The 101932-nt window shown below is 52.2% G+C and overlaps 3 protein-coding genes and 2 non-coding genes across 5 annotated transcripts; 3 read left to right on the top strand and 2 right to left on the bottom strand.

The window, feature by feature from the left end:
- Positions 1 to 537: 537 nt before the first annotated feature.
- CFAP74 (cilia and flagella associated protein 74) lies at positions 538 to 82740 on the top strand. Its single transcript, XM_059893942.1, has 40 exons — positions 538 to 619; positions 23461 to 23543; positions 24143 to 24227; positions 24304 to 24444; positions 24732 to 24830; positions 25628 to 25732; positions 28810 to 28956; positions 29023 to 29177; positions 29281 to 29719; positions 30084 to 30186; positions 30600 to 30757; positions 31732 to 31933; positions 32951 to 33106; positions 34118 to 34291; positions 34610 to 34728; positions 38724 to 38790; positions 39182 to 39271; positions 47440 to 47604; positions 48670 to 48832; positions 58051 to 58127; positions 58531 to 58653; positions 65949 to 66070; positions 68372 to 68500; positions 68716 to 68803; positions 69245 to 69418; positions 70164 to 70297; positions 75547 to 75820; positions 76902 to 77000; positions 77792 to 77931; positions 78559 to 78693; positions 78851 to 78960; positions 79090 to 79145; positions 79255 to 79374; positions 79661 to 79816; positions 80500 to 80626; positions 80770 to 80924; positions 81178 to 81310; positions 81555 to 81685; positions 81899 to 82033; positions 82230 to 82740. The coding sequence occupies exons 2-40, from the start codon at positions 23480 to 23482 to the stop codon at positions 82329 to 82331; spliced, it is 5352 nt and encodes a 1783-aa protein (XP_059749925.1). The 5' UTR covers positions 538 to 619; positions 23461 to 23479; the 3' UTR covers positions 82332 to 82740.
- Positions 59542 to 59614, bottom strand: TRNAA-CGC (transfer RNA alanine (anticodon CGC)). The gene has a single exon. It is a non-coding gene; the product is annotated as a tRNA-Ala (tRNA).
- A 1268-nt stretch (positions 82741 to 84008) lies between the features above and the next one.
- Positions 84009 to 86524, top strand: TMEM52 (transmembrane protein 52). Its single transcript, XM_059893934.1, has 6 exons — positions 84009 to 84071; positions 84278 to 84333; positions 84812 to 84947; positions 85029 to 85072; positions 85873 to 86051; positions 86161 to 86524. The coding sequence occupies exons 1-6, from the start codon at positions 84009 to 84011 to the stop codon at positions 86424 to 86426; spliced, it is 744 nt and encodes a 247-aa protein (XP_059749917.1). The 3' UTR covers positions 86427 to 86524.
- Positions 86525 to 87127: 603 nt separating this feature from the next.
- On the bottom strand, positions 87128 to 88173 carry CALML6 (calmodulin like 6). Its single transcript, XM_059899739.1, is given in 7 exon segments — positions 87128 to 87242; positions 87316 to 87416; positions 87485 to 87629; positions 87730 to 87810; positions 87813 to 88002; positions 88005 to 88127; positions 88129 to 88173. Coding segments are annotated over 7 exon segments (732 nt in total). The 3' UTR covers positions 87128 to 87195.
- Positions 88174 to 95061: 6888 nt separating this feature from the next.
- Positions 95062 to 95168, top strand: LOC132355164 (U6 spliceosomal RNA). The gene has a single exon (XR_009499548.1). It is a non-coding gene; the product is annotated as a U6 spliceosomal RNA (small nuclear RNA).
- Positions 95169 to 101932: the final 6764 nt, after the last annotated feature.

Raw genomic sequence — 101932 nt, 5'->3', positions numbered from 1 at the left:
CCCTTCTTCACATCCCTGCATCTCGCCGCAAACACACACCCCTCTGGGCCCGGGCAGGGCTGGGGGCTGGAGAATGCGCGGGGAAAGCTCGGTTCAGCTCCAGCCCAGTGTGCCATATTGTGCCAAGTCTCTCATCTCGAAAAGGAAAGTGAGGAACCCCGATTTTATGTGAACTCTCCTGTTTTTCAAATTGACAACTAATCCGAACTTCAACCGGCTTGGCCCAAACCAGGGGAGGCAGCCTGGCGCGCCGTCCGGGCCACCGAGCAGCGCTGGTCTCCTCCACCACTGCCCGGGTGCCCCAGCGACCCTCGCGGCCTCGGCCTCGGCCAGCGCGCGAATCCCGGCGGCGACCACCGGATTAGCGCGCCCCCAACTCCCTCCCGCGCTCGGGGCGCAAGTGGCCGCCTCGGCCGCACTGCGCCTGCGCGGGGGCGCGCCGCCGGACCGAGCCATCGCGCGAGCGGGGAAGGGGGGCGCGGGCACCCCCACACCGCGATGGAGCCGTCCGTTGCCATGGAGCGGCCCGCGCCAAACGGCGCAGCCAGCTGCAGCCGCAGCCGAGCAGCTTCTCCGCCCGGAGCCCGCGCCGTTCGGACCCCGGCGGGTCTGCTGAGAGGTGGGTCCGTTGGCCCCGGAGCCTGGGGCTGGGTCGGGGGCTTTGGCCGCCCCCCCAGGCACAAATCAGCGCCTTCATCTTGGAAGTTCTGCCCGAGAAATAAGTGCTAGTGCGGGGGGTGGGGGTCGCCCCTGGCCGGTCTCAGGGACCCCAGGGTGCCGTGCAGCTTGGGTTCCGAGCTCTGCTCCGGCTCCGCGCGGACGTTGCGATGTTGTCCTTGCACATCTAGGACACCGTTGAGCAAAACTCGAGGGATCAGCCCGGCTGGTAAGAAGAGGGGACTCTGAGGGTCCGGGCAGAGGAAAGGAATTCCGAGGTCATCTCAGTTTGGTTTTTAATGGTTACCTGTTTCTGGAAACCTCTATTATTTGTTTCCCGTAAACGCATACTAGTTTTACGTGCTCACATTATGTATCTGGCAAACACTCCTTGACCATCTGCCGTGAGCCAAGTACTGAAGTAGGTGATGGGCGGACCGGCTCTGGTACCCACAGTCCAAAGAATTCCCTGATAGGTTATCCCTGTAGAGGGATGGCGAGTACACTCACAGGTACAGCTGAAGGACTGGTTATAAAGCCAGCATCACTAGTCACTACCCAAGTCCAGAAATACAACCTGGTCAGCACCCCAAGTCAACCTACCCCTCCCTTGCCCCACGCAGACCCTTCCCCGGTGACCATAGGCTGACTTTCTGATTCTAATTTCCTTGATTTTCTTTAGTTTTACCGTTTGTAAACAATATAATTGTTTCACCTGTTTTTAAGCCTTATATAAATGGGAAAATGCTGTATATATTCTTTTTAAATTTTTGAAACAATCCCAAATATATGTAAAAGTTGCAAGTTCAGCATAAAAAACTTGTTTCCTGGAGCAGTTGAGGATAAGTTGCCTGCGTGGTGCTCTGTCACCTCCAGATACTTTCGTGTGCATTTCCTACACATAAGGACAATCTCCAGCATAACCACACACGACCATCAAAGATCCCATAAAGTCACAAACCCAAAAGGGCCCAGTCTGGGACCCCCCACTGCACTGAGCAGTCATCGTGGTTCTTTAGTCTCCTTCATTCCAGAACATTCATCAGGCTTTCCTTGGCTTCGTGACCCTGACACTTTTGAAGGTTTAGGCCAGTGACTTTGTAGAAAGCCCCTCTGTTTGGGTTTGTCTGATGTTTCCTTGTGATCAGACTCCCATTATGCGTCTTTGGCAGGAAAGTCACAGAAGTGACACCACGTGTCACTCTCGGCTCGTTCCATCCTGTCAGGTGGCTCACAGTGGTCCATTTGTCACATTAGTGACGAGTTTGCTTTGATCACTTGATGCAGGTGGTGTCTGCCAGCATCTCACCTGGGAAGTTACCTTGCCCTTTGTAATTGACGAGTATTTTGCTGGGCAGTACTTTGAGGCTCTGAAGATATGTCATCCCTCCCAGGCTTGAGCCAGTGGCGCACACAGTGGACACCTACCCCCTCTCCCCGCCCCCCGTTTGGGCTCTCATACCCGACACTGGACTGGCTGCCTTCCTCCACTCAGGCTCTGTCACCCAGTCTGGGCCACTGTGGACCCTGTTTCACAGGCCCACCTGGGGCAGAAGGGGAAGAGGAAAAGCAGCCTGTGCTTGTGTCTTCCTCCCTCTCAGTTGTGTGTAAGAGACTCATCCACGCTGCTGCACGAGCTGTGGGTCACTCACCTCCATCACCACCTAGCTCGCCACAGTGTGGATCTCACAGTTCTGCTGCCGATGGCTGTGGGTTGTTTCCGTAGTTACTGCTCTTACGAACACTGCTCTCTGGGGTCTCCTTATGGCTCCTGGTATTTATGTGTGTTAGGAGTGGAATTGTGTCTCCTCAAAAAAAAAAAGATATGTTGACATCCTAACCCCCAGTATCTCAGAATATGACCTCATTTGGAAACTGGGTCATTGGGGATGTAATTGGTTAAGACAATGTCATACTGGAGGAAGGTGGGCCCCTCCTCCAATATGACAGACGTCTTTATAAACGGGAATTTGGACGTAGACACGCACACAGGGAGACTGTCACATGGATTGGAGTTACGCTGCCACAAGCCCGGGAACCAGAAGCTAGCAGAGAAGTCTGGAATAGATCCTTCCCTAGCACTTCAGTGGGAGTTGGCACCTTGATTTCAGATTTCTGGCCTCCAGAACTATGAGAAAATACTTTTGTGTTCTAAGACAGCCAGTTTGTGATACTTTGTTATGGCATCCCCAGGAAACTAATACAGCATCTAAGTTTCTGTAGGGTAAATGCCTAGGAGAGGAATTGCTGAGTCAGAGGGCGTGGTAGACAGAATAATGGCCCCCAGAGACCGCCATGTCCTGCCCCTTGGAACCCGTGAATGTGTTAGGTTACAGGCACCGGGAATGTAGGTTGTTAGCTGACTCTGAGATGGGAGATTGTGCTGGATTATCCCGGTGAGCCCAGTGCAACTAGGAGGGCCCTCCTAGTGGAAGAGGGAGGCGGAGGAGAGCCAGAAAGAAAGCAGCCCGAGAAAGACCACCTGACATTAGTGGCTTTGAAGTTGCTAAGATGGGGCCTTGGCCGAGGCACGTGGGTGACCTCTAGAAACTGGAAAAGGCAAGGAAATGGACCCTCCCCCAGAGCCTCAGGAAAGGAGGGCAGCCCTGCCGACACCTTGATTTTAGCCCAGTGGGGCTCATTTCAGACTTATGACCTCCAGAACTGTAAGATAATACATCTGTGTTAAGTCCCTGAGTGTGTGGCAATTTCTTATGGCAGCAATAGGATACCGGTGCAGAGGGCGTGTATATATTTAACTTTATGACACAATGCTGAACTCTTTTCAAAGCACCTGTCCCAGTTTTCACTCCCACCGTTAGGGCATGAGCCTTCCCACTGCTTCGTGTCCTTGGTGGCACCTGGTATACTCAGGCTCGTAATGTGTTACCGAGTCTGATGGCTGTGTAATAATAGTATGTGGCTTTACTCTGCATTTCCCTGATTACAAATGAGGTTGAGCAACTTTTTTTGGTTTATCACCAAGAAACAGTTCATCATCTAGCCAGGACTCTGTTAAGAGTTACAGGGAGCACTGTTAATAACGCCAGGAAAACAGGCATGTATCAGGCCATTTGAACGTCCTTTATTGTAACCTGCCTGTCACAGTCTCGCCATTTTGCTGTTGGGCTGCCCGTCTTCTCTGTTGAGCCGTGGATGTCCCTTACTTGTCTTGATGGTAAACCTTTTGGGAAATGTGTTGCATTTATCTTCTAATCTGTAGTTTTTCTTAAACTCTCCTTAGGGTGTTATCTGAACCAAAGTTTTTGGTTTTTGTTTTTTTTTAAAGACATTTTCTCTATACTTTTTAAAATATTTATTTATTTATTTATTTATTTATTATTTTTGGCTGTGTTGGGTCTTCGTTTCTGTGCGAGGGCTTTCTCTAGTTGTGGCGAGTGGGGGTCACTCTTCATCGCGGTGTGCAGGCCTCTCACTGTCGCGGCCTCTCTTGTTGCAGAGCGCAGGCTCAGTAGTTGTGGCTCACAGGCCCAGTTGCTCCGCGGCATGTGGGATCCTCCCAGACCAGGGCTCGAACCCATGTCCCCTGCATTGGCAGGCGGATTCTCAACCACTGCGCCACCAGGGAAGCTCTGAACCAAAGTTTTTAAGTGTATGAGACTCTACCAGCTTTTCCTCTTGTGACTTAATGTTTTTGATGTCTTGTTTAAGAAAACCTGAAGGCCTGAAGGCCCCTCCGCCTCCACCGTAGCAGTTTTGCTCTTCACTTGATTTCCGGGGTGGACGCCCAGCTGCTTAGCACGTGGACTGAGATGTCCATTCCCTGCCCGCCGCTTGCACACGCGTGCGCACACTGCCCTGTCGGAGTTTGGGGCGTTTTTAATGCCTCTGTGGAGCAATTTGGAGAGAACTGGCATCCTGGCAACACTGAGTGTCCGTTACGTGACCGTGCATCTCTCCACTGATTTATTTATATTGCTTTTATTTTTTTAGGTGTCTGTTATGGACAATTTCACACTCACCAAGCGGTGGTTCTATGAACCGTTGGGTGCCCAGCCGCCCTTCACTGGTCACCAGAATCGAGTCACCCCTGCTGCTTCTACTGCTTGTCACTTGTAGCGCTTGGCTGATGTATTTTAGAGAAAACCCCAGGTGTCAAAGTTCACCCGTAAACGCTTTAGTACACAATTCTAACGGATAAAGAACTTATTTTTAGCATAGCCACAAATTCATTATCAACCCCAGCCAAGTTAATATTGATTTCTTAATAAAATCTAATACCACTTGGTGTCCATTTTCCCGCATTACCTCAGAAATGTCTTTTACAGTTTCTCGCTTGACTCAGGTTCCAAACAAGAACCCCACCTTGCATGTGGTTGACCTGCCTCTCACGGCTTTTGCATTCAAAACAACTCCCCTTCCCTTTCCCCCCGTGGCATCCATTTCCTGAAGAAACTGGGTCATTGACTCCACTTATTCTCTATTTAGGTCTCGTTTCACGTCACCTGACGGGGCTTCATCATTTTCTTATTGGGCGTCGTGCTCCTTTTTTGTTGTATTTATTCCCAAGTACTTCATATTTATTGGTGTAATTGTAAATGATAAGTTTTCCAAATCTTATTTTCTCATTATTTGTTCTGATAAATAGGAATATCATTGATTTTTATTACCGAATTTATATCTAGCAACATTACTAAATTGTCTCCGTAATATTAACAATTTATCTCTATACTCATTTGGATTTTCTACATGCACAATTGTGTTATCTGAAAACAACTGTCTCCCCTTCCACTCCTCATGCCTTGTATTTCTTTCTTCTCTGCTTGTTCCAGTCGGGAGACCCAGTGGCTTCAGAGAGCACCCTTGTTTTGTTCTCAGTCTTAAAGGAAATGCCTTTAATGTTTATGATTTTTTTTCTTTTGGCCACGCCGAACGGCTTGCGGGGACCTTAGCTCCCCGACCAGGGATCCAACCCGTGCCCCCTGCAGTGGAAGCACGGAGTCTTAACCGCTGGACCGCCAGGGAAGTCTTAATAATATTTATGATTAAGTATGACGTTTCCTGTGGATTATTGTTGGCAGACATTCTTTATCACATTAAAGAAGTCTAATGCCAGTTTGCTACATTTTTAAAAAGTGTAAGTGGGATGTTGAATTTCATCAATGTTTTTTTCTGCATTGAGTCAATTGTATATTTCTCTTCTCTGGTCTGTTCTGTGGTGAGTTGACTTGATTTCTAACGCTAAGCAAATCCGTCTTTGTCGTGATGTGCCATCCTGTCTACGTGTGGCTGGCTTTAGCCTGGTGGCACTTCACCTCAAGAGTGAGGCTGATCTGTGATTTTCCTTTCCCTGTTTTCACTGCCAGGCTCTCGTAGCAAAAGTTAAGTGGCTCCACGAAACAAACCAGGGAGTGGACCTTCTGGTTCTCTTTCCTGGAAGAAAGTGTGTGAAACTGGAACATTTTGAACCTCAAATGTTTCATGGAACTTGATAGGGAAGTCTCGGAGCCTAGAGTTTTCTTGGTGGGAACATATTTGACTTTTTTTTTTTAAATTTTTTTTTATGTTTATTTATTTATTTTTCTTATTAGTCATCCATTTTATACACATCAGTGTATACATGTCAATCCCAATCTCCCAATTTATCCCAACACCACCCCCGCCGCTTTCCCGCCTTGGTGTCCATACGTTTCTTCTCTACATCTGTGTCTCAATTTCTGCTCTGCAAACTGGTTCATCTGTACCATTTTCTAGGTTCCACATATATGCATTAATATATAATATTTGTTTTTCTCTTTCTGACTTACTTCACTCTGTATGACAGTCTCTAGATGCATCCACGTCTCTACAAATGACCCAATTTCATTCGTTTTTATGGCTGAGTAATAATTCCATTGTATATATGTACCACATCTTCTTTATCCATTCATCTGTCGATGGGCATTTAGGTTGCTTCCATGACCTGGCTATTGTAAATAGTGCTGCAGTGAACATTGGGGTGCATGTGTCTTTTTGAATTATGGTTTTCTCTGGGTATATGCCCAGTAGTGGGATTGCTGGGTCATATGGTAATTCTATTTTTAGTTCTTTAAGGAACCTCCATACTGTTCTCCATAGTGGCTGTATCAATTTACATTCCCACCAACAGTGCAAGAGGGTTCCCTTTTCTCCACACCCTCTCCAGCATTCGTTGTTTGTAGATTTTCTGTTGATGCCCATTCTAACTGGTGTGAGGTGATACCTCATTGTAGTTTTGATTTGCATTTCTCTAATAATTAGTGATGTTGGGCTTCCCTGGTGGCGCAGTCGTTAAGGATCTGCCTGCCAATGCAAGGGACACAGGTTCGAGCCCTGGCCTGGGAAGATCCCACATGCCGCAGAGCAACTAAGCCCGTGCACCACAACTACTGAGTCTGAGCTCTAGGGCCCGCGAGCCATAACTACTGAGCCCACGTGCCACAACTACTGAAGCCTGCGTGCCTAGAGCCCGTGTTCCGCAACAAGAGAAGCCATGACAATGAGAAGCCCGTGCACCACAACGAAGAGTAGCCCCCGCTCACCGCAACTAGAGAAAGCCCGTGCACAGCAACGAAGACCCAACACAGTCAAAAATAAATAAATAAATAAATAAATTTATTTTAAAAAAAAATTAGTGATGTTGAGCAGCTTTTCATGTGCTTCTTGGCCATCTGTATGTCTTCTATGGAGAAATGTCTCTTTAGGTCTTCTGCCCATTGTTGGATTGGGTTCTTTGTTTTTTTAATATTGAGTTGCATGAGCTGCTTATATATTTTGGAGATTAATCCTTTGTCCGATGATTCATTTGCAAATATTTTCTCCCATTCTGAGGTTGTCTTTTTGTCTTGTTTATGGTTTCCTTTGCTGTGCAAAAGCTTTTAAGTTTCATTAGATCCCATTTGTTTATTTTTGTTTTTATTTCCATTACTCTAGGAGGTGGATCAAAAAAGATCTTGCTGTGATTTATGTCAAAGAGTGTTCTTCCTATGTTTTCCTCTAAGAGTTTTATAGTGCTCAGTCTTACATTTAGGTCTCTAATCCATTTTGAGTTTATTTTTGTGTATGGTGTTAGGGAGTGTTCTAATTTCATTCTTTTACATGTAGCTGTCCAGTTTTCCCAGCACCACTTATTGAAGAGACTGTCTTTTCCCCATTGTATATCCTTGCCTCCTTTGTCATAGATTAGTTGACCATAGGTGCATGGGTTTATCTCTGGGCTTTCTATCCTGTTCCATTGATCTATATTTCTGTTTTTGTGCCAGTACCGTATTGTCTTGATTACTGTAGCTTTGTAGTATAGTCTGAAGTCAGGGAGTCTGATTCCACCAGCTCCATTTTTTTCCTCCAAGACTGCTTTGGCTATTCAGGGTCTTTTGTGACTCCATACAAATTTTAAGATTCTTTTGTTCTAGTTCTGTAAAAAATGCCATTGGTAATTTGATAGGCATTGCATTGAATCTGTAGATTGCTTTGGGTAGTATAGTCATTTTCACAATATTGATTCTTCCAATCCAAGAACATGGTATATCTCTCCATCTGTTGGTATCATCTTTAATTTCTTTCATCAGTGTCTTATAGTCTTCTGCATACAGGTCTTTTGTCTCCCTAGGTAGGTTTATTCCTAGGTATTTTATTCTTTTTGTTGCAATGGTAAATGGGAGTGTTTCCTTAATTTCTCTTTCAGATTTTTCATCATTAATATATAGGAATGCAAGAGATTTCTGTGCATTAATTTTGTATCCTGCAACTTTACCAAATTCATTGATTAGCTCTAGTAGTTTTCTGGTGGCATCTTTAGGATTCTCTGTGTATAGTATCATGTCATCTGTGAACAGTGACAGTTTTACTTCTTCTTTTCCAATTTGTATTCCTTTTATTTCTTTTTCTTCTCTGACTGCCGTGGCTAGGACTTCCAAAACTATGTTGAATAATAGTGGTGAGAGTGGACATCCTTGTCTTCTTCCTGATCTTAGTGGAAATGGTTTCAGTTTTTCACCATTGAGAATGATGTTTGCTGTGGGTTTGTTGTACACGGCCTTTATTATGTTGAAGTAGGTTCCCTCTATGCCCACCTTCTGGAGAGATTTTATCATAAATGGGTGTTGAATTTTGTCAAAAGCTTTTTCTGCATCTATTGAGATGATCATATGGTTTTTATTCTTCAATTTGTTAATATGGTGTATCACATTGATTGATTTGCGTATATTGAAGAATTCTTGCATCTCTGGGATAAATCCCACTTGATCATGGTGTATGATCCTTTTAATGTGTTGTTGGATTCTGTTTGCTAGTATTTTGTTGAGGATTTTTGCATCTATATTCATCAGTGATATTGGTCTGTAATTTTCTTTTTTTGTAGTATCTTTGTCTGGTTTTGGTATCAGGGTGATGGTGGCCTCATAGAATGAGTTTGGGAGTGTTCCTTCCTCTGCAAATTTTTGTAAGAGTTTGAGAAGGATGGGTGTTAGCTCTTCTCTAAATGTTTGATAGAATTCACCTGTGAAGCCGTCTGATCCTGGACTTTTGTTTGTTGGAAGATTTTTTTTTTTTTTAATGCTATTCTTGTCTGCTTACATTCTTTTTATGTATGTATGTATGTATGGCTGTGTTGGGTCTTCGTTTCTGTGCGAGGGCTTTCTCTAGTTGTGGCAAGCGGGGGCCACTCTTCATCGCGGTGCGGGGGCCACTCTTCATCACGGTGCGCGGGCCTCTCACTATCGCAGCCTCTCGTTGTCGAGCACAGGCTCCAGACGCGCAGGCTCAGTAATTGTGGCTCACGGGCCGAGTTGCTCCGTGGCATGTGGGATCTTCCCAGACCAGGGCTCGAACCCGTGTCCCCTGCATTGGCAGGCAGATTCTCAACCACTGCGCCACCAGGGAAGCCCCTGTTGGAAGATTTTTAATCACAGTTTCAATTTCATTATTTGTGATTGGTATGTTCATATTTTCTATTTCTTCCTGGTTCAGTCTTGGAAGGTTTTACCTTTCTAAGAATTTGTCCATTTCTTCCAGGTTGTCCGTTTTATTGGCATAGAGTTGCTTGTGGTAGTCTCTTAGGATGCTTTGTATTTCTGCGGTGTCTGTTGTAACCTCTCCTTTTTCATTTCTAATTTTATTGATTTGAGTCCTCTCCCTCTTTTTTCTTGATGAGTCTGGCTAATGGTTTGTCAATTTTGTGTATCTTCTCAAAGAACCAGCTTTTAGTTTTATTGATCTTTGCTATTGTTTTCTTTGTTTCTATTTCATTTATTTCTGCTGTGATCTTTATGATTTCTTTCCTTCTGCTAACTTTGGTTTTGTTTGTTCTTCTTTCTCTAGTTCCTTTAGGTGTAACGTTAGACTGTTTATTTGAGATTTTTCTTGTTTCTTGAGGTAGGCTTGTATAGCTATAAACTTCCCTCTTAGAACTACTTTTGCTGCATCCCATAGGTTTTGGATCGTCGTGTTTTCATTGTCATTTGTCTCTAGGTATTCTTTGATTTCCTCTTTGATTTCTTCAGTGATCTCTTGGTTATTTAGTAACGTATTGTTTAGCCTCCATGTGTTTGTGGTTTTTACGTTATTTTCCCTGTAATTGATTTCTAATCTTATAGTGTTGTGGTCAGAAAAGATGCTTGATATGATTTCAATTTTCTTAAATTTACTGAGGCTTGATTTGTGACCCAAGATGTGATCTATCCTGGAGAACGTTCCATGCACACTTGAGAAGAATGTGTAATCTGCTGTTTTTGGATGGAATGTCCTATAAATATCAATTAAATCTGCCTGGTCTATTGTGTCATTTAAAGCTTGTGTTTTCTTGTTAATTTTCTGTTTGGATGACCTGTCCATTGGTGTGAGTGAAGTGTTAAAGTCCCCCACTATTATTGTGTTACTCTCGATTTCCTCTTTTAGAGCTGTTAGCAGTTGCCTTATGTATTGAGGTGCTCCTATGTTGGGTACATATATATTTATAATTGTTATATCTTCTTAGATTGATCCCTTTGTCATTACGTAGTGTCCTTCCTTGTCTCCTGTAACATGCTTTATTTTAAAATCTATTTTATCTGATATGAATATTGCTACTCCAGCTTTCTTTTGATTTCCATTTGCATATGATATCTTTTTCCATCCCCTCACTTTCAGTCTGTATGTGTCCCTAGGTCTGAAGTGGGCCTCTTGTAGACAGCATGTATATGGGTCTTGTTTTTGTATCCATTCAGCAAGCCTGTGTCTTTTGGTTGGAGCATTTAATTCATTCACGTTTAAGGTAATTATCGATATGTATGTTCCTATTACCATTTTCTTAATTTTGGGGGGTTTGTTTTTGTAGGTCCTTTTCTTCTCTTGTGTTTCCCACTTAGAGAATTTCCTTTAGCATTTGTTGTAGAGCTGGTTTGGTGGTGCTGAATTCTCTTAGCTTTTGCTTGTCTGTAAAGCTTTTGATTTCTCCATCGAATCTGAATGAGATCCTTGCTCGGTAGAGTAATCTTGGTTGTAGGTTCTTCCCTTTCATCACTTTAAGTATATCATGCCACTCCCTTCTGGTTTGTAGAGTTTCTGCTGAGAAATCAACTGTTAACCTTATGGGAGTTCCCTTGTATGTTATTTGTCGTTTTTCCCTTGCTGCTTTCAGTAATTTTTCTTTGTCTTTAATTTTTCCCCTATGATTACTATGTGTCTCGGCGTGTTTCTCCTCGGGCTTGTCCTGTATGGGACTCGCTGTGCTTCCTGGACTTGGGTGGCTGTTTCCTTTCCCATGTTAGGGAAGTTTTCGACTATAATCTCTTCAAATATTTTCTCGGGTCCTTTCTCTCTCTCTTCTCCTTCTGGGACCCCTATAATGAGAATGTTGTTGTGTCTAATGTTGTCCCAGAGGTCTCTTAGGCTGTCTTCATTTCTTTTCATCCTTTTTTCTTTATTCTGTTCTGCAGCAGTGAATTCCACCATTCTGTCTTCCAGGTCACTTATCCATTCTTCTGCCTCAGTTGTTCTGCTATTGATTCCTTCTAGTGTATTTTTCATTTCAGTTATTGTATTGTTCATCTCTGTTTGTTTGTTCTTTAATTCTTCTAGATCTTTGTTAAACATTTCTTGCATCTTCTTGATCTTTGCCTCCATTCTTTTTCCGAGGTTCTGGATGATCTTCACTATCATTATTCTGAATTCTTTTTCTGGAATGTTGCCTATCTCCATTTCATTTAGTTGTTTTTCTGGGGTTTTATCTTGTTCCTTCATCTGGTACATAGCCCTCTGCCTTTTCATCTTGTCTATCTTTCTGTGAATGTGGTTTTTGTTCCACAGGCTGCAGGATTGTAGTTCTTCTTGCTTCTGCTGTCTGCAGGATTGTAGTTCTTCTTGCTTCTGCTGTCTGCCCTCACTGTAGATCCTGGTTTCCTCAGCCAGGAAAGGACACAGTGTCTGATAAGATGGAATTAGCACTTGGGTGAAGAAAGCAGTGTATGAGGGGTGGTCAACACTCCATCAAAATCATGGCATCATTACATTTGAGCAGTGAAAGTACTCCATTGCTTAATCTCCGTGAGTCTCAATATTCTCACCTCCCAGGCAAATGAAGAGACACTGTGGAATAAGAAGTTTATACTGAAGATAAATTCTTCTCACTCCTGCTGGGCCAATCACCTGAAACTGCTTATATCACAATCGTTGGTCAGTCAAATCCACAGGGCAATTCTCCTCAAGCAGCAATCAGGGGTCCATGGAAGCTGCTAGTGTTGGAGGGTCTCCTGCAGAGGCAGGGGGTGGCTGTGCCTCACCGTGAGGACAAGGACACTGGCAGCAGCATTTCTGGGAAGTACTCCTTGGCATGAGCCCTCCCAGAGTCCCCATATTTGACTCTTGATTGAATTTCTTTTACACCTGTGGGAATTTTCAAGTTTTCTATTTTTTGTTCTCAAAACAATTTTGGTTAGTAATATTTTTCTAATAATTTGTCCATTGTCTAAATTTGTAAATTTATTGGTGTAAAGTGTTTCATGACATTTTTACATTTTTTCATGTCTGTAGTATCTATAGTTAGAGACCCTTCTTATATGGATGATTTGTTCTTTCTCTTTTTATTTATCAGTTTTATTAGAGATTTGTCAGTTTTATAAATCTTCTAAAAGTACAAACTTTTGGCTTTGAGGAACATCTCTATCACATGTTTGTCTTGCAGCATTAATTTCTAATCTTTTTTGTTTTCTTCCTTCTACTTTCTTTGGGTTTATATTGCAGCTCTTTTTATAACCCCTTGAGTTGGATGTTTAGCACATTAATATTTAGCCTGTCTCATTCCTGATATGAGCATTTAGGATTACAAATTCACTCTGTTCTACCTTGGCTACACTCAGTTTGATATATGATATTTTCATTATAACTTAGTTAAAAACATTTTATAATTGTCATTATGATTTTTTCTTTGGCCCATGGGTTATTTAGAAGTATGTTTCTTATTTTCAAAAAATAAGGTGAATTCATAGTTTCTGATTTGATTTTTTTCTTCCAGTTTTATTGGAATATAATTGACATAGAGCACTGTATAAGTTTAAGGTGCACAGCATAATGATTTGACATACAAACATCATAAACTGATCGCCACAATAAGTTTAGTGAACATCCATCATCTCATATAGGTACAAAATTAAAGAAATAGAAAAAAATTCTTCCTCGTGATGAGAACTCTTAGGATTTACCCTCTTAACAACTTTCATATATAACATACAGAGTGTTAATTACATTTATCATGTTGTACATTACATCATTAGAACTTATTTATAACTGGAAGTTTGTATGTTTTTAGGCCCTCTTCCAATTCCCCCTTCCCCAACCCCCCGCCTCTGGTAACTACAAATCTGACCTCTTTTTCTATGATTTTGTTTGTTTTTGAAATATAATTAGCCTACAACACTATGTTAGTTCCTGTTACACAACATAATAATTCGATATTTCTATACATTTCGAAGTGATCACAGGATATGTCTCGTTACGATAGGTCACCATACAAAGATACTATATAGTTATTGTTATATTCCCCGCACTGTACATTTCATCCCTGTGACTTGTTTATTTTTCAGCAGGAAGTTTGTACCTTCCAATCTCTCTTACCTATTTCTCTCCCCCTCTCATCCCCACCCCCTCTGGCAACCACCTGTTTGTTCTCTGTATCTATGACTCTGTTTCTGTTTTATGATGTTTGTTCATTTGTTTTGTTTTTTTAGTTTCTAAGTATAAGTGAAATCATACATTATTTGTCTTTCTCTATCTCACTTATTTCACTTAGCATAATACCCTTGAGGTCCATCCATATTTTTGCAGATGACAAGATTTCATTCTTTTTACGGCTGAGTAGTACTCCATCGTGTATATATACCACATCTTCTTTATCCATTCACCTGTTGATGGGCACTTACATTGCTTACATATCTTGGCTATTGTAAATAGTACTGTAATGAATATAAGGGTGCATATATCTTTTCTAATTAGTGTTTTGGGGTTTTTTTCCTTGATAAATACCCAGGAGTAAAATTGATGGATCATATGGTAGTTCTATTTTTAATTTTTTGAGTAATTTCCATACTGTTTTCCACAGTGGCTGCACCAATTTACATTCCCACCAGCAGTGCAGGAAGGTTCCCTTTCCTCCGTATTCAGCCAGCGTTTGTATATCTTCTTTGGAAAAATATCTATTCAGATCCTCTGCCCATTTTTTAATCAGGTTTTTGAGTTTGTCAATGTTGAGTTGTATGAGTTCGTATATATTTTGGATATTAACCACTTATTGGATATATTTGCAAATATCATCTGCCATTCAGTAGATGGCCTTTTTAAAAATTAATTAATTTATTTATTTATTTATTTTTGGCTCCGTTGGGTCTTCGTTGCTGCACACGGGCTTTCTCTAGTTGCGGCAAGCAGGGGCTATTCTTTGTTGTGGTGCGCGGGCTTCTCATTGTTGTGGAGCATGGGCTCTAGGCACGTGGGATTCAGTAGTTGTGGCACACGGGCTCAGTACTTGTGGCTCATGGGCCCTAGAGCACAGGCTCAGTAGTTGTGGTGCATGGGTTTAGTTGCTCCGTGGCATGTGGGATCTTCCTGGACCAGGGCTCGAACCCGTGTCCCCTGCATTGGCAGGCGGATTCTTAACCACTGTACCACCAGGGAAGTCCCTGGCCTTTTTGTTTTGATAATAGTTTTCTTCGCTGCACAAAAGCTTTTTAATTTGATATAGTCCCATCCGTGTATATTTGCTTTTGTTTCCCTTGCATGAAGAGACAAATCCAAACATTATTACTAAGTTCAGTGTCAAAGATCTTACTGCCTATATTTTCTTCTACAATTTTTACGGTTTGTGGTCTTACATTTAAGCCTTCAATCCATTTTTTTAAATTAATTAATTTATTTATTTTTGGGCTGTGTTGGGTCTTCATTGCTGCATGCGGGCTTTCTCTAGTTGTGGCGAGCAGGGGCTACTCTTTGTTGCGGAGCACAGGCTCTAGACGTGTGGGCTTCAGTAGTTGTGGCATGCAGGCTCAGTAGCTGTGGCGCGTGGGCTCAGTAGTTGTGGCTCACGGGCTCTAGAGCGCAGGCTCAGTAGTTGTGATGCACAGGCTTAGTTGCTTTGCGTCATGTGGGATCTTCCCGGACCAGGGCTCGAACCCACGTCCCCTGCATTGGCAGGCGGATTCTTAATCACTGCGCCACCAGGGGAGTCCCGTTTAATCCATTTTGAATTTATTCTTATATATGGTATGAGAGAGTAGTCCAGTTCAATTCTTCTGCATGTAGCTGTTCAGTTTTCCAAAAACCATGTATTGAAGAGGCTGTCTTTTCCCCATTGTATATTCTTGCCTCATTTGTTGTAGATTAATTTCCCATATAAGTGTGGGTTTGTTTCTGGGCTTTCTATTGTGTTCTATTGACCTATGTGTCTATTTTTGTGCCAGTACCATACTGTTTTCATTACTGGAGGTTTGGAGTATAGTTTAAAATCAGGAAGTGTGTTTCCTCCAGCTTCGGAGATTGCTTTGGCTATTTGGGGTCTTTTCTGTTTCTATACATATTTTAAAATTATTTAAATTGAAAAGTGCCATTGGTATTTTGATAGGGATTACATTGAACCTGTAGATTGCCTTGGGTAGTATAGTCATTTTAACAATATTAATTCTTCCAATCCATGAGCACAGTATATCTTTCCATCTGTTTGTGTCGTCTTTAATTTCTTTCTTCAGTGTCTTATAGTTTTCTGAGTACATGTCTTTTACTTCCTTAGTTAGATTTAGTCCTGGGTGTTTTAGTCTTTTTTGATGGGATTGTAAATGGGATTGTTTTCTTAATTTCTCCTTCTGATAGTTTGTTGTTAGTGTATATAAATGCAACAGGTTTCTGTGTATTAACTTTGTATCCTGCAATTTTACTGAATTCACTGATGAGTTCTAGTAGTTTTTTGGTGGCATCTTTAGGATTTTCTATGTATAATATGTCATCTGTGAACAGTGACAGTTTTACTTCTTCCTTTCCAATTTGGATCCTTTTTTTTTCTTTTTCTTGTCTGAGTGCTGTGGCTAGGACTTCCAAAACTATGTTGAATAAAAATGGCAAGAGTGGACATCCTTGTCTTGTTCCTCATCTTAGAGGAAATGCTTTCAGCTTTTCACCATTGAGAATGATGTTAGCTGTGGGTTTGTCATAAATGGCCTTTATTATGTTGAGGTATGTTTCCTCTATACCCACTTTGTTGAGCGTTTTTATCATAAATGTAAGTAGAATTTTGTCAAAAGCTTTTTCCTGCATCTATTGAGATGATCATATGATTTTTTAATTTAATTTTATTTATTTATTTTTTCTGGCTGCATTAGGTCTTTGTTGCTGCATGTGGGCTTTCTCTAGTTGCAGCGAGTGGGGCTACTCTTCGTTTTGGTGCATGAGCTTCTCATTGCGGTGGCTTCTCTTGTTGCGGAGCACAGGCTCTAGGCACACGGGCTTCAGTAGTTGTGGCATGCAGGCTCTAGAGTGCAGGCTCAGTAGTTGTGGTGCATGGGCTTAGTTGCTCCGAGGCATGTGGGATCTTCCTGGACCAGGGCTCGAACCCGTGTCCCCTGCATTGGCAGGTGGATTCTTAACCACTGCCCCACCAGGGAAGTCCTGATCATATGATTTTTATTCCCCAATTTGTTAATGTCATGTATCACATTGATTGATTTGTGGATATTGAAACATCCTTGCATCCCAGGTATAAATCCCACTTTATCATGGTGTATGATCCTCTTAATGTATTGTTGGATTCAGTTTGCTAATATTTTATTGAGTATTTTTGCATCTATGTTCATCAGTGATATTGGCCTATAATTTTCTTTTTTTGTGATATTGTTGTCTGGTTTTAGTATCAGGGTGATGCTGGCCTTGTAGAATGAGTTCAGAAGCATTCCTTTCTCTGCAAATTTCTGGAATAGTTTGAGAAGGCTAGGTGTTCACTCTTCTCTAAATGTTTGGTAGAATTCACCTGTGAAGCCATCTGGTCCTGGACTTCTGTTTGTTGGGAGTTTTTTTAAAAATAATTTTTTGTGGTAATCTCTTATGATCCTTTGTATATCTGTGGTGTCAGTTGTAACTTCTTTTTTTTAATTTAATTTTTATTTTATATTGGAGTATAGTTGATTTACAATATTGTGTTAGTTTCAGCTGTACAACAAAGTGATTCAGATATACGTATACATATATCCATTCTTTTTCAGACTCTTTTCCCATATAGATTACTACAGAATATTGAGTAGAGTTCCCTGTACTATACAATAGGTCCTTGTTGATTGTCTATTATATATATAGTAGTGTGTATATGTTAATTCCAAACTCCTCATTTATCCCTCCCACCACCTTTCCCCTTTGGTAACCTTGAGTTTGTTTTCGAAGTCTGTGAGTCTGCTTCTATTTTTTTTTTAGATTCCACATGTAAGTGATATCATATGACATTTGTCTTTGTCTGACTTACTTCACTTAGTATGATAATCTCTATGTCCTTCCATGTTGCTGCAAATGGCATTATTTCATTCCTTTTTATGGCTGAGTAATATTCCATTGTATATATGTACCACATCTTCTTTTCCCATTCATATGTTGATGGACATTTAGGTTGCTTCCACGTCTTGGCTATTTTAAACAGTGCTGCAATGAACATTGTGGGGGTGTGCATGTATCTTTTCATATTATGGTTTTCTCCAGATATATGCCCAGGAGTGGGATTGCTGGGCCGTATGGTAGTTCTATTTTTAGTTTTTTATGGAACCTCCATACTGTTCTCCATAGTGGTTGTACCAATTTACATTGCCACCTACAGTGCAAGAGGGTTCCCTTTTCTCCACACCCTCTCCAGCATTTATTGTTTGTAGACTTTCTGATGATGGCCACTCTGACTGTTGTGAGGTGATAACCTCATTGTAGTTTTGATTTGCATTTCTCTAATACTTAGCGATGTCAAGCATCTTTTCATGTGCTTTTTGGCCATCTATATGTCTTCTTTGGAGAGATGTCTATTTAGATCTTCTGTCCATTTTTTGATTAGGTTGTTTGTTTTTTTGATATTGAGCTGCATGAGCTGTTTGTATATTTTAGAGATTAATCCCTTGTCGGTCACTTCATTTGCAAATATTTTCTCCCATTCTCTGGCTTGTCTTTTCATTTTGTTTGTGATTTCCTTTGTTGTGCAAAAGCTTTGAAGTTTAACTAGGTCCCATTTGTTTATTTCGTTTTATTTTCATTACTCTAGGAGGTGGAAGCAAAAAGATATTGCTTTATTTATGTCAAAGGGTGTCCTGCCTATGTTTTCCTCTAAGAGTTTTATAGTATCTGGTCTTACATTTAGGTCTTTAATCCATTTTGAGTGTATTTTTGTGTATGGTATTAGAGAATGTTCTAATTTCATTATTTTACATGTAGCTATTCAGTTTTCCCAGCACCACTTATTAAAGAGACTGTATTTTCTGCATGGTATATTTTTGCCTCCTCTGTTGTAGATTAATTGTAAGCGTGTGGACTTATTTCTGGGCTTTCTGTCCTGTTCCATTGATCTATATTTCTGGTTGTGACTTCTTTTTCACTTCTGATTTTCTAGATTTGGGCCCTCTCTCTTTTTCTCTTCATGAGTTGGGCTAAAGGTTTATCAATTTTGTTTATCTTTTCAAAGAACCAGCTCTTAGTTTCATTGACCTTTCTGATTGTTTTTTAAAGTCTCTCTTTAATTTATTTCTGCTCTGATCTTTATGATTTCTTTCCTTCTACTAACTTTGAGTTTTGTTTGTTCTGCTTTCTCTACTTAGGGTTAGGTTTTAGGTGTACGGTTAGGTTGTTTATCTGAGATTTTTCTTGTTTCCTGAGGTTAGCTTGTATTGCTATAAACTTCCTTCTTAGAACTGCTTTTGCTGCATCCCACAGATTTTGGATTCTTTGCTTTTCATTTTCATTTGTGTCAGGTATTCTTTTATTTTCTTCTTTGATTTCTTCAATGATCCATTGGTTGCTTGGTAGCATATTGTTTAGCCTCCACATGTTTGTGTTTCTTGCAGTTTTTTTCTTGTAGTTGATTTTTAGTCTCATAGCATTGTGATCATAAAAGATGCCTAATATGATTTCAGTTTTCTTAAATTTATTGAGACTTGTTTTGTGGCCTAGCAGGTGATCTGTCCTGGAGAGTGTTTCATGTATACTTGAAAAGAATGTGTATTTGCTGTTTTGGGATGGAATGTTCTAGATAGATCAATTAAGTTCATTTGATCTAATGTGTCATTTAAGGCCAGTGTTTCCTTATTGATTTTCTGTCTAGATAATCTGTCCATTGATGTAAATGGCCTGGGAGTCCTGAAGTAGGAGTATCAGCCCACTGGTGGGTAGGGCCAGGGTCCAGGGGGTCCTGTGGCTGGTGCTGCCCGCTAGTGGGTGACGCTGGTCCCGGGGCTGGTGCTGGGCAGTGGTGAGCGGGACTGGGTCCTGGGCCCTCAGGTGGACAGCGCGAGGTCTTGGGGCGGCTGTGGGCTCAGGGAGTCTAAAGGCAGCCAGCCTACTGGCAGGTGGGGCTATGCCCCTGCCCAGCTAGCTGCTTGGCCTGAGGCATCCCCGTACTGGTGCCTACAGGCTGGTATGCAGGGCAGGTCCCGGCACTAATAAGCCAGAGAGAGGATTCTGAAATGGCGCTTGCAGCACCAGTGTCCTTGTGTTAGAACGAGCTGCCCCCAAAATAGCTGCCACCAGTGACTGTGTCCCCAGGACAAGCTACCCTTGCCCGCAGCCTCTCCTGGAGGCTCCCCAAGATCAGCAGGTGGGTCTGACCCAGGCTCCTCTCAATTTCCTGCTTTTGTCCTGGGCCCTGAGCATGTGAGATTTTGTGTCCTTTAAGAGCGGCGTCTCTATTTCGCACAGCCCTCTGGCTCCCCTGGAAGGAAACCCCGCTCGCCTTCAGTGCCAGATGATCTTCAGGCTCAACTTCCTGGTGCAGGGCCCCCAGGCTGGGGAGCCTGACATGGGGCTCAGAGCCCTGACTCCTTGGGGCAAACCTCTGCGGTTGTGATTATCGTCCCGTGTGCAGCTTACCCACCTGGGGGTTTGGGTCTTGACTACACCGTGGCTCTGCCCCTCCTGCCCAGTCCGTTGTGAGTCCTCCTGTACATCTTCAGTTGTAGACAGTCTTTTCTTCTAAGCTTCTGGTCTTTCTCGTCACTAGTTGCTCTGTGAATAGGGTGATTCTCTTTGTGCCCATGGGAGAAGGTGAGCTCAGGGGTCTTCCTACTCCCCCATTTTGGCTGCTTTTCTCTATTTGTTATTGATTTGGACTGACTAATATGGTCAGAGAATAAGCTTTGTATGATTTTAGTTATTTGAAATTTGTTGAGTCCTGCTTTGGGGCCAGTAGATAGTTTTTGTAAATATTCTGTGTAATGGTTTAAGGGAGCACTTAAATTTCCATAGTTGTTTTTGTTCTATGTATGTCTGTGGGGTTCAGTTTGTTAATGATGTTGTTTAAATGTGTGTCATTAATGACTTATTTTATCTGGTTTTGTTGTCAGTTCCTGAGAGAAGTGTGTTAAAATCTCCCACTAGAGTTTGTACTTTTGGCTCTTTCTCCTTGTTCTGCCAATCTTTGCTTTGTTTATTTAGTGGCTATGCATTTGAATACACGTGTATTTACCACTGTTGTATCTTGCTGGTGAGCTGCGCATCTGGTGATGACCTGACCCTCTTACTGCTGTTACTGCTTTTTGCCTAAAGTATTTTTGTCTGTTTCTAGACAACGTCAGCAACTTCCTGTTACAGTTTCTATACAGGGCGTCTTTGTCTGACTTTGAAAATGCAGTGCTTCTGTACGTTATTGCTTTAGAATTCTCTTTTAAATAGTAAAAAGTGGGCTTCCCTGGTGGCGCAGTGGTTAAGAATCCGCCTGCCAATGCAGGGGACACGGGTTTGAGCCCTGGTCCAGGAAGATCCCACATGCTGCAGAGCAACGAAACCCGTGCGCCACAACTACTGAGCCTGCGCTCTAGAGCCTGCGAGCCACAACTACTGAGCCCATGCGCCACAACTACTGAAGCCTGCATGCCTAGAGCCCGTGCTCCGCAACAAGAGAAGCCACCGCAATGAGAAGCCTGCGCACCTCAATGAAGAGTAGCCCCTGCTCTCCGTGACTAGAGAAAGCCCGCGCGCAGCAACGAAGACCCAACGCAACCAAAAATAAATAAATTTTAAAAAAATAAAAAATAAATAGTAAAAAGTTAGATTTTTGTTGTTTTTGTTGTTGGTGGTTTTTTTAATCTAATTTGATAAGATACTTTTCTTTAGCTTGGTCACTTCATCTATTTGTATTCTTGTCTTCACTTAGATTTTGACCTGATAATTTCATAATGTCAATTCTTCAAGACCCTTAAGACAATTAAAATACAATTTTTCCAGCATTTTTGGTTATTTGCACACTGGCCAGCCAATTCTCAAACAGAAGGTCCACGTGCTTCTTAAGCACATTTTAGCAAATCTCTGTGTTTGATCCCACTTCACCCGCACGTCAGAGGCGCCCGGCTCCTGACCCCCAGGTTGTGCGATGCCCGCGGGGCCTTGGGGCCCCTCACTGCACATCCTTCTGCATGCTGGCTCCTGTTGTGTTCCCACTGTTCTTCTCGCGTCTGCCTCATCCTTGTAGACTCATGTCCTGAAAACACTGAATCCTGCCACGGTTGTTCTAGTGAGGATTTGAAGGGGATCAGGGGCCCTCTGTCAGGAACCACTGTCTTCAGCTGGACATTCAGAGCGCGTGTGGTTTGATGTTGTCACTGCAGGTGGAGCTGTGTGAGACGTCCCTTCTCTTAGCAGAGTGTCACCCACGGGGGGCGTCGGTTACACTGTGTTTTATACGCGATGTGATGAGCGCATGGGACTCACGAGCCCAGGGCAGGACAGGCTGGACCACTTTGTAAGCATCTTCTGAAAGCCCCGCATCCACCATCCGCAGGCTGGTAGACTAGTAGGTGTCTTCAATTGGGAGGAATATTGTTGGTATTTTACAAGATGCCTCAAAATTCTGCCTCTTGGGGCTTTAATGCACAAAGGGGTTTTTTGTAGCATTTAAAAAATAAATGACTGGCATTGATTTATTAATGATTTATCAAGGAAACATTATTAGGCTTTGAAAATATTTTTCAGTGACTTATTCTGGAGCAGTTGCTAAATTCAGCAATGAAAACAAACTGGTCTACAATTTCAGCACCTCGTCCATAATATCAACATTTAATATCAACATCTAATATCAACATCTGTACCAAGTTCTACACAGGCAGCTCCCAATGTTCCCGAAATGATTATCAAACTGTAATGAATATTCTGATACCCCTTAGGAGTTGTCTCTGGACTCTGTGCCCGCGTTTTATTGAGATAACATGTACACGCTGTAACATGCACACAGATTAAATGTCCACTAGTGTGAGTTTGACACTTGTGTACACCTGTGTAGCCACCACCCAAAACAAGATGCAGACCGTTTCCGTCCTCCCCCCAGTTCCTCGTAGCCCTGCCGTCCCCATCCCCTGCCTCTAGCCCAGAACCTGCGTCTCATTCCTGTCGTCGCCCTTTAGTCCTGCCTGTTCTGGGGCTTCACACGTGCTCTTCTGTGTCTGGCTTCCTGCACTTAACACGGTGTTTCTGAGATTCATCTGTGGTGCTCTGTGCATCAGACTTCGTTCTCTTTATCACTATTATTCCTTTGTATGAATGTGCCAGAATCTGTTTCTCAGAATCAGTTCTCATCATGATGGACATTTGGATTGTTTCCAGTTTGGGGCTGTTGTGAATAAGGTTGCTGTGAGCATTCCTGTACAAGTTTTTTTGTGGACATACTTCTGTTTCTCTTGGGTAGATACCTCACAGTAGGATTTCTGGGTCCTATGGTTAGTATATGTTGATAGCATCTAGTGTTACGGTTTAGCATTTGGTGTTTTTGATTTGGGGCGTTCTAACAGGTGTGTAGTAGTGTCTGGTTATGGTTTTGATTTGATTCCCTGGTGACTAATGATGTTTACAAAGTTCCATGAGCCTATGGTCATTCGTGCATCTTCTTTTGTCGTGTCTGTTCTAAAATTTTTGTCCCTTTTCAATTGGGGTTTGGACTTTCTATTGCTGTTATTTAGGAGTTCTTTATATATAATCTGAGTACAAGACCTTTGTTACATATATGTACTGCAAATATTTTTTCAGATTCTGTGGCCTCTCTTCATTTTCTTAATGTCTTTTTACAAGAGAAATTGTTAACTCTTATGAAATCCGGTTTTTTAGGGTTTTTTTTAATGTGTCATCTATGTTTTGTAAAAATTTTTGTAGCTAATTTCTGCCTCCCAAGATGGAAGAAGATGCCAGCCTGTTCCCTAAGAAGCTTTTGGACGACGCCCCCATTGTGGAGGATGGTAATTAAGAAAGGTCTTTTCACAAATAAGACACGTTTCAACCCACAGAAGACAAATGATGTGCTTAATAGTTGCCCTTTAATTTCCTTTTTTCAGAGAGACTACATCTTTTAAACTCAGATTTTTTTTTCTCAAAAAGGTAGTTTATATTATTCCGTGTTTAATCAGAAGAAAGAGCCACGTGGCTGAGACTTTGAAGGTGGCCGACTGTCTTCCCCAGTTTTTTGTTATTGCTTAAAATGGCGATAATGACCCTGTTGTATGTAGCATGAAGGGCCTGGTTTAAGAGCAGGCAGCTGGATTTCACGTCTGCCTCTGACGAGTCTGCCGTGATATCTCGTCATGTGGCCTTTAGAAAACTCCACTCTACGCTCATGAAACAAGGGTGGGAAAGACAATAGTGTTTTGCTATTACTATGAAAATAGTTTTGACTTTGCAGACCCCTTGTAAGGGTTCCCTGGGCCACACTCTGAGAACCACTGCTCTGAGCCGCCATCGCATCATTGCCCAGTTTGCGTGTGTCAGGATTTACCCTGGAACTTCAGGCTTGAAGGTCTCCATCTGCTTTCTGTTGTTTTAACTCTCACTCTATTTCTAGAAACAGATGAACTGGAGGATCCGGAGTTTGTGCTGGGCTCTGTCCCTGGGGAGGCTGAGAACAAGGCGGACCCGGGAAGCTCCTGGTAATTAACCCGGGAGAGGGGGAGGGGCAGGACGCGCTCCCCACACGATGGCAGCGGGGGTCCTTTCCGCGTTAAGTCCAGGGAAAGAGCAGAACGCAGACAAGAGGAAGCAGAGACCAGCCGTCCAGGACAGAATGCAGGCCTCACTCCTGCGGAGGGACTTGAGCCACCTGGACCAGCTGCATGAAGAGAAAGACCTTTTCATTCAGAAAACGAGGTGAGCGGGGCGGGCCGGGCTCTGGCCGGGGCCCATCCGTGCGGGGTTCGCCGCCCTCCACCCCTGTCCGATTGGCGGCGACACTGCAGTGTGTTCTCCAATATCTGCGAAGAAAAATTTCAAACACAGAAAAGTTGAAACTTGAAAGCAAATTGATGACATCACGAAACGTTACTCAGAAACGCTTGAGATGCCCACAGGAGAGCCTGTGCCAGCTGCCGGCCCCGCCCCGATCGGAGGGCCTGTGGTGCAGGGAGCCGTTTACCGATGCCGGCGCCAACTTCCAGGGCGGAGCTGCGTGCTTGCCGCCGGAGGATGGGGCTCCTCGCCAAGCAGCAGGAGAGCGTGGCGGCCGACCTGGCCGCGGAGAGAGCCGCCGGCAACACGTAGGTCGGAGGTGGGGCCCTGGGGCCGGCGGGCGCGGGGGGCGGACCCACTTCCCGGCCGTGTGGGAATCGGGCAACCCAAGTGGACATCAGGAGTCAGGTGGCCACGAGTCAGGAGGGGCGGTCACTTCGAGGCAGGTGGCCAGGGGAGGCCTCCCTGAGGAGGGGACCTGCAGGCTGGGACGTGAGTGGTAGGAACAGCGGCACAATGGCTGGGGTGGGGCGGTGAGCGCAGGGCCCGGGGCAGCAGGCGGGGACGCCAGGCCACGTGCCTGCAGAGCAGAGCCCTCTGGTCAGTGTCCCCCGAGGCCGTCCTCCGAGAGATGCCCCGCCCGCTCCTGCCCTTAGAGGGGTGTCTTGGGGGGCGGTGCACCTCTCTGTTCATCTGAGCGCCCCCACGAAGTGGCTACACCTCAGAGTGTAACTGGCTTGGGTGACCAGGAGGGCAGGGGGAGAGGAAGTAGGAGATCTCAGAGTGGGCTCGGCCAGGAGGGTCTCTCAGTGGCTTTTTGGCCCCCGAGATGCTTCTAGTCGTTAGGTGAGTGTGCTGGGTCCTTCCTGAGGGGATGGCAACCAGGGGGCCGGCTCCCCATCCTTGTAAGAATGAGAGGCCAGTGGAGAGGGGGCGGGAGGGGGCGGGAGCGGGGTCAGATCAACGAAGTGGGCCCAGGAGAAGCCTTCCTTCGGCCACAGCCCTGCCCTCCCAGTCGGCCAGTTTAGAGGGAAACTCAGGCGAAGGCGTCGCTGAGCCTGAAGGCCGGCAGCCCCTGAGGCCCTGACCCACTTGCCCTCTGCAGGGCAGCCGTGGGTCGCCTCGAGGCAGCGTCCCAGCGCCTGTGCTCAGAGCTGGGGAACGAGAGGGACCTGCAGGCGAAGATGACGGCCGTGCTGCAGGAGAGCGTGTAAGTCCAGGCCGTCGAGCAGGGACGGGTTTGAAGATGAAGAGTGACATTTTGTGCTTGACTTTCAAGCTGCCTAAAAATTGAAAGGTAGCTGAGACTTTCCATTGTTTAAGTGTTTTGCGCGTTCTCCATGTTTGTCTGAGTTCTCAGGAACTGTGAAATCAGCCTCTTTTTCCTTTTTTCCTGCTCTTTGAGCCTCCATAGAACGACCAGCACGATTTTTAAAAGAGCTTTACACCTTTTCTGCGAGCATTCCCCCCACCCCGGCAAGGAGACGGCTGCGCTGTGTCGAATCCTGTACGCGGAGCTTGTCTTGGCGGCTTCCTCTGCACCAGCCGGCACCGGGCTGGTCCGCACCAGCGCCGCGAAGCCCCCGGGGCCCTGCCTGTGTCGGATCACTGTATGGTCCATTTAGGTTTTTTTAAAACTTCTAAATTTTGAAACAATTTCAAGTTCACAGAAGAGTTGCAGAAATAGCACCAAGAACCCCCAGTGTCCCCTTGCTCTCCCCACCATCCCGGTGACACTTCACACCTGGGGGGTTGCATGGGGTCGCCCCACCTCCAGTAGGAAAGACCCTCAGTCTTGCCGTGACGCTCGTGACCTTGACGGTTTTGAAGCATCCGGGCCAGGAAAGGTCCCCCAAGTTGCCTTTGTGTGATGTTTCCTCGGGGCGGTGGTCTAGAATCCCCCACGTGCTGCCCGCCCACGAGGCTCACGATGGCCACCGGTCCCATTTCCAGTGGGGGAACTTTGGTCACTTGATCGAGATGGGGTGTGCAGGGTTTCTTTTTTGGTTTTAAAGTTTACACATTTTTTAAAAATATTTATTTATTTATTTGGCTGCGCTGGGTCTTAGTTGCGGCATGTGGGATCTAGTTCCCCGACCAGGGATCGAACCCAGGCCCCCTGCATTGGGAGCGCAGAGTCTTACCCACTGGACCACCAGGGAAGTCCCATGCAGGGTTTCTTCAATGCAGAGTCACGCTTTTCCTTTGGAAACTAACATGGAATTTGTGGTACATACTGTGAGACTGGAAGACCCCATCCTCATCCCTTTCACGCTCTGGTGTTTGCATTTATTGATGCTTCTCGCTTGAATCAGTTGTGCTGATGGTCGCCAAAGGGCGATTTTCTAATTCCGTAATTCCTTCTAAACGTACGAGTTAGCGTCCTGCTGTAGAGAACAGCGCGCTCTTCCCCGTGTTTCTTCATGTGTCAGTGTAGACTCTTCGACTTCTGTCCTGTGCAGTGGGTTATAACCTGCTCCATCATTTGTTTTTAATTAATTAATTTATTTATTTTTGGCTGCGTTGGGTCTCCGTTGCTGTGCGCGGGCTTTCTCTAGTTTCTGCGAGCAGGGGCTACTCTTCGTTGCGGTGCCGTGGGCTGCTCATTGCAGTGGCTTCTCTTGTTGTGGAGCACGGGCTCTAGGTGCGTGGGCTCAGTAGTTGAGACACGTGGGCTCAGTAGTGTGGCACGCGGGCTCAGTAGTTGTGGCTTGCGGGCTCCAGAGCACAGGCTCAGTAGTTGTGGCACACGGGCTTAGTTGTTCCACAGCATGTGGGATCTTCCCGGAGCAGGGCTCGAACCCGTGTCCCCTGCATTGGCAGGCGGATTCTTAACCACTGCGCCACCAGGGAAGCCCCATCATCATTATTTATTTTGATGCTCCAGTCACCCCCAGTTGGGCCAGTAGCACCTCTTTCAAGCAGGCTCCCTGTGGTTCTTCGAGTGCTTTCTGGGGTAACGACGTGTTCCTAGCCCACTTGTTTCCTGTCCGCCCCAGTCCCGGACCTAGCCGGTTGTCCACGGAGCCTTGGTTTCTCACAGGGGAGAGTGGTGTTTAGGGACCTAGGGCTGGGCGCCAGGTGGACCCACTGGGAAGCATGTGCACGTCTCTGTGTGTCTGCGTTAGAACCAGGAGTTGGCACCCGTGATTCCAGCTCCAACAGAACCAGAGGTGCACCCTCATCTCCCCTGTCTGATGGGACACTTCTTCTCCGACAGTTGGAACCTGTCTCTCATTACCTTCAGTGTTTTCGCTCGCTTCTCCTCCCGCCAAGTACCAGTCTGCTGACCCTGCCCCGCTGCGGCCGGCCCTGACCCCCGTAGCCCACCTGCCTGCCCTTCCTCATGTGGGCGTGGCTGCTGCCCATTTACTTTCTTTTTTATCAGCTTTATTTAGGTCTAATTTACATGCAGGAAAATGCATGTCAAACGTCCCTTGTGCATCCTGTCCGTCAGCAGTGCTGACCCCAGGCAACCGCGGGTGTCCTCTGCCCCTTAGTGTTAAGTGTGCAGACCCTGCAGTGTTTACTCCCCGTGCCCGTCTCCTCCATGCCACACAGCAGCCATGAGAGGCATTCATGTCCTCATGGCCGTAGAGTCCACTGCTGTCCGCTTCACCCCTGAGCAGGGCAGCCCGGGGGTCTCACTGGCTCCCGTTGGAAGCCCACCCGGTTCCCCTTCCTAGTCAGCATCCCCTTGGACAGCGTAGTGACCCCTTGAACCTATTCTCGGGGGGACGTGCCTTCAGGGCCCTCCTGTGTTGCTGCCAGAGTCTGTGTGCCCAGGCTCAAGGGCACCCCAGGCCGCAGGGACGTCGATGAGTCCCCCCAAGTGTGGGCTGAGGGCAGGCGGGCCACGTAGCAGGCGTCTGCTGTCCCCAAGGGCTTTCTTCAGGGGCACAAGTGAACTTGGGGCTCGGTGGCTTAGACGGCGTCACTCACCGTCACTGAGCACCTGCTGAGCGCCAGACCCCGACGTAAGCATGTAGGGTCAGCAGTGAGTAAAACACTTGGAGTCGCTGCCTCGGGGAGCCTGTTTTCACGGGAATGAGAGGCACGTAAGCAAAGCATGAAGCTCGTGGCGGGTGCCACGTGGCACGGTCACTGCGTCCCTGGGCCCAGAGAGCAGGGCTGCAGGGGCAGAGCAGGGCGGTGTTGCGGGAGACAAGGGGCCTGGGTGTTGGTCAGACTCGGTGGCGGAGCCCTGGAGTGCACGCTGCGCGGGGGGCGTGGCCCGGCTCTCCAGCCCCTGTGCCAGCCTAAACAGAAGCGCCTCCCGTTTGCAAGGAGCGCCATGTGGCACATCGAGATCCAGGAGAGGCAGCTGGAGGACGCCCGCAAGTCGGCCCGAGCGGAGGCCCCGGCTGCCAGGAGGTGCCTCCCGGAGAGGGGGGCGTCGGGGAAGGCAGAGCGGAACCGGCTGCTGCGGGTGCGGTAGGTCCAGGCCTGGGGCCCCCCGGCCCACGCCTGTGACCCCCCCCACGCCTGCGGCCCCCCCAGGCCCACGCCTGAGCCCCCCCACGCCTGCGACACCCCCCGGCCCACGCCTGCGACCACCCCCAGGCCCATGCCTGCGACACCCCCCCCCCGGCCCACGCCTGCCGCCCCCCTGCCCATGCCTGCGCCCCTGCCCACCCAGCCCCAGCCTGGGCAGAGTGGCTTGGGCCACGCTCGCTCCCTGACCTGATGGCCGCTTCCCTCCTGGACGCCCTGCCCTCTTCCCGGCTCTGGCCGCTCCTTGTGGCCTGTCCTCCTGAGGCCCCGACACCGCCCGTTCACCGCGGGCAGCTGCTTCTGAGGGCGGGGCAGGTGGACCAGGTGTGCTGCAGGCCTCCCCCACCAGGGGCCCTCCCGCCCTCGCCCCCCGCACGGGGTCCTCACAGGCCCTCCTGCTCCCACTCCCCGCCTCGTCCAGCGCGTTGCCAGATCTTCCTGCTGCTTCCGTGGGATCCGAGCCTGCGGACACGCACAGGGTCCCCACGGCCCCGCCCCCTACCAGGCACAGCGCAGGGCCCTCCCTCCTCATGCACTTGGCCCTGGTCCCGGGCCCTCTGTGGCCGAGCCTGCACAGGACGTGTCCCTGCAGGAGACCCGTGTGCCTGCAGAAGGAGCGCGGGCTCAGGCACCAGAAGCTGGTGGAAGCCGCCCAGAAGAACCATCGGAAGGCCGTGCAGTTCCTGAAGGCCTCCCTGGGGAGGTACAGCTGCTCTCTTCTCTCCGCGGCTCTCCTCCTGCCCCTCCCCTCACCTCACCCCCACCCCCGCCCACACGGGGAAGACCTGAGAAAGTGGATCAGTTGCCTTCGCTTTGAAATTCTCCGATTTTATCATGGAGCCGTCAGCTCATCACCCAGAAGGAATAAGTGTGTGTTTTCAGTTTTGAGCTGATGGCCGTTGTTTTCAGACGAGGACTCCAGTCTAGAGAACCGGGTTTCACGTTTCCTCGCGGTTCACGCGCAGCCCCGCTCTCTCCCACTTGCCTTTAACGTCACCGCGCTTGGCTGCTTCCTTGCGGCTCCTCCCACCCGGTGCCCGCGGGGCATGACCAGGTCCTCCCGCCAGGGTCCGCCAGCAGCAGCGGGAAGAGGCGCGGGAGGCCCGCGAGCGCATGCGCAGGCGCAGGGACGCCGTGCTGGCCCTGAAGAACAGCATCTCCGCCAGCCGGGTAGGACTGGCCCCACCTGCCGACCCCCTCAGGACGCGCCCACCTGCCCTTGGACAGGCTCCCGCGCTGCAGGGGGACCCGGGCTCGGCTCGGCGAGTGCTGGAGCCCTGGGCCTTCCCCGGGGAAGTGATACCCCCCGGGGCCTGGGGCGCAGTTAGACCAGGGAAGCGGGAGGGATGCGCAGGGAGCCGCCAGTCCAGTGGAGACGGCAGGGCTCTGGCCGCGGGAAGCCCCTGAGGATTTGGGGAGGGGGCAGCTGCAGGAGGCGGGTGCAGGTGGGAGCCGTGGTGATTTCCACAAACGTTGACCTCCGGCGTCTCTGGTACGATTTGAGGGCGCCCAGCCCACAGAAAGCTCCACTGTGCACGCGCACACCTGCGGAGGCTGGCACCTCCGTGTTCTCTATTCCCAAGGAGACACTCCGGAAATTTCAAGCATGGGGCCAGGCCAAGGCAGAGGTGGTGGAACAGAAGGCCCAGGCCGAGAAGGAGGTGATTCTGGCCCAAGGTGGGGACGCTTTCAAGCACTTTTGCCATCAACGCCGGCGCCAGGAGCTGGAGGCCCAGAACCGGTGAGGGCCTGGCGGGGCGGCATCCCAGAGCGGTGGGCGGGTGTGTCTGTCACAACCTGCGGCGAGGCTGCCTCTCTCCCTGGGCCTCCCCCCCCCCCATCCTGCAAGCCCCGCCCTCCACAGCCTGCTCTCCAGCCCCCAGCAGGCGGGACCTCTCCTGGGCCTCAGGCACAGCCCCCGCTGCCCCTGCTGCCCCGGGCATCCCCCACCCGGCGCCTCCTCCCTCCCAGAGGCTGCTGGCAGCCGGGGCTCACTTTCTGGGCTCCCCCAAACCGGGGCTCAGTGCTGCCTCAGTCCACGCTGCACCCCGTCATCCCCTAAGATCCCCTCGGCCTGCAAGTTCCCCGTTCTCAGCTCCCCAGGCTGCAGCCGACCTGAGAGACAGGGGTCACCCCGGGGGCTTCTCAAGATGCAAGAGTGAGGTGGCCGCCTCTCCCGCCTCAGCCCAGCCTTGCACACAAGGTTCTGTCACTTCCTCTTCATCCTAGAGGGCCTGTCCCTTCCCCCATGAGCAGCCCCGCCCATCATGGTCACTGTCAGCACCTGCCCAGGTGTGGCCGCCCGGTCCTGTCACTGGGGAGTTGTGGTGCCCTGAGTGCCAGCCCCGGCGTTGGGTCATCGCCCACCCGCAGGGGTCCCGGGGGCACCTCCTCCTGCCTCGGAGCCCTTAGTCCTGGCAGGTGGGAGGCGCCAGCAAGGAGCAGCGGGCATGACTGACTGAGTGACCGGCCTCCAGCCCTGAGGCTGCCCTGGTCTGAGCCTCAGGGCGCCCAGCGGCGCCTGGGAACCCGGAGCAGGGGACGCGGCAGCTCACGGGGTCGAGGCTTGTGGCGGGGACGGCGCTGGGCCGGAGGTTCGCGTCCCGGCTCTCTGGCCCGGCCGCCCTCCTGGGCTCCCTCCGTCGGCTCCTGCGGGCCGAGCCTCTCGGGATCCGGGCGCAGCTGGCTGTCAGCCCAGACGGCGTTTTCCTGCAGCGCCTTCGCGGAGGAGCAGAAGCTCAGGAAGCACGAGATTGTGCGTCGGATCTTGAAGGAGGAGGCGGAGGAGGGCAGGAGGAAGCAGCGGCCCTCGCCCCCCAGACCCGCGGGCCGGCCGATCCTGAGGGCCCGGACCTGGAGCTACGTGGCCGCCTTCCATGCCGGGAAGAGCACGGCGGGCCCGCCCTGCTGCCCCCCGGTGAGCGGACGCCCCTGCTACGCTGGACCGCACCGGCCAGCGCAGATCAGGACCACGGACAGCGCTCCTGCCCCTCCGCCCCTTCGCCTGGGCGCAGGCACAGCCTGCGGTCGCCGGGCGGCCCCAGCCCCGGTGCACGTGTTCGATGTCCCTCGCGTCTCCCCCCTGGTCTCTGGCGCCTTGCCCGCCTGGGGACGCAGCCCCCCACCGCCACATGTCCCCTGAACAGGATTGTCTTGGGCCACCTTACCTGTCCCCAGATGCCAGAGCCAGGCTGGTGACCAAAGGCCCATCACGGCCCAGGGGAGACGTGTGCCCCCGTCCACCCCCAACGCATGTTCGCCCCGGAGCCGGGCCACCTCCCTCCATTCCCGCACTCAGTCCTCACATAGAGGGCCGGCCCTGTGCCGGTCGTCCCGTAGGTGACCTGCTTACCTGTCCCTGAGGGTGTGGGGTAGGGACGTCGGGACCCCATCTTGAGCCCGGCAGCCCTTCTACTTCTGCCCTGTGCGCCCCCAGCCTGAAGGCCCAGGTCGCTGGCTCCAGCAATGCGCCGCCAGCCGCGACCCCCAGGCTGCTTCGTGGATGGCCCCCGAAGCCGCGCCTCTCTGTCCCCTCACCCCCAGCCGTGCTCCTGCCCTTCTCCGCGTGGGGCCTTTCTCACGCCTGCAACAACATCGCCCTCCGTCCTTGTCCCTGTGCCAGCCTGATGTCCCCGGAGGGAGGCCCCGTCTGGCCCTAGAGCAGCTGAGGGTCCATGAAGGGGGTTCCGGCGTATCCATAAGTCAGTGTTTTGTGGCTCTTGTGGGCATTGGAGACCAGGCTTTCACGATGTATAGAGACACTCATGCTGTAAATAGAAGTTGCAAACCCGTGTGTGCTCTGGTCTCTGAGTGCAGGCGGGGCTGCGTTGTCTGTCAAGGCCCTGGAGTCCCGAGGGTTCGTACTTTCTTCCTCCCAGTCAGTACAATCTCTGTTTTCTAGAATAAGCTGTTGCGTTTCTCTCCCCAACTCCAGGAGGGCAGGTCTGCGTTACCCCAAGCCTCTCTGCTGGTGAAGGCCGTGTCCAGTGAGTCCGTCCAGGCGGACAGGGGGAGCCTTGGCCGGGCAGAGGAGACACTAACTCAGCCGGAGATCCCCGGGCTCTGGAAGGAGGACTACAAGCCGTACCAGGTAGCCCCTCGGACACGCGGCCACATCTTTTCATCCGTCTCCCACGTCTCCTCCCTGTCCTAGCGACCGTGGCAGCCCCCCTCGCAGGGGCTGCTCTGTGGTTCCTCCCAGCCACCTCCCTCCCAAACAACCACAGGGCCGGTGGTGGCCACACACAGAGGGATGCAGGCAGGGGGCTCGAGGGGTGGGGGCCAAGTCCTAATTCTCCAGCTTACTACTGGGGAAGTGTGTTGCTAGGAAAAGGCATGAGTTCCAGAGCACTGGTCGTCCTGGTTCTAAAAGGGCAGGCACAGCTCTGAGAGCCGAGAAGTTAGCGAGTGTCCACTGCATGCGGCAGGACACAGGCTCTGGCTCTGTCCCTGCACTGGTCAGCCAAGGCCCGCGGCCACCTGGGAGGACATCGCCCCTCCTTGGTCTGTGTACAAGTTGGTTCCCATTGCTCTGAGGGCAAAGCCATTTTGGTTCCACTGGTTCTGAGGAGGCCTGCCGCTGCTCTGCTCAGGCCCGGCCACTCCCTGGGGACCACCGGTCAGCAGGCCGGCTCCCACCCAGGAGAGCGAGGCAGGAGGATGCCAGCCCCTGGGCCAGCAGGGGCACCGGGAGCCAGGGCCCCAGGGGGTCCCTCTTCAAGTCACTAAGCCGGTCAGGGAGGCATCTTTATTTTTGCCACTGAAAAAATGTTGCTTCCTGTAGAGCTTTTCAAGAACTTTCTCTTGGCCTGATTTTAAAATCTAGAAAATGCTCCTCTGCCATTATTTCCTGGAAATCCGCCGGATCTTGGATGGTCCTGCTCAGCCCCTTGTTTCTCCCCTGACCCTGCCATACCCCCTCCCCCGCCTTGCTGGTGTCCCCACCCCGCCTCGGGCATCGCACGTTCACCCCACCCCACCCCGGCCCCATGTGGCCGTGGTGGCCCCCAGCTCCGGGCTGTCCATTTCCTTTACTCCCCAGCTGACCTCGGAGAGGCCTGGGGGGGCTCCCGAGCCGGCCACTGTCCCCGCAAAACCGCAGGTGCCCAAGGAGGACATGGACCAGACGCCCGCGGGCGGAACGAGGATGGACAAGGACGTCCTGGCGCGCACCGTGCAGCGGCTGCGCAGCGGGGTGATCCACAAGCAGGTGGCGTCCAGGCGCGAGTTCAGAGGGTGTCCCTTCAACAGCAAGCCCGAGCTCATCCACTTCAAGGTGAGCCCAGGGTCCTCGCCTGGGGCTGAGGGGACAGGGCCCGGTCTCACACGAGAGGTCAGATACCAGCCCCAGGAGGGCGATTGTCCTGGGGGGCTGGGATGTCACACCTTCCTGGTCCCTCTGGAGGAACCAGGCGCCACCCGACCCTTTGCTGGGGAACCCCCACCTGCTGGTCCCCAGGAGGCCGCTTCCTGCCCGAGGCGGGGGTCCTACGAGACCATGGAGGGTGTCCCCGTCTCCCAGGCGGGGATGTCAGGTGCCGAGAAGCATCCGCCAGAAAACTTGGAGCGGTAACTTTTTATCTGCTTTTCCTAGGACTTTGATATCGGGAAAGTGTACAAGAAAAAGATCACGCTGATTAACGCCACCTACATGATTAACTACTGCAAGCTGGTGGGCGTGGAGGAGAGCCTCCGGGACTTCATCCACATCGAGTACTAGGGGGTCGGGGCGGGGGGGAGGCGGGTGGCACATCGGGGCGGGTGCTTCAGTCCCTGCAACTGTTATCAGAGCCTTTTTATTTGACCCACATTTTGGGCACAAAACCTTCAGCTTGGGTCCCCGTGGGCATTTTGTAAAGTGGCTCCTCAGCCTTCCTGAGACCAGACCAGGTTTCCCTGATAAATGGCTTGATGTTTTCCCCTTCATTGTGTTTTGAGGTTGACCACTCTGGGTAAGATTTCCCTGGAGGGCCTTGTGCCTTTTCAAGGTGAAGAAAAAAGCCATCTTTTATTTTGGGACTGTGTACTTTAACTCTGTATTTAAATTTCTTTTTCTTTTTTTTTAATTGTATCCAATAATTCTTTTTTTTTTAATTTTTATTTATTTATTTATTTATTTATGGCTGTGTTGAGTCTTCGTTTCTGTGCGAGGGCTTTCTCTAGTTGCGGCAAGTGGGGGCCGCTCTTCATCGCGGTGCGTGGGCCTCTCATTATCGCGGCCTTTCTTGTTGCGGAGCACAGGCTCCAGACGCGCAGGCTCAGTAGTTGTGGCGCACTGGCTTAGTTGCTCCACGGCATGTGGGATCTTCCTGGACCAGGGCTTGAACCCCTGTCCCCTGCATTGGCAGGCAGATTCTCAACCACTGCGCCACCAGGGAAGCCCCTCTTTTTTTTTTTTAATTGGAGTAAAATTGCTTTACAATGTTGTGTTAGTTTCCACTGTACAATGAGGCGAATCAACTGCATGTCTACGTACATCCCCTCCCTCTTGGACCTCCCTCCCACCCCCCACCATCCCACCCATCTAGGTCGTCACAGAGCACCGAGCTGAGCTCCCTGTGCTGTACAGCAGGTTCCCACTAGCCATCTATTTTACACATGGTAGTGTATTTATGTCAAACCTAATATCCCAATTCGTCCCACCCTCCCCTTCCCCCCACTGTGTCCACATGTCCATTCTCTACATCTGCATCTCTATTCCTGCCCTGTAAATAGGTTCACCTATACCATTTTTCTAGATTCCATATATATGCATTAATATACGGTATTTGTTTTTCTCTTTCTGACTTCACTCTGTATGACAGACTCTAGGTCCATCCACATCTCTACAAGTGACCCAGTTTCGTTCCTTTTTGTGGCTAAGTAATATTGCATTGTATATATGTACCACATCTTCTTTATCCATTCATCTGTCTATGGGCATTTAGGTTGGTTCCATGTCCTGGCTATTGTAAATAGTGCTGCAATGAACATTGGGGTACATGTGTCCTTTAGAATTATGGTTTTCTCTGGGTATATGCCCAGTAGTGGGATTGCTGGGTCATATGGTAATTCTATTTTTAGTTTTTTAAGAAACCTCCATACTGTTCTCCATAGTGGCTGTATCAATTTACATTCCCACCAACAGTACAAGAGGATTCCCTTTTCTCCACATCCTCTCCAGTATTTGTTGTTTGTAGATTTTCTGATGATGCCCATTCTGACCAGTGTGAGGTGATACCTCATTGTAGTTTTGATTTGCATTTCTCTAATAATTAGTGATGTTGAGAATCTTTTCATGTACCTCTTGGCCATCTGTTATGTCTTCTTTGGTGAAATGTCTATTTAGGTCTTCCACCCATTTTTTAATTTGGGTTGTTTGTATTTTTTGATATTGAGCTCCACGAGCTGTTTGTATATTTTGGAGATTAATCCTTTGTCCCTTGCTTCATTTGCAAATATTTTCTCCCATTCTGAGGGTTGTCTTTTCGTCTTGTTTATGGTTTCCTTTGCTGTGCAAAAGCTTTTAAGTTTAATTAGGTCCCATTTGTTTATTTCTGTTATTTTCATTACTCTAGGAGGTGGGTCAAATGTATTTAAATTTTTACTCTGTTCCAGTGTTTCATGTTTCTTCCTTTGAGACCCCACTGATATCTGACTTGGGCCCTCTTTTGTGTCTGATTTTCTTTCTGGTCCCTGTAATCCTTCCTTCTTTCCTATTTTGTTTTTCCCTCATTTTTCATGTAACGACCATTGCTGTGTCTTCTGTGGGACCCTCTTCTCTTCTGCTCCTTGAGCATTTTGCCCTTCCCGTTAAGAGTTTTTTCTCCTCCCCATCCTGGTTTCTCCAGCTTCTGTCATCAGTTTGGAGGTCCCGGGGGCTCTTGAGTTTCCAGTTCTGCACGGCTCCTGCTGTGAGTGCTGCAGCCTCCAAGGCCCTGCCCTCTGCCCCCAGTGGCCTTCCCGGGGCTGCTCCCTGAGTCCACGTCACTGACCACAGCTCTGGTCAGCCTCCCCGAGTAGGACACGCTGTCCCGTTCCGTGCCGACTGTGGCCCGGACGCAGGATCTGTAGAGGCTCACGTGTTGATCGCCCGCGTGTTCTCCACCTTCCAGGCATGCTGACAGCGGAGGGGGCTTTCCTGTGTTGCTAGTTCTTCCTGTTGAGCTGCGGGTTTCTGGAGGAGTCGGCAGAGGCCCAGAGTCGGGTGGTCATTGTCACATAGGCCACCCTGAGGCGCCCCTCCCCAAGCCTGGAGCAAGAATTTATCGGCAGCATTTCCTCTGACACTTTGAGGACCTTACTCCCCTGTCTCCCGTTTTCTGCTGTGGCTGTTCCGTCCGACCCCCTGTCTTTGTAGGTTATCGAGCTTTTTCCGCAGGTTGCCGTGAGCTTGCCCTCCCCTTGGGGTCCTGCGTGTCTACCACAGTGTGTCTGGCGTGGACTGATCTTTCCTAGGGCTGCTTAGAACTCCCTGTGCTTCCCGATCGGAGGGTTCAGCTCTTTGAACAGCTGTGGACACTTCTCTGCCCTGTCCCTTCAGGTGTCGCCTACCTCCCACCGTCACAGACCTCCCCTGTGCTCCAATTCGAACCCTGTCTATTGTGTGCCCCCCACACCTCCTGACGCCTGTCTCACATCCCCCCCGCCCCATCATCTCCCTGAGCAGGTTTCTCAGTGTTTCCTGGGGTCTGTCCCTCTGTTGACTACTTCTCTCCTTGGTCGTATCTAATCGGCTGTTGAAATTGCTTATTATGTGTCTAATTTCAGTTGCCGTATTTCTCATTTCTGAAAATTCTAAGTTCTTTTTCAGATCAGCTGGTATTTCTTGTTCTTTTCTCACGCCTGTAATTCTCTGTGTCTTTCTACTGCCTGACGTCCTTGGGAGTGTGGCCCTGCTCCTCGCCGTGTTTCGTGCTGGTCTATGCGCGGACTTTGAAATCTGGGTTGTGATCTTCCCACGGCTGAGACTCCATCCTCGGGACTCTGTTAGTCTGACATCAAAATGCTTCCCTCCCAATCCGAGGAGTTTTGGATTTGCTTCTGCCTGGTGCCACAGGGACGCTGCCAGCCAGGGACAGATTTTTGTATTAAATTTTTAGCTTGTGTATTTCTATACAAAGTACAATAGGTAAAATCCAACCTTGTGAAAATGGACTTTGTGTTAGAAATTTTGTGGGGGCTTCTTTTTCTCACCCAAATCCAGACCAAGTCCCTCCAAGTGTCCCTGGGAAAGTGGGGCTGTTTCCTGGGTCTTTCACTGAAAGTGGGGCTCAGAGGGCTGCAGCTGAATGCAGGGCCCACAGTCCCAGCTCCCTGCCTGTCTCACACACCTGACCTTGATCCTAAAACCCTAGATCCTTGGTTCAGGCCTGGCACGTGTCCTCGGGGGAACTGTGACCACTGCTCACCCCAGAGCATCTGTCCCTCTGGAGTTGGTCCCTGGGAACTTGCCTCCTTCCTCCCTCCCTCCCTTCCTCCTCCCTCCCCCTCCCCCCCTTCCTTCCTTCCCTCAGCTCTTCACTCACACAACCGGCACTCAGATGTTCCTTGAGCATCTCCTGTGAATTGAGTCCCGGCGAGGCAGCAGGGGCTCAGCACCCAGGACAGGCGAGACGGAGGGTCCCAAAGCCCCGCCGGGGCGCCGGCTCTTTGGACAGTGGCTTCCAGCTGGGCTGGCTCCACAAAGGCAGGACGCTCACCTCCTGCCTTCATCCTTGTGCCTGCAGCTTTGACCCCCCTGGTCCCATGTCAGCCGGCATGTCCTGTCAAGTGCTTGTCACCTTCAAGCCCATGGTGAGTGTTGAGCCCAACACCAAGCCGTGGAAAAGGGGGTTTTCTCACCCCGTCGCAAGAGGGTGGTGGGTGGAATCGGGGTCTCTGCTGCCCGCCAGGCTCCGCAGAGTGTTGTGACGGAGGAGGGACACACCTCAGAAGGGGTCACGCAGGCCCCCGTTTGGCTGTTTTATGCCCGAAACATATTGGAATGTTCCTCAATGCTAGCAGGATGACAAGGCGGCTGCTCTGCGTCGCCGGCTGGCAGGTGTGACCGCTCGCGCTAGCGGGTCGAGTGGGGCGCGCTCCGTGGACCCCTCCCTCGGGCGGGGGGTCGTGGCTGTGACTGCGGACAGCACATGTCACTGCGGAAAGCTGCAAACGTGGGTGGTTGGGTGGTTTTATTTTTTAGGTAAACAAAGATCTAGAAGGAAATGTCTCGTTTCTGGCTCAGACGGGCAGGTTTTCTGTTCCACTGAAATGTTCAGCGAAGAAATGCTCCGTGAGTTCTCGCCAAGCGTCCGGGTTGGGAGGGTGAGCGGCCGGGGCCTGAGGCGTCCAGCCTGGGGAGGTGGGCACCCGCGGCAATGCTGGAAACGTCCAGGCGAGTCCTGCGCTGGGTGGAGCCCAGATTGCAGGAACCCCGGGTCAGAGGAGACCCTGCTCCTCCTGAAAGCTCTGTGGGGTCCCTTTGATTCCTTTCTTTTTTTGAGCTATAGTCGCCATGCTGCATCTTACATCCCCAGACCTTATAACTGAAGTTTGTGCCTTTGGACCCCCTTCACCCATTTTGCCCACCCCCACCCCTGCCTCTGGGAACCACCATCTGTTTTTGTATCTGTGAGTTCCACGTTTTTTAGATTCCACATATAAGTGCGATCATACAGTATCTGTCTTTTCTGCCTGACTTATTTCACTTAGCTCAGTGCCATCCAGGTTGTCGCAAATAGCAAGGTTTCCTTTTTAATGGCTGAATAACGTTCCATTTTATATGTACCACATTTTCTTTATCCATCCATCCATCAATGGCCACTTAGGTTGCTTGCATGTCTTGGCTTTTGTAAATAGTGCTTCAGTGAACATGGGCATGCAGACAACTCTTCTGATGATACCGATTTCATGCCTTTGGATAAATACCCAGAAGTGGAATTGCTGGATCATATGGTAATTCTACTTTTAATTTTTTGAGGAACCTCCATACTGTTTTCCGTAGTGGTTGCACTAATTACGTTCCCACCAACAGTGCACGAGGGTTCCCTTTTCTCCACGTCCTCGCCAACACTTGTTATTTCTTTCTTTTTGATAATAGCTATTCCAGCGGTATAAGGTGATATCCCATTGTGGTTTTGATTTGCATTTCCCTGATGATTAGTGATATTGAGCACCTTTCATGTACCTGTTGACCATTTGGATGTCTTCTTTAGAAAAATATCTATTCAGTTCCTCTGCCCATTTGTAAATCAGATTGTTTGGGGGATTTTTTTGTTGTTTGTTTGTTTTTGCTATTCAGTTGTGTGAGTTCTTTATATATTTTGGATATTAACCCTTTATCAGGTGTGTGATTTGTAAATATTTTCTCCCGTTCCATAGGTTGCCTTTTCATTTTGTTGGTGATTTCCTTTGCTGTGCAGAATTGATTTTTTCTTTTAATTAAGAAAAATTTCAAAGTAATGAAGAGCAGAAAGAATAGTACAATGTATATCCGTATACCCACTTCCAGAGTCCAATCATTGTCAACATTTGCCGCACTCACTTCAGCTGTCTACCTGTCTGTTTTTGCTGGCCCACTTCAAAGTGATTTAGCAATATCACAACGCTCAACACCCATCCTTATAAAATGTCAGCATGCATCCAGAATAAAATTAACCACATTCCTAGCTATCACCTATCACCCAGTGCACATTCAAATGTACTGAAATGTCCCCAAACCAGCTTTTATAACTGTGAGTTTTTAAGCTGGGATACAGTCAAGCTCACACATTGCATTTGATTATTAGGTTCTTAAGTCTCTTTTTTTCAGGCTTTAGTTGCGGTAAAATACACATAGCATAGAATATACCATCTTAACCATTTTTAAGTGCACAGTTCAGGGGTAGTAAATACTTTCACACTGTTGTGCGGCCCTCACCAGAACTCTTCGTTTTGCAAAACCGAAGCTCTGTCCCCATTAAACACTCCCTCCAGCCCCTGGCGTCCTCCATTCTGCTTTCTGTCTCTACAAATTTGATGAGTCTAAGCACCTTATACAAGTGGAATCACATGGTATTTTCCCTTTTGTGACCAGCTTGCTTCACTGAGCACTGCCCTCAGGGCCCATCCGTGGCGTAGTCTGTGTCTGTGTCAGAATTTCCTTCCGTTTTCAGGCTGGTTGCTGTGGAGGGCTTTGCTTCTGTCATTTTGCTGCTTGTTTTCATTGCCGTATAGCTCTTTTGTCCCTCATTTCCTGCGCTACTGTCTTCTTTATGTTTAGTTGATTTTATGCAGTGAAGTGTTTAAATTCCTTTCTCATCTCCCTTTATTTTCTTTGTGGTTCCCATGAGGATTGCATTTAACATCCTAGAGTTATAACGGTCTGATTTGGGTTTGTATTAGCTGACCTCGATAGCTTACGAAAACTCTCCTCCTTTACAGCTTTGCTCCCACTCTGCGCAGTCGTTAATGTCACAAAATTACATTTGTATAACTTGTGTGTCCAGTAACACGAACTAAAATTTTTAAATGCATTAGTTTCTTAAGTTATATAGAAAACAAAATGTGGAGTTACAAACCAAAGTTACAGTAACACTAGCTTTTAGACTAATAATTGCTTTTTTAAAAAATGTATTAGTGTTTTAAACCATGTAGGAACTAAAAGTGCAGTTACAAACCATTGCGACAGTGACACCAGCTTCCATAATTGCCCATGTGTTTTCCTCTGCTGAGCTTGGAGTTACTGTCTGGGGCCCTTTCCTCTCACCTGCAGGGCTCGCTGGGGCATTTCCTGAAGGCGAGTCTGTGGTGAGGAACTCCCGCAGCTTTTGTCTATCTGGGACTGTCTTGATTTCTTCCTCACTTTTAAAGGTTGTAGGATCTCAACTGACATTTTTCTTCCTTGAGCACTTGGAATAAATGGGCTCACGGGCCTCTCGCCTCCAAAGAGTCTGATGAGAAACCTGCCCATAATGTTACTGAGGCTCCTTGTGTGTGACGGGTCATTTCTCTCTTGCTGCTGTCAAGATTCTCTCTTTTTCTCTGGCCTTTAACAGTCCGATTATAAGGTGTCTCAACACGAGTCTCTTTGAGTTCATCCTACTTGGGGTTTGTTGAACTTCTTGGATGTTTATATCATACCTTTCATCGAATGTGGGAAGCTTTCGGCCATTATTTTTTGAAATATTCTCTCTGCCCTTTTCTCTCCTCCTCCTAGGACCCCACAATGCAAATATTGGCCCCTTGATGGTGTCCCACAGACCCCTCAGGCTCTGTTCAGTTTTCTTCAGCCTTTCTTCTTCCTGTTCCTCAGCCTCGATGACCCCACTGTCCCGTCTTTAGGTTCCCGGATTCTGTCTTCTCCCTGATCAGATCGACCTCTGAATCCTGCTACTGAGTTTTCACTTCAGTTGTGGTACTTTTCAGCTCCAGATTTTTGTTGTTGCTGTTTCTTTTTAGGTTTTCTATCTCTTTATTGGTAGCTCCATTTTGTTCACACATCATTTTCTTGACTCCCTTCACATCTTCCTTTACCTCTTTGAGCATCTTTAAGACAGTTGTGTTAAAGTCCTAGTCAAGTAGACCTGCCATCAGGTCCTTTTCAGGGACAGTTTCTGTTGATTTATTTTTCCTTTGAATGAATCATACTTTCTGTTTCTTTATATGATTGTGGAGCACTGGACATTTGAAGCTAATAATGTGGTAACTCTGGAAATCAGATTTTCCCCTTTCCCAGGGTTTGCTGTGTTTTGTTATTGTTTCTGTTTGTTTGCTTTTTGATTGCTGTCAGCTCTCTCTGTGCTGAGGATCGGCCTGAGATGTAACCTTACTGTCTTCCCAGGTCTTTTCTGAGCCTTTCCCTAGGCATGCCTGGTCACTTCCTGGTTTTCCCTGTATATGTCCTAACCTTTAATGTCTGACTCACAAATGAGGAAAAAGAGAAAAATGAAGGAGGGGATGAAAAAAAGTGTGCTGGCCCTTTAAGTCCCCTCGAGTCACTTCAGGAGAGGGGGAGGGGCATGTGACAATGGGGCAGGAGCAGCAACTAAGGTAGTTCTATTTTTAATCATTTGAGGAACCTCCACAATGTTTTCCACAGTAGCTGCACCATCTTACATTCCCACGAACAGTGCACAAGAGTTCCAGTTTCTCCACATCTTCACCAGCACTTGTTGTTTTCTGGTTTTTTTTGACAGGAGCCATCCTGATTGGTGTGAGGTGGTATCTCATTGTAGCTTTGACTTGCGTTTCCCTGATGATTAGTGATGTTGAGCATCTTTTCATGTGCTTGTTGGCCATGGGTATGTCTTCTCTGGAAAAATGTCTATTCAAGTCCTTTACCCATTTTGAATTTGGTTGTTATTTGTTTTGTTGTTGTTGAGTTTTAGGAGTTCTCTGTGCATTCTGGGTATTAACCCCTTATCAGATATATGAGTTGCAAATATTTTCTCCCATTCTCTGGGTTGTCATTTTACTCTATAGAAAATGTCTTTTGATATAAAAATTTTTTCAATTTTCATGAAGTCCAGTTTGTCAATTTTTTCTTTCGTTGCCTGCGCCTTTGGTGTCATATCTAAGAAATTATTGCCAAATTCAGTGTTGTGAAGATTTTACCCTTTGTTTTCTTCTAAGGGTTTTATTGTTTTAGGTCTTACATTTAGGTCCTTGATCCATTTTAAGTTAATTTTTGTGTATGGGATTAGGTAATTCGTTTGCATGTGGATATCCACTTTTCCCGGGACCGTTTGTTGAAAAGACTGTCTTTTCCCCCATTGAATGGTCTTGGCACCCTTGTCAAAAGTTATTTGACCATATATGTGAGGGTTTATTTCTGGGCTCTCTGTTCTACTCCATTGGTCTATATGTCTGTCTTTATGCCAGTGCTGCACTGTTTTGATCACCGTAGCTTTGCAGTAAGTTTTGAAATGAGGAAGAGTGACTCCTCCAGCTTTGTTTTTCCTTTTCAAGATTGTTTGGGCTATTCTGGGTCCGTTGGGATTCCATATGAATATTAGAATGGATTTTCCTGTTGCTGTAAAAAATGTCATTTGAATTTTGATAGGGATTGCATTGAATCTGTAGATTGCTTTGGGTAATATTGATTTCTTAACAATAGTAAGTCTTACAGTCCATGAATATGGGATGTGTTTCCATTTATTTATGTCTTCTTTCAACAATGTTTTGTAGTTTTATTGTACAAGCCTTTCACCTCCTTGGCTAAGATAACTCCTAAAAATTTTATTCTTTTTTTATGTCATTGTAAATGGATTTATTTTTGTAATTTCCTTTTCAAATTGTTCATTGTTCATGTACAGAAATGCAACTGATTTTTGTGTGTTGACTTTGTATCTTGCTACTTTGCTGAATTTGTTTATTAGATCTAACAGCTTTCTTGTGGAGTCTTTAGGATTTTCTGCATATAAGATCATGTAATCTGCAAACAAAGATAATTTTACTTCTTCCTTTCCAATTTGGATACCGTTTTTTTCTTGACTAATTGCTGTGGCTAGAATTTCTAGTACTATGTCGAATAGAAGTGGGGAAAGCAGGCATCCTTCCCTCATTCCTCATCTTAAAGTAAAAGTTTTCAGTATTTCACCATTGAATATTATATTTGCTGTGGGTCTTTCATACTTGGCTTTTATTATATAAAGGTAGTTTCTTTCTATTCCTATTTTGTCGAGTGCTTTTATTATAAAAGGGTGTTGAATTTTGTCAGATGCTTTTTCTGCATCAATTGAGATAATCATGTGGGTTTTTCCCCTTCATTTTGCTGATGTCACATACATCATTGATTGATATTTTGACATTCAACCATCCTTACATTCCAGGAATAAATTCCACTTGGCCATTGTGTATATTCTGTTTGCTAATATTTTGTTGAGGGTTTTTGCATCAATATTCATAAAGGATTTTGGTCTGTAGTTTTCTTTTGTTGTGGTACCTTTGTCTGGCTTTGGTATCAGGGTTATGCCAGCCTCCTAGAATGAGTTATGAAGTGTTTCTACCTCTTCAGTTTTTTTGGAAAGTTTGAGAAGCATTGGTATTCTTTAACTGTTTGGTAGAATTCATCAGTGATGCCATCAGGTCCAGGGCTCTTCTTTGTCAAGAGATTTTTTATTATAATTTCAATCTTCTTACTAGTCATAGGTCTATTCAAATGGTCTTATTTCTTTGTGGTTCAGTGTTGGTAGGTTTTGTGTTTCTAGGAATTTGTACATTTCATCTGGGTTTGTTGCAGTTTGTTGGTACGATTGTTTATAGTACTCACTTACAATCCTTTTTACTTCTGTAGAATCAGTATTAATGTCCCCACTTTCATTTCTGATTTTAGTAATTTGAGTTTTTCTTTTCTTAGTCCATCTAGCAGAAGTTTGTCAATTTTGTTGATCTTTTTGAAGAACCAACTTTTGATTTCATTAATTTTCTTTATTTTTCTATTCTCTCTTTTGTTTTTCTCTGCTCTGATCTTTATTATTTTCTTCTGTCTGCTAGTTTTGGATTTACTTTGTTCTTTTCCTAATTTCTTGAGTAGCAAACATAAGTTGTTGATTTGAGATCTGTCTTGTTTTATGTTTTGTTTTGGTTTTGGTTTTGGTTTTTTGGCTGCACCATGCGGCTTGCGGAATCCTAGTTCCCCAACCAGGAATCAACCCCTGGCCCTCCACAGTGAAAGTTCAGAGTCCCAAACACTGGACCACCAGGGAACTCCCTGTCTTGTTTTTTAACGTGAGCTATGTAATGTAATGTAAGTTTTTTCTTTAATAAATTTATTTATTTTATTTAATTTTGGCTGCTTTGGGTCTTTGTTGCTCTGCACAGGCTTTCTCTAGTTGAGGCGAGCGGGGGCTACTCTTCGTTGCAGTGCAGGGGCTTCTCATTGCGGTGGCTTCTCTTGTTGTGGAGCATGGGCTCTAGGAGCACAGGCTTCAGTAGTTGTGGCACACGGGCTCAGTAGTTCTGGCTCGTGGGCTTTAGAGTGCAGGCTCAGTAGTTGTGGCGCACAGGCTTAGTTGCTCCGTGGCATGTGGGATCTTCCCGGATCAGGGCTTGAACCCATGTCCCCTGCCCTGGCAGGTGGATTCTTAACCACTGCGCCACCAGGGAAGCCCCTGTAATGTAAGTTTTTTAATGTAAGCTATAAATTTCCCCTTTAGCACCCCTTCCACTGCATCCCATAAGTTTTGGTATGTTGTGTTTTTGTTTTCACTCATTTTTATTATTTTATAACTTCTCTTGTGATTTCTTCTTTGATCCATTTGATGCTTAAAAGTGTGTTGTTTAATTTCCACAATTTTGTGAATTTTTCTGTTTTCTTTATGTTATTGATTTCTAACTTCATCCTGTTGTGGTCAGAGAAGATACTTTTTATGATATCTATCTTTTTAAGTCTATTGAAACTTAGTTTGTGGCCTAACGTATGGTCAATCCTGGAAAATGTCCTGTGTGCACCTAAGAATAACATGTGTGTTGTTGTTGGGTGGAGTGTCCTGTATACGTCTGTTAGATCTCATTGGTTTATTATGTTCCTAAGTCCTGTATTTCCTTACTTATCTTCTGTCTGGTTGTTCTGTTTGTTACCATGAGAGGAGGAGTATTGTAAAACTTTCTATTTCTCCTTCAATTCCATCAGTTTTTGCTTCATATATTTTGATAGTCTTCCATTGGGTGTGTAACTGACTGTACTTGTTATATCTTCTTGCTGTATTGAGTTTTTTATTAATATATAACCATTGATCTTTTTATTATCTCCATAGTTTTGCCTTTTCCCAAAAGTCATAGAATTGGGATCATACAGTTTGGAGCCTTTTTAGATCGGCTTCTTTCACTTAGTTTAAGGTTTCTCCATGTCTGTTTATGGCTTGATAGCTCATTTCTTTTTAGCTGGCTTGACTTTTTTTTTTAATAAATTTATTTATTTAGGTATTTATTTTTGGCTGCGTTGGGTCTTCGTTGCTGCATGCGGGCTTTCTCTAGTTGTGGTGAGCAGGGGCTACTCTTCTTTGTGGTGCGTGGGCCTCTCATTGCGGTGGCTTCTCTTGCTGAGGAGCACAGGCTTCAGTAGTTATGGCTTGTGGGCTCTAGAGAGCAGGCTCAGTAGTTGTGGCGCACGGGCTTAGTTGCTCCGCAGATGCGGGATCTTCCCGGACCAGGGCTTGAACCCGTGTCCCCTGCATTGGCAGACAGATTCTTAACCACTGCGCCACCAGGGAAGTCCCTGACTTTTTAAAACTTGGACTCAGGTGCTCCCAAACTGTCATGATCAGTACACAGGTCTATGATTTCTGGGATGTGGATTGTGTCCTGGGTTGTGCAGAGGCCCTGCCTCCCCCCATGAGCCAGAGGCAGGCCTCACCTCTGAGCATGAAGACAGGGCCAGAGCTCCTGTGTCCCCTCAGGGGTGCAGGGTGACAGGTGGGAGAGGAGACCTTGCTGTGAGCCTGGTGTGGTCACCCTGGCTCACTCGGGGTCTTTTGGCAGCTGTCCCTCGACAAGGAGCTCATTGACTTCGGCAGCTACGTGGTGGGTGAGACTGCATCCCGGACCGTCACGCTGACCAACCTCGGGGGCTTGGGCACCAGGTTCAGGTTTCTCCTGGCATCAGAGTGCTGTGAGACGGACACGTCCCCGTCAGCCCTCAACACAGTGAGTGTGCTGCTGTTCCTGGCCGACGCCGTGACTGCTCAGCCGAGGGCAGCATGTGGCGTCTCCTGCCCCGAGACACAGTCCCACGAGTGTACAGGGGGCCACGTCGATGTGGGCGGGAGAAGGCCCAGCAGCGGGACGGCCTCCAGTCAGTCTAGGTGGAAGAGATCTGTCTCCGTAAGGAGTGCACCTAGGGCAGCAGGATGCTGTCCCGTCACACGTGTTGGCAAGGTGGTGGCCAAGTGCTCCAGGCCCTAAAGTCCCAGCCTGTGGGGACGGGCGGTCCAGCCCAGACACCCCAGGCTGAAAAGCACAGCAAACCCTGCCCCGCACCTGCACCTCTCCCAAAGGTGCGAGGGGGGCCCTGGTCCTCTCACGGGAAGGCTGTGCACGTGTGCTGCTGAGGAAGCAGAAACAGGTGGGACCCCATCAGTGGAGACAACTTCCAGCACAGCCAGTGGACCCTGGCGGGGATTATTTGGGGGTGAGGACAAGCGCCTGGGCCCTCAGGGCTCCCCGCGGGCACCAGCCCTCTCCTGGTGGGTGTCTGTCCAGCTGGACGGCAGCTCCAGCCAGGCAGTGCCCCGTGTGTCCCCCCATGGCCCCTGAGTTGCACGCGGCAGGCACTCGGTTGGTCTGTTATGAGCCCAGGGAAGAGGACTGTGGGTCAGTGACCTCTGGGAAAGGAGCAGAGGTGGGGTTGGGCCGCTCTCAGCCTGCTGGGATCTGGGCTGAAGCCAGGAGAGCTCGGGGCTGGAGCCTGGGGGGCCCAAGCCCACGTGGGGGAAGAGCAGGCGTCCTGGAGGAATTGGCTGTGTGCCCACATGCAGCAGGCTCCGAGACAGGGCCGAGGAGGAGCCCGCCCGGGCTAGAGGGGGCCTGAGCCCCGGACGAGCCCGGCACGGGTCGCCAGAGAGCTGTTGAGGGGTGGTGTGGGAGCCCGCGGCCCCCAGCCCGGATCACGGTCTGGCTTTCAACGTGGCCCTCCCCAGATGGCGGGTCTGGACGGTTGATGGGAAAGGCAAGTGGAAAGTGCCAGTAAAGGTGTCACATTCTCTTTTTCAGAGCAGTAGCTTTACATATGAAGACAAAGGTTTTTACGATAAAATCGCCACCGGTTTTTCTGAGCAGCTGATGGAGGGCAATGAGTCCTCGCCCACAGACGTGCCGAGCCAGAAGGAGTCCGGAAAGCTGGACGTGAAGGAACAGGAGGAGGGGCGCCCCGTAGGTGAGCCGGGCCCGTGGCCTGGGCTCAGCACGCGGCTCTGGGGCACCTTGGCGGCAGGGCCCCGGGTCCCAGCCGTTTGACGGGCAGAGGGCCTGGCAGGCCGGGTCGGAGGGCCCCAGAGGGACAGATTCCGGGAGCCACTCCGAGCACGGTTGCGTCCGGCGAAGCCCGGTTGTGCCAGTGTGGTGCCAGGGGGCTGGGCGGTGCAGAATTTTTCCAGGGCTCCAGTTTTAAGTAAGTAAGAGAATATTCATACGTATTTATATATTCAACTACATACTGGTTATGGAGTGGATTAAAATTTGCATACATGTTTAAGCTAATAGAAGACTTAAAGGAAATCCCCAGCTTTGGACCACCAGGCTGGCCACAGGGGGAATTTGCCCTCCTCCCGGCCCTTGGTGGTCCTTGTTGGGGGACTTCTGAGGAGCCCTGCCTGATGGAGGGAGGGAGGGAGGGGATGGGGAGGAGGTCTGGGGGCTCTGCTGATGGGGTCGCTGAAGGCCCCAGGCTGTCTGGGGCGGCCCTGAACTCCGTCTGGAAGTCAAGTGCGTATAACACGTGAGGACAGTTTAAAGAAGAGCCAGCGTGTAGGCAGCCCGAGCCCAGGCGGAGCTTGAGGAGGACGAGGGTCCGTGCGGCCGCCCTCGCTGGACACACCGCCTCCCCCCGGGACATCCCTCTGGCGTTGTCTTCAGCATTTCCTTGCCTCCCTTTACTTTTCCCATCCATGTTCACGGTGAGAAATGGCTGGATTTCTCCTGCGTCGGAGCCGCGGCGAGTGCATCCTGAGTTGTTTGGCTGCTGAGCTGTGTGGGGCGTCCACGTGGACTGGGCGGGGGTCCTCCGCTGCGTGGCGGTTCGTCTCACGAACATGCCTCGGTCACAGGTCACTCCCACCGGCTCCCATCAGGGGGATTTCACGGCGTGGGCCGTGCGCGCAGGGGCTCAGGCGGCGTCTCCATGTGTGTGAGTCTCCCTGGGGCGCGTCTTTGCCGCATCGCGGGGGACGCGCAGCTTCACTGTTATTACTACGTCTGTTCTTGTCCCGCGTGGCTGCAGCTGGGACTGCGCTACCCAATGCAGCTGCCACTAGTCACATCTGGCTATTCAGATTTAAATTAACCAAAATTAAGTCATAGGAGAATTTCGTTCCTCCTTCCCAAGAGCCACATTTCAAGAGCTCACAGCCACCCGCGGCCCGTGGCTGAGTCCCACTGGGCAGCTCCGTGGGGCCGGTCTGGAGGCCTGGGAAGGGAGGCTCCTGTTTGTACTCCGCACACCACCAGCGAGGTTGCCTGTCTTTCCAGGTGCCTGTTTACCATTTGTATTTTCTTTTGTATGAAATACCTGTTAAAGCTTTTCATCCACTTTTCTATGGGGTTGTTTGTCTTTTCTTATTTATTCATAGGAGTTCTTTCCAGATCCTGTATACTTAGCCTTTAGCAGTTAGGAGGCTGCAAATATTGCCTCCAAGTCGAAGTCGTGGCTTGTCCTTTTACTCCCTTTATGATCTCTTTTCTTAAATCAGAGTTCTTAATTTAATTTAATTTAATTTTATTATTTATTTATTTATTTTTTTGGCCGTGCCACGTGGCACGTGGGATCTTAGTTCTCCAACCAGGGATCAAACCATCACCCCTTGCATTGGAAGTGCAGAGTGTTAACCATTGGACCACCAGGGAAGTCCCAAAGTTCTATTTATTTATTTATTTGGCTGCTCCGGGTCTTAGTTGCGGCACGCGGGATCTTCATTGCGGCATGAGGGATCTTTAGTTCATGCGAACTCTTAGTTGTGGCATGCGTGCGGGATCTAGTTCCCTGACCAGGGATTGAACCCGGGCCCCCTGCATTGGGAGCAAAGAGTCTTAACCACTGGACCACCGGGGAAGTCCCAGAAGTCCCAAAGTTCTTAATTTTAATGTTTGCAAATCTACCCATCATTTCTTTTGAGGTTGTGTTTTATGCCTTTACAGCAACTTTTCCCCTATCCCAAGGCCATAAGGACATAAGACATGGCTCTTACGTTTGGGTCTGTGGTCCAGCTAATTTCTGTGTGTGATGTGAGGTAGACGCCAAGGCTCTTCTTTTTCCCACGTGTATGTCCCATTGTTCCTGCAACGCGGGTTGAAAATACTTTCCTTTCCCTGATGGATTGATTTGTTATCTTTGTTGCAAATGGATTGAAAGTGTGGGTATATTTCTGGCCTCTGTATGCTGATCGGTTGACCCATTTACCTCTCCTGACCCAGCACTGTCCACCTGGATTATTGTAGCTTTAGCGTTAGCCTTGAAGCCGCGTAGTGTTGTCACCCAACTTTGCTCTTTTTTTTGGCAAGGTATTTGCTTTGGATATTTTAGGTACTTGCATTTCCATATTTTTGTTTTGTTTTGGTTTTGTTTTTTGTTTTCTTTTTATTTATTTTATTTATTTATTTATGGCTGTGTTGGGTCCTCGTTTCTGTGTGAGGGCTTTCTCTAGTTGTGGCAAGCGGGGGCCACTCTTCATCGCGGTGCGCGGGCCTCTCACCACCGCGGCCTCACTTTGTTGCGGACCGCAGGCTGCAGACGCGCAGGCTCAGTAACTGTGGCTCACGGGCCCAGCTGCTCTGCGGCATGTGGGATCTTCCCAGACCAGGGCTCGAACCCGTGTCCCCTGCATTGGCAGACAGACTCTCAACTACTGTGCCACCAGGGAAGCCCTGGTTTTTTTTTTAATGTATAAATTTGTTTATTTTATTTTTTTTTTATTTTTGGCTGCATTGAGTCTTCGTTGCTGCATGCGGGCTTTCTCTAGTTGCGTCGAGCGGGGGCTACTCTTTGTTTCAGTGCGCGGGCTTCTCATTGCAGTGGCTTCTCTTGTTGCAGAGCACGGCTCTAGGCACATGGGCTTCAATAGTTGTGGCACTCAGGCTCAGTAGTTTTGGCTTGCAGGCTTAGTTGCTCCACGGCATGTGGGATCTTCCCAGACCAGGGCTTGAACCCGTGTCCCCTGCATTGGCAGGCGGATTCTTAACCACTGCGCCACCAGGGAAGGCCCTGGGGGACTGTTGATAAATGTTGGTGTGAACATGGGATGCAGGGGTACATGGGACCCCTGCCTCAGTATTTTTCTAATACTCCAGGAAAGCATCTTTCAAAAGACCATTTTTGTAATCTCACACGTGACTTCAAGACCTACTTTAAATCTACAGTAATCAAGACAGTGTGGTCCAGATAAGGACACATGGATCAGTGGGTCAGAACAGAGGTTACAAAACGTGGAGAGAGGAGAGACGCTGGTGTGCACACAGGTGGTTCTGTTCCCAGGGGGACAGAGGGTGAGTGGGTGGGGCTCCCTCCTCACCTCCTCTGCCTCCTGTGCTGGCTCAGGGGGTCAGCTGGCCTCGACCCCCAGCACCATACGTCAGGAGGGGCCGCCTTCCGAGTGGAGTTTGGGCCACCCCCCACGGGAGGTTCGTGGGGGTCCTCACAACAGCTGTGCAGCTCCCCGCGTGGGCCTCTGAGACCTGCTGACCCAGAACCTTCCCCACGGCTGCAGCGTGGGGCGCGGCAGGAGTGGTCAGAGCAAAGGGTCTGCCTCAGAGGGCTGCACACGTGGCGGACAAGTGCATCACGAGTATGAACTACCACAGAGCAGAGCAGCAAGGAAGCAGCAACATGGACCCCTTGCCCTTTAAAGGTGGCGAGGGGGTCGCCTTGATAATTGAAAACCATCAGCCAGGGCTTCCCTGGCTGACGCAGTGGTTAAGAATCCGCCTGCCAATGCAGGGGGCATGGGTTCGATCCCTGGTCCGGGAAGATCCCACATGCCGCGGAGCAACTAAGCCCGTGCGCCACAACTACTGAGCCTGCTCTCTAGACCCGGCAAGCCACAACTACTGAGCCTGCGTGCCACAACTCCTGAAGCCCGCACGCCTAGAGCCCATGCTCCGCAACAAGAGAAGCCACCGCAATGAGAAGCCCATGTACCACAACGAAGAGTAGCTCCCGCTCGCCATGACTAGAGAAAGCCCGCATGCAGCAATGAAGACCCAGCACAGCCAAAAATAAATAAATAAATAAATTTATTTAAAAAAAAAAAAAAAAAAACCATCAGCCAGTCCCATGTGGGTCTGCAGCCTGGACCTGTGACCCCCTGCTGTCTCCAGCCAAGACTTTAGGGGAAAGTGGTCCCAGGTTGGAAGAGCTTCGGGGCCCAGCCACACAAAGGCCAACTCTCTCCAGAAAAGTGCAACTTCAGCTCAGAACTCAAGGAACTCCACAGATAAAGTGCCAGGAAGCACGTGCTCACAGTCAGAAACTGCTCTGCGTCTTCATTACGATACTAGCAGATGGATCCAGCAGGATGTGAGAAAGGATAACACATCATAAGCAAGTGGGGTCTGTCCTCCAAACACAAGGCTGGTTCAACATTCAAAAATCATCCAATATTATTCACCATATCAACAGAAGAAAGAAGAAAAAACTTTATGATTGTCTTAACAGATGCAGAAAAAGCTTTTGACAAAATTCCATATCCTTTTGTGATGGAAGATCTCAGTGAACTAGGAGTAGAAGAAAATTTCCTCAACCTGATGATGGGCATCTTTGAAAAATAAGAAACAAAAACTAACCCTAACAGTTAACATCATACTTGATGAAAGATTGGCTGCTTTTCCTGAAGGTTGGGAGTACAGCAATGTTCATTCACTCATAGCTATTCAGTGCAACAAGGCAGGAAAGGGAAATAAAAGAAATAAAGTTCGAAAAGAAAAAAATAAAATCAGCTTTATTCACAGACAACATGACTGTCTATCTAGAATATCCCAAAGAATCCCCCAAAAGTTACAGAACTAGTGCGTTTAGCAAGGTCACAGGATACAATATACAAAAATCAAGCATATTTCTAGATAGAAATTAACAATTGGAAATTAAATTTTTATAAGTATCATTTATAATAGCACCAAAAACATGAACTACTAAGTTATAAAGCTAAGAAAAAATGTTCAGGGTCTGTATGCTGAAAACTACAAAACTTTGATGAAAGAAATCAAAGGCCTCAATAAATGGGGAGATCCATGGAGCTTGTGGATGGAAAAGACTCAATATTGTTAAGAGGTCAGTTCTCCTAAAACTGACTGTAGTTGAATGCAATTCTAATCAAAATCTAGCAGGGTTTTTTATGGGAATTGACAAGCTGATTCTAAAATTTATATGGAGGGACTTCCTGGTGGTCCACTGGGTAAGACTTTGAGCTCCCAATGCAGGGGGCCTGGGTTCGATCCCTGGTCGGGGAACTAGATCCCGCATACATGCCGCAACTAAAGATCCTGTGTGCTGCAACTAAGACCCAGTGCAGCCAAAATAAATAATAAACAAAATTTTTTAAATAAATAAAATTTATATAGAAATCTAAAGGACCTAAAATAACTAAAACAATTTTGAAAAAGAACAAAGTTAGAAGACTCAGACTACCTGATTTCAAGACTTCCTCTAAAGCTGGAGTAACACATAGCGTGATATTGGCAGAGGGAGAGACACACGGATTCAATGGGACAGGATAAAGGGTCCAAAAATATACCCACACAAGTATGCAAAGGTAATTCCTTGGAGAAAGAAAGTCTTGTCCTCAAATGAGACCTTAACAATTAGATAAACATATGTCCCCAAATTAACCTCCATCCATTCCTCTCACTGTAAACAAAAACTACTCAAAATCATAGATCTAAATGTAAAACCTAAAACTATAAAACTTCTAAAAGAAACATAGGAGAAAATCTGTGTAACCTTGGTTTGGGCAAAGATTTCTTAGCTATGACATCAAAAGCATGATCCATTCTTTAAACTTATAAACTGTACTTCCAAAAAAAACCACCAAAACCCCTGGACTTCATCAAAACTAAAACTATCTGCTCTTCTAAACAGACTGTTAAGAGAATGAAAGATAAGCCACTGACTGGCAGAAAATATTAGCAAATCACGGACCTGATAAAGAACAGATCCAAAATGTATAAAGAACTTTGAAACCTCAATTAGAAAACAAATAACCCAGTCTTCAAATGGGCAAATGACCTGAACAGACACTTGACCAAAGAAGATGTGTGGATGGCAAGTAAACACATGAAAAGACGCTCGACAACAGGAGACAGAAGGAAAAACAAATTAAAACCGCGATGGGCCGTCACTACACGCCTGTCAGAAGGGCGAGATTAAACCCCAACACCCGACAGAAGCAAGTGCTGGTGAGGCGCTGCCGTGACTCTCGTCCCTTGCTACTGGGAGTGCACAGTGGTGCAGCCACTGTGGAGAGCAGTTCAGCAATTTCTTATAAAGTCGGACAAACACCACACAACCCAGAAACCCCACTCCTAGGTACTTACCCAAAGAAATGAAAACTAACTTCAAACAGAAACCTGCACGTGAATGCATGTAGAGGGTTTCTCTGTGATTGCCAGCGTCTGCTGAGTGGTGAGTGGATAAACAACCTGGCACCTCTCTTCTCTGGAGCGCTACTCAGCAATGAAAAGGAATGAACTGGGGACCCACACACAACACGGATGCACCTCACGACATCGCACTAATGAAAAACGTCAGACGCAGAAAACTGCAAACCATGTGATTCCATTTATGTGTCATTCTGGAAAAGGCAAAACTGTAGGGACAGAGAACAGATCGGTGGTTTCCAGGAGCAGGGGAGGGATTGACTACTAAGGGGCACAGGGAGAATTCGGGTGGGGAGGTGATGGAAATATTCTGTATCTTGATTGTGGTGGGGGATACACCCTGTATGCATTTGTCAAAACTTGCAGAAGTTTACACTAAAAAAAAGAAATGGGAGAGAAATCCCTTAGCACAAACAAACGATAGAGAGCATTACGATCTTGCATGCTTCAGATATTATATTATCAGACATTGAAAATAAAATAAGCACACTTAATACATTGAAAAAATCACAAAGGAATAAGATCAAGTAGAATTGAAAATGAGGGACTTCCCTTGTGGCGCAGTGGTTAAGAATCCACCTGCCAATTCAGGGGACATGGGTTCGAGACCTGGTCCGGGAAGATCCCACATGCCACGGAGCAACTAAGCCCGTGCGCTCTAGAGCCCGTGCTCTGCAACAAGAGAAGCCACCGCAATGAGAAGCCCGCGCACCGCAACGAAGAGTAGCCCCGCTCGCCACGACTAAAGAAAGCCCACACGCAGCAACAAAGACCCAACACAGCCAAAAATAAATAAATTTATTTTTTTAAAACAATAAAGAAAATGAACCAAATAAAACTTCTAGCAGTAAGAATATGATCACTGAAAACAAACAAAACCCCAATCACTGGGTTAAACTGTGGATTAGACACTGCTGAAGAGACAATTAGGGAACTAGAAGATAGAGATGGAAACATGAAAGAAGCAGTACAACACGTGTACTGTTGAGTGACTTGTCAGGAGCGACTTGTCCACTGGAATCAGGAAAAGACAGTATTCAAAGAGCTACTAGCTGAGAATGTTCTAAAATGTCGAAATGCCTCTAACTCCAGGAAGTGAGTAAATATCCACTCTGTGACTGACAGAACAGAATGGACGCATGGAGCAGATACACTGCACACATAATTAATGAAAGTCTTCCTAATCATTAACAAGCCTGATTCTAGAATTAGTGGAAGCTCACCGTATTCCCAGGAAACTGACCTACACGATTCCACCCTGGGTCACCGAGTGACCCCAACCAGCATCCATGCAAGATGAACCAGCTGACCCCAGGGTCTGGCCTGGACTCAGGGCACAGGGAAGGACCCCGCGGGCCCAGGTCCGGGCTCTCACCGAGGTAACTCCTGAAGCAGACAAGGACGTAAACATTGGGGTGGTGGGGGCCAACTGGCCCACTCTCCCCCACCCAACTTGGTGACGGTTGTAGCTGCTGGCTGCGTGAGAAGTCTGCCAAATTGGAGGAGCCAGAACTGGGGGCCTCTGCCTTTACAACCCCAGGCCCCAGAAATGGTGCATACCGCCCTGTGGTAGTCTGGGGCAGGCCGCAGCCGTGCACCTGGGCTCTCCACGGGGCCGGCCTGGCAGCCCAGCTGGGGAAGGACTCAGAAGGGACGCTGACCTTCGCCTCTTCTATCAAACTGGGTCTGTTCACTTGCAAAGTCAACAGGAAGACCTTCTCGGATGAGAGGAAGCGGGGTCTGCCCTTCCTGATGGATGGCCTGCCATTTTTGGGGTGCCCCCCAAATCCCGAGGGGCGGGGCGGGATCCATGGCCCACCAGTGGGGAAGGGATGTGATGTCGTGAGGGATTAGTGTGATGTGAGGTGCATCCGTGTTGTGTGTGGGTCCCCAGTTCATTCTTTTTCATTGCTGAGTAGCGCTCCAGAGCAGAGAGGTGCCAGGTTGTTTATCCACTCGCCAGTCAGCAGGCAACGTGCACACAGACAAGGCTAAATAAGTGTGAAAATTAGGCTGCGAACGTTTTATTATCACCTGAAAGTGGATATTGTGTTGCATTTCCAGGACTCAGCAGCCCCTCTGGCTCCGGTGGGTCCCTGGGAAATGGCTGACCCCCTCCCCACACCCCACTCTGGCCCAGCCCTGACACGGCACCCTGCTGTTTCCTCATCTTAGTACAAACCCCCTTGAGCTCACTTTCCACTCCTCCTGCTTCAAAGTGAAGCCCCAGATGGTCCACTTCTCAGCCGTCTCCTCTCCGATGCGCTGCTCTCAGGCCGCTGCACCCGCCAGGCCGCCCTGGGCCCGGCGTCCTTCACCCACCCCCTTCCCTGCGCCGGGGCTTTGGGCATCTAGGGACCCTCTCCCCCGCCAGCCTCCTGCTCCAGAGGCCGCGGTGCCCACTGTCCAAATCCACCTGAGAAGCCCCAGGCCTGGGGCTTGAGCTGGGGGTCCCCGAGTTCCCGAGGTCCCCGACCAGGAGGTGGCCACGGGGGGAGGGGGTCTGCGGGGGCACATCCACGCGAACCTGGGGCCACAGTGATAGCCTCCTGTGGCCCCTAGCCCTGGGGAAGGGTAGCAGGAGATGGCATTGTCAGGACGAGCTGTCTGTACAGGAGGGCTGGGGTGGCCCCCACGAGCCCCAGAACAGCGCCTGGTCTGGCAGAGGGAGGGGGCCGGATGGTGCCCTAGCGTCCCGGGAGGACAGGTGGGGGGTGGCCACGCCTCAGGTGGGTGTGGCAGAGCTGCCCAGCCATGCCCGGCCAGCCTCACACCTGGACCCTTCTCTTCCAGAATCAGAGGGAGTGGCCTTGACCACCATCGTGACTGTACCTCCCAACGAGGGACAGACGGAGTTCTCACTGGGAGAGGTCAGGCCCACCTTCTTCCGGCCCCCAGGGTGGTCCGTCCATCTGACCAGAGCCGGACTAGACTAGTCTGGCCGCTGGACTCGCCTCCTCTGGGCAGTTAGCTGTCTCAGCCGGTGTCCGGCTGCCCTGTCTCAGGCTGGGGCCGGGCGGGCCCAGAGCCGCAGAGGCAGGGCCCTGGGTGCCCCTAGTCCAGCTCAGAGGAGACACCGATGCAGGGCCTCCCCAGCCAGAGCGTGGGGGCTGTGCGTGTGTGTGCAAGGACCGGGCCATCAGGAGAGCAAGTGCACACACGGGGGCTGCCACCACTCGCCCCCGCAGTGACCCGGCCGTGGTGAGGCCACGGGAGACGCCGCGACGGGAACGTGAAGGCTGAGCGGCCCTGCCCACCTCTCTTGCCGTGCAGATAACAGAGGGGGAGATTGGCCCCTTCAGCTCCATCAAAGTGCCCGTCATCTTCACCCCGATCGTCCCGGGAGCGGTCTCCACCAGGTTCAAGGTCGTGTTTAAGAATCAGCAGTGCCCGACCGTGAGTACCCTGCTGCTCCCTGGGCACGGGGTCCCCGCCCTCCGCGTCCCCTCCACCACGACCACGTGAGGCTGCTGCCCGCACTGCCCACGCTTGCGTGGCTAGTCAGTGGCACACGTGGCTGGCAACACAGCCAACACTCGCACACCTGTGAACACACATGCACACACACACACACCTTGCACTTAATCACTAGGGATGTCTTTCTTAATTTCCCAGTAGTTAAAATTTGTCATCATTACTTTTTAGATTTATTTGTTTATAAGTTTATTAAATTGAATTATGCTCAGGCAATATAATCTGCAAAGTCTTTTTTTTTAATTTGTTAAAGTTTTCTTTGTGACCAAAGGCAAGATTGATTTTATAAATATGATATGTGCATATGAAAAAAATGTATTTAATGGCTGTAAACAGATTTATTAGCTGGATTATTCACATTATTCATGCCCCTCCGTGGGTTTTTTTTTTTCAAGTCATTTGCCAATTTTTCTATTGTGTTTTCTTTCTTACTGGGATTCTGAGTTTGTGGAGGTATTTTTTTTAGTTACAGGTGTACAGCATAGTGATTCAAAAATTCTATAGATTATATTCCATTTAAAGCCATTATAGGGAATTCCCCGGTGGTCCAGTGGTTACGACTCGGCACTTTCACTGCTGTGGGCCCGGGTTCAATCCCTGGTCGGGGAACTAAGATCCCCCAAGCCGTGCAGTGCAGCCAAAAAAAAAAAAAGTTATAAAATATCAGTTATAGCCCCTGTGCTGTCCTGTATATCCTTGCAGCTTATCTATTTTTTAAAATATTTATTTACTTATTTATTTATTTATTTGACTGCGCCGGGTCTTAGTTGTGCCATGCAGGATCTTTTAGTTGCGGCATGCGGGATCTAGTTCTCTGACCAGGGATCGAATCTGGGCCCCCTGCATTGCGAGTGCAGAGTCTTAGCCACTGGACCACCAGGGAAGTCCCTGTAGCTTATCTATTTTATACATAGTAGTTTGTGTCCCTTAATCCTCTACCCCTATCTTGCCCCTTCCCTGACCCTTCTCCTCACTGGTACCCACTAATTTGTTCTCTATATCTGTGTGTCTGTTTCTGTTTTGTTATATTCATTCAGTTGTTTTATTTTCTAGATTCCACATATAAGTGATAACATACAGTGTTTGTCTTTCTCTGTCTGACTTACTTCACTAAGCGTGATACCCTCTAGGTCCATCCATGTTGCTGCAAACATCAGGATTTCATTCTTTTCATGGCTGAGTAGTATTCTGTTGTATATATGCACCACGTCTTCTTTATCCATTCCTCTGTTGATGGACACTTAGGTTGCTTCCATATCTTAGCTATTGTAAATAATGCTGCCATGAACATTGGGGTGCATATATCTTTTCAAGTTAGTGTTTTTGTTTCTTGCAGATGTATACCCAAGAGTGGAATTGCTGGGTCATATGGTAGTTCTATTTTTAGTTTTTTGAGGAATTTCCATACTGTTTTCCACAGTGGTTGCACCAGTTTACATTCCCACCAGCAGTGCATGAGGGCTCCCTTTTCTCCACATCCTCTCCAATACTTGTTATTTGTAGACTTTTTGATGAAAGCCATTCTGACAGGTGTGAGGTGATATCTCATTGTGGCTTTGATTTGGATTTCCCTGATGGTGTCAATGCTGAGAATCTTTTTATGTGCCTGTTGACCATGTGCATGTCCTCTTTGGAAACATGTCTATTCAGGTCTTCTACTCATTTTTTTTTAACTTATTTTTTTACTATTATTATTTTTTTTAATATTTCAGCTTACTTTTTTTTTTTTTTTAAACTTTGGGTTTATTTTATTTATTTATTTATGGCTGTGTTGGATCTTCATTTCTGTGCGAGGGCTTTCTCTAGTTGCGGCAAGTGGGGGCTACTCTTCATCGCGGTGCGCGGGCCTCTCATTATCGCGGCCTCTCTTGTTGCGGAGCACAGGCTCAGTAATTGTGGCTCACGGGCCTAGTTGCTCCGCGGCATGTGGGATCCTCCCAGACCAGGGCTCAAACCCATGTCCCCCGCACTGGCAGGCAGATTCCCAACCACTGCGCCACCAGGGAAGCCCCTTGTTTATTTATTTATTTTTTTTTTGGCCATGCCACACAGCATGCGGGATCTTAGTTCCCTGACCAGGGATCAAACCCGGGCCCCCTGCAGTGGAAGCGTGGATTCCTAACTACTGGACCACCAGGGAATTCCCTTCTGCTCATTTTTTAACTAGATTGTTTGTTTTTTGATATTGGGTTTTATGAGCTGTTATATATATTTTGGATGTTAATCCCTTATCGTTCATATCATTTGCAAATACTTTCTCCCATTCAGTAGGTTGTCTTTTCAATTTTGTCAGTGGTTTCTTTCGCTGCACAAAAGCTTTTATGTTTAATTAGGTCCCATTTGTTTATTTTTGCTTTTGTTTCCTTTGCCTTGGGAGACAGATCCAAAAAAATACTGCTACAATTTATGTCAAAGAGTGTTCTGCCTACATTTTCTTCTAAACGTTTTATAGCTTCTGGTCTTACATTTAGGTCTTTAATACATTTTGAGTGTATTTTTGTGTATGGTGTTAGAGAATGTTCTAATTTCATTCTTTTACACGTAACTGTCCGGTTTTCCCAGCACCACTTGTTGAAGAGACTGTCTTTTCTCCATTGTATGTTCTTTCCTCCTTTGTCATAGATTAGGTGACCATAAGCGCATGGGTTTATTTCTGGGTTCTCTTTCCTGTTTCATTGATCTATGTGTCTGTTTTTGTGCCAGTACCATGCAGTTTTGATGCTTGTAACTTTGCAGTATAGTCTGGAGTCAGGGAGGGTGATTCCCCCAGCTCTGTTCTTCTTTGTCAAGATGCTTTGGCTTCCCTCCATGTTCCTTCCACACATCCATCTTCCCTTATGACCCGATCTTTGAGAAGTTCTGCTTACACTTTTTTTTTTTAACATCTTTATTGGAGTATAACTGCTTTACAATGGTGTGTTAGTTTCTGCTTTATAACAAAGTGAATCAGCTATACGTACACATATATCCCCATATCTCCTCCCTATTGCGTCTCCCTCCCACCCTCCCTATCCCACCCCTCTAGGTGGTCACAAAGCACCGAGCTGATCTCCCTGTGCTATGCGGCTGCTTCCCACTAGCTATCTATTTTACATTTGGTAGTGTATATATGTCCATGCCACTCTCTCACTTCGTCCCAGCTTACCCTTCCCCCTCCCCGTGTCCTCAAGTCCATTCTCTAAGTCTGCGTCTTTATTCCTGTCCTGCCCCTAGGTTCTTCAGATCCATTTTTCTTTCTTTCTTTTTTTTTTTAGATTCCATAAATGTGTTAGCATATGGTATTTGTTTTTCTCTTTCTGACTTACTTCACTCTGTATGACAGTCTCTAGGTCCATCCACCTCACTACAGATAACTCAGTTGTGTTCCTTTTTATGGCTGAGTCATATTCCATTGTATATATGTGCCACATCTTCTTTATCCATTCATCTGTTGATGGACACTTAGGTTGCTTCCATGTCCTGGCTATTATAAATAGAGCTGCAATGAACATTTTGGTACATGACTCTTTTTGAATTATGGTTTTCTCAGGGTATATGCCCAGTAGTGGGATTGCTGGGTCGTATGGTAGTTCTATTTTTATTTTTTTAAGGAACCTCCATACTGTTCTCCATAGTGGCTGTATCAATTTACATTCCCACCAACAGTGCAAGAGGTCTCCTTACACTTCTAACAGAGGGCTCTGTTCAGCTGCTTTATTGTTTCATGCATGAGGGTTCATAGTTGTATTCTTATCGTGAATTGTGCCTTTCACCAGAACCAAACATCCCCCTTCATCCTGCTGCTCATGGCACCTCTATATCCAGCTGATCCCACAGTAACGACAGGGCCACTCCTGCTTTCCTCTGCTTCACCTTCACCTCATATCCCTTTGTCCTCCCCGCCCCCCGATATTTATCCTTTTTTAATGACTTCGTGTGTCTTTTAGGGGCCAGGTTTTGTCTGTGGACCCAGACTAATGTTGTCTGCCTTTAGGGGGAGAATCCAGTGCATTTGCAGCATAATATTGACACACTTCGTTTTACTACTTCCATTAGTTTTGTCTACTATTCATTTTATCATGTTGTTTCCTCACTTTCAGTTTTCTTGTTTTCATTGGTTTGATCAAGTTGCTACTTATTCCTTTTTTCCCTGTTATTTGGAAATCCTACTTTCCATTCAATGAACAGTCCCCTCCCCTTCCCAGCCCTTAAATCCCACATGACTTTCTATTTCTTTTTTTTTTTTAATAAATTTATTTATTTTATTTATTTATTTTTGGCTGCATCGGGTCTTTGTTGCTGTGTGTGGGCTTTCTCTAGTTGCAGCGAGCGAGACTACTCTTCGTTGTGGTGCACGGGCTTCTCATTGCATTGGCTTCTCTTGTTGCAGAGCACAGGCTCTAGGCATGCAGGCTTCAGCAGTTGTGGCACACAGGCTCAGTAGCTGTGGCTCACAGGCTCTAGAGCTCAGGCTCAGTAGTTGTGGCACATGGGCTTAGTTGATCCGTGGCATGTGAGATCTTCCCAGACCAGGGCTCGAACCCATGTCCCCTGCAGGCAGGCGAATTCTTAACCCCTGTGCCACCAGGGAAGCCCTGACTTTCTATTTCTTAAGTGCAAGAGGACAATCCTCCAAGACGGACGGTACCCCAGCAGTTCACTCCACCAACACTTCCTTATGACCAAAATAAAACGTGATTTTGGGTCCCTTTTATTTACCCTCTTTCTTGGCCCTCAATGTCTCAGTTTCACTCAACTGTCATTAGAATTATTAGAATCTCCTCCGACTCTGCTCCCACTGCTTCAGGAGTTCTGACCCAACGCCGTGGTCCACGATTCCAGGCAGGTGGCCATCTCTGTCCGGGTGTGACCATTTGATGATTCTGTGCTCACCACACTCTCCTCTCCTCTCGCTATCAGGAGTCTCTCCTCTGGTGTGTTTCCCATATAGGAATGAGTCTGTCAGGGGCCAGGGATTTGAGACACAATATTCATTTATTTGTAACAGAAACCCCAAGGAATAGGCCATACCCTACAATACCCCACAATGTACCATAATACTCACACTGTTCCCACATGTCCACAGTACCCATGGAGTCCCACAGTTCCCCGCGGTACCCCCAGAGGTCCCCACAGAGCCCTTGCTGTGGTGTCAGGAAGGAACAAGGACCAGACCTGGGTAACTGAGCACTTGGAGAGGATGGCCTGGCCGGGGCTTTGACCTCGGGTCAAGGACCTGCCAGCCCACAGGGGCCCTGCCAGGCAAGCCGGGGCAGTGAACACCCTGACCACTCTCCTACCCCACCTCCTCACCCGGGGGTGGTGCACACGCAGCCCCTGGGGCGGCTCTCGGCCTCCGGGGGTGAATGGGGGTCTGGATTCCCATCCTGCCTGCCTGTTTTCCTGAGATGGGTCCCTCGTGACAGGTTCTGTGTTCTGCCGGCCTGCAGACCCCTCCCCAGGGGTGTGAGGACGCTGCCCACTGTCTCCGCGTGGGGATGGCCCCAGCGCAGGCTGGCCTTTCCTTTCCATGTCTGTGCCTTTCTTACCCTCCCTGGCTGGCTCCTCCGTAGACGGGGGCTTCCTGTGCCGACCACCCCGTCTGCTTCACGGACGCCTGTCCCCCAGCCTCGTATGTCACGTGTCACCGCATGTGTCCGCCTGCTCACCTGGTGCTGATTCAGGTGCCGGCGGGACCAGCCTCTTTCTGACCTGCCTGGCCGTGCGGTCAGGACGCTGCCCCGGGCTTCAGTGCCTCTCGGCAGCAGCCCCCCGCCCCCCTCGGTGGATCACCGTTCACCTGCTGTCACCACTGCCTTTGAGTGAAGTGGCCGTGCTTCTCCTCAGATCCCCTCCTGACTCTCCCAGCTGCTCCGTTTCTCTGGACATGCTTTCTTTTTATTCTGTCCATCTTGTCTCTGGCCCTGGAAATGGGTTGTATGTTTCAGTGACCCTGTGGCCTCGGATCCGGTGCTGGTGTGTTCTAAGGTCACGGTCCTGCAGGTGGTAGGAAGGGAAGCCCTCCACCCAGTTGTGTGGGCTGGTGGTCACTGTTCCTGCCTGAGGGGGGCTGCTGTGCACAGGCTGTCTCTGCAGGACACCCACAAATCCCAAGCTCCGGAGACCGAGAAGCTTGGTCTGACTGCAGGAAGCCAACGCCAGGGTCCGAGGTGGGGAGGAGCACCTGTCTCCTGCGCCCTTCGAGAACCCTGAGCTTCCGTTTGTTTCAGCTGCGTGTACTGCCTATGTGATGCATGAGTCTGCAATAAAACGGCTGTTGTTTTTTTGCGATAAATTTATTTATTTATTTGTTTTTTTATTTTTGGCCGTATTGGGTCTTCGTTGCTGCGCGCAGGCTTCCTCTAGTTGTGGAGAGCGGGGGCTACTCTTCATTGCGGTGCGCGGGCTTCTCATTGTGGTGGCTTCTCCTGTTGCGGAGCACGGGCTCTAGGCACGAGAGCTTCAGTAGCTGTGGCTCGCAGACCCTAGAGCACAGGCTCAGTAGTTGTGGCGCACGGGCTTAGTTGCTCCGCGGCATGTGGGATCTTCCCGGACCAGGGCTGGAACCCGTGTCCCCTGCATTGACAGGCGGATTCTTAACCACTGCGCCACCAGGCAAGCCCGGGTTTTTTTTTGTTTTTGTTTTTGTTTTAATTTTATTTATTTATTTATTTATGGCTGTGTTGGGTCTTCGTTTCTGTGCGAAGGCTTTCTCTAGTTGCGGCAAGCGGGGGCCACTCTTCATCGCGGTGCGCAGGCCTCTCACCATCGTGGCCTCTCTTGCTGCGGAGCACAGGCTCCAGACGCGCAGGCTCAGCAATTGTGGCTCACGGGCCCAGTTGCTCCGCGGCATGTGGGATCTTCCCAGACCAGGGCTCGAACCCGTGTCCCCTGCATTGGCAGGCGGATTCTCAACCACTGCGCCACCTGGGAAGCCCCCGGGTTTTTTTAAACAGCTGAAACTGTTCATATTTATGAAGCTGCGTGGTGGGCACATGACAATCCATCGTACCATTCTATCTTTTTATGTTTAAAAATTTTGAAAATAAAAAGGATTGTTTAAATTATATGATGTAAAAAGTGCCATAGATCTCCAAAACATGGCCAGTTTAATTATTCACCTTCCAGTTTTTGTAAGGGTCACAAAACACCGCTGCTGAGCTCTGCGTTAGCGCTCACGGGCACGCCTGCTCTGCTGACGGAAATACGTGTTGTCGGATTTTCATGTTCAAATTCAGTTACATTTCAAAGTCGTCGGCGTTGCTATCGACGTGCCAGTCTGGGTGCCAAAGCCCAACGTAGACCTGAAGATCTGCATGTACGACCGGCTGTATCAGGACTCCATCCTCGTCCACACACGGTGAGCCCTCGGCAGGGGTGAGGTCACGGACCTCGGGGTGGGGGTCACCTGGGGTTACCCCGAGGGCGCACTGGAATCCCAGGGCCGTCACAGGAGGGAGGCTAGAGGACCAGAGTCAGACAGAGGTTGGCAGATGCTAGGCTGCTGGCCTTGAAGATGGGAGAGGGGCCGTGAGCCGAGGGACACGGTGCCTCCAGAAGCTGGAAAAGCCAGGAAACGATTCCCCACGGAGCCTCCCAGGGGACCAGCCCTGCCCGCAGCTGGGCTTCCACCCCGGGAGACTGTGTCCGGTTCTGACCTCCAGAACCACGAGAATAAGTCAGTGTTGTCACCCCTGTGTCTCTGGGGAGCTCGCCCCCCCACATGGCCAGGCCAGGCCCCTCTCGGACACAGACAGGGAAGGAGGTGTGTCCTCTGAAGAAAAGTGGACGGAGCCCCGAGACAAGAAGCATGTTTCATTCGCAGTGTTTTGCAAGGGCGTCCGGACACCACAGTTGTCATTTCTTTTTTACGCTCCTTTTAATTTTTAGTGAAGTTCAATTACATGGAGAAAAGCAGGCAAATCCTACAGTTAGAGCTTAATGGATTTTCATTAACCAAACACACCTGTGCACCTGGCAGGCTGCTGCCACCCGGGGCCCCACTTCCAGCCTGGAGGGGGGGGGGCGATGGGCGGCCTGGGTGGAAACAGACTGGCACGTGCGCCAGCCGCTGGGTCCCTGGGCCTCAGCACTGCAAACGTCAGGGGCCTGTTCTCCCCGGGGAGCTGGGAACTCGGGACAGGACTCAGGTGGGTTTGGTCAGGAAACGAGGTTTTGCAGGGCTCTGGTCGGTTTACCTCGGGACGCAGAGTGTGTCCACTCCTGGGGCAGGATGGAGACAGGGAGCAGGGGGGGTTGTGCTTTCTCAGCCCCTCCCCAAGGCACAGGCTCGACATCATACATTTGTGGAGTGATTTTATTATATTTTTTTAAAGTTTTTTTTAATGTGGACCTTTTTTTTTTTTTTTTTTTTTAATGTGGACCATTTTTAAAGTCTTTATTGAATTTGTTACAATATTGCTTCTGTTTAACGTTTTGGCTTTTTGGCCGTGAGGCATGTGGGATCCTAGCTCCCGGACCAGGGATCACACCCACACCCCCCGCAGTGGAAGGCGACGTCTTAACCACTGGACCACCAGGAAGGTCCCTGTTGAGCGATTTTAGAATTCAGCATTCCTCACTTGTTTAATTTACCGGGTTTATGGACACAGGTGTAGCAAAGGAGCTCGTTCGCAATGACCCTGGTCACATTAACAGCTGCTTGAGGAGGAGCCCAGCCAGTGGGGAACCCGGGCGGGGCTGCTGCCTGCTGAGGGTGGGAGGGCCAGTCTGGGCACATTCCGTGGCAGGGGACGCCCAGTGCTGGGTGACACTGGGGCCAGAGGTCACTGAGGGGAGGGGCTTGGTGACACTGGGGTCAGAGGTCAAAGGTGCCCCCTTTTACTCCTCCTTGGCCAGGACCACCCAGGAGCCCGTGGATCTCCCAGGGGTCCCTGTCGGGCTATGGGCTCTCCTTGCAGAGGGGCTCAGCCCTCAGGGTGAGGCCCCAGCAGCCACGAGGCAGGCCACGACCATCCCAGGTGGTTAAGGAGGTGCTGGAAGGCCTGGGAGGCTCTGGACCACGGCCCAGGGTTCCCAGGCAGCCCAGGAAGGGGCTCCCCCCCAGGCCTGGGGCAGCTTGCCCACCACCTTTCTTCCTGGAGACTGGAAGGCAGGAGGGGAGGGGGAGCGCACCGATGGGGGCTGTGGCCTGGGGTGGCTAGGATGGGGCGCCCCACGTGGCTGGTTGGGGGCACATCTGGCTTCTCTGGCTGGCCCTGAGCTGAAAACATGGACAAAAATTGGGGAAACTGCGGTCACTGGCCAAGGCCTGGCCGTCTGGGGACCTCCCGAGCGTCCTGCAGGGATCGTGCTGGCACGTGCCCACACCTGGGTGGGGAGGGCAAAACTCTGGGAGGGCCGGCGCCCACCCCCCAGGCCCCTGCACCCAGCACCTGCCCGGCGAGGGTCTTCCCAGAAAACACTAGGTTTCTGAGAACAGACTGGGTGCCTTTCAGTTGCGACGTTTTTATTTGTAAGGATTCCTCAGCAGATGTCACTTCAGGAAAACCTGCCCTTGGCGAGCAGGGCTCTGAAGACTCTCTGACAGTAGGGGGTGGGGGGCATCTGGGAGGGTGTGCCCTGGGTCCTGCGGGGTGGGTACAGGCCGACCCGCAGGGACCAAACGCGGCGTCGCCGGCCCGGCCCTCGGGCGCTGCAGGTCGAAGGCCGCTCTGCGCCTGAACTTCGAGGTGTGCAAGGAGCTGCAGGGCCACCTAGAGCTCCTGCCCAAGACCGGCTACATCCAGGCCCTGTCGTCCTACTCGGTGCAGCTCAAGTTCCTGCCCAGGTGCGTGGCGCGGCGGGGTCCCTCCGCCCAGTGGGGGGGATTCTAGGTGAGAGCAGGAAGCTGGCTTGACGCCCACGTCGTGGCTCCTGTGTTTCTTACCTTTTATGTAATTTCTGGCTCTCGTCTGACTTCAAAGCACCCTCACAGTTCAGCATTTTGTCGTTTCGCAAATATAAAGAAGAAAAGAACATTCAAGTGCCTCCTGTCTCTTTCAGACGCTCCCTCCCGGAAGATGCCGGGAAGTATTTTGACAAGGAAAGCAGAGTCCTGGAGGCCCCGATGACTATCCGGGTGGCTGACCAGGTCTGTGTGGGGCACTTCTGGGAGCGCGGGAGCCCTTGGGGAGCAGAGGGCACAGGGGAGACGGAGGGAGGGTGTCTGTGGATTGGAGAGAGGCCCCGAGTGCTGTCCGGGGCTGGCAGGGCTGTCCCCAGGGCCCCCAAACACACACTCAGATCCAGGTGCCCAGGAGTGTGCACGTCCTCTGTACACACGCCACACGTGAGCACACGATGCACCGCACACGTAGACGCACAGGTGCACACGTGTGTGCACACGCGCACTCCTGCACCCGCCCCCCCGTGCTGCCCGTCCCAAGCCAGGGGCCAGCAGGGAAGGGGGTGTGTCCCTGCAAGGTGCACCGTCGGGCATCAGCTCACAGCCAGGATGGTGCTGTTCTCATTTTTGGAAACACTTGCATAAACTGACCTCAGCGACCGGATGCACTTGCCCTTCGCACTTCAGATCAAACCCGTGGGGTTTACTGTCCACGCCATAGTCACCACCTCGGACCTGGAGCTCAGCCCCTCGGGGGTGGACTTCGGCTACTGCACCATCTACGAGGCCATCAGGACCCAAGTCAGCCTCTGCAACCATTCCCTCCTGCCCCAGGAGTTTGGGTTCGTCGGGCTCCCCAAGGTGCCTCGTGTGGTCAGAGTGGGAGGTTTGGGGCCTGGGCTGCTGCCCAGGGTCTAGGCGCCTGAGCCACTCCCGGACTCCACACTCACCTCCAGGCACCTTGGCCGGGGCCTCTCTCTGGCCGTCCCTCTCCTCATCGCCGCTGCCCCATCCCCACCTCACCCTGCCTCTCTTGCCCTCTGTCCGCCCGCTGCACCCTCAGGATCCAGAGTCCTCTCCCCGCCCTTCCTTCCGGGACTCTTGCCTGCCTCGCCCTGCAGGGCGGCCAAGACGAGGCCCAGGCCTGGCTGTCCTCACTCCTCCGGGGCCACGCCACCGAGGACCCCGCTGCCCACTCACATATATGCGGACACAGTCACACACACAGACACACTCACACACATATGTGTACATATGCATGCAGACACATACACACACACATATCTACACGTGCTCGCATGCATGCAGATGCACACTCACACATATACACACTCACATACACACAAGTGCTCACGTGCATGCAGACACACACACACAGACATGCACGCACACCACCCTCTCACACACACTCATCTGCACACATGATCACATACACAGGGGCTCACACCCACGTAACACACTTACATACATGTAGCCACACACACATTCACACTGGCTCACACACTGCCACACCCCGGCCACACGCACGTCCACGCCGGCTCCCTGTGGCCCTGCCCAGCAGGTCACTGGGTTTTCGCTGTGGCATCCATGGTCTTCCGTCTGCCAGTTTGTGGACATCCAGCCCAATGACGGGTTCGGAACGATCCTGCCGCTGGAAACTCTGCAACTCGATGTAATCTTTCAGCCCACCAAGGCCAAGGAGTACAACTTCGAGCTCGTCTGCAAGTCAGAGATTAACCGGTGAGCTTGGCAGGAGGGGGCGCATGGAGAGCCCTGGCAGCCAGCCTGGGAGGAGCCGCCCCTGGCCGTCCAGGCTGACCACAGGGCTGGGCAACAGTGCCGGCCTCAGGAAGCTTAGACCCAGGTCCGTACGCCTGGGATCCAGGCTGCCTCGCAGGCGTGTGTGCCGTGCACGTGTGTGAGTGCACCGGTGGGCGTGTGTGAGCGTGCACGTGTGTGAGTGCACCGGTGGGCGTGTGTGCCGTGCACGTGTGTGAGTGCACCGGTGGGCGTGTGTGCCGTGCACGTGTGTGAGTGCACCGGTGGGCGTGTGTGAGCGTGCAGAGCATCCCCTGGGCGCGAGCCCCACTTGCCCTCACGCGCCGTGTGATGGGCCAGCCTCTGGGCCTCCCTGGCCTCCGTGTCTACCCTGAGGACTGGGGCTGAGACGGTGCTGGGGAGAGAAATGGGCTGGACGTGGAGGGGCACAAGGGCCCTTGGGATCATCAGCCTCTGGTGGGGAATGTGCTGGGCGTCCCGCCCCGTGGAGCCAGCCCCGCTGCCCCTCCCCTTCCTCTCCAGTCCCCACCCACATTCCAGCCGAGCTGCTGCTTGGTCCTGGCCTGGGGGCCTGGGCAGCCCTGCGTAGGGTCGGGCTGGCGCCCTCCTCCAGCCGGGCATGTGGCCACGGCACGACAGGCGAGCCCAGGATGTGACGCACCTGAGGGAAAGCAGGAAGGGGTTCACGGCGGTGATCTTTGGGAGCAAAGTGCAGAGTTAGAACCCGTGGAGGAAACCCAGGCACCAGACTCCGCCACCCTGCTGCGTCCCACTGCCCGCCCCTCCCCTCGGACTTAGTGACCCGCCCGTGGGCTGGGACCCTTCTGGGCTTGTTCACAACTCTCTCAGCCTCTGGAAAACAAGCCCCAGGAAAAGAGGGGATTGTGAGATAACCTCAGTACTCAGGACGGGCTCTGACCTATGGTAGAAGCTCCATAGATGTTTGCTGATTGAATGTGCCTTTAGTGTTTCTTCAAGAACTATCTACGTATAAATTGAAACTGCCAAAAACTCAGCCAGGAGCCGTCTTGGGGAGGCTAGAAAAGCTCGAACTGTGAGGCCTCAGGAATTAAAGCAGTGCGTGCGGAGCCCAGAGGAGATAGATAGATAGATAAATAAATATTTAGGCAAAAGAATTGTTTTAAACATGACAGAAAAGGAAACAAAAATGGGCAATAAATAAATATATATATATATATATATATATATATATATATATATATATATTTTTTTTTTTTTTTTTTTTTTTTTTTTTTTTCCCCTAGGAAGAGATGGCTTTATTTTTCTGCCAGGCAGAAGGGAAGACACAGCAGGCTAGTGCCTCAAGAACAGTGCCCCCACTCCTTCACAAAGCAGTCACAGCTGCCATCAGGCAGCCCCGCAATTGGGTCTTTTTGTCTCTGGGTTACTGGCCTGCAACTTTTTTTCTGAAATGCAAATGCTACAAGGGGTGATTTGCTACAAGGGAGTGCAGGATGTAATTCACATAGTGTTAAAGAGTAATAGGTTAGCTTTGTGAAGTACAAATCTAGTTACAGACACTACAGATTAGTAACAGTTAAAAAAAAAAAAAAAAAACTAGGAGTGATTAACTCTTTCAGGCCAGTTTATGTTTCTTCTCTAGCCTGTTCACTGCTCCCTTTATTTTCCTTGTTCTCAGGAGAGGGAAAACTTCATTTCTATTTTTGCTGCAAACTAATTCCTCACTGCTAGTTCATTCCCTCCATATCAATGGAGGAAGGGAAACGGGCGTCGTTCTTGTCTGGCTGAGGACAAAACTTCAGTTTTGCTCCACTTGACAAACACCAGCTGTCCGGCCCAGGGGCCCATCTATCTCCTATTTCAAACCGCCGCCCCCCCGCCCCCGGCAAGAGACGTGAACCCCAAGAAATCTTTATTGGGAGGATGAGGGATGACGGCCTGTCTTCTGTAGCTTCTTCAGGGTGGCAAGGGGCTCGTAGACCCTACTTAGTTGGGGTCATGGAGCTCTCGCCCTGTCTAATTAAGGGCCTCAGGGTGACTTCTGTTGTTGTTTTGGCAGGATCTGTTCTGAGAAATGGCTGGAATCTTTGCATCATCATTATCTTGATGTAAACCTATTGTAATCTGATAAGGGTCCTTCCATCCAGTTTGGAGACAGTCCTTTAAATTATGTCTTTTCCAGTATGTATAATGCCCTGGTTGTAGGTCGTGGGGCATCTGATCAGATCTAGGTGAATTCCTCCCTTTTCAAGTTCCCGAAAATACCTTGAGATTTCTGTACCTCTTAGTGAGGTAGTCTTCCTAATTTATCTGCTAAAGCTGCTGGGGACCCAAGAGTTTCCAGTCTCGTAGGTGCTGACGGGTGCGTCACGGCTTCCGTATGCACTCTTTCTGAACCTCCAATATTTAGTGTTTTCTCGGAGTGGAAGTCCAGGCCAGCGTGGGCAAGAGAAGAGAAGGTGTCCTCAAGGCAAAAGAAGCCTCGGCAGCTGCTAGGTCAGCCTCTCCCCCGTTCTCCACCGCAGCCTCGGAGTTCCGCAGCGGAGTCGGCGGGCTGGGTGTGGTCAGGCACAGCCCTGTGGCAGGGAGTCCGTGGCGATCTGGACTCAGAGATAGCCTCCAACCCTCCGCTCTCCTGAAGGAGGCTGGCGTGGACAGAGATTCCCGAGCTTCCGATCAAGCCAAGGGGCCCTGTGGGGCCCAATAAATATATTTTTAAATGCAAAAAAAAATTTTTTTAAGTTTAAAAGCTTCCCAAAATGAAAGATGCAGATGGCTTCACTGATGAGTTCTTCCAAACATTTAAAGAAAAAATGATGCCAATTTTACACAGATCTTCCAGAGAACAGGAGAAGATGGGAAATCTTGCTGCCCTCAGCCCAGTGCTGCTGCTGCTGCTGATGATGTTAATGATGATGATGATGGAGATGGAGGTGGTGATGACGGTGATGTTGATAATGATGGTGATTATGATGATGGTGATGGTGATGATGGTGGTGATGATGGTGATGATGGAGATGGAGGTGGTGATGATGGTGATGTTGATAATGATGATGGTGATGATAGTGATGATGATAGTGATGGTAACGATGATGATGGTGATGGTGGTGATGATGATGATGGTGGTGATGCTGATGATAGCGATGGTGATGATGATGGTGATGGTGGTGATGATGGTAGTGGTGGTGACGATGATGATGGTGGTGATGGTGATGATAATGGTGGTGGTGATGCAGATGATAGTGATGGTGATGATGATGGTGATGGTGGTGATGATGGTGGTGGTGATGATGATGGTGATGATGGTGGTGCTGGTGGTGATGGTAGTGACGATGATGATGGTGGTGATGGTGATGATGGGGATGATGATGATGGGGATGAAGGTGGTGATAATGATGATGGTGATGATGATGGTGATGATGATGATGGTGGTGATGGTGATGATGGGGATGATGATGGTGGTGATGATGATGATGGTGATGGTGATGATGGTGATGGTGATGATGGTGATGATGATATGATGGTGATGATGATGATGATGGTGATGATGGTGATGATGATGATGGTGATGGTGATGACATTCTGGAGGTCAGGCACACCCCCAGAGCAGGGCTGATTGTCCCCTGGGCCTGGCCCCTGTGACGGGCACCAGCTGCCTGTGTGACCAGATAAAAGAAGCTGGAGGCTCGCACGCAGCTAAGCAGGGAGGCCAGGCACGTTGCATGTGTGCCTCTGGGGTCAGGAGAACATTCCCCACACGCTGATGGGCTCATCTCACCTCAGTGGTTTTTGAGGGGGAGAGAAACATGTATAGCGTGCACGGAGATAAAAGCATTTTCTCAGCAAACGTGGCACTGGGTGTCCTGGGTGAACCCGCTGCCTGCAGGTCACAGTATCTGCCTGGGCCTGGGTGACGGGACCTGACGGTCTTTCCCTGCAGCAAAGTGGAGCAGGACCTGAGAGAGCCACGGGGGGCTCCTCAGAGGGACATCGGAAGACGCATTGTCACAAGAATGGAAAGGAAGGGGCTGGAGGGGACTTGGGTGGGCCCCCCACCCCCAGTTCCCAGGTCAACGGAGCAAGGCCACAGGCCGTGTCCCTCACAGGCCCTTGAACCAGCCGGGAAACAGCTCCATCACCTTCCTGAAGTGACTCCAGGCAGCTCATACTTTTTATATGTAATGATTATCGCATTCCATACATTTGTGCTTTTTCAATTAATTAATTTCGAAGAATAACCTCAATGACATCTCCACCCAGAAGGAATTTTTTTAACATTTAGAGCCTGTGGTCACAGGACACAAAAATATACATTGAAATATTTCAACCTATGAACACATTTTTGTTACGGACAGTATGACAGGGCCATTGACATCACCTCATAAAGCATTAAAACGTATGTAATTAGGATAAAATCCAAAGGCACGAGTGCAATGGAAATAGAGTTCAAAGAAACATGGAATGTAAATTTTCCACTGGTTAAAATACCAAATATCTGTTCTTTTTTTAAAACCGAATGGTGGCAAGAATCAATTCACTATGGTATATAGATTCCCATGTTTATATTTAAAGGGTAATTTATCAGGTTTTTTTTAATATTTATTTATTTGGCTGTGCCGGGTCTTAGTTGTGGCATGCAGGATCTTTAGTTGCAAAATGTGGGATCTAGTTCCCTGACCAGGGATCAAACCCAGGCCCCCTGCATTGGGAGTGCAGAGTCTTAACCACTGGACCACCAGGGAAGTCCCCTATCAGTTTAATTTTTTTAATTTTTTTATTTTTTTTGGCTGTGTTGGGTCTTCGTTTCTGTGCTAGGGCTTTCTCCAGTTGCGGCAAGCGGGGGCCACTCTTCATCGCGGTGCGCGGGCCTCTCACTGTTGCGGCCTCTCTTGTTGCGGAGCACAGGCTCCAGACGCGCAGGCTCAGTAGTTGTGGCTCACGGGCCTAGTTGCTCTGCGGCATGTGAGATCTTCCCAGACCAGGGGTCAAACCCGTGTCCCCTGCATTGGCAGGCAGATTCTCAACCACTGCGCCACCGGGGAAGCCCCAGTTTTAGTTTTTAAATGTCAGTGAATATTTAAGGAAATAAGCCAGAAATTACCTCCTTTGCAACTGTTTAAACTTGTGATTAGAATTTTAACTATCTAATTAAAATGTGCACAGGGGCACAAAGTATTTTCAAAATTTACTAAAATTTTGAGCTGAGCTGCCCACGCTGTCACTTGCAGGTGCTTCAAGCTGACGTGCCGGGCCGTGGGTGTCCACCCGCCCCTGGAGCTGTCCCACTACCAGGTCAAGTTTGCGGCCACCTCCTTGTATGACACGTCGGTGGCCACCCTGTACGTCATCAACTCCCGCCTGAGCAAGAACTCACCGACGCCCTCGGTGCCCCGCATCGGCTTGGAGGACGCGTCCCAGGGGCCCACGTCTTTCGAGTTCCTGCTGCCCCCAGACTCCCCCATCACCATCTCACCCTCGGTGGGCACCGTGTGGCCAGGAAAGGTGGGTGTGGGCCCCACGGGTGGGCCGGGGCGGGGCCAGCCCAGGGGGCCGGTCTCTACTCACCCTGGACCGCAGCGATTCAACCAGAGAGCAGACGTGGAGATCAACCTGGATGCTTATCAGACCCAAGCAGGCCACGGTGCCCTCCGCCCGGCCCAACTTGGCCCCAGAGGTGGGGCACCCACGGGCAGCTGACCCCACAGGCCCCTGGCTGGAGGCTCCAGCAGCTCAGGCTGAGGGAAGGTGTGCAGCCCTTGGGTCTCACAGCAGATGGGCACAGAGGCCACACAGCGCCTGGTCGCCAGGAGCACAGGTGCCTGTCCACTGGTTGATGGGTGCAAGGTTTCCCCACCACTGCTTTTGCTGATAAAGCAGAAAGAGCCCGGGCCTGGAGGCAGAGACTCCCCGGGGCCACCACAGCCTCTCTGAGCTGAATTCCTTACCTTCAAGAGTCAGGGGTGACAGCCACTGTGAGGGGACTCAGTGGGGAGGGGCACGTGCAGGTCCTGGACCCTGGCAGTGTTTCAGTAAGTGATTATTGAAATGCATTTTATTAAACTGAGCAAATTCAGCTTAAGTCATGGGTCTCCTCTCCAAGGGGGTTACTGCAGCCGTTACCCACCCCTGCTCCCTTGCTGCACTGAGCACGGGGCAGGCCGTGGTGAGCGAACCCCCTTGGGGACCCGGGGCCGTCCCAGGGGGTGGACTTCGAGGTGGACGTGCTTCAGGAAGGGGGGTGGGTGAGGGTGCAGGGACTCACCCCCAAGTCTCAGTGGCTGAACACAAACGTTCCCTTCTCACTCGTGCCCCGTGGGCAGTGGGCTGGTCCGTCACGGGGACCCCCCCCCCCGCATGGTGAGAGGGGCTGGGTGATCATGTCTGCAGCCACCCCAACTTCCGGGGGCAGAGGTCAGGAAGGACCTTCCAGAAGGGCTCGTCTAAGCTGAGACCCCCAAAGAAGAGATGGGGTATCAGCCCAGGATGTCCAAGAGCGTGACCAGGGGATCCCGGCGGCGGCGGCAGCAGGGTGCTGGGGGGCACCCACAGGGGCCCCTCTGCCCTCCGGCCTCTCTCCTCACAGAGGTGCCTGGTCCGGGTGGCCTTCCGGCCCGTGCTGCCCAGCGAGCTGATCCACCAGGAAGCCTTACAGGCCCTGACCAAAGAAGCTGAGGCCAAATCGGTACATGGCGGGGGGCGGGGGGAGCCTGGGGGGGACGGGGGTGCTGCCCGCTGTGCACCAGGCCGCTGCACAAAGGCTTGGGAACAAACCCCACCGGCCTTGAGGCTGGGGGGCCAGGGGGTCAGGAGCCCTGGGCAGACTTTTCTGGAGCCTTGTGTGTGTGGAACTGTTTCAAGAGGTTAACGCTTTTTCTTGGCAAGGCCCCTCCCTCCCCTCTTGAAAGCATCGGTAGGCGGGGTGGATCCCCAGACGGTGGTCCCGGGAGGGTGGGCCGGGCCCCTCTGCACTGGTTAGCAGGGGGCTTGCCCTTACAATGGAGGGGGAGCAGGTAAACCTCTAAGGGGCCTGTGGATCCTAGCAAGCTCAGGCCTGGAGAGACAGCCACCGCCGGGCTCCTGCCGGGAAAGGGCGTCCAGCAGAGCGGGGCAGTCACAGCCCAGGGCCTGCCTGCTGCCGCCCTGGGGACGCAGGGAGCCCCGCGACTCCCCCCGGCCTCTGGGTCCTGATCGTGAGCACCCGTGCTGTCACAGCAAGCGCAGGACGAGGGGCAGGGCCTGCAGCCTGCTGGCAGGGCACAGGGACCAGGACCCCCAGTTCGGCCAGCCCTCCGCCCTGCCCTGCCCCGGGCCTCGGTCTCCCGGATGGTAAAGACAGACACTGGGGTCTCCGCACCTGCCGGCGGTCTCCCCCAGGGCGCCGCTTGGAGTTTGGGCCCCTGGGGTCCTGCCCTGGGCGGTCTGCCGGGAGCAGAGTCCCCGGGGAAGCCCCACTGTTGGCCTCCCGCCTCGCAGTCCCAACAGGACATGGCCACCCAGAGGAAGGACCAGCGGAGACAGTCCTTCTCCACACTGCGGCTGCAGAACCGAGACCGGCTGTTCCAGGCCTCTGCCTCCCAGCCCCTGGAGCTGCAGAAAGAGGACCTCACGTCCAGGTGGGCCCGAGAGAAGGCTGCCCCCCACAGAGACTTCCCCCACCTGGAGCAGAGCTGTTTTGAGCCTTGTGACTGGAAGTCCGGGGTGGGGCTGGCTTCAGGTACAGCTGGAACCAGGAGCTGCCTTCCTGGGCACCTGCTCACCTCCTTCCCCTAGGGCCCAGGGTCCCTGTGAACAACTTCAGTCCAGGGGCTGGGGAGATGCTGAGCCCCTGACTCCCATGTTCCCAGCTCAGCAACCCCAGCCTCCCCAGCTGCCAAACGAGCTCCAGAGAACTCCAATGGGCTTGAGCCACTTGCCAGCCCTGGACCCTTGCCTGTGGCTCCAGGAACATGGCTCTCTGGTTAGGTGCCTGACCGGACCCTGGGGGAGGGGGGAGGCCGCCACAGCAACCAGGGAAGGGGTGAGAAAACCAGCTGGTCAGACAAAACTGGGACAGCCACAGCCTGGGCCACAGCGTGGCCCCCCAAGGCTGCCACCCCATACCCTCTGGCCCAGGGCCCAGGGCCCTGGGGAGCAGGCATGGCCTTATGGACCCCTCCATGGAGGGCAGCGTGGGGCGTCTTGGGCCGCTGGGGGCAGCCTAGGGATAGGGGTGTGAGAGTACCTTGCCGGTTCCACTGCAGCTCCCAGGAGTACCAGGCTGCGCAGGCCACGCTGACCAGATCTTTCCAGGGGAAGTTTGACAAGTTTGTGGTCCCCTGTGTTGTTGCCAGTGGTGACACCAAAGGAAGGAAGGGGACGGAACCCCTGAGCTTCAGGTGCGGTGCTCTGGGCAGGGTGGGGCGTGGTTGGCCAAGAAGGCACTGTCCCCGCTCTGCAACCCCCCAGATCTGGGCGGGGCCAGCATGGGGTCAGGCTGAGAGGGCGGGGCATGCGGTGCCCACTCCGCCCTCAGCAGCTACCCGCCGCCCCCAGTCCCCACAACACCGTGTACCTGGAGCTGTGGTGTCCAGCGGTAGCACCATCCATTGTGGTGACGTCCGACAAAGGCAAGACCATCGCTGACTTCGGCGACATCGCTGTAGGTGTGTCCTGATCAGGCCCAGCCCCTCACGACCATCCCCCACCCATAGGGACCCAGGCACCCCGTCACCGCCTGAGCTCCCACGCCCCACCCCCAGGCCTGGGGCAGCGACCTGACTCCCCCGTTTCAGGACACCACGGCATAAAGAAGGTCTCCATCCAGAACATCTCCCCCGAGGGTCTCGACGTATCCTTGTCCATACCCGGCCCAGGCAGCCTGCTGCAGGGGTACAGGGGTGTCTGGTGAAGGGCTGCGGCCCCGTACTTGCCACCCATCCTTGACGCTGGGCCATCAGCTGGAGTACTCCGTGCTGAACCCCAACGGCCCCTTTGTCCTGCTGAACCCCATCAGCAAGCTGGCGTCTGGAGAGACCCGGATCCTGAAGCTGTCCTTCTCCCCCCGTGAGAGCGTCCTGGTGAGTCCTAGGCCCACCCTGAGCCGGGCTGCAGCCTTGGGGCTCCACGGCCCCATTCTCCACTCTGCACACCTGCCAAGTGCCCAGGCCCGTAGGCATCCAGCCAGGCCCCAGGAGCCGCTGGTCCTCCTGGGCCCTGGCCTCTTGCTGGAAGGAGGAGGAGAAGGCCAGGGAGCTCCAAGCCGTCTTAGGTCCCGCACGCCCTGACCCGGCTGCTCCGAGACAGAGCTCCCACACCTGCCTCTGACACGTGTCTGCTCCACGCTAAGGGACGTGGTCTCCACAGGCCCAGGAAATGCTGGATGTCATCACCAAGAGAGGCACGCTCTCCCTGGCCCTCGTGGGCACAGGCGTGGCATCCGTGACCACGTGCTCCATTGAAGGAGGCGTCCTCAACATGGGCTACGCGATCGCCGGAGAATCCACCTCCGCGGGCTTCAAGGTAAAGTGCGTGGTGGGGACCCGGTGCCTGCCCCGCCTCCTGGGAGGGGTCGTGCCCCAGGAGGGGGTCAGCCCTGCCTTGGTCAGGGAGCCAGTGCGGGTGGAGGCCGCTCCCACCCCACCCCCCAGCAGCGGTCACCTCCACGGCCCTCTGTAGCCGGAGAAGCTGAGGATGCACGCCCTCCTCCCCCACCTCCCCGGTCCCTCTGCTGCCCGGCCTCCTCGCTGCTCCCGTCCTCCTGCCTCAGGGCCTTTGCGTCGGCTGCCCCGCCTGGGATCGGGGGAGCTCAGCTCAGGGGCAGCTCAGGGGAGGGGCCGTGTGGGCTCCCCAATCCGGGCAGGAAGTGGCACGCCTGGCTCTCGCTGCTTCCCCAGGGTCTGAGGGACATGCCAACCTCAGGATGAAGCCACCCACAGGGCACCTGCCTCCTTGCCCGGTTTAGTCCAGGTCCTGACAGCAGAGCCCAGGCCAGGGACTCCCGGAAATGTTTTATGGGGGGATGGGGTGCTCTCAGGGGAAGAGGGTGAGGGCAGAGAAGAACCTGGGCAGGGATGCTGGTTCGGCTGAAGGCCAGCCTGAGCCTGACTGCCCAGGGTGTGGCCCGCGGGCAGCAGAGGGAGCTGAGACCTGGTGGCAGCAGCCTGGCCATCGGTTGGCCAGTGACCGAGCCCTGCTCCTTGCAGCTGCAAAACAATTCCCCGCTGCCCATCAAGTTCTCCGTGCAGTTGGACAGCCTCTCCACCAGGAGCGGAGACCAGCACCGGCTGCCGCAGTTCCTGGCCTCCCCGGCCCAGAGGACGGAAGTCGTGGGTGAGCTTGGCCGGCTGGGGGTGTGACCGCTGCTGGGGAGGAGCCAGTCGAAGCGGGCGACTGTGCGGGGCGTGGGGGTGCGGGGCTGGGGGGCGCTGGGCGCTGCAGGGGGAGCCGGACCTGCCAGGCCGCCCTGCCCCCAGGCACGCAGAACTACAGCGGCCAGAGCGTGTTCAGCGTGGTCCCGGTGGAGGGCGTCATGGAGCCGGGCAGGGCGCAGGACTTCACCGTGACCTTCAGCCCGGACCACGAGAGCCTGTACTTCTCTGACCGGCTTCAGGTCATGCTCTTCGAAAAGGTGCGGCTCCAGGAGCCCAGCCTGGACCCCTGCTCCCGGCCCCACCCGCCGCGTCCGCATGTCTGAGGCCCTCGCCCTCCCCCGAACGGCCCCACATTGGAGGCCTGTTGCCTGGGGGCTCTGCGTCAGGTTGGGGGTCATGAGGTGGAGAGACCGGAGTCTCGGGTCCCACAGGCCTGCACCCCAGCACTGCCCACTCCCGGAGCCCCATTCGCAGGGTCGCGGACCGAGTCTGCTGTGCTCCTGCCCCCAGAAAATCTCCCACCAGATCCTCCTGAAGGGCGCGGCCCGCAAGCACACGATGTTTGTGGAGGGCGGAGACCCCCTGGATGTGCCTGTGGAGTCCCTGACCGTGATGCCTGCCTTCGACCCCCATCGCGGAGAGGGTGAGCCCTCTGAAGTGCTGGGAGCCCCGGTGGGGGCGGGGGCGACAGTAGGAGGACCACTCCTGCCCTGACGGCACCCTTGGCCCTGGGGGCCTGCGGGTAGGGCCGGCGTTCCTGGCCCATCCCCCAAAGCGGGCTGTCCTCGCCCAGCCCCGCCCACTATCCTTGCCTGACCCAGCAGCTCCCCCACTCGCTTGGTGGTACCCCCCTGCCCTGAGCCCCCAGCCAGGCCCTCCCTCTCCAGAAGCTGAGGAGCTGAAGCCCATCCTGGTAACCCTGGACTACGTCCAGCTGGGCACGGACACGCCGGCCCCGCCTGCCACCCGAGAACTGCAGGTGGGCTGCATCCGGACCACCCGGCTGTCCCCAAAGAAGGTGACCCCAGCACTTCCCTGGCCTGCCTGGCACCTCTGCACCCACCACTGCCTGGGCAACCCAGGCCCCTCCTGGCCTTGCCCCCCAGTAGGTGTGGGGTGGGCAGCCTGCTGGTCAGGGCTGAGAGGGCAGGTGCTGGGCTCCCTCATCCCCAGCCCCGCTGCCTCCCGGGAGCTGTGCCCGCCCACCTGCTGACAGCACCAATGCCTGCAGACTGTCGAGTTCAGCCTGGACGGCATCGCGTCCCTGCAGCACAAGGGCTTCACCATCGAGCCCTCCAAGGGCTTTGTGGAGCGCGGCCAGACCAAGACCATCAGTATCTCCTGGATGCCACCCATCGACTTTGATGTAAGTGCCTTGGACGGCGGCCAGGGAGCCTGCGAAAGCCACAGGCTGGGCAGGATGACAGCCCTGCCCCCACCGAGGGAGGGGACTGCGGGGGGGCCCTGGGCGGGTGAGGTGGGCAGCGCCGCGGCCAGAAAACATCTGTCCGCTGTGCCAGCTGACTGAGGGTCCCCCTCCTTCCCCGCCTCTCCCCTTCCAGCCGGACTACCCACTCATGGTGTCAGCCCTGCTGCAGCTCAGGGGGGACGTGAAGGAGACCTACAAAGTCCTCTTTGTAGCGCAGGTGGTGACCGGCCCCTGAGGCCACAGGAGTCTCTCCACGGAGCCCCCTTGGATCTTCCTGCCACATTCAAAGCCCTCCCCCGGTCTGTGGACCCAGCAGAGCCACCCAGGGGCCTGGGACCTGGACATCCCCTGCTGGGCAGCTTCAAAAGGGTGGCCCCCCGCATGGCCCCATGGCCGGGGCACCCCAGCTCCACAGGCACGGCCGCCTCCTGCTGCCCTGTGTCCAGTGAGTCCGGGGCCAAGGGCTCCTGTCCCAGCCCCACACTCAGAACCGGCAATGAGGCCAGTCCTGACCACAACCTGCTCCCAGCCTGAGCCCCTCGGAGCCCGCAGCCCCACCAGCACCCGCCCAGCCTTTCAAGGTCCTGGTGGGGGGAAGAGCTGCGCCCGCTGACCTGTCAATAAACCCTGTGTGAACCTGTGCATCCAGGCCTGCAGTGTGGGCCGCGGTGAGCCCTGGGGTGAGCCGTGAAGGAGAGATGGGGACAGAGTCCCCGGGGGGGCAGCCCCTGCTTCTCACCCCCACTCACAAGTCAGTCCATAAAACAGTGAACTAGGCCTGGAAGACGGGGGAGCATCCTGAGCCCTGGGGGAACAGCTGGGCGTGGCGGGGGGGAGGGGGGTGGCTTGCGGGGGCTGGAGTTGAGACCGGCCCACACCCAGAGAGGCCGGCGGGGAGGGAGGGGGGCGGCAGGCTCCAAAGCCCAGGCGGCCCCTTAGGCCCCCCTGCTCCTCCCAAGTTCCAGGGTCCCTGATGCCCCCAAGCAAGGAACGAGCAAACGTCGGGGACACGCCCTCACTGTGTCCTCCCTCACAGCCCAGCCAGGGCCCGGGGGACACCCAGCCCATGAGTTTGGTTTTCCACTTTTCTGAAGTGAGTCTGGGCTCAGCCTTCTGGGTCCTGACCAGCTCTTCAAGGGAGAAGCCCCCAACTCCCAGCCCATGAGACCCTGTTGGGAGCTCAGAATAATGCCTGCACCCAGCCCCTGCCTTCTGGAGAGTGGCAGGTTAGACACTGTCCCCACAAAGCCCACCCATCCGGGCCCCCTGTGTACAGCCCAGCACACCCAGCTGGCCCAAGCCACCCCCGTGCCTGCCCCCAGGCGAGCACACGCAGCCTTCCCAGGCAGGAGTGGAGGGCAAGGTGCATCTGGGGAATTTCCTGGGCACAGGCTTCAGGACACCAGCCTGGAGCCCTCACCCCACTTCCTCGGTGCCCTTGGTGCCTGGAAGTCTGCCATCTCCCTAACCTTGAGCCAGTGACAGGTGGCCACAGAGCAGCATTTTGCAGGTCAGTCTGGTAGGCAGACCCAGGTCCTTTCCTAGCCCTCACAGGGGCTGCTTTCTCACCAGGTGAGAAGAGAAGCCAGGGTCCTGCAGCCCAGGCCAGGCCCCAGAAGGAGGTCCTCCCTGCAGGGCACTACCCCTGCCTCCCCCCAGGCAGGCCCGCGGGAGGGGCAGGCCTCTCTCCTCTAAACCCTGGCCTGGCTCTCAGGGCTTAGAACCAGCGGGCCCTGGTACTCACTGCCCAAGGCCCTGCCTGCACTCCTGCCTGCTGGCTGGACCAGTGCCCATCCTCCTCCCTCCCACTCCTGAGCCGGGCCTCCAGAGCAGAATGGAGGAAGAGGGCGGCCAGGAGCCAAGCTCAGCCAGCCTGGCTGGAGCAGGGTGGGCAGGAGGGGCCCTGGGGGCCATGGTACAGCCTGGAAGTGCTGGACAGCTGCAGGACAGAGGCAGGACAGAGATCACGGAGCAGGTACCTGGCAGATCCAGGCATGAGAGAGCCTAGCCGAGGAGGCCCTGCCCTCAAGGAGCTGCAGTCACTTCCCCTCCAGTGGGGAGATGCTTGTGGAGTACGTCCTGAGTGCAATGAAGAAAAACACGACAGGGTAGCTTCTCCTCCCACCCTCCGCAGACAAGGCACACCACCCTGCACCTTGCCGTGCTGACCACCTCCCTTAGCCTGAGCGCCGGATGGCGGAGCGGAAGGCAGAGGGCAGCGAGCGCCCGCAGCGAGAGTGCACACTAAATGTAGTTGAACAGCGCGCTAGGAACGCCCCAGCGTCTTGACTGCTGCAACCCTTACCTTGAGCACCGGGGTGTGTGCGAGGCGTGGCCATGTGTGTCCTGGCCGCCACCCTCCGAGGCCACACCCTGTGCAGACCGGGCCACAACTGTTCAGGGTGCGCCCCGGTCCACCCCAAGCCCGACTGCAAGAAGCCAGCGGGGCGAGACCGTCCCCCACCCCGCGACCCTAGGCTGAGGAAACACAGAAGACGGACCTGCTGGGAGGGCCAAGAGGTGGGGCTTGTGGGCGTGGCTTGTGTGGGCGGGGCCCTGGAGCGGGGGAATCTAGGGCCTGCCCAGAGCCTGCGGGGGCGGGGCCGCTAAGGGGCGCGGCTAACCTTGGGCGGAGGGTTGGGGCGAGGCACATGGGCGGGGCTACAGGGCGAGCCCTCCAATGGACGCGGTCTCGGGGGCCGGGGTTTGCTCTAGGAGGGGCCTGGGGCGGGGCCTCCATAAAGCCTCGAGGCTAGTTGGCTCGCGCTTCCCGTCGGCGCTGAGCATGTTCGCTGGCACCCTAGGTGACCGCGGGCTCCTGCTGCTGCCGCCGCTCCTGCCGCTGCCGCAGGTGGGTCGCGGGGCGCTCGTGCACCGCGGGGCGGGTCGGCGCTCGGCGCGCCCTGGCCCGGGCTCACCCCTGTTCCCACAGGTGGCGCTGGGCTTCGCGGAAGGCAGCTGCGACCCCTCGGATCAGTAAGTGGTGGCGGGGAGGGAGGGAGCGGGGGCCTGGCCCCACCCTGGGGGAGGCTCGGGTGGGGCGGTCGGCCGGGCCCTGCCTCGCCTGCTCCAGGTGCCGCCGTCCCCGCAGGTGCCCGCCCCAGGCCCGCTGGAGCAGCCTGTGGCACGTGGGGTAAGTGGAGGCCGCGGCGCGCAGCTGGGTGCGACGGTTCTCCCCCGGGCCAGGCCCACCAGACCCCCACCCGGCCTGGTTCCACGGCCGAGGAGTCGCCAGCATTGTCCCCCTCCGGGGCCGCTGGCGGGAAGGCGCTGGGGCCCGCAGAGCCTGGCATGCCGACCCCAGCCTCCTCCCCCAGCACCAGGGGCGACCTCCTGCATGGGTCCTGCCTGAGTTCCCCATGGCTAGGGACACCCCCGGGGCCCTTGGCAGGACTTGCCCTGTAGCCTGCTTGCCCACCTCCCACTCCCTCGCTCCCCGCCCCTGTGGGAGGCCCCTGTGAACATGGTCATTGGTCTGGGCACAGGACTGTGCAGTCGGTCTGGGACAGTGTGTCCTGGGAGTAAGCCCAAGGCCACTTGTGGCCAGCCCTGGAGAGACAGCCAGCGCAGGCCAGCAGCAGGAGGCCAGGCCGGGCCAGCTCCTCAGGCCCAGCCCTGGCCAGGAGGAGGTCTCCGGCCTGGAGAGAGAGTCCCTGGTTGTCTTTTATCCTATCCATTGCCTTGTCTTGGGCAGCTGAGCTGTGACTGCCCCCAGGGAGCGGACGCCCAGTGGCCAGGGGTCAGTCCAGCGGCGGGTCTGGCTCCTCCCCGCCCAGGCTTATCCTGCTCACTGTCGTCCTGCTGCTGCTGTGTGGGGTCACGGCCAGCTGTGTCCGGTTCTGCTGTCTCCGGAAGCGGGCGCACGCCCAGCCACACCTGCCATCAGCACCTGAGCCTTGCGACCCGACAGCCATCCCCGCGGACAGTGACAGCCCCATGCACAGCACTGTGTCATGTGAGTGCCGGCAGACCTCACCCGGCGGCCCACCTGCCTGAAGGGGCGGCAGGGGACTGGTGAGGGCCAGACCCACCCATCCCCACAAACCCATTCTGGTTCCCTGCAGCCTACAGCTCCGTGCAGTACCCGCTGGGCATGCAGCTGCCCCTGCCCTTTGGGGAGCTGGACCTCGACTCTATGACCCCTCCCGCCTACAGCCTGTATGCCCCTGAGCTGCCGCCCTCCTACGAAGAGGCCGTCAAGATGGCTAAAACCAGACAGGAAGAGCCACCCCCCTCCCAGGAGACCAGCCCCCTTCCTGAGGCCTCATGCCTAGAGCCCCCTCCAGGGCCCCAGGAGTGGGGCCGCAATGCCCAACACCCCTGGCTGTAGCCCTGGTGCCCCCGGAAGGGGCAGGAAAGCTCTCCCGAGCCTCCCGATGCCATCAGCCACTCCGTGCTCACAGGGGACTGTGCAAGGGCACCCCAGCCCACCCTCACCATCCTTCCTCCCCCCAGGAAGGCCAGCCATCCGGCACATTGCTGCAGCCCTGGCCTCGTTGCTATGTAACGCTGGGCATCTGAGCCAGCCGGCCCTGTGTTGGCCACACACACACACACACACACACACACACACACTGCTACGTTCAGCCCTGGCCCCTGGCCCAGGCCCAGCAGGCCCTCAGCCCAGATGAGGCCCCACGGACCTAAGCCTCAGGGCTCAGGGCCTGCTGTGATGTCTACAGCTTTTTGGAGAGAGAATAAAGTTTCTATCTAAGTGATCTCCGTATGGAGGAAAGAGCTCCGGGAGGGGCCCTCGGGCAGCCGCCTCCCAGGGCAGGCAGGCAGTGTGAGTAGGTGGTCCTCAACCTATGCCCAGCCTGGCCTTCCGGCTGGTGTCTGGAGCCCAGAGCTGGGCTGTAGGCAGTGTCAGGTGTCCCACAGAAGTGATGGCCCAAGTGTGATGGGCAGCTCAGGAGAACCCTCTCCCTTCTCCAGACCCACAGCTTTGCATCCCCTTTTTCCAGCCTTGTGACAGTGAGGCACACACGAGTCTGGCTGGAGCGTTTATTGGCCATGGAGCTGGCATGGGGTGGATGGCAGGGTGGGCAGCAGGGTGATGGCAGCAGGCAGAGGGCTTCCCACGGCCGCAGTGGCTGCTCCTACCGGACCAGCTTGAAGGACTCCCCAGTCATCATGGCCACGAACTCTGAGAGCAGAGGGACAAGTCAGCAGCCTGGCCCGACCCGGCCGCCGGGCTCCCAGGCCCATCCCCCACTCACCCTCGTAGTCGATGGTCCCGTCCCCGTCCTTGTCGGCTTCCTTCATCATCTGCTCGGCCTCCACCTCGCTGAGGGGCTCGCCCGCACGCGTGAGCACGTACCTGCGGAGTCGGCACTGAGTGGCAGCCAGCGGGGGGCTCGCCACCCCCGCGCCCGGCCCGGGCCCTACTTGAGCGTGCCCCAGTCGATGTAGCCCTTGCCCTCCTTGTCGAAGATGCGGAAGGCCGCCCTGAGCTCACTCTCCTGGTTCTGGGCCTTCTCCCAGTACACGCCCATCAGTGCCAGGAAGCCCTCGCAGTTGAAGAACGCTTTCTCTGCAGGGAGCAAGCGGCGGGTGCCCGAGTGAGGGCGGCGAGCCCCTCCCCACTCACACCCAGCTGCCCCCGCCCCCCGGCTGCCCCTGGCCGGCCTCACTCCCTCTGTCCACGTCCTTGGCCATGGAGGCCAGCTCGCTCTTGGTGGGGTTGATGCCCAGCAGACTCACGAGCCGCTCAGCTCGTCCGTCTTCACCGCCCCGTTGCCCTCCTCGTCAAACATCTCAAAGACCCCCTCGTACTCCTTGATCTGCTCCGCCGTCAGGCGCTCCGTCTGTGGGGACACGGGCCCAGGCTCGCCAGGGGCCCCTCCACCCCTCAGTCCGGGGGAGGCTGGAGGCCCCAGGACACGAGGCCCAAGGCCCCCGGCCCCAGCCCAGAGCAGGCTTGAGGCCAGGCGGCACAGGGGTGGGTCGTGAGGGGGGAGCAGGGCTCCGCGAGGCCACTCAAAGGGGACGGCGCTCGAGGCAGGGGCAGGCCAGCCATGTGAGAGGGCAGAAGGGGCAGCGCTGGACAGCCAGTGAGGCCAGGGGAGGGACGCCATGGGCCAGCGTGGGGAGGAGCCTGACCTGGGGGCCAGGGTGAAGGCCCCAGCCTGTTCTGGAATCCCAGAGGGATAGTCCAGGGCCGGGCCACCCCTCCTGCCACCGTCCCGGCCGCTTTCCGAAAGGGCTGCTCCGGCCTGGCCCCCAGAGCAAGGGCGGCGCCAGTGGCTGGCAGGGCCCGGCCTCGGGCCCCCCACTCCGCGCTCTCCGCCCAGCCTCATTGGACGTCTTCCTCAGGTGCGCAGAGACCCTCCCACCTTTGGTCATGGCCCCAGCCTGATCCCCGTGTGCGAAGAGGCCTGCCCGTCCTCTCTCCCCCAGGCACTGCGCCCAGCTCCCGCGGGACCACCCAGCCCAGCCCACCGGGGGCTCTGCGGGGCGCCGGGAGCAGCCTTACCATGTCTGTGGCCGGCTGAGGGGACACTGCACGGTGGCGCTGGAGCTGCTGTGGGCAGAGTACAAGGGGCAGAGGGGGCGGCTGAGTTTTAGCGGGCCCAGCTGCCCGGGGTCCCTGGGGTCCAGATTCCAAGAGCCTTTTATGGCCAGGAGATACTGTCAGCCCTATTTTGGGACAGGTTGGCCCTTCCCCACGTGGCCCTTCCTGGCCTGAGCAGCCCCTCACCCCAGAGCTCCCTCTCTGACCCTGGGTCCCAGCCAAGGCCCCCCCTGGGCCACGGCAAGGATGGACATCGTGGGCCGGGGCAGGAGAGGGGCTGTTCCCTTCTCCCCAGTGAGCCCCTTCCCCCCACTGTGCAGTGGGAGGCCCCGCGGGCTGTCATCACTGCTTGGTGAGGGCTCTTGTTGACGGCCCTCCCTGGCCAGGTGTCACCCTCACATCCCCAAGGACCCAGGGCCCAGCATGGTGCCAGCACTTTGCAGACACCCTCTAAAGACAGGTTCAATAAACAAATGCACTGGGATCCCCCTCTGGCCACCCTGCACAGAAGGGGCTGGGGGTCCACAGTTCCAGGAGAAGACAGCTGGCCACGAGCTAGGGGCGAGAGGAGGCAGAGCAGACAGGACCAGGGGGCCGGACTGGCCATGGGGAGGCCAAGCCAGGTGTCCTCTGGGCGGTCAGGGGCTATTCAAAGGGAAACCTGACCCCCTTCCGCTCAGAAGAGCAAAGCTGGCTCCTGAGGGAGCCCCGTGGCCTGGCTGTTTAGTAACAAGACGCCACCGCAGCACACACACCCCTGCCTATGTGTGCTCAGCCCTCGGACACACACACCCGCCGCCACCCCGACCTGGGGCAGTGGCTCCGGCTCCCGACACCAGGCCCAGGTCCCGGTGCTCCCGTCGGGGCAGTGACCTGCTGGCCTGGCCACGGCACTCGGAGGTCTGTGATTACAAGCTGGGGCGGAGGGGGCTCCTTCCATCCCCCCTCCAGCTCCTGCCCCCAGCGATAGTCACAGACAGGCCCCCACTAGTTCCCTTCACCCCTGTGCATGGCCCCCAGCGTCACGCACGCCGACACACATCTGCCTCGGCCCCATGACCACCTGACGGATCTGAGCAGGCGAGGTATGCCCTGTACCCCACCGGCCTGGCTGGCCCTCAGCCTGCCAGAATATGGAAGCCACAGGGACATTTCCTGCTGAGGCCCAGGACAGCTGCTGAGGCCGCAAGATTTGTGCTGACGGGGACAAAATGGCTCCAGCGGGCACCGGGCCAGCGGCCCCGGGCCGGGATGGAAGAAGAAGCCGGCTCTGGGCACCCTACCTTTGTCCTGGCTGCTCCGGGCCGTGGCTTCAGGCTTTGTGACCGTGAGAAAAGACTTTCCCACCCCTTCCCTCAAAAATCCCCAGACCATTTCAAGGAAACTAGTCGCATCTATACGCCCGGACCACAGCTGGAGAAGAAGAAGGCTGGTGCGGGCTGCCGCACGACGGCAGTGGGGCAGGGAGTGCGGGGGGGGCAAGGGCCTGCGGAGAAGGAGGGCGTGAGGGTCAGTTTTGCATCCCGTTGGCCAGGCTACAAGCCCAGGTGTTTGCCCAAACGCTAGTCTAGGTGTTGCTGTGAAGGTGTGTTTTTTCATACATGTATTGATTACAGTGGTGAAATTAGCGTAAAATATTACTCAGAAAAGGGAACTAACATATACTGAACATCTGTTATGAACCACAATCTTTTCTTTTGTTCTTTTTTGTATTGTTTGTGGTACAAAGCACATAACATAAAATTAACCATCTTAACCATTTTTAAGTGTTCAGTAGCAGTTCAGTAGCGTAAACTATACGGGCCTTGTTAGGCAGTAGATCTCCAGAACTTTCCACCTTCCCAAACCGAAACTCTGTCCCCATTAAACACTCACTCCCCAGCCCGACACCCACCCTCCTGCTTTTCTGTCTACGGATTTGACTCCCCTAGGGACCTCGTATGAGTGGCATCGGACGGTATTTGTCCTTTTGTGTCTGGCTTATTTCACTCAGCATCATGTCCTCTAGGTGCATCCGTGTTTTAGCAGGTGTCAGAATTTCTTTCTTAAGGTTGAATAATATTTCATTGGATGAACAGACCACGTTTTGTTTATCCATCAATCTATGGACATTTAGGTTGCTTCCACCTCTTGGCTACTGTGAATAATGCTGCAGTGAACGTGGGGGTCATGAAGGGATTTTTCCATGTGATTAACATGGAAATGTGTAGATCTGAGTAAAGCAGATGACCCTGATAATGTGGGTGGGTCTCATCCGAAGAGCGGAAGGCCTTAAGAGAAAAGCCTGAGGTCGCCAGGAAGAAGGAGTCCTGCTGTACACCACCTCTGGCCCTGAGCTGCAGCCTCGGCTCCTCCCTGGGTCTCTAGCTGCTGGACAAGCCACAACCACATGAGCCAGTTCCTTAAAATAAGTCAGTCTCCCTCCCTCCCGCTCTCTCCCATTGGTCTGTTTCTCTGCAGAGCCCTAATCAGGTCAGAGGGTGACAAGGGCGGGACCCAGGAAGGCCAGAGCAGTGGGCTGCCAGCACCCGGGCATCTGTGCGTGGGCCCCCAGGGCCGCCCTAGCCCACGGCAGGGCACGCAGTGTGTTCTCCAGACGGGTCTGGACGGAACCATGGGCTCTCCTAAGAGAACGGCTGAACTCGCAGACTGAAACCCCAGGCCAGGGGGAGGGGAAAGTTCGTGTGCGCGGCAGGGAGGCCCCAGCCCCTCCCTCAGTGCCCCATTCCCCTCACACGGGGCAGACCAGTCATCCCCTCCCGGAGAAGAGAAGACACCCACAGACACTGCCACTGGGGGTCCCCAGTAAGAAGATACTGCAAGCCCCACACCTCCGGGGGGGCCTCAGGTGCAGACCCAGCTCACCGACCCCTGTGGCCCCATGTGGGACACTCTGAAGGGTGCTCGTTCCAGAGCCTGTTGGCTGGCCCGAGGCTTCTTACAGGGCAGCTGGACTTTACCCCTAGCCCACGGCCTGTACCCCGGACCCCACCTCGGGGGCTGCTTCCGGACAACCCAGGGTGCAACCAGATGGGCTTTGGAGATGGGTCCCTCGCTGCCCAGATGCCACAAGGCGCCAGGCGTGGGGATTGTCCCTGCGGTGGGTCACACTGGAAGGGGATGAGAGGCCCAGTGGCTGCTGCCCACACACGATGCTCCACACAAAGTCACCAAGGTGGAGGGTGGGTCAGGAGTGGGGACTTGAAAGCCGGGGTGAGCGTGTGAGTGTGTGTGTGAGCGTGGGAGTGGGTGTGAGTGCGGGTGTGAGTGTGAGCGTGAGTGTGGGTGGGGGTGTTAGCGTGGGTGTGGGCATTGGTGTGAGTGTGAACGTGGGTGTGAGCGTGGGTGTGGGTGTGAACATGGGTGTGACCGTGGGTTGGGTGTGACAGTGGGAGTGGGTGTGAGTGTGGGTGTGAACGCCGGGTGTTATTGTGCTGAGCGCTGGGTCTCTGGTTGCCTACAGGTCTCTGCTCCCCGACAGTGGAGGGCAGAGAACCGCAGTCCCAAGCCCAGGACTTGAGTGTCAGAGTGGCTGACCTTCAATGACACCTGTTGCCCATCAAAGTCAAGCCCTGGTGGGACAGCAGGGGCCTTGACATGTGGGCGGGACGTCCGGGTGGGTGACGCCAACTCCTCTGGAATTCTGGCCTTCAGGTCCTGCTCGGCTCTCCCTGTGAAGGGCTGGGCCCAGAACTGCCACCCCAGGGGAGCACAGTGGATAGACCTCGCCCCAACTGGAGCCAACATTTGTCCCCCTCAGGCCCCCCTCCCGCCGTGGCCACTAGGCCGACAACCCAGGTAAGCTGCAGCTGACCCTGCTGAGAACAAGCTGGGCCTGACATGGGTGGACAGAGGGACCTGGTGGCAGTGCTGGCAGGAATCAGGCGAGCACGGCTGGGCTGGGGGCTCCCTCGAGGGGCTGGAGCATGGCGGGGCGGGGGGTGGGTAGGCACGGAGCTTCTCAGACCCCTCCCTTCTTCCCGCAGCCTCCGCCTGAGGTTCACTCGGCCAGCTGGGGCGGCCACGTGGGGGCTGACACCTGGGTTCTGCCGCAGCCCCCCAGCCTCCTCGCTCGCGGGTGACGGGGCTGCACTGTGACACAGTCTTCCCAGGTCCCGGTGGACTGAGCCCCCTGCCCAAAGCCCCTGCCCAGCTCTGGGACTGCCCCCTTCTGTCCCGTCTTACTTCCTGCGCCCACGGAAAGGCTGCGTGCCCCCATCTTGAGCCGTTGTCACAGGGCCTGCTTGGGGGCAGCTCAGCCTGGATAAGGGGTGTCAAAGAAACCCAAACCCTGGACCACCAGCCATGGAAGAGGGGAGGGATGCAAGTGTAAGATCCGGTAGTGTTCAGGAAATGGCCAGGGCTAGTGATTGAGATTAAAATGTAATGTGGGGGGCTTCCCTGGTGGCGCAGTGGTTGAGAATCTGCCTGCTAATGCAGGGGACACGGGTTCGAGCCCTGGTCTGGGAGGATCCCACATGCTGTGGAGCACTGGGCCCGTGAACCACAACTGCTGAGCCTGCGCGTCTGGAGCCTGTGCTCTGCAACAAGAGAGGCCGCGATAGTGAGAGGCCCGCGCACCGCGATGAAGAGTGGCCCCCGCTTGCTGCAGCTAGAGAAAGCCCTAGCACAGAAACGAAGACCCAACATAGCAATCAATCAATCAATCAATCAATCAATCTTAAAAAAAAAAAAAATGTAATGTGGGGACTTCCCTGGTGGCGCAGTGGTTAAGAATCCGCCTGCCAATGCAGGGGACACGGGTTCGAGCCCTGGTCTGGGGAAGACCCCACGTGCCGCAGAGCAACTAAGCCCATGCGCCACAGCTACTGAGCCTGCGCTCTAGAGCCCGTGAGCCACAACTACTGAGCCCACGTGCTGCAACTACTGAAGCCCGAGTGCCTAGAGCCCGAGCTCCTCAATAAGAGAAGCCACCGCAATGAGAAGCCTGCGCACCGCAACGAAGAGTAGCCCCCACTCGCCGCCTCTAGAGAAAGCCCATGCGCAGCAACGAAGACCCAACGCAGCCAAAAATAAACAAATAAATAAATTTATTTGTTTAAAAAAGTAATGTGAAACTCTTAAGATAACCACTAAAAGACTAGAAATAGGTTGTATAACTTCCACATCTGTGGAAGGAAAAAAGACTAAAGAAAATGTAATGAACCTAATAGAATATAGGAAGGGAGAAGGAAGCATAAGAAAGGCAGCATAGGGGGGCATTCCCTGGCGGTCCAGTGGTTAAGACTCTGTTCTCTCACTACCAAGGGCATAGATTCAATCCCTGGTCAGGGAACTAAGGTCCGGCAAGCTGCACAGTGTAGCCAAAAATTAAAAATAAAAATAAAAAATAAAAGAAAGGCAGCATAGCTAGGAAGCAGAAAGTAACATAATAAAGGTAAACCCGGGACTTCCCTGGTGGTACAGTGGCTAAGACCCCATGCTCCCAATGCCGGGGCCCGGATTGGATCCCTGGTCAGGGAACTAGATCCCACGTGCATGCTGCAACTAAGAAGTCCGCATGCCGCAACTAAGGAGCCCACGTGCCGCAACTAAGGAGCAGGTGAGCTGCAACTAAGGAGCTTACCTGCCACAACTAAGACCCAGCGCAACCAAATAAATAAATAATTTTTTTTAATTAAAAAAAAATAAAGGTAAACCCAGGTAGGGGGAGGAGGAGTTGGAGGAAGGCAGTCAAAGGGTAGAAACTTCCAGTTATAAGAAAAATAAGTACTATGGATGTAATGTACAACGTGATAAATGTAATTAACACTGTATGTTATATATGAAAGTCGGTAAGAGGGTAAATCCTGAGTTCCCATCACAAGGAAAAAATTTTTTTCTATTTCTTTAATTTTGTACCTATACGAGATGACAGATGTTCACCAAACTTATTGTGGTGATCAGTTCATGACGCATGTACGTCAAGTCATTATGCTGTGCACCTTAAACTTATACAGTGCTGTACGTGAGTTATACCTCAATAAAATTAGAAGAATAAAGAATGTAAACCCAGCCACCTGACAGAGTTTCCAGGGGCCCAAGCTGGAACAATGTGAGAAAGAAAATAAGTCAAGTCGTATTGGGTTATAACCAAAGTATAAGGTAAATATCATTGTGCATTAAAGCACACCATCAACAGAGAGAAAAGGCAACCCACAGGATGGGAGAAGATATTTGCAAATCTTATATCTGATAAGGGATTAATATCCAGAAAATGTAAAGAACTCCTACAATTCAACACCAAAATTAAACAACCTAATTCAAAAAATGGGCAAAGAACTTGATAGACCTTTCTCCAAAGAAGAAACACACATGGCCAACAAGCACCTGACAAGATGCTCAGCGTCACTGATCATCAGGGAATGCAAATCAACAGCACAGCAAGACACCACCTCACACCCATCAGGATGGCCACTATCAGAAAACAGAAAACAAGAAGTGCTGGTGAGTGCTCACTTCGGCAGCACAGATACTAAAATTGGAACAATACAGAGAAAATTAGCATGGCCCCTGCGCAAGGATGACACACAAATTTGTGAAGCATTCCATATTTTTAAAAAAGAAGTGTTGGTGAGGATGTGGAAAAATTGGAACCCTTGTGCACTGTTGGTGGGAATGTAGACTGGTGGAAGGCAGTACAGAGGTTCCTAGAAAAAGTAGGCATAGAATTACCATGTGACCCAGCAATTGCAGTTCTGGGCCTATTCCCCAAAGAATCGAAAGCAGGGCCTCGAACACATATTTGCATACCCGTGTTCATAGCAGTGTTATTCACAGGAGTTAAAAAGTAGAAAAAAACCCAAATGTCCGTCAGTGGATAGTTGGATAAACAAAACGTGGTGTGTGTGTGTGTGTGTGTGTGTGTGTGTGTGTGCGTGTGTGTATATATATATACATGATGGTTAATATTATGTGTCCACTTGGCTAGGCTAAGGGCACCCAGATAGCTGGGTGTGACTGGGATAGTGTGTCTGGAGGAGACTGGTGTTGAATCTGAACACAAGTAAGAAAGATTGCCCTCCCCAGTGCAGGTGGGCATCATCCAATCTGTTGAGGGCCCAGGTAGAACAAAAAGGCAGAGGACAAGCTAATTGTCTCTTTGCCTGATCTGGGACATTCATCCTTTCCTACCCTCGGACATCAGCGCTCCTGGTTCTCAGCCTTCAGACTCAGACTGAATTACACCACTGGCTTCCTGTGCCTGCAGCTTGCAGACAGCAGATCTTCTCCGCCTTCATAATCACATGTCAATTTCTATAATAAATCTCCCCATCTTATACCTCAATTAATAAATAAATAAAAAATTAAAATCTCATCTCTATATATTTTACATATATATTTTTTAAAATTTATTAATTTATTTATTTTTGGCTGAGTTGGGTCTTTGTTGCTGAGCGCGGGCTTTCTCTAGTTGCGGCGAGCGGGGGCTACTCTTCGTTGCGGTGCACGGGCTTCTCATTGCGGTGGCTTCTCTTGTTGCAGAGCACAGGCTCTAGGCGTGCGGGCTTCAGTAGTTGTGGCTTCCGGGCTCTAGAGAGCAGGCTCAGTAGTTGTGGTGCACAGGCTTAGTTGCTCTGTGGCATGTGGGATCTTCCCAGACCAGGGGTCAAACCTGTGTCCCCTGCAATTGGCAGGCGGATTCTTAACCACTGTGCCACCAGGGAAGCCCTACATATATTTGTTATATTATATATATAATTGATTTCTCTGGAGAACCCTAATACAATATACAATGGAATTATTATTAGCCAGCCTTAAAAAGGAAGGAAATTCTAACACCTAATACAACATGGATGAACCTTGAGGACATCGTGCTTAGTGAAATAAGCCAGTTATAAAAAGACAAATACCGAATGATTCCATTTATATACCATCCCTAAAGTAGTCAAATTAATAGAGACAGAAAGTAGAATGGCTGTTGCCAGGGGCTGGGGTAGGGGGTGGGGAGTTAGTGTTTAATGGGGACAGAGTTTCAGTTTTACAAGATGAGAAAGTTCTGGAGACAGATAGTAGTGATAGTTGCACAACAATGTGAATGTGCTAATGTCACTGAGCTGTGCACTTAAAACAATTAAAATGGTAAATTTTATGTTATGTGTATAACCACAATAAAAATAAATATGTATCCATGAGTCCATATTGATACAAATGACAGAATAAATAAATAAATGGAAGAGTCAAATATTCCATACAGAAGAATTCCAAATAATTTATGTAGATGTTCTACCTTCAACGAAGGGAGCACAACCCCCCACTTCTTAATCATGGATGGCCAATACTGACTTCCTTCCAATGAGCAGAGAATGGAAAGGCTCACCGCCCAGTGACCAGGGCCAGGGTCACAGTGGTGAGCCATGTTGAGGGCATTCACCCTTGACATTTGCAACGAGAAGGGCACTGTACCTCTCTGAAACCCACAACCCCACCAGACAAATCCCAACAGAGGAACAGGCTACAGGATGTCCTGACCAGCACTCAAAACCATCAAGGTCACCGAAGACAAGGAAAGTCTGAGAAACTGCCACAGCCAGTAGGCGCCCAGGGAGAACAACTAAATTTACTGTGGGATCCTGGAACAGAAAGAGGATGTTAGGTAAAAACTAAGTAGATCTGGGGCTTCCCCGGTGGCTCAGTGGTTAAGAATCCGCCTGACAGTGCGGGGGACACGGGTTTGAGCCCTGGTCCGGGAGGATCCCACATGCCGCGGAGCAACTGAGCCCATGTGCCATAACTGCTGAGCCTGCGCTCTGGAGTCCGCGAGCCACAACACTGAGCCCGCGTGCCGAGAGCCCATGCTCCTCAACAAGAGAGGCCACTGCAATGAGAGGCCCGCACGTCACAGCGAACAGCAGCCCCCACTCGCCGCAACTAGAGAAAGCCCACGAGCAGCAACGAAGACCCAATGCAGCCAAAAATAATAAATAAAATTATTAAAAAAAAAAAAACTAAGTAGATCTGAATAAAGTGTAGACTATAGTTAATAATGTATCAATATCGGGTTATTAATTGTAGCAAGTGTACTGTACTAATGTAGTTCCTCATAATAGAGGAAACCGACCGTGAAGTGAAGTGCATGGAAACTCTCCAGAAGTCTCAGCAATTTCTCTGAAAATCTACAGCGATTCGAAAAATAAAGTTTATTTTAAAAAAGAAATCCAGGGACTTCCCTGGCTGTCCATTGGTTAAGACTCCGCGCCTCCAATTAAGGGGGACTGGGTTCCCTGGTCAAGGAACTAGATCCCACATGCCGCAACTAAGACCCAGAGCAGCCTAAATAAATAAATATTTTTTAAAAAAGAATAAATCCAAATACACCAGTAATCGAAATAATGCCATTTAAAACAATGGCCACTTTAAAAGCGATTGAATTGCCTAGATGGATAAAAACAAAGTCCGGATGCTCCCTGTCCACAGACACAGCCTACAGAAAGCCTGGCCCTCCCGGCCCCCAGAGCCCCGCCCCCCTGCGCCCAGTGCCCCACGCGCTCGCTGGGTCTGGGGTAGCAGCCTCAGAACATCCTTTTCTAGCAACCCTGCATTGCTCTAAAAATAGATCATTTATTGATCCACAAAGAAATAGCAACACTAAAGATGAGCCTCAAACTGATCACCTTCTCCAACTACCGAGATTTCGATTAATTTCGAAATCAAGATCAGAGGAAACAACTAAGAACTGAAAAGGGTTGTTTCCGCGAAGAGCGGGAGGGGGGCGCTGCGAGTTACTAGCCCTGAAAACTATGGACTGTTTTAGCAAAATCACAAGCCTGTCTGGGAACAGGTCGCCGTGGCCCTCCGGGGTCTTCGTGGGGAGTGCCAGCCCGCCAGCCCACCCGGGTGGGCGGAGCCCAAGGCTGAGCCTCTCAAGTCCCGGCCCAGTTCCCGACGCTCGGCCCCGCCCCCGCCCTGTCCCCCGGCTCTGCCCTCGGTCCCGCCCCCGGCCAGTCACTAGGCCCCGCCCCTGCCTTTCTCCAGGCCCCGCCCCCGCCCCTTCACCGTCACCTAGCTCTGCCCTCGGCCCCGCCCCATCCCCGGCCCGGAAGCACCGCTTCGGGCGGCCACTCCGCGCGTGTGCACCAGGCGGCGCTCGCGGGCCGCGCGGCGCTCAGACGGGCAGCGCTGCTGGGCGGGCACCAGCGTTTGAGGGCGGCCCTCCTGGGCTTGGAGCTGGGCAGGGTCGTCTTCCCAAGCTTCCTGCCCGGCCACTCTCCATCCCTTCTTTCAAAATCCTGCCCTCGAAGCCTCACTCTTGGGTTCCCTCAATTGTTAGCACAAAAATAGGCATAAGTATTCATTTCATTCACCTGTAAGTCGGTGAAGGGCCAGCCTGCCGCGGGGTAGGGGGCAGGGGAGCGGGGGGCAGGGTGCCGACCGGGAAAAGTGGAGCCACCGCTCGCCTTGGGCCGACCCCTGACCGAGGGTTCAGACCCCCGGAGAAGCACCCCCGTCCCCAGGCAGCCCTTTGCACCAGGCAGACCCCCACCCCGCCTTTACACAAGGGCAGGTGGTGGGCCCTGAACCTCGTCGTCCTGAGACCCTGGCCAGCCGTGCTCAGGAGCTCGGGCCCACTGCTCTGCTCTGCTGCCGTGTGACCCAGTGTGGCCCCTGCTCTGCCAGGCCCCAGGCTGACCCTGGCATCCCTGAACCCCCTGCTCCCATGCAGGGCTCAGGGGCTCCTCCTTCCTTGTCCTCTTCAGTCTTGTTTGAATGTGACACCAGCAAGGTCATTTTGTCCAAAAGCTAAAAGAGGTTTTGAAAATGCAGCAAGAGCCTCAGACCTCTCTGGTTCCAGTGGGCCCAGCGGCCAGAGGGCGGCAGGAGCCTGCAGGTCTGTCCTGCACCAAGGGGACAGGTTGGAGAAGGTGAGCCCGCCCCTGGCTGGCCTCTCCGCAGAGCCTGGCCTTGGGGGCAGCACCCATGGGCCTCGCACAGGGTGGTTTGGGGGCGGGGCAGGGGCGGGGCAAGTATGGCCCTGGCCTCAGCAGTGCCCCCAGTGGTGCCCAGTGAGGTTGACCCACGGCCCCTCATACTCGCAGACTCTGTGGGGGCTTCCTCCCCATGATCTGTCTCAAAGGTCTGGGCACCTCAGTGCCCAGGGGCTGCTGGAGGGACAATAAGACAGGACAGACAGGCCCTTAGAAGTCTGATTTGCAGGCTGAGCCATCCCCCGGGAACCCCAGAGCAGGCCTGGGCATGAGCATGGGGCATCTGCCCAGGGGAATGTATCGGGGCCCAGCGGGGCCCAGATGGACGTCACAGCGAGAGCTCCAGGGCCCCAGCTCCAGGTAGCACCCCTCCACGTGCCCAGCCAGGCCTGCTGGTTTCCAAAACACCCAGCGCCTGTCGGCCTGGCCGCCCCAGGAGGGACAGCTGGGGGCCAGCACATGCTCCGTGCTTGGCCTGCACCCCCGCTGCCTGGGGTCCCAGCGCACCACTTCCTCTCCCCCCTCCTTGAGCCCCACGCCTGCGGGTCTCCAACACCACCCCCAGGGACTCCACCGGCTCCAGGCCCGCGGGCCTCATACCTGCCTCTCATTACCCCTTCCAGGCACCACTTGCATCACCTCCCAGGTGGCTGGTGGGCTGGGCCTTCAGGGACAGGATTCTTCACAAACAGCCCTCAGGCCCCAGGGCCCCTCCCAAGGGGAGGAGAGCTGCATCCTCAGGATCAAGGTCCCATGGCTGAGGACTGCAGGACTGAGACGCCGGGGGCCTGGAGGTGGGGTGCTGCAGGGGGCGTGGGGGCCTGGGTGGCCCTGCAGAGGGTGCATGCCGTCCCCCCACCCCGTGCCTGCCCCTGGGCACGGGCAGTGGTGCCCAGCCTGAGTGTAAGCACAGGACCCAGTGACCCCCCTTGCCGTCCCTGCTGGCCCAGCCCACACCGAACTGCCCCCACAGACACCCGGGGACCCACCACCGCTTCAGAAGTCAGCCTGGGGGCTCTGGGTGCCGGGGATGCCCCTGGGTCCTAGCAAGCTGTTCCCTGGCAGTTCCGTCGGCCTGATGGGCTGGACTCATGCCTGGGGCGAGGGGCAGCTGGCCTGGGCGAAGCCAGACTCGGTGGGAAGGAGGATGGGAAGGGGAGGAAGGGGAGACCAGGTGAGGGGTGGGCCCCCCTCCAGGCTGAACAGTGTCCCCAGGTGCCCAATGGGAGTAAGGGGGCCTCCAGGGAACCAGAGCCCCGCCCATTCTACTGACTGCTGGCTGTGCTGCCTTTCCTCTCACCAGCTCCAGGCTCTGCCTTGGCTGAGGAGGGCTCTCTGCTTCCCCGGGCAAAACCAGTAAATAAGAACGTGCTGTCAAGAAGTGGAAGAGGGGGCGGGGGGCGGGGCAGTGCCAGGAAGGGCACCCATCCTTCTGAGGTGCCCCCAGGCCCAGCAGTCAAGGCCTCCCCCTTCACTGTAGCCCTCTCCTGCCTCCTGGCTGTGTTCACATGTACCATCCCCCAGGCCACCTCTGGGACCCTGTAGCTCCCTGGTCCCTGCCTGGGACCCCACCCCATGCTGGTCCCTGCCACCCTGGCCACACAAACCTGTTGCCTGCAAAGTTCCCGCCTCTATCTGGGGTTCTCCTGCCGCTCTCTCCTCACCCCCTTCCCCAGTGGGGGGACGTTGGCAGCCCTGGACATCCTCAGCTACCCATGCTCCCCCATGGCCCCTCACTGGCCCACGGCTCTCCACGCCCATTGCAGGTCTGCTTCTCGGCCAACATCTACAAGCATCTTGGGTTAGAAAGGTCCAGGACACAGCACATTCTCCCCCTACCCCACCGGAACTGCCCTCCCCAGCTGCCCCTCCCATCCTCCCAGCTTGCTCACAGTTTAGCTGTGTGGACAGACACCCTGATGTCACCCCTGACTCCTCCGTGCCTTCTCCCCTGAACCACCACAAGCCCCATCACACTCCAGATACCTGGCCCCGTCCAGCCTGCCAGCACTGCGCTGCCCTCCACAGGCTCACCCGCCCTCAGGCAACCAGGGGGTCTCACCCCTGCTCAGACCCCCCAGTGGTCCCCATCACCTCCCAACAGGACCTGCCCTCCTCACTGCCACAGGACCTGAGCAAGCTGACCACTGCCCAGGGCAGAAGGACTGAGCCACCACCACGGTCTCCTCCCAGAACTTACATTTTTAAGAAGTAGCTGATAAATGCCAATGGCCTTTTTTTTTTTTGCCATTGAAGAAAATTCATTCCTCAAATTCATACGGAATTGCAAAGGACTCTGAATAGCCAAAACGATCTTAAAAAATAAGACCAGAGTCAGAGGACTCAAACTTCCCAATTTAAAACTTATTACAAAGTTACAGTGATCAAAACAATGTG

The sequence above is a fragment of the Balaenoptera ricei genome, chromosome 1, assembly GCF_028023285.1.
Source record: "Balaenoptera ricei isolate mBalRic1 chromosome 1, mBalRic1.hap2, whole genome shotgun sequence".
Classification (NCBI taxonomy): Eukaryota; Metazoa; Chordata; class Mammalia; order Artiodactyla; family Balaenopteridae; genus Balaenoptera; species Balaenoptera ricei.
Note: the sequence above shows the minus strand (reverse complement) of the source record. Positions and strands in the feature narration are given on the sequence as shown.

Bases quoted from the DNA above. Each gene is read 5' to 3' on its own strand.
- CFAP74 (XM_059893942.1), top strand. From the start codon at position 23,480: ATGGAAGAAGATGCCAGCCTGTTCCCTAAGAAGCTTTTGGACGACGCC. The intron at 58,654-65,948 runs GTGAGTACCCTG...GTTCAAATTCAG, and splicing joins AGAATCAGCAGTGCCCGACC to TTACATTTCAAAGTCGTCGG. The intron at 69,419-70,163 runs GTGCCTCGTGTG...TCCGTCTGCCAG, and splicing joins GGTTCGTCGGGCTCCCCAAG to TTTGTGGACATCCAGCCCAA.
- TMEM52 (XM_059893934.1), top strand. From the start codon at position 84,009: ATGGTACAGCCTGGAAGTGCTGGACAGCTGCAGGACAGAGGCAGGACA. The intron at 84,334-84,811 runs GTGCACACTAAA...GGTTTGCTCTAG, and splicing joins AGCGAGCGCCCGCAGCGAGA to GAGGGGCCTGGGGCGGGGCC. The intron at 84,948-85,028 runs GTGGGTCGCGGG...CTGTTCCCACAG, and splicing joins CGCTCCTGCCGCTGCCGCAG to GTGGCGCTGGGCTTCGCGGA.